Source organism: Daucus carota, chromosome 2 (assembly GCF_001625215.2).
Source record: "Daucus carota subsp. sativus chromosome 2, DH1 v3.0, whole genome shotgun sequence".
NCBI lineage: Eukaryota > Viridiplantae > Streptophyta > Magnoliopsida > Apiales > Apiaceae > Daucus > Daucus carota.
Window position 1 is genome coordinate 56844269 of NC_030382.2, and position 131236 is coordinate 56975504.

The 131236-nt window shown below is 34.3% G+C and overlaps 14 protein-coding genes and 1 long non-coding RNA gene across 36 annotated transcripts; 10 read left to right on the forward strand and 5 right to left on the reverse strand.

Moving 5' to 3' along the window:
* Positions 1-8687: 8687 nt before the first annotated feature.
* On the forward strand, positions 8688-9497 carry LOC108206519 (brassinosteroid-responsive RING protein 1). Its single transcript, XM_017376847.2, has one exon. It carries the CDS (start codon positions 8849-8851, stop codon positions 9347-9349), a length of 501 nt encoding a protein of 166 aa, XP_017232336.1. The 5' UTR covers positions 8688-8848; the 3' UTR covers positions 9350-9497.
* Positions 9498-12101: 2604 nt separating this feature from the next.
* LOC108210123 (uncharacterized) lies at positions 12102-16210 on the reverse strand. Its single transcript, XM_017381394.2, has 8 exons — positions 15972-16210; positions 15741-15762; positions 14486-14542; positions 14324-14405; positions 13359-13454; positions 12985-13109; positions 12873-12891; positions 12102-12580 (listed from the first exon to the last, which is right to left on the reverse strand). The coding sequence occupies exons 1-8, from the start codon at positions 16069-16071 to the stop codon at positions 12323-12325; spliced, it is 759 nt and encodes a 252-aa protein (XP_017236883.1). The 5' UTR covers positions 16072-16210; the 3' UTR covers positions 12102-12322.
* A 2291-nt stretch (positions 16211-18501) lies between these two features.
* Positions 18502-20410, forward strand: LOC108208518 (uncharacterized). The gene is made up of 4 exons (XM_017379052.2): positions 18502-19275; positions 19510-19686; positions 19787-19915; positions 20105-20410. Exons 1-4 carry the CDS (start codon positions 18733-18735, stop codon positions 20201-20203), a joined length of 948 nt encoding a protein of 315 aa, XP_017234541.1. The 5' UTR covers positions 18502-18732; the 3' UTR covers positions 20204-20410.
* A 3947-nt stretch (positions 20411-24357) lies between these two features.
* Positions 24358-28092, reverse strand: LOC108208680 (uncharacterized). The gene is made up of 6 exons (XM_017379207.2): positions 27895-28092; positions 27093-27368; positions 26834-27007; positions 26569-26675; positions 25723-26045; positions 24358-25142 (listed from the first exon to the last, which is right to left on the reverse strand). Exons 1-6 carry the CDS (start codon positions 28033-28035, stop codon positions 24580-24582), a joined length of 1584 nt encoding a protein of 527 aa, XP_017234696.1. The 5' UTR covers positions 28036-28092; the 3' UTR covers positions 24358-24579.
* A 2348-nt stretch (positions 28093-30440) lies between these two features.
* Positions 30441-46394, forward strand: LOC108207852 (beta-adaptin-like protein B). The gene is made up of 24 exons (XM_064086949.1): positions 30441-30676; positions 32183-32380; positions 32470-32583; positions 32715-32965; positions 34526-34661; positions 34824-35003; positions 35121-35213; positions 35301-35512; positions 35629-35692; positions 35776-35955; positions 36223-36315; positions 36490-36884; positions 36986-37175; positions 37249-37452; positions 37908-38204; positions 42605-42799; positions 43376-43517; positions 43628-43659; positions 43743-43922; positions 44190-44282; positions 44452-44846; positions 44948-45137; positions 45211-45414; positions 45869-46394. The coding sequence occupies exons 1-24, from the start codon at positions 30590-30592 to the stop codon at positions 46166-46168; spliced, it is 4425 nt and encodes a 1474-aa protein (XP_063943019.1). The 5' UTR covers positions 30441-30589; the 3' UTR covers positions 46169-46394.
* LOC135150868 (uncharacterized) lies at positions 41400-42478 on the forward strand. The gene is made up of 3 exons (XR_010289308.1): positions 41400-41521; positions 41782-41836; positions 42338-42478. It is a non-coding gene; the product is annotated as an uncharacterized LOC135150868 (long non-coding RNA).
* Positions 46395-48964: 2570 nt separating the features above from the next.
* LOC108205601 (uncharacterized) lies at positions 48965-52136 on the forward strand. Of its 6 annotated transcripts, none has more exons than XM_017375569.2 (8): positions 48965-49098; positions 49356-49410; positions 50157-50371; positions 50948-51089; positions 51200-51327; positions 51431-51493; positions 51596-51664; positions 51756-52136. In XM_017375569.2, exons 3-8 carry the CDS (start codon positions 50180-50182, stop codon positions 51837-51839), a joined length of 678 nt encoding a protein of 225 aa, XP_017231058.1. In that variant the 5' UTR covers positions 48965-49098; positions 49356-49410; positions 50157-50179; the 3' UTR covers positions 51840-52136. The 6 variants fall into 6 exon arrangements, with proteins under 6 accessions (XP_017231058.1, XP_063944466.1, XP_017231054.1 ...); XM_064088396.1 differs by having other exon boundaries at positions 50165-50371; XM_017375565.2 differs by having other exon boundaries at positions 48972-49098; positions 49910-50371.
* Positions 52137-57486: 5350 nt separating this feature from the next.
* Positions 57487-60623, forward strand: LOC108205706 (probable E3 ubiquitin-protein ligase RHB1A). Of its 4 annotated transcripts, XM_017375735.2 has the most exons (6): positions 57487-57636; positions 58884-59001; positions 59313-59700; positions 59826-59935; positions 60044-60121; positions 60270-60623. In XM_017375735.2, exons 2-5 carry the CDS (start codon positions 58936-58938, stop codon positions 60074-60076), a joined length of 597 nt encoding a protein of 198 aa, XP_017231224.1. In that variant the 5' UTR covers positions 57487-57636; positions 58884-58935; the 3' UTR covers positions 60077-60121; positions 60270-60623. The 4 variants fall into 4 exon arrangements, with proteins under 4 accessions (XP_017231224.1, XP_017231221.1, XP_017231222.1 ...); XM_017375732.2 differs by having other exon boundaries at positions 57488-57636; positions 60044-60623; XM_017375733.2 differs by having other exon boundaries at positions 57495-57636; positions 58881-59001; positions 60044-60623.
* LOC108209865 (uncharacterized) lies at positions 59310-69700 on the reverse strand. 13 transcript variants are annotated; one of them, XM_064088406.1, is made up of 10 exons: positions 69367-69700; positions 68397-68620; positions 64751-68315; positions 64332-64549; positions 64002-64236; positions 63289-63366; positions 62921-63111; positions 61877-61974; positions 61490-61773; positions 59310-61240 (listed from the first exon to the last, which is right to left on the reverse strand). In XM_064088406.1, exons 2-3 carry the CDS (start codon positions 68557-68559, stop codon positions 65572-65574), a joined length of 2907 nt encoding a protein of 968 aa, XP_063944476.1. In that variant the 5' UTR covers positions 68560-68620; positions 69367-69700; the 3' UTR covers positions 59310-61240; positions 61490-61773; positions 61877-61974; positions 62921-63111; positions 63289-63366; positions 64002-64236; positions 64332-64549; positions 64751-65571. The 13 variants fall into 13 exon arrangements, with proteins under 13 accessions (XP_063944476.1, XP_063944478.1, XP_063944477.1 ...); XM_064088408.1 differs by having other exon boundaries at positions 61490-61623; positions 61720-61773; positions 61886-63111; XM_064088407.1 differs by having other exon boundaries at positions 61490-61623; positions 61720-61773; positions 61877-63111.
* A 6292-nt stretch (positions 69701-75992) lies between these two features.
* On the forward strand, positions 75993-84073 carry LOC108208852 (puromycin-sensitive aminopeptidase). The gene is given in 32 exon segments (XM_064088410.1): positions 75993-76245; positions 76547-76627; positions 76752-76796; positions 76884-77021; positions 77170-77245; positions 77508-77584; positions 77825-77938; positions 78056-78130; positions 78209-78316; positions 78397-78609; positions 78707-78768; positions 78853-78880; positions 79055-79141; positions 79230-79255; positions 79473-79536; positions 79621-79701; positions 79868-79915; positions 80057-80102; positions 80246-80355; positions 80512-80568; positions 80663-80772; positions 80856-80936; positions 81097-81280; positions 81892-82040; positions 82123-82261; positions 82428-82574; positions 82663-82744; positions 82828-83003; positions 83121-83231; positions 83379-83495; positions 83576-83647; positions 83793-84073. Coding segments are annotated over 32 exon segments (3066 nt in total). The 5' UTR covers positions 75993-76164; the 3' UTR covers positions 83874-84073.
* Positions 84074-86968: 2895 nt separating this feature from the next.
* On the forward strand, positions 86969-90746 carry LOC108210060 (uncharacterized). The gene is made up of 2 exons (XM_017381308.2): positions 86969-87382; positions 89140-90746. The coding sequence occupies exons 1-2, from the start codon at positions 87275-87277 to the stop codon at positions 90406-90408; spliced, it is 1377 nt and encodes a 458-aa protein (XP_017236797.1). The 5' UTR covers positions 86969-87274; the 3' UTR covers positions 90409-90746.
* Positions 90747-92142: 1396 nt separating this feature from the next.
* Positions 92143-93974, forward strand: LOC108205760 (BTB/POZ domain-containing protein At5g41330). Its single transcript, XM_017375817.2, has one exon. The coding sequence runs from the start codon at positions 92360-92362 to the stop codon at positions 93770-93772; it is 1413 nt and encodes a 470-aa protein (XP_017231306.1). The 5' UTR covers positions 92143-92359; the 3' UTR covers positions 93773-93974.
* A 2279-nt stretch (positions 93975-96253) lies between these two features.
* LOC108209944 (mitogen-activated protein kinase kinase kinase YODA) lies at positions 96254-103172 on the forward strand. The gene is made up of 13 exons (XM_064088411.1): positions 96254-96396; positions 97412-98171; positions 98277-99005; positions 99293-99380; positions 99487-99553; positions 99754-99910; positions 100125-100200; positions 100686-100745; positions 100834-100941; positions 101096-101317; positions 101777-101865; positions 102112-102776; positions 102867-103172. The coding sequence occupies exons 2-12, from the start codon at positions 97630-97632 to the stop codon at positions 102605-102607; spliced, it is 2634 nt and encodes an 877-aa protein (XP_063944481.1). The 5' UTR covers positions 96254-96396; positions 97412-97629; the 3' UTR covers positions 102608-102776; positions 102867-103172.
* A 446-nt stretch (positions 103173-103618) lies between these two features.
* LOC108209952 (short-chain dehydrogenase TIC 32, chloroplastic) lies at positions 103619-106055 on the reverse strand. Its single transcript, XM_017381169.2, has 6 exons — positions 105680-106055; positions 104916-105147; positions 104562-104795; positions 104374-104452; positions 104130-104214; positions 103619-104014 (listed from the first exon to the last, which is right to left on the reverse strand). Exons 1-6 carry the CDS (start codon positions 105783-105785, stop codon positions 103806-103808), a joined length of 945 nt encoding a protein of 314 aa, XP_017236658.1. The 5' UTR covers positions 105786-106055; the 3' UTR covers positions 103619-103805.
* Positions 106056-126979: 20924 nt separating this feature from the next.
* LOC108208393 (short-chain dehydrogenase TIC 32, chloroplastic) lies at positions 126980-129706 on the reverse strand. 2 transcript variants are annotated; one of them, XM_017378927.2, is made up of 7 exons: positions 129459-129706; positions 128923-129154; positions 128529-128762; positions 128351-128429; positions 128125-128209; positions 127402-127448; positions 126980-127284 (listed from the first exon to the last, which is right to left on the reverse strand). In XM_017378927.2, exons 1-7 carry the CDS (start codon positions 129562-129564, stop codon positions 127105-127107), a joined length of 963 nt encoding a protein of 320 aa, XP_017234416.1. In that variant the 5' UTR covers positions 129565-129706; the 3' UTR covers positions 126980-127104. The 2 variants fall into 2 exon arrangements, with proteins under 2 accessions (XP_017234416.1, XP_063942434.1); XM_064086364.1 differs by lacking the exon at positions 127402-127448 and having other exon boundaries at positions 127080-127284; positions 128078-128209; positions 129459-129618.
* Between the last annotated feature and the right edge of the window lie 1530 nt (positions 129707-131236).

The following is a 131236-nucleotide window of genomic DNA, read 5'->3' on the forward strand; positions in this document are numbered from 1 at the left end:
TCACCCCTTGCATTTCTACCACACACATTATACCTTGTATCTTCCCGTTTTTCCACGCTCCCTGTCGTCTCCTACTTTTCAACTACAATTTCTCCGAATCCCATTTTTATTATATCACGCAAATTGAAACATTTTAGTAGCCATCGATTCATAAAATTAAATGAATTCAAGAAATATTGTTCGAGATTCATGAATGATTGTAAAACTCGAGATTTAGATTTTTATACAAATTTAAGATAAGTCGGGTCATGTTAAAAAGGTCTGAGCTTAAGATATATATAAATGGTGTTTGGAGCATAAAAGCATGAGTTTATTTTAAGTAGAAGCCCAAAACAGAAATTTAATCAGTGTTTGGGAAAAAAGCCAAATGTAACATGTAATGAAAACCATTTTTTCTAAAAAGTTCTTAAAATCTGGATTTATATACAAATTCAAGATGAGTCATAACTCATACCGGAGTTAAAGTTTCAACTATAAATAACTCATACCGGAGTTAAAGTTTCAACTATAAATAATTTTAACAAAAATCAATTTCAAGATGATACAAGATGGAATGAAATGCAACAAAGAGTTAGGAAAACAGCTTTTCACCTAATAAATTCATGCATTCACACCCTAAACCTACACAATAAAATCTCGACTACATGTTCATCGGATCGCGTCTACAGACAAACACACACATGCAAAACTAATCATACTGTACTGTCATCTTCATCACTTTAATTGTGTTGGATCACAACAACGAAATAAATACGTACGAAAACCGCAAATAATCTACATATGCCTACCCTCCAGATTTAATTATTAACAAAATTATGCTAACCTATTGAATGAAATATCACGTAACCGCGTAGAGAATATATTTATAAAATATACATATTGTCACAAAGATAATACTGATCTATACTATGTAAACAAGAGATGAAAACACACACAACTAATAGGACACCATTGAAGCTTCAAGAAGAGCTTGTATATATGAAGAGTATTTACAGGAAAAACTAGAGAGAGAAAAAGTAAAACTGTACAACTAACTTACTATCCACTACTCTGCTCAACTGAATATATATACAACCTACATATTTACAACTAACTAACACAGCTGTCATGAGCTGTCATTAGCTGTCACACCAGGTGACTCAGATGCTGACTTGGACGTTGAGGTGTATAATGTAACATCCCCCCTCAAGCTAGGTGGCGACAGAAGATTGATGACACCTAACTTGGACTGTAGATTAGCAAGCTGAATCGATGATAGAGCCTTTGTAAACATGTCAGCCGGTTGAGAATCAGTGCGAATGTGACCAGTGGAAATCAGCCCTTGACTGAGCTTATCACGAATGAAATGACAATCGATTTCAATATGCTTTGTACGTTCGTGATAAACTGGGTTGGAAGCGATATATAAGGCTGATTTATTGTCACAAAACAAGGGAACAGGTATTGGAGACGGAGATTGTAAAGATTGAAGCAGATTAACCAGCCATACAATCTCACAACAGGTGTCTGCCATGGATCGATACTCAGATTCTGCAGAAGACCTGGACACCGTGTGTTGTTTCTTACATCTCCAGGACACAAGGGAGGAACCCAGTAATATACAGTAGCCTGTGAGAGACCTTCGAGTTTCCTTGCATGCACCCCAGTCAGAGTCACTGTAAGCACATAGTTGATTCGAGTTGTCCTTGGGAAAGAATAATCCCTGACCTACAGTGCCTTTAATGTATCGAACCATCTTATATGCTGCTTGTAAATGATCACTGCGAGGGTTAGAAATGTACTGAGACAATACATGAACTCCATAAGCCAAATCAGGACGTGAAATGGTTAGGTATAACAGGCGACCTACAAGTCTCCTGTAAGTTTCAACATGTTTTGGAACAAGGGGTGGAGAGGCATTATCAGACAGCTGGTGATTTTGTTCCATAGGAACAGCAGAGGGCTTGGTTGCCGTCAGACCAGTGTCTGTGAGAATGTCTAAAGCATATTTTCTTTGATTGAGAAATATGCCAGTAGGTGACCTTGCCACCTCTAGCCCAAGAAAATACTTCATGGGTCCTAAATCCTTGATTTTGAACTGAGAGTGTAGGAATTGCTTGACAGTGGTAATGAGTTCAGTAGAGTTTCCTGTCAGCATTATATCATCCACATAGACGATAATAACCACAAACTGAGACCCTCGTTTGAGAGTAAACAAACTGTGATCACATACAGCTTGAACAAAGCCAAATTTGACTAAAGCACTAGCCAGTTTCTTGTTCCAAACTCTGGGAGCTTGCTTGAGACCGTATATTGACTTTATCAGCTTGCACACATATTCAACACCTGGTTCAGGTACAAATGTACCAGTAGACAGTTGGGAGAAGCCTGGTGGGAGCTTCATATATATTTCCTCAGTCAATATTCCATGCAAGAATGCATTATTAACATCCATTTGATGTATCAGCCAATTGTACCTTGCTGCCAATGATAAGACTACTCGAACAGTGGTCATTTTTGCCACAGGGGCATAAGTTTCAAAGTAATCAACTCCTAAGGTCTGAGTAAAGCCTTTTGCCACCAAACGGGCTTTGTATTTGTCTATATTGCCTTCTGGAGTATACTTGATCTTAAACAGCCATTTGCAGTCAACAATATTCTTGTTGGCAGGTTTTGGAACAATAATCCAAGTATTGTTAGCTTCAAGTGCTCTGATTTCAGCTAACATAGCAGAAGCCCATTGAGGTTGACCAACAGCTTGAGCAAAAGTATAAGGCACTTTGACATTTGATATGTTTGCCATAAAAGCTTTGTGTTTGCTTGTGAAGACATGGTTTGACATATATGTCTGTATAGGATAGTTACAGTTACTAGAGCTAACACATGCATGTGTACTTGTATCCATAGAAGGCAGTGTTGGCATACCAGTGTAGTCCTTGAATTTTGTGGGAACCTGTTTCTGTCGAACAGGTCTTGTAACAGGTACATGTTGCTGCACTGGTTGCTGTGCTGCAGTCGTATGATCAGTATTGCTGGTTGGGTTTGTTGAGTCTCCATCACCAGCTGTTTGACCCTCAGTCTCAGGTGGCAATATCACAGCAGGTGTCTGTTGGTTTATATCCTCAGTGTAAGTATTTGGAAACAGTCTATCATCATCTGTCTTAGCTGCCAGTAAATCTTGGAATGGAAAGACATCTTCAATGAAGATCACATCTCTGGAATAGTAGCATTTTCTGGTATCCAGATGTAAGACTCTGTATCCTTTTTTTCCAAATGGATAGCCCAGAAATACGCATTTAAGTCCTCTAGGATTGAGTTTATCAGGAATGCTACTCACATCTGCAATGTAGCACAGACATCCAAAAACCCTCAAGGATTGATAGTCTGGTAACTTCTTGTACAACATTTCATAGGGGCTTCTGTAGTTGAGTTGTTGAACTGGCAGCATATTGATAAGATGGGCAGCAGTTAATACGCAGTCTCCCCAAAGAGACTTAGGCAGATGTGCTTGCAATCTCAACGCTCGAGCAACATTCAAAAGATGTTGATGTTTACGTTCAACCACCCCATTTTGTTGGGGTGTATATGGACATGTTGTTTGATGGATGATTCCTTTGTTAGCAAATAATTGCTGCAGAGTTTGATTAGTAAACTCTGTACCATTGTCCGAACGAACACACTTAACACTAGTTTTAAACTGAGTGTGAATAAGCTGTAGAAACTGCTCAATGACAGATGAAACTTGACCTTTATTATTAAGAAGATAAACCCAAGTACATTTAGAGTATTCCTCAACAATAGTAAGAAACAAAGTACATTTACCATGAGTTGACTCTTTGTAAGGGCCCCAAAGGTCACAATGAACTAGATCAAATAGTTGGTATGTATGAGATTCAGACACAGGAAATGGTAGACGGTGCTGTTTAGATTGAAGACATACATCACATGTACTAAACAAAGTAGATTCCACAGCTGTCATTACTGACATTTTGTTGATAACAGTAGCAGCTGGATGCCCCATCCTATTATGCCAGATTTGAGCTTCAACTGAGGGAGATTTATTTAGTCTTGCTGTAAAAGCTGGCACTGATTGAAGATTGTAAAGACCTGCAGATATACTACCAATCTCTACACTCCTCTTCTGGGAAGGGTCCTGCAGAATACATTTAGAGTTCGAAAACACAATAGACATACAGGAGTCTGCAGTTAGCTTTGATATAGATACTAGATTGCAATGAAAGCTTGGCACACATAAAGCATCTTTCAATGTTATATCTGTAGTCAACTGAACATTTCCTATGTGAGTTATAGGAACAGTATCACCATTTGGTAGATGTAATGATGAATCTAACCGTTTAGAATTAAGCAGAGAAGCAACATTAGCAACAATATGATCAGTTGCTCCTGAGTCTAGTATCCATTTGGTAGCAGTGTCATGTGTAACAGTGTAAGCAGTGTGATTAGAGGAGACACTGTGTATTTTACCTTCCAGATGAGAAGGTTGTGTACCTGCTAAGTGTGATGTTGTACCAGCTCCAGAGGAAGGCCAGGACTGCATTGATTGAATGCTCTGCTGTATCATCTTAGTGAGTTGGGCACACTGAGCATCAGTAAATTGTCCAGGCAAAGGTTGAGAGGCCTCAGTAGCATCAATAGGAGTGGTGCTCACATTGGCAGCTCGTTTAGGAGCATCAGTAGTTCTCAATTTTGGTTTAGGTTTTCCAAATGAGCGATGCCACTCTGGATATCCATGAAGAAAGAAGCACTTCTCCTTTGAATGTCCAACATTGTTACAATAGGTACAGGTTTCATTCTCAGATTTCTTGTTGCCAGTCGGTTTAGGCTTGTTGCCTGCAAATTTGACATTCATAGCCATGTTTTCTGGAACAACAGCCGGAGAATGTGTATCTCTTTGGCTTTCCTCCTGCAGCAACAAGGAATATGCCTGGCTGAGATCTGGTAGAGGCTTCATCATCAGTATCTGGCCTCGTATATTTGTATACACATCATTAAGTCCCATGAGGAACTGGCTGAGGCTGTTGAGTTGCTCATAGGCCACAAGTTTCACATTGTTTGGACAATTACATTTAGGCAGAGGTGAGAGATCATTCAGCTCATCAGTAAGTGTCCTGCACTTTGTGAAATAAGCAGTTATAGACATAGAACCTTGATGTAAGGCAGTCAACTCCTTCTTGAGTTGAAAAATGCGAGGCACATTGCCTTGAGCAAAGCGAGTCAACAAATCATCCCAAATTTCCTTGGCTGTACCAAAATATGCCACACTATCACGAATTTCATCAGAAATGGAGTTAAGCATCCAGGAAACCACCATATCATTACATCGAGTCCAGAAAGGGTACAGATTAGAGAGAGGTTCAGGTTGTCTCACAGTGCCAGCAATTAGACCTAATTTGTTCTTAGCAGATAGGGCACGTTTGACAGCTCTACTCCACTGAATGTAATTCTGAGAAGTAAGAGAGATATTGACAAGCGATGTACCTGGATTATCAGATGCTTGGAGATAGAATGGATGATACGAGTCAATCGTGTTCGTGCTTGAAGAATCAGCCATAGGAGCAGAGATCAGAGATCAGAGATCGGTGCGGAAGAGAAATTGTCAATTGCGATCAGAGAGATCGAATCGAGATCAGAGAGATCGAATAGAGAAATCTGGATCTGCAATCTACTCGAGAGATCACACCGAGTTGAGAGCTTAAGAGAATATCAATGGCGTCAGATTACTAGAGGCTCTGATACCATGTCACAAAGATAATACTGATCTATACTATGTAAACAAGAGATGAAAACACACACAACTAATAGGACACCATTGAAGCTTCAAGAAGAGCTTGTATATATGAAGAGTATTTACAGGAAAAACTAGAGAGAGAAAAAGTAAAACTGTACAACTAACTTACTATCCACTACTCTGCTCAACTGAATATATATACAACCTACATATTTACAACTAACTAACACAGCTGTCATGAGCTGTCATTAGCTGTCACACCAGGTGACTCAGATGCTGACTTGGACGTTGAGGTGTATAATGTAACACATATAACAAGAATAAAACAAAGGCCGAAAGAGATCGACCATACTTTATTCCTACGTATTAGTGCAGTGAGTGAAACTGATGATGATGAGTAATAGACCCCATCGATATGCAAAATATGTGATGCGCCGAGATGGGTCAAGCTAGGGCTCCGCGATATATAAATTTCATCATCGCCATGCCGATCCTGTTTTCAGTTATTAATTTCGTTCGTATTTTGTTTTTCTTTATTTTCTAATTATTTAAATATGTTTGTGTGTAAATATGTCGTCTCAGCTGCAACTACAATTTGTTGGCCTCCATAATAATGATTGGAAATGTCCAAAAGAACAGAGATGATTGATGCTTTTTATTTTCATTTGTATTGGCCATTAGTGTAGGCCTTTTTTTTTTTTTTTTTCCACTTGTTCTGGTGGGGGCTTTTAAAGGCGATGAAACTGCATTAATAATGAAGCCAATTTAAACTTTATAATGCAATTTGCCATTCCATTACTTTATGATGATTTTGTTACCGGCTATTTTTTATATGTTTTTTTGGTCCGGGAAATAGATGAATAAATTCTACTAAATTAATACAAGCATATGGGATGAATGACTACCAAACCGTGTTATAAAATTTTGATGAATTATATATTCTATTTTGTTGAAAGTTGAAACACATGAAAATATTGAATTTTTTGTGATCAGTGTTCGACCCACACACCGCACATACATATTAGAAAAAGTGACTTGTGGAGAAATGAAATCATTAGGATGCTATGTTATATTTTTGAATTTAGTTTTGCTGGCGTCAAAACGTGTTCCCCCCACCCTTTTTACATGTTTTTTAAAACCTTTTTTTACATAAATAAATGTCTAAAAAAATAATGGGAATTTATTAGAAAATTATATTTTCTTAACTTTGCAATTTTACTATTTTCTTAAATTTATTTGCGAAAGTATGGTCCACAATTAAAAACAAATACATGCAATTCTTTTTATACGAGTTACGACCAAATGCAGCATAAAATAATTCTTTTTTTGAAAAAATTGAAGTTATTTTCTATTGCTTTGTACATTGGTTTTGTTTGCATCTGGTTGTATTTGTTTGCAACACAATAAATTTGTAAAATATTCAAAAAATAGATTTTTGTTTGAAAAAATAAAAATAAGAATAGGTACACTATTCAATAAAATCCAAAACAATTCTCATTATTATATTTTTTTAGTGAGCAAAAACTGTAACTTTTTATTCAAGAGAATTAAGATGATCATCAAAAAAATTTCATATATATATATATATATATATATATATATATATATATATATATATAGGCTGATGATCAAATAGAAACCACTCTTAAAATAAAAACTAGAAACCAGTTTCCCTACCACTATTTATAACTACGGGTACCACTAATTTATACTGCACTAATCACTGTTTTTATATAGTATGTAAACAGCGATTTTTATTATCAAAATTGAGAAAATCTACTTATCTAAACTATTGATAATCGATTATAGATGATCAATTTCATCCGTAGGAAGGTTCTTGGCGGTAGGAAGCCGCAAGAGAAGTTGTATGATGATGGGAAGTAGTCGTTAGTTTTGTAAGCTATGATGAAAAGTGTATGTGACTATTGGTGATGATAGACAATGGTGGCAAGTCATGAAAACGTCTGGTAATGGTGGTAAGAGGTCCATTATTACGATTTGGGTGAAGATGATGGTCATATACGTTGCATATATGTACATATATATATTTATATTCGTGAGATATGCTATATACAAATTAGTGATATGTTATGTACAAATTAGTGATTTCTTTAGTTAAAAATAGTGATAAAAAACTGTCCAGAAACTGGTTTTTAGTTTTTAGGCTAATTTGGTTTCTATTGGAGTAGGACTATATATATATATATATATATATATATATGTAAAATATGTATAAAAATCCAAATGATTATCAAAGATATGTACCTGCAGCATTACATACAAGCACCAATGATGGGTCTACGGTTAAACAACTCAATTACACTGATTAAAATAAAGTAGAACTGGTCAACAAATAAAGATATGGTCTTTAGGCAGATAGAATTTGGATTACATACTAACAAAATCCTATTTCAAATTGGTTAGAGTGCGAATATTCAATAATTGTAAAATATTTAAGACCTGCAGAATCCAAATCTTATTCATTAATCTCATGATACGTCCCTGTTTGAATTATAGATTGCAATTACGATCTAAATAATAAATTATATAAACAACCACTCCAGCTACTTATCTTATACACTCTAGTAATATATACTCTGACATAATATCTTGATTTAAATATAATTATTTCTAGATATGTATTTAGATAATTATCAAAAGTTAGAAATTGAATTATTCTAGACAACACATAATTATTAATTTACCCGGATAATAGTAATACTCACTTTTACATAAAGATCAGTAGTTTTCAAATAAGAATGACCTCCCTTTTTTTATTATTTATAAAGAGACAAAACTAACCCATCTGTTATAAATTTATAATGATAATAATTTGACGTCGAAATTGAATAACTCGGTAAATAGTGTGTAGACTGTAGACATACCAATCCTTTCTTATTTTATTATATAAAAACTACACGGCACTCTCTCCTTGTCCCTCCTCTCTCTTTCCTCTTAAATCTCTCTCCCCTATAAATTATCTCCTCACTTCTCTCCCCGTTCACCGTTCTCTCTCTCTCTCGAACAATTTCATTAATCTCTCTCTCTACCTCTCTCTCTCTCTCTCTCTCTCCCTACATTACTTAAAATCTCTACGGGAACAATTGTATACCGACAGACATGGGCTTCCCACTGGGCTACACAGACCTCTTCTTCCCCAAGCTCCTAATCCACACTCTCACACTCCTCAGCCTGCTCCGCAAATTCATCTCTCTCCTTCTCCGCACTCTCGGCCTCTCCGACTTTCTCGAGCCCGAAGTCTCCTGGTCAACCCGACCCGACTCCACCGTCGACGAGTACTCCTGCGTCTCCGCCGCTCTAATGCGCGAGTTCCTCCCAGTCGTCAAATATTCAGACATAACCGACGCGCCTGACAGCTGCGCTGTCTGCCTGTACGATTTCACGCCAACCGATGAGATCCGACGGCTGACAAACTGCCGACACGTGTTCCACAGGAGCTGTGTGGACCGTTGGATGGATCATGATCAGAAGACGTGTCCGCTTTGTAGAACGCCGTTTATTTCGGGGGATTTGCAAGATGAGTTCAACGAGAGGCTGTGGGCTGCTTCGGGAATCTCGGATTATTACGGAGAGTACTCGCCGATTAGTTCGAATTTGTAGGCTTTTTTCGAGAAAAATATAGATACAGATGTGTATATGTAATGAAAAGAAAAAAAATTAGAAGGGGGTGAAAAAAAGGTGTATATACAGGGAGTTGATATGCTTCTCTTTAATGAAAATGATATCGGCTTAGTTTTTTTTATTTTAATTTTATGATTTTATATTGATTAGTTAATTGACTGAATTGTGATGGATTTGTAATGAAAGTGTCGTGGCTAAGTAGGCAATTAAGCACTAGAAGTTTAATTTTAAAGCTAAATTTATCTAAAATCTAGTTGATCCAAAATTAAGTGTGAGGTATCATCCGTATATCGAAGTAGTAAGATGTATTAAGCTCTTTATTTTTTTCATTTTCAGGTTAAGCTTTTTTTTTACATTGCAGATTTATATACTTTATAAATTAGTATCCGTTCTAATGATGAGTCAGAGTCGAATCCGGGTGTTCCGGGATAACAAGGGTGTTCCGGGATAACAAGAATAAAGGGGGTATTCAGTCAGTGCTCTTCAGGTTAAGTTTCTTAAGTTTGAAGAAAGGTAAAAATAAGTAAATTTACTTTGGGACAAGCTATATAGGCCAGATTTGTGAGATTAATGATGAGACATGACTTTTGAGAGGAGCTATTTAGACTAGATATTTGAGATTAATAATGTACTGTAGTGGTGTAGTTTAGGGAAATGGGAGCCATAGGGATAGTAGTACTGTGGTAAACAGTTACAAGTGTCCCAGTCTTTTCGTTGGGTTGTGGGTGCAAGTATCCGGGTTAAATGGATCTTGTCGATAAATTAAATGATTAGACAGTACCTTGTTTGTTTGTTTCTTATCCATCAATTTTTCTCCTCGCCACCATTGCTTGATTTTACCTCATTCTCTTTGCCACTTCCTGACTACAACTTAATATGACTAGGTGAAACACATACTTACCCAACAATGCATCACACTGGAGTATCAAATACTAGGCACCACCAGCACTTTGCATCTGTTACATTATTAATTAGTTGTTTTAAATCTTAATTATTATATCAATATATAATTATAATCTCATTCCCATATAATAATCGATATCAATATATAAACCCTTCTAAAGTGATAACTTTTTTAAAATCATAAAATTTTCCGATTCCAATGATCACTTCAAATAAATTTTACTATATTCATTGATAGCTCAGATTAGGCGTGTGAAAATAGTGAACGAGATTAATTTCTATATTATAACATTTTATTTAAAAAAAACTGAAACATAAAGAACTCATCTCAAAATGAAAATGAAAAGCCCGAAGAAATGATGACGCGTAGAGAGTAGTTTGCAGGGGTATAGGGGTGTTATCTTTGTAGTGGTGGATACACGAAGCAAGTAATGCTCATATCATGTCTCTATCTCACCCCTTTTCTGGGTGCAAGTAGCTCAATGCAACATGATTAATGTTTCTGAACTACATGCCTGGCCAAGAGGTATAGTCATTAACATGGACCCTATATTTTCATGCAATTTCCGGAAATAACTCTTCACTTTTCATGAGAAAGAGAGAGTTCATATCTTCAACCATCTATCGTTCCAGACTCCGGAGACAGATGGTCAATAGATGCTTCGAGCCTACTGTACATGAGATTCATGTGTAGTGAGTGTCAATCACAGAGACCAGATAACTTGGTAACCCATAATCAGTGATTATTAATCACAGTATTATACACATTATGTTGTTCTTACTAAGAATCTAACATCACTCTACCTAAAAGGTTGTGTATAACCAACTAACAACTTGCTACCGTTGATCTACCTTACCTGGAAAAACAAATATAAAAAATCTCCACATGGAGAGGAAGAAATGTTATGTAAACCGAAATTACTTGAAAAAACAAATATAGAAAATCTCCAAATGGAGAGGAAGAAATATTATGTAAACCGAAATTCCATATTACAAAGGGCTATACCGGATATAAGAGATTTTGTGAAGTAGCCACAACTTTGCTTCACGGTATTCCCAGTTTCCTCTCCTTGGCCAATAATATGATAGATAGAGTAGAGGAGCACAAAGAAAGTCCTACAATGTCTTAAAATGATATCCTAAACTAAAATTTAAGACATTCACAACAAATGAGTGCTTCACCAAAGCCTTGACGGTATCTTAAAACACTAGAATATCAACATGTGACAATTTTAAAGCACCAGTATATGTCCTAAATCATTTTTAATAATAAAAAAAATTCATTTTCCTCCATTTCAACAATCTCTCTCATATACATATTTTCCTTTCCCTCCAATATAATTCAAATATATTATTATTTCAAGGCACACTTATAAGACATGTGGTTAGAGTTCATGCATTAAAATAATAACCTAAATCACTAGGACACTCTTTTTATATTTATAAAACACTAGTACTAGGACATTATTGGACTTGCTCTAATTAGTGCAACTTTAATTAGTAATCAAATCAGTAGTTGCTTCTCACTGTTAATATGTTCATAAACTATCTGTAATGTTCACTGAATGAAGCTTCCAAAGTATCATGCTATTGCCCATCCTTTACCAACTAATGATGCCATTTCTACCGAAGATTAAATATACCACCTAATGATGCCATTTCTACTGAAGATTAAAGCCGAACAAATGTATGAACAGACCAACCTACGAATTTAGGACTACATATATGTGAAAATTGAAAGATATGAATTATAAACAAGCATGCATTCAAAGTTAGTAACATTAGCTACAATAATATCATAAACATGTAAAGTCAGAAGGAATATTTAAAAAGACCAGCCCAATATCCCAGACGAGATGTTAAATAGATGGGAAGATAGAAAGGTGTGAATTATAAACAAGCAAGCAGCATTCAAAATTAGTATACACATTAAATCTTCAGCACAAGAACAACTTTTGTCTTCTCTCGCTTAACACAGTGCCACTTCGAAAAATATATAAGAGAATAACCATGTAATCTGGATGCAAATATAATTATGACCTTGAATGATCATTTAGGATAGCCCTGTGGAGGATAACCTGCTGGAGGATAAGGCTGAGCTTGAGGCGGATAACCTGCTGGAGGGTAAGTCTGAGCTTGAGGGGGTGGATAGCCATAAGGTTGTTGCCCATAGGGCTGTGGAGGAGGATATCCAGCAGTGGGAGGATATGGCTGATCAAGCCGGGACATCTGCTGAGCAGGGGGAACTCCCATTGGCTGTCCACCAAACATACCGTCTCGCTTATCCATTTCAATCTTGTGTTGCGTCTGCAATATTCCCAAAGGATATAGAATAGCAGAAATGAATACATGCACAGCAGCAACCAAGTTTCTAATAAGTCTTCTCATCATTGAAGCTATGACTACAGTTATTTCTAAGGGTGCAACAAGCCAACAAGCATCTATTCAACAAATTTAAAATGATTCGATGTCTAACACTTTGGCCGCGTACATACAGCAAGTTGGACAGTTCCAGCCAGGTTGGTAGGAAATAGTTTCAACAGAGCTGAAGAGATATTACTATGCTATAATTTTTAGGAGTTAAAGTATATTTCCATACCTGCATACAAGCGCACACCCTGGCAAAAAGAAAATCAGAAAATAAAAGAGTTGGTACTTTTGAAGTAAAACTGTATTTAAAATCCACATGGAGCAAGGAAAGTAAAACCTACGTGCAGTAGACCAAATCAGCTGCACAGTTCAGTATCTGTGAGGCCTCAGAAAGTTCATCACTTCCAACTATCATGGCAACAATGGAAAATATGCACGCGACTTGTTGAAGGCAAAACATGAAACCCTGGATTTCAAATAGAAAGCATGTTAATAAAAATAGAAAAGTTTAGAAAAAGGGAGGTGTTCTGTGTGTGTCTGTGAGGCAGGAGAGTTAGGTAAAGAGAGAGAGGAGGGAGGAGGGGGATTTATTAATACAAAACTTTAGTAAAAGGGAGGTGTTGTCTGTGTGAGGGAGGGAGGGAGGGAGGGAGAGGGAGAGGGGGAGAGAGGGGGAGGGGGGGAGGAGAGAGAGAGAGAGAGAGAGAGAGAGTACAATGATGCAATTATCACACTTTGTCGTCTGTATGTTAAACTCGTCTTGCAGAAGAAAGCGAGTTGAAGCTACTGAATTTCCAAAGCAACAGAGAACCTGAATATTTGAGAACAAAACAATTATTGATCCATCTGAGCTTCACAGATTTTAGATAGTCGATTAGCCCTTCTTAATGCGATAGGGCATATAAATAGCTGAACTCTAGAGTCATTCTAATTAAACATAATAGGATTTAGGCCAGCCATCTTGCATATCATCAACATCTAGATTGTACCAAAGCCAGAATAATTAGGTCATCCACTATCTTAAAAGAGGCTCAGATGGAAAAGGATTGCGGGAAACAGAAAATATTAAAAAAAAAATTATTGCATTTCCCCTTTGCAGTCAGTTGACATGGAGAGGCATAAACTGGATTTACTTCCACATCTCAGCTCAAAACCTTAATTATGACCACCTATATCTGAAAATCCCAACTTAAAGCAGTATGACATTTGAAATGGAACAATCGAGAGAAATTGATAGACACCTAAAAACACTTGGAAAGGTTTCTTTATATGTCTATAAATTCACATTTGAGTTATTAAATATCACTGCAAGCAATCAATACCAAAAAGTGCTAAGCAACCAAGGTACCTTCCAGTACATAGATTTTGGTAGAAACTTGAGTAGTTCAACTTAATTTCGACTTTATGATATGTATTTGAAAAAAAAAAACTATAATTCATGTTACACAATCTTATGTTTCGTAATTGTTAACCTTGTAAAGACTCTGCAATCATAAGAATCAACAAAATTGAGGGGAGTTATGGTATATCAGCATCTGGAGTCTGGACGACCCAATATATTTTAATCATTTTAATGTCACTATTTTTCTAAATTTCTCCTCTAGCCACAAGCCCACAATACTTAAGCAACGTGAAATTTGAAAGACAGCAGGTAAAATGCTCTTGAGCAAGGTTACATACCTCTGTGCAAAGGCAAAACTCGGGGCATTTACTTTCACCGCACCGACCACTGCAGGGCATATACCCAGCACAGCACACGTACCTATCCCAAACAAGAAGCAACTTATTACCAGAAAGTTCACCTAAAACCTTAGTTTTAATAGAAAATTGTCATTCAATCACCTTGACATATCATTGTAAAGAGCACGCTTGCGAAGCAGGTACGATACACATGGTCCACTGCATATCAACGTAACAACATTAAATTAAGCATGAAATGTGAACAGAATAGCTTTTACTAGAATTGCTTGTGTGCCTTAACCAACACTGAATATAGTTAATCATAGAATGTAGTTGAAATATATTTGATAAGTAGTTCGTATTAGTAGAAACATGCTCGGCAGTAGATTAATATAATGTTTTACTGATTCTATTAAATTATGTTTGTGCATTAGTATAAAAAAGGCAATAGGTAGATGTTGATCAGAAGAAGTATCATATTTTAGATTTATTTTTAGATTTCTCCTTATATCTCATCATTTTTGGAGTTTAAAATAATTGATTTAAATGTGTATTCAATCAAACTTTCTCTTCTTCCACTAAGAAATCCATCCCCGAAGTATTAAATTTTTTGTGTAATTTATTTAACCAAAAAATATTTCCTTAATTTTCCAGTGTTTTTACTTGCTTAAAAAAATGGTCAAAATAAAATACTGTGCGATTTGAATAAAAAAGACTAAAGTAAGGAAAACATTTACATCTCTAAAAGTTGGTAAATATCTCACAAATATCTTTCCAATAATCCTTGCCAAAAATTTTCTGTGAAATAACATGTTACAACAACTTGCCTCATAATGTTGCTTTACTGAGTATGTAAGAACTAAAGAAATTGTTATATAAGCACAAACTCGGCTATTAAGTCAAACAATTAAGTTACCAACTCTCCCCAACCTCAGGGTATTAGGACTTGGTAGAAACTTATGTTATATATCAACCAAAAGGTTTAACAACCGTCCACAATGCATAGTCATCTACTCATCTTATCAATTAACTTGCTAGATTGTGATTTAAAACTCTCAAATGGAGTGAGATCATAAGCGAGGAACAAAGTTAAATAAAATCTACTTTTAAAAGGTGATATATGTAACATAATAACTGCACGATATACTGAAACCAAAGAAGCAGATCCAAACCTACGAGCTGCATTTCTATATTCTACACTCGCATCAAAATTAAATGATCAGAATAGATCAATCCAATCTAAGAGGCAATATATAGTCAACCGAAAGTCAAACCTAGTAGTCAGAATGTCAAAATCAAATTACATAACATGATCGAAATCCAGACTAATGTATCAATTCAATCATCATCAAATCTAATCATATACAACCAATTTTTTTATGTAAAATAACTAATAGATCTGCGGGGAAAAGCTTACCACCACAAGGCAAGGCAGCAATCTGCAAAACATTAATCACGCAAAATAACATTCAATTAGTGACATAAAATTCAGATCATACTTATATATATACACATATATAGATATATATAACCGAGAGAGAAAGAGAGAAAGGGGAGAGAGGGAGAGAGGGAGAGAGAGAGAGAGAGAGAGAGAGAGAGAGAGAGAGAGAGAGAGAGAGAGAGAGAGAGAGAGAGAGAGAGAGATTACAAGGAGTGTCGACTTTCATGGTGGAAACGAGATCGGCGTGCCAGAGATTGCGGTAATTCTGACGGAGCTGCATCTTCTCATAGCTTGCCTGAGACGTCATGGTTGCACAATTTTGAGACGAGAACTCGCAGCACTCGCCTGAAAAGAAGAAAAATTGATTGGGAAAAATAGAGTGAAGTCAATTTAGGGGAAATCAAAGAGAAATAAAGAATGCGAAACAGCTTAAATTTTATCTCGAAGCTTCAAGAAAGGATTACTACCTTTGAATTTAGCAACAACTTGTTTCTGGTCCACTGTTTTTCAATTAAATAAGATTAAGGGTAATACTGAAGGGGTTAATTGAATCGGCGTTTTAATTTATTTTTTTGTTATCAATGAAATCTAGATATATTTTCAACTGAGACTATCAAAATTTTGAAGTATTTCGTTAAAAATTTAAATTATATGCGAAATATAAATATTTCATTAAAATTTTAAATTATACCGTAAAATATGATGATATTCAGTCACAATTTTAAATTAGAGCAATATTAATTGATATATGATAGTAATCAACTGGTATTACTTAAATTTTATTGTAATATGATGATATTTAAATACTAAATTTTTTTATTGAACTATGGATTTTATGGGATTGTTAAGTGCATTTTATACTTTTCAAAATTATTCATGAGATTTTCGACCATTTTGATTAGATCCTAAATTTTTTTATCAACGCTATGACAATTCATCTTAAATCCGCATGAATCAAAATCATACACAATTTATTAAAATTCATAACTATGCATTAAAGTCTGAGTTGAATACACTCCCACAATATTGTTTTTCCAGGTCAAATAACATGACAAACAAATGATTATTTTAAAGAAAATAATAAGTGATCCAAAAATTATTCTCAATTTTTTTCCCGTCAAACCCTGATTGTCAAACCCTGATTGTTGATTCCACTCGTAATAATAATAATGAGTAAGAAAAATGCTAGATCTATCAAAAATATTTCCAATTTTTTTTCCTGCCAGCATGATTGATTTAGCTCATGCTAATAATAATTAAGACAAAACTAATAAATTAATAATGATGACAATACCATGTATATCAATTACCTAATTAAAATTAGTCTCTTCCTCGTCAATTAGAAAAAATTGAAAAAAATAAATTTAAAAGATGATTTGAGATAATATTATTTTCACTCTTTAAAAGTTTACCTGCACGTGGTCTTATTAATATCTAAGTAAGAATAACCAAACAAATATCACTCCCTCCGTCTCATTTTAGTTGTCGTCTTTGGTTTTGTGCCGGTCAAATTGACCAAAGTTTGACTGAAATTTATTAATAATTTATCAATTGTAAAAATAAAGAAAATATGTCACTGGAAATAATTTTTAATCTATTTTAAAATGTAATTTTCAGTTTTTTAAAATTATAAAAGAGTGATTATAATCTTTGGTCAAAAGTTAGTCAAATTGACCAACAAAAATAGAAATGTGACAACTAAAATGGGACTGAGGGAGTATATTAGATTTGCGTAAACAGTATGGAAATAACTTTGGTTACATTTTTTAAAACATAAAAGTATTTTTTTTTTTGATAAAAGGTCTGTATTTTTATTTGACATTCCATGATAAAATATATTGTAATTATTGTTACTATATATTAATATAATTGAGTCAAATTAATCAAGTGGTGTTACTTTTAAATATATTGAGCAACATATATTATTCTTGGAATAAAGTATATACTTTTCAAGTATATTTTATCGCATTATATTTAATATTTTTCATGTATTTTAATGAAGGGAATCGATATATGACTTTAATGGTTTTTTTATAATAAAATAAAATTTTAATATACTATCAAATTTAAAAATATTATTTTTGATTATTGATCCATACTTGTAAAAGTACTTACAAAAATCAAATACTTATAAAACGAATATCAACAATTTATTTGATAAAAATAACAATTTTTTGGAAATTACTTAGGAAGCAGAATTCTGGATGGTTCCCGATCCCTATTGTTGCGGATTGATACTAATTTGATCAAAACTTTAGTAAATTAATATTTTAAATAACTCAAATATGTAAAATGACTTTCACATTTCACGAGTAATATCACATTTGACCCGGAATGGTATGCATTTGACGTATTTTCCACTAAATTTTTAAAACCAAGTTTGATCTTTATCATGCATGTCTCAAGAAAGAGTAGTGTCTGATATCTATCTAAAATTGAAATAACACCAAGTTTAAGTTGTCAAGAATATTTATTTTTCAGAATTGAACACGCAGAATAAAATCATCATCGTGTAGGAATATAGTAGTCCTTTTCAAATCAAAGGCAGAATACAAATGTAAAGAGACAGACATTTCATAACCAACATAAACAAAATGCACTGCTTTTGGAAGATTAATCATGTAGCAAAAAAGACGAGGAGTTTCCAAGCAAGTTCATGCCCTGTTTTTATTTTTTTGCTAAATAAATTCATGCACTTTTACTATTTTTATTATAGTCTATAGCAGAAGTGGACAAGTCACTAGTTGCATGTCTTTGTTTGACCTGAACCTCCTTGTTAAATAGACAGAAAGAGATGGTTCTCTTTGTATTCTTCTTCTCTGGCCAAGTTTTATGAGCCACCCTAGTGTCTTCACTTGTCATGCATTCATGTTACTGTCAAAAACACACACAAAAAGTTGGTTTTAGAATTATAGAAATAGAAAGACAGTGAAGTTGAATTTTTCTTAGGTTGTTCTGCAAAATCGTTATGTCTTCAAATCTTTTTATGTTCGATGGCTCGATTTATTCTGATCCTTTCTCACCTGTCAATGACCCTTTTGCATCCATTGATGATATTCTCCAGGAAGATTTCACTGCTAACAAAAGTTACCAAATTGATGAAATTGATCAAATTGCATCGACAATTGTATCTTCTTCGCCTCCGAGTCATCGAATGGGGAGCCTCTCTCTCTGTCAAGCACCCTTGGCGATTGAGTACCCGAACTTCTCTGTGAAAGCAGAGGATTCTCAGCTTCCATTTTACTCGACAACATGCGGTTACAACAACATAAGTTACTCTTCCTCGTTTCCGACGTATGGTACTGATGAGCCTGTTAAGATGATGCAGAGGAGCTTTAGTAGCAATTCTTTTGATAGGAAGTCAGGGTTCATGTTCCAGTCATTCGATAGCTTTGCGGAGTCTTCGAGTATTGCTGCCACTACTGCTCAAGTTCAAGCGTTGAGCTCACCTGAGTGTAATTCTTCCTCCAATAGTCAAATGAGAAGGTTCTGCAGTACTGGAGATTTACAAGTTAGTTATCTTTTTTAATATCTTCATTATTTGTTATGCACAAGGCATTTGTTGAGTTTCGTAGAATAAAAACTTTTTAATTTTATCCTTTTTGACGTTTTGTTGGTAATTCGGGACCCTACTTCTGATGGAGGCATACTGAATATGTTTGGTTTACGTCAGTATTATTATTTGTTAAATTGAATTAGTCTGACTAAAGATTCCCTATATTTCCTTATTTTTGGTGCATTCCAGAGTCTGAAAACTAGCCAAATGAGGGCAAGATTGTCATGCAGCCCACTAGCAACAGAGAGTACATTCATGGAGGATACATATTCAAAAGTGGGACGGTATAGTGCAGAGGAGAGGAAAGAGAGGATTCATAGGTACAGAGCAAAGCGCACACAAAGAAATTTCAATAAAACAATTAAGGTACCTTTTGTTCAATTTTAATCAAGTTTGTTTGTGATAATGACATGAATTATTCATTAAACTAATGTTCTTTCTCCCTCGCTTTTCCATTATATAACAGTATGCATGCCGAAAGACACTAGCAGACAATCGCCCAAGGATACGTGGAAGATTTGCGCGTAATGATGAACCCATAGTGATTCCAAAAACTGCAAATTATAATCCATACGAAGACGAAGATGATCTTTTGGTATGCACTATCTACGTTTATGTCTGCTCAGTGCACATTAGAAATCATTATCTCATATTTCTTTGGAGTCCGAGACTTGTAGCCTTTCTTACCTGTCTCTTTTTTTTTCCCTGGACTAATGACATATATTTAGAAAAAACATCCAGCGACAATTAGCAGGCGCCTAATTATGCTGTTTGTGATGTGTAGATCGGAGGATTCTTTGAAGAAGAAAACGAGGGGCCGCTAGGCAGACAAGCATTACTCTCCAGCTATGGCATTCAGTACTATACGCCTGCAAGCAACTGAATCTGCAGTTTTTATACCATAGCTGTGATAGAAAAAATATTTTACTAGGATTATTACTCTAATTATTGGAATAAGACCATAGTGTTTGTATTTCTGAGGTTAAATTAAAGTGCACCTCAGTTTCTGTAATAGTTTTTCCAGTTCCCAGCAACAGTTTCGCAATTGAAGCAGCAGCAGTGCCATGCACATGCACTCTTTCAAATGTTATGCTTTATACTGTTAGTCTATTATCATATGCATGAATATGTTCTATTTAGTGGGTGAGTTTTAGTCTGCGCCATATTCAGTATTAGTGATGATTGGTTTCTCAGGGCATATGGAATCTAGCTAGTATATTCAGTCAACCAACTTGAATCCATTTCACAATTAAGTATCTTTGTAAGACTATTTTCAGCAGTAACTTCCCACTTTGATTTAACTTTGGGTTGGCGGCTGATGTTTGTTCATCGTAGGAGTAGAGCTGAAATGGTGTAAATGATAATTCCAGTAGAACTACGACGAATATCCTCCTCTAGTTTCAGACTTTTTGTTACATGATAAAACAGATCAACCACGAAGATTTGAACACTAGCACATTCATAACGTTATTTAATTGGATCAGATTGACAGACTTGTGTTACCAGAAAAATGTGATTAATTCAGTGGTAAAAATCTAATTTTATCAGAAATCTCTGGAATATGTATGCAGAGAACCGTTAACTATTATTCTTGCCTCGCGTTCTCAGATGTACCAGGAAAGCTTTTCAATAATATAGGTCAGATAAGCTAGATTCTCCTCTAAAGACTGTTTGATTAGTTTAGTTAAAGATGAACAGAACATATCTTCAACATTTTTAGTTCGGTCATATACATCAATATATGCTGCTAATTGCTATAGCCTATATATCTGTCGAATAACTTTAGATCTTTATATATAGCACAAGCTAGCATGATTGCAATTGGAATCTAGATATGCTAATGTGCAAGTTCTTTACTATAATTGTTCTGTTAATCTTTTAGCAGAAAGATTGATTATGTTCCATCGGATATAAATTCTTGTGATTGAAGCTTCAAACAACCAGAGGAACTACTACAACTTCCTGTTAACTCGTAAATGGTTAGCTGCTATTATTATCCGCGGCAAAAAAAGAAGAAAAATTAATTTGATTTACTCCAAGATTAAGATAATAGTATTATCTTAAGACTAAAATGTACTTATTCTGCTTTTGTAATAATCAACGTCTTGATACAAGTATACAATTGCCCTCCAATCTCCATAGTTCTGTGTATGAAAACTATGAACCCTGCCGGCAATTTCAATTAGTGTTTGCAAAATTGAGTAGCAACTCTTCACATACAATGCACTTAATTAGTAGTATGACAGAAAATCCCTGTAATTATACTAATGATCTTCTGTTTCAAACCAAACCCACTATGTCCTCCACTTAGAAATGTTGCTTTTCCCTTCATACATAACAGGAATCCCGTTCCTTCTATCCGTCTATGTTGTCCTTAACTATTCTTGGATGTATCTCGACGTAATGTGTGATTATCACTTGCTCTTTAACAGGGAAAATTCAGGATACTGCAATTCAGGGCTAAAAACATTGCAGATCGCGAATGAGGAAAATTCACGACAATGAGAGACTAACTGCACAATTCATTTTTTTTTTATTTAAACAGAACTAGGCACCGCGTAATAAATAGAACGTCTCTGCAATAAGCGAGTTCTCAGAAAAAATTATATGCAACTTTTGGATTCTTATAATATAGAAAAAGAGCTTGATCACCCAATCAACAATCAGTCAGAGGAATTTCAAAACCTAGAGCTGTAGGTCATAATTAGTACCACACTTGATGTTTCAAATTAGCTCATGATTTTAAGATCAATGAAAATGTGTTATTGCTACCTCCATTGAATCAGTTAAATATGAATTCCAAAAGGTGCATAATTTTCATCTCTATTATTGTAACAGTACAGCAGCTAGTGCAAAATACTTTGCTCTGTGCCTCTGTCACACAAGCATCATGAGGAAATTCTGATATCAACAGCAAGAGTTAGCTTGAGTAATTTTTCGCTTTTCAACAATTTTCTAACCTACTCTATATCATATACCGCACCAGCGTCTGAAGAAGCATAGGCGGAGACTAGAAAATAACTGAACACTTGCTTCGAATATTAATCTAAGCCGCGGAAGGAAAAGAATAAACAAGCAGCATCTTGTTGGAGTCACTTGAGCATTGAAAGAATGCTAATTAATAATGAATGAATTGATCCAGCATTACTACTGACAATGATGCCAAAGTATCACTTTTGACCAGGACATTATATGATCGCAGACATACATATACAGAAAAGAAACTGATCACAGTATTAAATATTAAACCTAGAAATATTCAGTATGCCCTATCATTGCGTTTCCTATATATTAGGACATGATTGGATGGAAAATTAAGTTAAGACAGCATAATTGAGTGATAGAAAATGTTATAAAGATTAATAAAGTGTGTCTGTCGCGTTGTCCTTTTCACTTAGCATCAGGGAAAGCGCATTCCAGATGCTTCAAAGAAAATTCTACGTAAATCCAAGACGTTTCATACATACCTGATACGGATTAGTTTCAGGCAATTATAATTGTAAAATATATGCTGATCTCCTTTTGTTCAAAAATTCTGAAATGTTTTACAAGTTATTGCAGAATGAAGTCTACTTGATATCAACTAAACTAAGCAGAAACATAATTTATGTGTAAATACCTTCAAAAATTGTACTTGGAAGGCTTCAAGTTGACTAAAACTTAAACAACATTAGCTAAGGAATAATAAGCTTAAGTAGTTTGTGCACTGTATAGTATTTGTCACTTTCTCCACTAGTCATCCTTTACGGCATAAGATTAATTTATTGCTCCACCTTCAGTATCGACATTCTCTATCTGGCACACAATTAAATATATGCATAACACACTCCATCTTCAGTATCAAACTTTTCTCGCTGTCATTGTCAATGTGAAGCCGCTGTTTCAGGCTAAGAAGAGAAACTGTAAAGTGTACAAGCAAAACAACTGTGGTTTAAACAAATGAATAGAGTTAGTAGTGTAGTCTTTCTCTAGTTGTTAACAAATGGTGTAGAGCACTTAGCCACAAAGAGTGTTTTAAAAGCAGTCAATACGACAGGAAAGCCTTTCTGTAACTAGGTCTTTGCAATTGGTATGGAAAAGTACTAGGTTCTTCCAGCGTGTGAAGAATCAGTTCCTCAGAAAGCTAACCATCAACTCGACTCACTTTACCAACAGTCTAATATCTTTATTTTGCCAATAACTTTTGTGTTAGGACGGTCTAACAACTTGGCGGCTTGGCCTACCTCGTTTCTGGCATACTGATCAAATATCTACCTGTTATTCGCGGAAGCACAGAGGCAAGCCTCTGAATACAGTCACTGTGTGAAAATTGAGCACATAGGGGCCTTCTGCAACTCTGATCCCTGCAGATGCGGTGGAGGGTTCTTGTCTGCATATGTATTCTTAGGTGTTCCCCTTGCCAACTTGCGTTAAAAGTGAAGTATGGAATTTTTAGTAGGAAGCTGCAACATAGACAGACAAACCTAAACACAAACAAAGTTTAGGTACGGTACTATACAAAAGCAACTTGTATTAAAGAAACAATGACACAATTGATTCAACAGGCACTGAAACAAGGTGCCACATTATAGTGGTATTACATCACTGATACTGCGGTCCAAGTAGCTGACTGAATCTTATGAAATACAGTATGTCTTTTATGATGCTGGCCCTTTGCTTACTTGATTGCTCATATGGCTCTAGCTATAAGCAATTTGGTGACCTGCAATTCTTTTAAAGAGTAATATTTTCAGAAGTTATTAGAATTGGTAAAACCCTGTGGTTTTGTAAAATTCAACAAAACATACTTCTCTGTAAAAGCTAAGAGTAATAATTGATAGAACCGCTGCCTTGTAACAAACATTTGAAAAATAAAGAATATCTTTCAGGAAACTTCGCTTGCATGATCTGCATTCTCGATTGGGTTTCATCTGCACCCTCTCCTCGTGCATATTTCAAATCAATGTAGTTCACATAAAAGAGTTAACAATATTTATGCAGCACAAGATAATAGAAATGCAACTGAATTTAGCAATCAACCAAGGAGTACTCAGAACATTTAGTAAAAAAAATTCTGTTAAATTCCAGTTGTACGATTAATAGCTAGAAGTACAACAAAATATATCTGTTGAGCATAAATTCCTCTGTTCTAGAAGTAAAATATAGAGCTAAGACAATATATTCAAATCTTTAAAGAATTTACATGTCACTGAAACTTGCCAATTTAAATTTCATAAATTAACTTTATGATCGCCAGGTGAGTCAAATACCATCTCACCCTCAAGTATGATAATTACTGTTTTCTGAGTCAGATAAAATATTTGGGAGAGAGCCAATTCTGCGGAGGTGAAGCATCAAGTCCTCAAAGGAGTCGCTCCTAGGCATGTCTGGTTGCTGTTCATGTGAAGTACCAAGCGTGATATCCTTTTCATGGCCCATGGCATCAATTTCGGACATAGTAACAGGTGTTGAATCACACATATCCTTCTGTTCAAACTGAGTATGCTCATTCATGCTTGTTCTTTGATCAGGTTCATCGGGGGAATCTACAACATGGTCTTGTAGGAGGCAACCAAAAGAATTGATCCTTGTCATGATAGAGTTTTCATTGGACGCATCCATCGTGTGAGTGTCACTAAACAAAAGCCGGTAAATGTTACCCAACATGTCCTTGCATTCAAAATTTTCTCCATAGGTCTTTTGCTCTGAAATGGTATGCCCTGTGTGGTTCACAAGATCATTCACAGACATAGGTCGATGCAAACCCATAACTTTTGACTGTCCCTGATCTTTCAAATCCAAAAGATTGTGTCCATGACAAAGTCCATTTGCTTCAACTGCACCTGCAGACACCATAATAAAATTCAATAGTTTTCTAGAGGACACGAATAATTAAACAAGAATCCTGTGCACTTGATAGAAAACATAAAACTAAACAATAACTCCCAAGACAACCAATTTCTTAATCGTGAACAACATACAGTTCATGGTTTTATCTTGTCCTAAGTATTGGACATCGATTTCCTTGCTTGTCCAAAATGAGATACCTTGGATCATACAGTGTCGCTTGTTATAAGAGGTGACACAACCTCAGTATTTTGTGGCAGAGGGAATATCACTAGTACTTTGCAGATTAAGTACAATCCAGGTCATTTATTCAAACTGATGGAAGAACAATAGCGTACTGTGGAAGTGGTATTGGGAGCAGATCCTTACAAGTTCCCTATTGAGAAAACCATAGAAGCATAATAAACTATCTCACTCTTTAGTACTTTACTATTTTCTTTTCTTGTATGACATTCTCTTTCGTTAGCAAACTCTTACAATATAAACTCAAAAATATTATATCAAAAATGCGAATAACATATAAAGATTCAACCGTTATCACAGTCCAACAAATTTTCATGTTATTTAAATGTTTACCTGAATTTAGTGAAGAAACTTCTTTTGAGCGATCCGGAAGGGACATGCCTAGTATACTCATTTGTTCAACCTTTGACGAAGCGGATAAAGGCAATGCTACACTCTGAACACTGGAGATTGGGAACACGTCAGCAACTTCAACTTGAGTAGCCACCTGGTTTCTCGATATATTCCTCTCGGAACTAGAAGTTTGTAATACAAAACACGGTGTTTCCAGAACTATATCTGGTTGTTGGCTCAGACATTTGAGACGCATGTCACATTGAATCAACCTTTCATAGTGCTTTTTCAAAACACCTTGAGGGCAACGTAGAAAATGTTGTCTGAAGGAAAAGAAGTTATTATGACATTTACATAATTCAAACTAGGTAGCCAAATTCACAAGTATAACATATTGACAAATATTTCCCCACATTAATGTCTAAACACTTGATAAATTTCATTGACAACAATAATCGCAACGGCGTGTCAAATTTCTGACAAAAAATAGAGCTAACATGTTATATACATTATTCTTTTTCCAGTCTCAATCATAATTGTAAGGGGGGATCTCCGTTAAAGAGTATGAAATTGTTATAATTATTATTAGGAGCACCTACAATACAACTAAGTGTAATTAAATGCATTACCACTCTCTGTATATTTGCCTTAATCACTGTATATGATAATATGAATAGAAAAATCAAAGGTCATGCTCATTAACTTTTCAGGCTGCCTAGCACTAGTTCCATATTTGCAATTAAGTTTGCACTAAAAGGTAAAACTGGAATCCACAATTAAGAACAGAGTAAATTTCTAGGATAAAACTCAAAAAGTTAAAAGTTGTCAAGTTCATGAAATTCTAACCTATAAATGCTAGCATGACCATGGGTAAAATCTGTAGTAGCCTGCCACACAGTATGTTTTCTAGGTTGGGGATCACTTTCTTTGAAGAATATAGGTGGCCTCGAAAGCTGGAACATATATGATAAAGATAAGAAGTATTAACATATACCAAAAACAACACTTATTGAGAAAATTGGAAATCTGTAAGAAGTATCAACAAATACCATAAAACTTTAATATAGGTGCTACTATATTAAAACTTAAAGCTATAATTTATATACTTTACCACTATATTCAAAATCCCTAGTTGATCATCAGGATAGTTCGCCTTCAAATCAATAATATCAGACCACTGAAATTCAATTTTATGTTTCAAGCCACCTTCAAGAATTTCCCAGACGAGTTTATGCTTAGAATAATAGCACTTTGCCACCAAGTCACCTTCATGTCTAGATGCATACTGGCACAAAGAAACAATTTCAGCTATTTGTAACAATTTGAATACACGACTCATATATGTTAAACAAAGACGAGTAAGAGATTACCTTCCAACCGCCAATCTGTAGAGAAGAGGCTAAAAAATTAGAGGCCTTTAACTTGTCAATAGAACCACAATTAGCTGAGCCTTTCACATCTTTCTTTTTTTCCACTTCGAAAGTTTCTCCAGGTGCAGAAGTAATTGTTTTAGAGAGTTTCATCTCAATCAAATCCAACAATGATGGACTCTTCCTCAACTTCAACCCCAATGGGCTCGGCTCATCCAGTGGATTGTACTGAGCTGGTGAAATCGGGAACTGTTGAATATTTCTAGAACTCCAATTCTAAACAAATTAAATTTTAATTACTAATATATACAAACTTATGTATACAATTGTAATCAAAATAAAAAGTCTTAACATCTTGAAAATCATAAATATTTTCGAGTACTACGCGGCCACTTGTCATAAAGTCTATCAGCAGTAGATGAATCATAAAGCCAATCAATTGTAGATGAAGTTTTAAACTAAAGAGAAAAACAATTAGAATCAATATCTGCTTTCAAATTGAACCATATAGTTCATCTATTATATACTCTGCTTCTAATTGATAGACAAGCTTAACATTCAAAAATTAAAATAGCTACATGGCATGAGACATTTACATTACATATAGAGATAAAAACATTGTTTTCGGACAGAGCAATGCCAGAAATCTTCCTACAACTGTTGTTACCGAATGACAACTTAGATTTTTCAAGTCATGGTGTCCATATGCACACAATACAACATAAAAACAACATTAAAAAAACATCTTTCATTCATGTAACGTAGACTATACAAGTAATGCACATTGTAAGTAATACAAAACCTGATCACAATGCAGCTGTGATGATGTCTTGAGGCGTTTTGTAAAGTGACTTCCTTCATCTACTTCTCCATCTTCTCCTCCTCTAAGCGCCATTGGTTGAACCTGATAATTAACTCGTGAAGTGTTTGGAAAATAAAACATCTCTCTACTAGTGATTTTTTTCTCAACTCTCGGTTTGTTGATAATTTGGACCGAGGACAATGTACGGCACACGGCTACCCCACCGATAGGCTATATATACACATGAATACGGGCCTCTATCAAAACCCTACTTTTGTATATATATAATAATAACGGGTATTTGCGACAATAGTGGATACAGTATTTCCATAAATAATTATCGTTATCTGGAATAAAAGATTCAAGATTTTTTTTTTTTTGAAAATAAAAGATTCAAGATTGATATTGCATATACTTTTTCTGATTTTTGTAAGGATATTCACTCTCTTTTTTTTTGTCAGGATACAAGGATATTCACTCTTATAATAAAATATTATTATGGAAATGTCGTGCATAAAAAAAGTGTTCCAAATATAGTTGTCAATATCCATTCATACTGAATTGGTTCATTTAGGGGAACGGAATGGAAAAAAAAAAAGGAATTATATTGATTATCTGTTTAGTTTTGATACAGAAATATAATGAAAAATTATATAACAATCCACATATATAAGTTTTCAAATATTACATAATTTGAAATTTTTTAGTGATGTTTATAATAATATAATTTATTTTAATTTTTATAAATGAATATAATTTATTATTTAAAAGTTTATTATTTTTTAAAATGACTTGACTTATATATTATATAAAGACTATTTTAATTTATAAAGATTAAATTAAAATTTAATTTTGTTTTTCAGAAAAAGCATTTACTTATCACTTTAGTTTTTAATAAATTCTGAAATAAATTATAAATAAAAGTGAAAAAAAAAAAGGAAAATCAAATACCTAGTGTCCAGTGGGTGGGGATTGGGGAATGCATAATGGGGAAGTTGGGGAAATCTTCGACAAAAAAAAGAAAAAGGAAATGACAATATTTACAAAACAAACACCATAGGAATAAGAGAATGAAGTTAATTGTTTTTTCCTCTTTGTTAAATACCCAAAAACAACCTGCCCCTAATAATAATGACAATAAATCATGTATGCGCATAAATTTCTTAATTAAAATTGTTCATATGTCTGTTGCGTTATTTGGAAACAAAATTCCAAATAAATAATATTATTTATTATATATTTATTTTTAAAATTTACTCCCTCCGTCCTATGGGATATATACGTTTGTATTGGACACGGAGATTAATAAAAGTGTATAACGTAATGTAAAGTAATGAGAAAGAGAAGCAAAAGTAGATAAAGTGGTGGGACCCACAAATATTTAAGTGATAGATTTGAAAAAGTAGATAAAGTTAGTGGGTGAGCAGGGTTTTTATATTATAAAAGTTTACTATTTTGGAAAAGTTTTGAAATGTATAGAATTGAATGAGACATCCCTAAAAAGAAATTGTATAAAAAACAAAGGGACGGAGGGAGTAATATTTTACAAAATATTTGTTAATCAAAAATAACAAAAGCTTTAATAATTATTTATACATTATGAAAATATATCCACTTAGAAAAAAAGGTGATCATTTTTGGAAAAAGAAGAGCGATCTTACAACAATGGAGAAATTTATCAGAAAGAAATATATTTGTTATTTCATTAAATAATTTACTCTACACAAATTATCACAAGTGCAACATATTACCGTTAATTCTAAAACAATAATTATTATAATAATATATTTAAATTTTAATGACCGCATTCAGAAGAGAACCCATTTTTGAAATTGAACCTTTTTATTTTTTGCTGAAAAATACTTATTTTTTTACAAAATTTAAGATTCTAATCTAGAGTTACGTTCAATGGAGTACACAAAAACATTGGAGTATTGGAGTACAAATCATAATTTTTTAGTTTGATCCTATATAATATCTTTGATTATCCAAATTTTGATATAATCTATCATTTATAAGTTGTCTTGCACATAATTGTCAATTAATCATTAATATCTTTCAACTTTAACAAGTATTAGGATTATTGTTCTGCTTATTAGTTATAGTGCAGAACATAGAGTCCAACGATTTATAAATTTCATTACGATGTTTATGTTGCAGAACATAATGTGTATGTTGTCAAATATTTACAAATATTATTGGACAAAAAAATTTGAAATTTAGATGACTAGATTACATTTTATCCAACTTTGTACTCCAATACTCCAATTTTTTTTGTACTCCATAGAACTTAACACTCTAATCTAAATACATATTTTTTATATATTTATCGATGTTTAAAATTATCTCAAAATATAATATATTTTTTTGTATGTATAGTTCAACTGTAAAATCAAATAAATATTAAAAATTTCAAGATACAATACATGACCCAGTTTGATTTTCGAATCGCGACTCTTGAATTTTTATTTATTTATTCTTTTTGTCAGCCAATGCCAGGCGATGACTCTTGAATTTAATCCTCAGAAAAAATAAAATCACCGGTGAACGATAACAAACACGCGCCTTTCCAATTTTTAGACATCCTCGATCGCCATTTCCAACAAGACTACTAGTAATCTTTTATTCAACTCTCTCTCTCTCGATCTCCCTCGCCTCTCTCTCGATCTCTCTCCGGCTCCGATCGCCGGAAAAGATGAGTGGCCACGACTCCAAGTACTTCTCCACTACTAAAAAGGGAGAAATCCCGGAGCTCAAAGAGGAACTCAATTCTCAGTACAAGGTGCTCTTAACTTTGCACATACACATACACATCTCATGTATCCATATAATATATCTATATCATACCAGGAATTTTGCTGAATTTGCCCCGTTTACTTCGATTTATGCTTGATTTGTTTCAATTGAACTATTGAATTGTGTATTATGCTCTTTTAATTACAGATCTGCTTCAGTTTCGCTATTGATTTTGCTCTATGCTGTGTGTGGATGTGTATAGATTTGCAGTGATTGATTGTGGAATTGTTTTAGGGCAGGGATCTGCTATGAGTGTGTATGGTGAATGTGTTTGCAATTAGTTTAGAGGCACGAGTTTACGCAGCAGATGTCGATTTTGTTGTATTTTTTAGTTCTAGGTCTAGATGCTAAAAGTAGTCTAGGTTTAGATGCTAAAAGTGTTCTCGGTATCAGTTAGGTGTGACTGAGTAGTTGTTCGTGAATTTTAGTTATAAAGTAAAATGCCTCAAGCAGGGAATAAAGTGACGGATAATATAGGTTAGAATGTGTGATAAGATGTATTGAGAGAGCCTCTGGGATTACAGGTATGAGTTAATATAACCGATTAGAAGGTTTAGATGGTAAAAATTAGCGGTAAGATCATTGTTGATTAGTTCTGGTTAGTTGTGTTTCTTAGCTATGAAATAGAATGGGCACAGTGAATGAAGTGATAGTTAAATCAGGCTAGATTGTGTGGTAAGAGTGAGATTGTTTCAAATGATTACAGTTTGCATTTATATATGATTTATGCACATTGACTGTTAAATTGTGTAGTACAAGGATTATAGCTGACTTTCCTCCTCGCAATACATGTAATATAATATATCGTAGTGCGGAATTAGCCAAAACCAAGAGATTGTGCACAATTGGGAGATTGTTTTGTATGGTTCCTGATCTCTTGTGCAAATTTAAGTTTTAATAACTTGTGTGTGGCTTGTACGAAGTTTAGGTTTGCAAATAATTTTAAGACTAAACTGAGAATTTATGCAGAGTTTGTTCCTGGCAATTTGAGGAGGGAAGGGTATGTAGATTAATGTTTTGTGAATGTAATCATGTAGATTACGTTCAGGGTCCTGGACTCCAGGGTCGTCTAAAAAGAATATGTGGGGGTCTGTGCTAAACTCTGAATCAGGCCCATGAGTAATAAATGATACATTTAAACAAAATGCAAGTTAATTTCATCCATTTGTGTAAAATCAAAGGACCGCTTGTGACTGTATTACCTATGGTTCCTGTTATTTAGTATTCTGTATTATGCATAATCACTTGTGTAGTTATGTTATCATCAATCATCATACAAAGTTTGAGTTTGCGAATATATGTAGCGCAGGAACTTTTTTTGTAGATCTATTTTTTATCTGCTTTTTGGGGGACTGGGGAGGAAGTTGCCAGTTTTGTGAATATTTGACCATATAGATTGATGAGAATGACATCCTTACCTTTTTAGTCATGACATCTGGTAGCATTTGTGTTTCTCAATTATATCCTAATAGTCCTTTTTATTGGCATGCAGGACAAGAGAAAAGATGCTGTTAAAAAAGTTATTGCCGCCATGACTGTCGGGAAAGATGTTTCATCATTGTTCACTGATGTTGTAAATTGCATGCAGACAGAGAACTTGGAGCTCAAAAAGCTTGTTTATCTGTATCTTATAAATTATGCTAAGAGCCAGCCAGATCTCGCGATACTTGCTGTAAATACTTTTGTGAAGGTAAGAGTTATAGGAAATGTTATTAATCATAAATGCGCTAGTTTTTTTTTTTTTTATAATAAAAAAAACTTGCTGATGTATTGTTCCAGGACTCACAAGACCCAAACCCTCTCATTCGTGCATTGGCTGTACGAACAATGGGATGCATTCGTGTTGATAAAATTACAGAGTATCTCTGTGATCCTCTCCAGAGATGTCTCAAGGTAGCTGTTTTTCTATTCCACTTCACACTATGATGTCTTCTGCACCCCAAAAATTTCCGATTTAGTTTTAGGCATAATATGTAAATTATCGGTTATTCAGTGTCCTTGTTTCAATTTTTTATTTCTTTCAGGATGATGATCCATATGTTCGCAAGACAGCTGCAATATGTGTTGCTAAATTGTACGACATTAACGCTGAGCTAGTTGAGGATAGAGGGTTTCTAGATGCTCTAAAAGATTTGATATCTGACAATAATCCCATGGTTGTGGCAAATGCTGTTGCTGCTCTTGCAGAGATTCAAGATAACAGTAGCAAGCCTATATTTGAGATCACCAGTCACACACTTTCAAAACTTCTTACTGCTCTAAATGAATGCACCGAGTAAGTTCATTATTATCTATATGATTAATTGTCATAATTTTCAAGCTATATTAGACATGCATTACTAGACTTGTATACCATGTTATTTTTGACTACTGTTGGTAGATAATATTAAACACTCCCTTGAGTATATCTTAATACATGTACAAACTATTAGTAAGGATGTAATATCAGAACTTTTTTCTTTTTTGTTTCCTTATTGGAAACTTTTAGATAATTCACAAGTCATAATAAAGTGCACATATTTATTTATGTATATACAAATTCGCACGTGTTATTACAATATGTATTCGTACGTGCCATGCTTAAGTATTAACCTTGCCAGGATGTTGCTTGTAGTAGGCAGACATAAGCAGGTGGTGGCAGCAATTTGATTATATTTTTATATGTAGTCATCCTGTTTGTTTATTACTGTGTCTCATGCCATGTTACCCGGTCTTTTTTACATTCTGCTATGCTGCTACTGTACCTATGCTGGGCCCTTGGGCACTCGAACAAAATGCTTATTCCTTGTCTGATTTCTCGAGTAAAATTTGAACTTTGACAAACTAAAAAACCACATACGAGATAGACTTCGGATGAAGATAAAGGAAAACTAAGAATAAGAGGATGCGATGCTGCTGCGGTATTGATGCAAATTTGTTCATTGACAATAAACATCTGATATGAATTTTAGGAAAAAAAAATTCAATTTTTTAGGTACAAGTAAATAACCTCTTTTAATTATTTTCTAATACATTATCCTGTATCCGTGTACCAGTGTCTAAAAATATTGATTCTGGCGTTTGTCTATGTGTCTTGTTAATCACTCTGCACCCAATTCCAAGCAAATGTGTTCATTGACAATAAACATCATATGAATTTTAGGTAAAAAAATATATTCAATTCTTTAGGTACAAGTGAATAACCTCTTTTAATTATTTTCTAATACAATATCCTGTATCCCTGTACCAGTATCTAAAAATATTAATTCTGGCATTTGTCTATGTGTCTTGTTAATCACTCTGCACCCAAGTCCAAGCAAGAGAGGTCTCACATAGTGTTATACTGTAAAATAGGTTGTATGATCACCTACTACAGATACTATGTGTTGTGTTGCATAATCATATGCTTCTTTTGTATGTGTATGTGCCTTTTGTGAATTTGTCCTCAATCACCCTCTGGTGAATGGCAGACCTTTCCTTGTTACTAAGGGATTCAAGGATTGAATAGTTATGTAGTTTCTGTTTTGTAAGAGACTTGTTCTTGTAGCCTCACTTTTTCTTTTAGTTTTTCAACCTTTCTTTCTAATAGAGGTAACCCTTGTGGTTGAAAATTCTCATTCCACTGTGGGAGGGATATTTTTGTGTAATCGACACTTTATTTACATCATTTATATGTGCAGTGCTTATGATACTATTATCATATCGTAGGCCATGAATAATTTTTAATGTTTAAAGTTTGTTATAGTTGTTTCAGTCTCTGAATTCTGCGTAGTATCTATTATGTACTGGAAAGTCGTGGGCTGTATAAATGATGTCATGCATCTCTTCCTGACTTAAATATGAATTAACTGTTCAGGTGGGGTCAAGTTTTCATATTGGATGCACTTTCGAAGTACAAGGCTGCCGATGCCCTTGAAGCTGAAAATATTGTTGAGCGAGTCACTCCACGTTTACAACATGCAAATTGTGCTGTTGTCCTCTCAGCTGTCAAGGCAAGTTGATATCCTACATATAAATGGTTCTCATATTGTTTTGAACTGTTTTTATGTAGACAAAATGATTCTCTATATGTGTATATTTGTTACTGTCTACCACCTTTTTTCCTGAGTAATGATCTTTGTATCTCCAGAGTAAGTCCTTACTTTATTGTGCAGATGATTCTTCAACAAATGGAACTCATAACCAGTCCTGATGCAGTTCGTAACCCTTACAAGAAAATGGCTCCACCTCTTGTGACATTACTGTCTGCAGAACCTGAGATTCAATATGTTGCCCTGCGAAACATAAATCTTATCGTACAAAGACGACCTTCAATTCTTGCTCATGAAATCAAGGTGATACAACGTGGTTTTCATTTCACTGCACATACAAGTCATCTCCTTTATGACTTGCCTAGTTGCCTTTTGCTTATCCTATATGTGGATGGCTTATAAAAACTTGTAACTGGCTAGGTGTTTTTCTGCAAATACAATGATCCAATATATGTGAAGATGGAGAAGTTGGAAATTATGATAAAACTTGCTTCAGACAGAAACATAGACCAGGTGAGTAGTGTTTGGTACTTCATTGTATTATATTTATACAATTACATTGTGCTTATCTTCCAGTGACATTTCTATCTTACAATATAGGTTTTATTGGAGTTCAAAGAATATGCTACAGAAGTAGACGTAGATTTTGTCAGAAGAGCCGTGCGTGCTATTGGACGTTGTGCTATCAAGTTAGAGAGAGCTGCTGAGCGATGTATAAGTGTTCTGCTTGAGTTGATCAAAATTAAAGTAAATTATGTGGTTCAAGAGGCCATTATAGTCATTAAAGATATTTTTAGGAGATATCCTAATACGTAAGTTTCTTGCTCTTTTTCTTTCGCATGATGGGTTACACTATGGTTGTACAAATTAGAGCAGTTGTTGGCCTCGCATATGGAAAATTGAATTTTTATTTCATTTTACCTTTCAGTTATGAATCCATTATTGCCACACTATGTGAGAGTTTAGACACTTTAGATGAGCCGGAGGCCAAGGTAATGACAAGAACTATAATATTGTAATATTTCTGTATCATATTTTTCATCGCATATATTCTCTTATATTCTTTTGTTCATAGGCGTCAATGATCTGGATTATTGGTGAATATGCGGAAAGAATTGACAATGCTGATGAGCTCCTCGAAAGCTTTTTAGAGACCTTCCCCGAAGAACCTGCTCAAGTTCAGTTGCAGTTGCTGACGGCCACAGTCAAACTATTTCTCAAAAAACCTACTGAAGGCCCTCAGCAGATGATTCAGGTGTTGAAATCATAGAAGATTGTGCTTAAATTTGTGCTTTCACAACTCCTTTTTCATTTCAAAAGAATGCTTGTATTGCAGTTTTGCCATTATATGCCTATACAGGCTGCTTTATGGTGCTTGTTTTTGTTCCCAAGACTACATTTTGATTTTCTCTTCTGTTGTACTGACATGCACTACTTTAAAGTGGCATGTAGAGCTGAAGTGCTTGCTGATTGCTTGCAGTGTATTTCTCATATATACTAACCTCGTGTATTATCTATGAAGGTTGTCTTGAATAATGCTACGGTTGAGACTGACAATCCAGATTTACGAGATCGTGCATACATATACTGGCGCCTTCTTTCAACTGATCCCGAGGTAATGCCCCCCCCCCCCCCCCCCCCACCCCCCACAAAAAAAACGACCCTGCCAAATGAACCTTAATCATGCTTTAATATTTCTGTCGTTCCTTAATTTGTCGCTTGAAGTTGTTTCTGCTTTTCATGTCATGTTACCTTCCTCCAAGAATTAGAGCTTTATATTATTACTCAGGCAGCAAAGGACGTTGTTTTAGCGGAAAAGCCTGTGATAAGTGATGATTCAAATCTCCTTGATTCATCTCTTCTTGATGAGCTTCTTGCCAACATTGCCACATTGTCCTCTGTCTACCACAAGCCCCCAGATACATTTGTAACACGTGTGAGAACTGTTCAAAGAACCGATGAAGATGACTACCCAGAAGCAGGTGAGCCAGGATACTCGGAATCACCTTCTCATGGAATTGACAATGGTGCATCACCACCACCAACTTCAAGCAATGCTCCACAAGCTGCACCGCGGCAACCAGTCCCGGCAGCACCTTTACCCGATTTGCTTGATCTGATGGGGGATGGCGATAGCAGTAGTAATGCTATCGTGTCCCTTGACCAGCCTGAAACGCTTGATGTGTAAGTTTTTAGTACCCTTTTTAATTGGTACACCAGATCGGCCTATGGCATCAGTCTGTTTTACTAACATGTAATTTTCTCATGTTTCTTTTTGCTTGCAGCCCCACTCTACCTATTGTGTTGCCTGCCTCAACTGGTCAAGGTTTGCAAATCAGTGCACAACTGATACGAAAAGATGGCCAGATATACTACAGCATATTATTTGAGAACAATTCACAGGTTCCCCTTGATGGATTCATGATTCAGTTCAATAAGAATACATTTGGTCTTGCTTCCGCTGGACCACTTCAGGTACAAATTATATTAAACTTAAACAGGGCTTCTTAATCCTTAACTTCTTGTAATCATAATCATTGTTTTTCAGGTCCCACAAGTGCAACCTGGGTCGTCTGCCAGAACTCTTCTTCCCATGGTTTTGTTCCAAAATGTAGCCCCTGGTCCACCAAACACACTTTTACAGGTCGCTGTGAAAAATTCTCAGCAACCTGTGTGGTACTTCAATGATAAAATCTCATTGTTGGTTCTTTTTACGGAGGATGGGAGGATGGAGCGTACATCTTTTCTTGAGGTAACAAAGCTTGTGTTGCCTGTATTTTTTTTGAATGCCTTATAGTTGAAATAATTGAATAGATGAATACTTTTGATTATGGTATGTATATGATTTCAGTTGATGAAATAATTTTGCTACTATCTAAAACCAATATACAACTTTGGATTCTGCCATCTAAAATAAATTTACAACTTTGGATTCTGCAACCGAGTAGTGTTCTGTAACTTCTACTGTTGTTTTGTACTCTTTCCAAAGTAGCCCATGTTCTTCCTGAATTACACTGGGATAGTTTTGACTTATAACAATCTTGTGCCCAGCTGAATTTCCTGAATTAGAAATTTATTGCTATTGTTATTCCACATTACAGACATGGAAGTCACTGTACACTGGGATAGTTTTGACTTATAACAATCTTGTGCCCAGCTGAATTTCCTGAATTAGAAATTTATTGCTATTGTTATTCCACATTACAGACATGGAAGTCACTGCCAGACTCGAACGAGGTCATAAAGGATTTTCCAGGAATCGTGATCAATAGTGTGGAAGCTACCCTAGACCGGCTGGCCGCATCAAATATGTTCTTCATTGCAAAGCGTAAACATGCTAACCAGGAGGTCCTGTATCTCTCTGCCAAGACTCCTCAACCAATCCCTTTCTTGATTGAACTCACTACAGTAGTCGGAATTCCTGGCCTCAAGTGTGCAATTAAGACGCCTAGCCCTGAAATGGCTCCTCTTTTCTTTGAAGCCCTGGAGATCCTCCTTAAGAATTAATATACATACTGTATGTCGTCTTACATATTCTTATTGTTTTGCCTTCTGTTTTGTAGTTTTCCTTTTCACCGTCATGTGGACTAGTAGTTCTTAATATGTCCCTCTTTTTCTCTTGAAGCTTGTTTGCTTAATACGATATTGGTGGTTGAACTTCCAATTTTGTAGGTGAACACATGTATTACAATAATTTTTTTTGTTACATTTATAATGATTTATTGTGAATTCAGGCAGGTTATAGTTGCTGTGTGTTGGAAAAGGATTGCTAATTGTTAACTTATTACCAGAATCAAAATTATAGTGGTCTGGATGAGTTTAAAATGTCAGTTTAGGTAATACTCTACTGGCTTATTACTGGCTTATTAATGATTGGTTTATTAATGATTTATGATTATTAAAAATAAAAATGATTATGGATAAATTATTAAAAAAATGTTTTAGAAATTAAGTTCGCAAACTAACTTCTGATTTTAAGTCAGTACAGCTTTATTTCTGGCTTTAAGTAGAATTTCAACTTATTATAAAAACATATATTTTCTTGTTTAAATTCGAAAACAATTTAAAATACGGGTTTTAAGCCTTCCTCAAACCCAGCACAAAATTACAGCTTTTAATTTCACAGATTAACATCCTCTGATTTATCCTCGAAGTTGTTTATTATAATTCTACGTCTTCCCACGTCTTTCTCTGTTCTTGTATAAAATTGGGTTAGTACCACATTATTATACACCTAAATATTAATGAGACTCATACCGTCATACGTCCCTATCTAACCCAAAACATGGTATGCAGTTTTATCAAAAGTAGCACAAACAAGGAAATAAATAAACGGGGGCATGTGGGCTATGGACCCAAGTGGGCCTATTACATCAATTTTGAAGGAGAAAAGGAAATTTGACACCAAAGTGGGCCTGATAGGCTTTTCTTACGTGCTGCCTCGAAAATCGAGCCAATTACGATTCGAAGAATAGAGGAGCGGACTCCAAACCCGAATTCAAAATTTCGAAACTCCCTGTAGCAAATATAAAAATGTAGGAGTAGTAATATTACTTACAATACAGATGATATCATGATATACATATCTAGAAGGTACAACAATAGTGTCATATTCCCAGTAGGATAAGAAGGTCCTGCGGACAGCTGTCTGCTTCCTTACACCTGTCTGTCTTTATCCATTTACGTTAATGTTTTTTCAACTTTGTATAGCTTCGTCGTGCTGGCTCGGCTCGTTTTGACGTTTATTCCGGAATTCAAATCTTGGTAAAAGTAAAATAACATAGCACGTGTAAAAATATTAATTTAGAGATAATTTAAATTTTTGTTGTTAATGTTACAATGAGAGAAATAAGATACTATTAATTTAAGAATTTTTTTTATTTTTAAATTTATTTACTTATATGTTCATTTTCTTCTCTCTATAAATCATAAAATGATTACTTTTACGTGGCTAGAGAAAAATAGTTGTCGGAGATTTTGAACACAGAGGAATCCGATGTTGTATAAATGCGGGTCCCGCAGGGATGGGATATCTGCCGCTGTTCCATTTAAAGAACTCGTATGCGTAATACCTTCCCCGTATAATGGTCTTCAATAATTAACTAAATTTTGATGTAAACAAAATTATATTTGATTAATTTTATATTAAAAAAAATTAGAATAGTTTAATATATATTTTATTAAATGTTTTTAATTTTTCTAATATATTAAATGTATAATTATTGGTAAAATTTGATCATTTTGACTAGATTAACCAACTATTATTTTGAGATTGAGAAAATATAAAGCTAAATTATACCATCATGAAAGAGAATTAACACTTTTCGAAAAGTTTAGTATCTATATGTAATTTATAAATTGATAAATATGTTATAAAATTTTCATTATCAAGTAGTGCAAATAGATTAAAAATGAAATATATTTTATTAACAGAAACGAGGATTGAAACTGTTGTGTTGTCGTTTGTCTGATTGTGCAGTTTTGAGTAAATCAGCTGGAAGACGATGACATACAGGAAATTGTTTATGAAAAGAGAAAATAGTACTGCACATGAATTGGAAAATTATTTTACTATTTTCACGAAAAGAAACTGACACAATTATTATACGTTATATACACAACACTTGCGTTACATTTGAGGAGGTTTTCAAAGTAACGTCTACCTAACTGGGGACAGCACAGTGACATCGACGCTTCTAATTTTCCTTTTAGAGCATCTCCAAGAGCCTTCTTGTTGGCTCCTAAATATAATATAAAAAATGTGGCTTTTAGTAATTTAGGACAAAGTTAAGAGTGTAAACTCCAACAATACTCTCTACATCTCTTCTCTATTTCATATTTTATTCATATATTGGGCTCCACTATAACAAAAGAGAGGGAAAGATGGAGGTTGATTGGAGGGAAGAATTTTTTTATTGTAAAAAAATAAGTTAGGAGCCATGTGGTGGCTCTTAACTTTGAGGAGAGAGGAGAGAGAAACAAGAGGCTCTTAAGATTTAAGAGTCACTTAAGAGTCTTTTGGAGCAATATTTTGCTTCTCCCTCCTCAAATCTCAAGTTAGAAGCCTAAATGAAGAGTCTCTTGGAGATGCTCTTATTAACTTCAAAACAACAAAATAACATCTTTATGTGTTCAAATTTCTATTCCTCTATCTGAATTAAATTTCGAATATATTCAAATTTTAATATTCAAAATTCGACTTGGAAATTAACCTGAATGTGTTTAGGTAGTCGCAAAGGCGGATCTAGCATACAAATGTTAGTGAGCACGAAGCAGATTTTCAAAAAACACCTGAAACTTAAAGGGGACACGTGTACTCGCGTGCCTCTTCCTAGATCCGCCCCTCCCTTGTAGTCGCCGAAGTCAAGTTGTAAAATTCAGGTGACAAAATTTGTAACACTTAGCCACAAAACTATTTCTCATTTTTCTATTATAATGAATTGTAAAATTGTAAATAGTAATACCAAATATTCGAATCTTATAAGCCAAAATTTCTCAATAATTAGCATGAAAATAAATAATAATGAATTTACATATTTTTTATGACTCATTATAAAAGTTCACACAGAGACAATGAGCCGAGCCAAAAGGGTAGATAGAAGCAGCTTCATGAATTAAACGGTGGCATTATAATAATGAAATAAAAGTGACCGGTAATAAAAGGTTGTGTTACAAAAAGAAACGGTGAATAAGAAAACAGTCTACTAGGTGGTAGGAAAAGAGTGAATGAGTGAGTGTACGGGGTGGTGTTTGTGTGTGTGTTTACTTTTTCAAACAGTACTCTTTCTTTCTTCCCCCATTGGCAGCAGCTGCACCAGTTGGTAGTAAGCATTTATTTTATTATCCTCTCTCTCTCCCATCTCTCTCTGCTCTGTACTACTAATACATTTTCAAGATTTTTCAAGATTTTTAACTTCATCTCTCTCTCTCTCTCCCAATACATTTTCAAGATTTTTAACTTGATTTCTTGCATTATCAGTGCATTTGTTTTAGGCATATTCAAGTTTTTGCATCTCTCTCTTTCTCTCTCTCTGCTTCTTTCTTGTTTCTTGATTATGTTCTGTCTGTGTTGATTCTCTAGAACCCCAACTGCATGCATTTTCTTCATTCAAATCTCGCTGATTCCACCAATCTTGGTAAGTTCTTTAACACACACACACACACACACACACACACTACATATTGTTTCATCTTTCTTTCTAGCTCTTTTTCAGTACACTACTGTTTGATTAATATTTTTAGTCAAGTATATTGCAATCTTATAGTTCAAATTACTGGCTTTTCTTGTTATAGAATTGATTATAGTTCAAAGATCTATCTGATGCTGATTATTGACAACAAATTATTAGCCCCCCTGTGATTTAAGTAGCTAAATAGAAGTGAAAAAAAGTGAAAATAAAATCATTTATTGTGATCAAGATTAGCCCGTGCTGGATTTTCTTGAATTAATGGAAGGTCCAATTGCATTCAACATTCCCTTATAAATTTCGTGTCAGACCTCTTATAAATAGTTGTCCATGTCTATATTTATGCTGCACAATTTTATCTCTCTCTATTAATTGCTTGCAGTATAATAGTACTTATGCTTCATTTGAATCTTTTTATACCCACCCCTCAATTTTATCCTTTGTTTTCAGGAATCTTGAGATGGGGTTTGAGCTGAGGTTGTAGTTTTTAGGGTAGGTGATCAGAGAGTCTAATTAGCACTGTAGAATCAAAAACATTGATTAGTGGGTTTTTTCTTCTTACTTGTTAGTAGTCCCGAGTTTTTATTCTAGATTAGTGTTTGTAAATATAGGCAATCAAAAGGAATTTAGATGTATAGATTGATTTATAGTTTGAGAATCGGATTCGATAGTTAAAGAAGATTAAAACTTTGTTTAGTTTTATAGTTTGAGAGCTGAAAAATGTTGGAGCCTGTGATGTGTTCTTCTCGGGTATTCTCGCCTTTGAGGGAGGAAAGTGGTGATGAAGAGCTTTCTGTTCTTCCTAGGCATACCAAAGTTATTGTGACAGGAAATAACAGAACAAAGTCTGTTTTGGTGGGTCTGCAAGGAGTTGTCAAGAAGGCTGTTGGACTCGGTGGTTGGCATTGGCTGGTAATAATATCCTCTTTCTGTTTTTTGCCTTTACTTATTCACTCTCATGTTTTTGCCTATGTTATTTACCTTTTATCACTTTAATTCGAACCTTTATATGGTTTAGGATTCTATGGTGTTTCTTTGCATAGAGTCTTGATAATAATCTGTACTAGTATTTGACTGTTTACAGACTTTGCTTCTGGCCTTATGCAAGATATAAAAAGATAGATTGTAGTACACTTCTATTTCAATTCTTAGCGAACTTTTTTCTTGATTTTAATGACGAGATTGTCTGAAATAGATGTTAATACTCTAGAGGTTAATTTGCGAACCTGTAATTATTTTAGGCATGAACTCAGTATGTTAAGTAATACTCTATTTTGAACAAATGCCCTGCTGTGATCTCAACGATCTTGTAGTCGTTAAGTAACTCTGCAAGAAACAATGTTTGGAGATAATATAGTTTAGGTGATGTGTACTGATGCTTCTGTATAGTTAGTTTCTCTTTACATTGTTCAACTATAGCTGTACCCTCCACCTCTCATAATTTACCCTAATTATCTTTTAACGTTTATATTATTTCCTGCACAAAAGGTTCTGAAGAACGGGGTTGAGGTGAAACTGCAAAGGAATGCGTTGAGTGTTCTTGAGCACCCCACTGGGAATGAAGTAGACGAAGATTTTGACTTTGATAGTAGCAGCAGCACTGACATTGGTGAAAGGGAAAATGATTACCGTAAGCAACAATGACATTTACTACTTGATGTATATGGATTGGGGAATTTCGAGTAGTCTAGATTGAAGGTACAATGATAGTAACGGTTATTAATTATTTATTTTGTTTAGCCACTGGTATGGAGTTCAGCAAGGTGACCAAGGTAATGACAAGAACTATAATATTGTAATATTTCTGTATCATATTTTTCATCGCATATATTCTCTTATATTCTTTTGTTCATAGGCGTCAATGATCTGGATTATTGGTGAATATGCGGAAAGAATTGACAATGCTGATGAGCTCCTCGAAAGCTTTTTAGAGACCTTCCCCGAAGAACCTGCTCAAGTTCAGTTGCAGTTGCTGACGGCCACAGTCAAACTATTTCTCAAAAAACCTACTGAAGGCCCTCAGCAGATGATTCAGGTGTTGAAATCATAGAAGATTGTGCTTAAATTTGTGCTTTCACAACTCCTTTTTCATTTCAAAAGAATGCTTGTATTGCAGTTTTGCCATTATATGCCTATACAGGCTGCTTTATGGTGCTTGTTTTTGTTCCCAAGACTACATTTTGATTTTCTCTTCTGTTGTACTGACATGCACTACTTTAAAGTGGCATGTAGAGCTGAAGTGCTTGCTGATTGCTTGCAGTGTATTTCTCATATATACTAACCTCGTGTATTATCTATGAAGGTTGTCTTGAATAATGCTACGGTTGAGACTGACAATCCAGATTTACGAGATCGTGCATACATATACTGGCGCCTTCTTTCAACTGATCCCGAGGTAATGCCCCCCCCCCCCCCCACCCCCCACAAAAAAAACGACCCTGCCAAATGAACCTTAATCATGCTTTAATATTTCTGTCGTTCCTTAATTTGTCGCTTGAAGTTGTTTCTGCTTTTCATGTCATGTTACCTTCCTCCAAGAATTAGAGCTTTATATTATTACTCAGGCAGCAAAGGACGTTGTTTTAGCGGAAAAGCCTGTGATAAGTGATGATTCAAATCTCCTTGATTCATCTCTTCTTGATGAGCTTCTTGCCAACATTGCCACATTGTCCTCTGTCTACCACAAGCCCCCAGATACATTTGTAACACGTGTGAGAACTGTTCAAAGAACCGATGAAGATGACTACCCAGAAGCAGGTGAGCCAGGATACTCGGAATCACCTTCTCATGGAATTGACAATGGTGCATCACCACCACCAACTTCAAGCAATGCTCCACAAGCTGCACCGCGGCAACCAGTCCCGGCAGCACCTTTACCCGATTTGCTTGATCTGATGGGGGATGGCGATAGCAGTAGTAATGCTATCGTGTCCCTTGACCAGCCTGAAACGCTTGATGTGTAAGTTTTTAGTACCCTTTTTAATTGGTACACCAGATCGGCCTATGGCATCAGTCTGTTTTACTAACATGTAATTTTCTCATGTTTCTTTTTGCTTGCAGCCCCACTCTACCTATTGTGTTGCCTGCCTCAACTGGTCAAGGTTTGCAAATCAGTGCACAACTGATACGAAAAGATGGCCAGATATACTACAGCATATTATTTGAGAACAATTCACAGGTTCCCCTTGATGGATTCATGATTCAGTTCAATAAGAATACATTTGGTCTTGCTTCCGCTGGACCACTTCAGGTACAAATTATATTAAACTTAAACAGGGCTTCTTAATCCTTAACTTCTTGTAATCATAATCATTGTTTTTCAGGTCCCACAAGTGCAACCTGGGTCGTCTGCCAGAACTCTTCTTCCCATGGTTTTGTTCCAAAATGTAGCCCCTGGTCCACCAAACACACTTTTACAGGTCGCTGTGAAAAATTCTCAGCAACCTGTGTGGTACTTCAATGATAAAATCTCATTGTTGGTTCTTTTTACGGAGGATGGGAGGATGGAGCGTACATCTTTTCTTGAGGTAACAAAGCTTGTGTTGCCTGTATTTTTTTGAATGCCTTATAGTTGAAATAATTGAATAGATGAATACTTTTGATTATGGTATGTATATGATTTCAGTTGATGAAATAATTTTGCTACTATCTAAAACCAATATACAACTTTGGATTCTGCCATCTAAAATAAATTTACAACTTTGGATTCTGCAACCGAGTAGTGTTCTGTAACTTCTACTGTTGTTTTGTACTCTTTCCAAAGTAGCCCATGTTCTTCCTGAATTACACTGGGATAGTTTTGACTTATAACAATCTTGTGCCCAGCTGAATTTCCTGAATTAGAAATTTATTGCTATTGTTATTCCACATTACAGACATGGAAGTCACTGTACACTGGGATAGTTTTGACTTATAACAATCTTGTGCCCAGCTGAATTTCCTGAATTAGAAATTTATTGCTATTGTTATTCCACATTACAGACATGGAAGTCACTGCCAGACTCGAACGAGGTCATAAAGGATTTTCCAGGAATCGTGATCAATAGTGTGGAAGCTACCCTAGACCGGCTGGCCGCATCAAATATGTTCTTCATTGCAAAGCGTAAACATGCTAACCAGGAGGTCCTGTATCTCTCTGCCAAGACTCCTCAACCAATCCCTTTCTTGATTGAACTCACTACAGTAGTCGGAATTCCTGGCCTCAAGTGTGCAATTAAGACGCCTAGCCCTGAAATGGCTCCTCTTTTCTTTGAAGCCCTGGAGATCCTCCTTAAGAATTAATATACATACTGTATGTCGTCTTACATATTCTTATTGTTTTGCCTTCTGTTTTGTAGTTTTCCTTTTCACCGTCATGTGGACTAGTAGTTCTTAATATGTCCCTCTTTTTCTCTTGAAGCTTGTTTGCTTAATACGATATTGGTGGTTGAACTTCCAATTTTGTAGGTGAACACATGTATTACAATAATTTTTTTTGTTACATTTATAATGATTTATTGTGAATTCAGGCAGGTTATAGTTGCTGTGTGTTGGAAAAGGATTGCTAATTGTTAACTTATTACCAGAATCAAAATTATAGTGGTCTGGATGAGTTTAAAATGTCAGTTTAGGTAATACTCTACTGGCTTATTACTGGCTTATTAATGATTGGTTTATTAATGATTTATGATTATTAAAAATAAAAATGATTATGGATAAATTATTAAAAAAATGTTTTAGAAATTAAGTTCGCAAACTAACTTCTGATTTTAAGTCAGTACAGCTTTATTTCTGGCTTTAAGTAGAATTTCAACTTATTATAAAAACATATATTTTCTTGTTTAAATTCGAAAACAATTTAAAATACGGGTTTTAAGCCTTCCTCAAACCCAGCACAAAATTACAGCTTTTAATTTCACAGATTAACATCCTCTGATTTATCCTCGAAGTTGTTTATTATAATTCTACGTCTTCCCACGTCTTTCTCTGTTCTTGTATAAAATTGGGTTAGTACCACATTATTATACACCTAAATATTAATGAGACTCATACCGTCATACGTCCCTATCTAACCCAAAACATGGTATGCAGTTTTATCAAAAGTAGCACAAACAAGGAAATAAATAAACGGGGGCATGTGGGCTATGGACCCAAGTGGGCCTATTACATCAATTTTGAAGGAGAAAAGGAAATTTGACACCAAAGTGGGCCTGATAGGCTTTTCTTACGTGCTGCCTCGAAAATCGAGCCAATTACGATTCGAAGAATAGAGGAGCGGACTCCAAACCCGAATTCAAAATTTCGAAACTCCCTGTAGCAAATATAAAAATGTAGGAGTAGTAATATTACTTACAATACAGATGATATCATGATATACATATCTAGAAGGTACAACAATAGTGTCATATTCCCAGTAGGATAAGAAGGTCCTGCGGACAGCTGTCTGCTTCCTTACACCTGTCTGTCTTTATCCATTTACGTTAATGTTTTTTCAACTTTGTATAGCTTCGTCGTGCTGGCTCGGCTCGTTTTGACGTTTATTCCGGAATTCAAATCTTGGTAAAAGTAAAATAACATAGCACGTGTAAAAATATTAATTTAGAGATAATTTAAATTTTTGTTGTTAATGTTACAATGAGAGAAATAAGATACTATTAATTTAAGAATTTTTTTTATTTTTAAATTTATTTACTTATATGTTCATTTTCTTCTCTCTATAAATCATAAAATGATTACTTTTACGTGGCTAGAGAAAAATAGTTGTCGGAGATTTTGAACACAGAGGAATCCGATGTTGTATAAATGCGGGTCCCGCAGGGATGGGATATCTGCCGCTGTTCCATTTAAAGAACTCGTATGCGTAATACCTTCCCCGTATAATGGTCTTCAATAATTAACTAAATTTTGATGTAAACAAAATTATATTTGATTAATTTTATATTAAAAAAAATTAGAATAGTTTAATATATATTTTATTAAATGTTTTTAATTTTTCTAATATATTAAATGTATAATTATTGGTAAAATTTGATCATTTTGACTAGATTAACCAACTATTATTTTGAGATTGAGAAAATATAAAGCTAAATTATACCATCATGAAAGAGAATTAACACTTTTCGAAAAGTTTAGTATCTATATGTAATTTATAAATTGATAAATATGTTATAAAATTTTCATTATCAAGTAGTGCAAATAGATTAAAAATGAAATATATTTTATTAACAGAAACGAGGATTGAAACTGTTGTGTTGTCGTTTGTCTGATTGTGCAGTTTTGAGTAAATCAGCTGGAAGACGATGACATACAGGAAATTGTTTATGAAAAGAGAAAATAGTACTGCACATGAATTGGAAAATTATTTTACTATTTTCACGAAAAGAAACTGACACAATTATTATACGTTATATACACAACACTTGCGTTACATTTGAGGAGGTTTTCAAAGTAACGTCTACCTAACTGGGGACAGCACAGTGACATCGACGCTTCTAATTTTCCTTTTTAACTTCAAAACAACAAAATAACATCTTTATGTGTTCAAATTTCTATTCCTCTATCTGAATTGAATTTCGAATATATTCAAATTTTAATATTCAAAATTCGACTTGGAAATTAACCTGAATGTGTTTAGGTAGTCGCAAAGGCGGATCTAGCATACAAATGTTAGTGAGCACGAAGCAGATTTTCAAAAAACACCTGAAACTTAAAGGGGACACGTGTACTCGCGTGCCTCTTCCTAGATCCGCCCCTCCCTTGTAGTCGCCGAAGTCAAGTTGTAAAATTCAGGTGACAAAATTTGTAACACTTAGCCACAAAACTATTTCTCATTTTTCTATTATAATGAATTGTAAAATTGTAAATAGTAATACCAAATATTCGAATCTTATAAGCCAAAATTTCTCAATAATTAGCATGAAAATAAATAATAATGAATTTACATATTTTTTATGACTCATTATAAAAGTTCACACAGAGACAATGAGCCGAGCCAAAAGGGTAGATAGAAGCAGCTTCATGAATTAAACGGTGGCATTATAATAATGAAATAAAAGTGACCGGTAATAAAAGGTTGTGTTACAAAAAGAAACGGTGAATAAGAAAACAGTCTACTAGGTGGTAGGAAAAGAGTGAATGAGTGAGTGTACGGGGTGGTGTTTGTGTGTGTGTTTACTTTTTCAAACAGTACTCTTTCTTTCTTCCCCCATTGGCAGCAGCTGCACCAGTTGGTAGTAAGCATTTATTTTATTATCCTCTCTCTCTCCCATCTCTCTCTGCTCTGTACTACTAATACATTTTCAAGATTTTTCAAGATTTTTAACTTCATCTCTCTCTCTCTCTCCCAATACATTTTCAAGATTTTTAACTTGATTTCTTGCATTATCAGTGCATTTGTTTTAGGCATATTCAAGTTTTTGCATCTCTCTCTTTCTCTCTCTCTGCTTCTTTCTTGTTTCTTGATTATGTTCTGTCTGTGTTGATTCTCTAGAACCCCAACTGCATGCATTTTCTTCATTCAAATCTCGCTGATTCCACCAATCTTGGTAAGTTCTTTAACACACACACACACACACACACACACTACATATTGTTTCATCTTTCTTTCTAGCTCTTTTTCAGTACACTACTGTTTGATTAATATTTTTAGTCAAGTATATTGCAATCTTATAGTTCAAATTACTGGCTTTTCTTGTTATAGAATTGATTATAGTTCAAAGATCTATCTGATGCTGATTATTGACAACAAATTATTAGCCCCCCTGTGATTTAAGTAGCTAAATAGAAGTGAAAAAAAGTGAAAATAAAATCATTTATTGTGATCAAGATTAGCCCGTGCTGGATTTTCTTGAATTAATGGAAGGTCCAATTGCATTCAACATTCCCTTATAAATTTCGTGTCAGACCTCTTATAAATAGTTGTCCATGTCTATATTTATGCTGCACAATTTTATCTCTCTCTATTAATTGCTTGCAGTATAATAGTACTTATGCTTCATTTGAATCTTTTTATACCCACCCCTCAATTTTATCCTTTGTTTTCAGGAATCTTGAGATGGGGTTTGAGCTGAGGTTGTAGTTTTTAGGGTAGGTGATCAGAGAGTCTAATTAGCACTGTAGAATCAAAAACATTGATTAGTGGGTTTTTTCTTCTTACTTGTTAGTAGTCCCGAGTTTTTATTCTAGATTAGTGTTTGTAAATATAGGCAATCAAAAGGAATTTAGATGTATAGATTGATTTATAGTTTGAGAATCGGATTCGATAGTTAAAGAAGATTAAAACTTTGTTTAGTTTTATAGTTTGAGAGCTGAAAAATGTTGGAGCCTGTGATGTGTTCTTCTCGGGTATTCTCGCCTTTGAGGGAGGAAAGTGGTGATGAAGAGCTTTCTGTTCTTCCTAGGCATACCAAAGTTATTGTGACAGGAAATAACAGAACAAAGTCTGTTTTGGTGGGTCTGCAAGGAGTTGTCAAGAAGGCTGTTGGACTCGGTGGTTGGCATTGGCTGGTAATAATATCCTCTTTCTGTTTTTTGCCTTTACTTATTCACTCTCATGTTTTTGCCTATGTTATTTACCTTTTATCACTTTAATTCGAACCTTTATATGGTTTAGGATTCTATGGTGTTTCTTTGCATAGAGTCTTGATAATAATCTGTACTAGTATTTGACTGTTTACAGACTTTGCTTCTGGCCTTATGCAAGATATAAAAAGATAGATTGTAGTACACTTCTATTTCAATTCTTAGCGAACTTTTTTCTTGATTTTAATGACGAGATTGTCTGAAATAGATGTTAATACTCTAGAGGTTAATTTGCGAACCTGTAATTATTTTAGGCATGAACTCAGTATGTTAAGTAATACTCTATTTTGAACAAATGCCCTGCTGTGATCTCAACGATCTTGTAGTCGTTAAGTAACTCTGCAAGAAACAATGTTTGGAGATAATATAGTTTAGGTGATGTGTACTGATGCTTCTGTATAGTTAGTTTCTCTTTACATTGTTCAACTATAGCTGTACCCTCCACCTCTCATAATTTACCCTAATTATCTTTTAACGTTTATATTATTTCCTGCACAAAAGGTTCTGAAGAACGGGGTTGAGGTGAAACTGCAAAGGAATGCGTTGAGTGTTCTTGAGCACCCCACTGGGAATGAAGTAGACGAAGATTTTGACTTTGATAGTAGCAGCAGCACTGACATTGGTGAAAGGGAAAATGATTACCGTAAGCAACAATGACATTTACTACTTGATGTATATGGATTGGGGAATTTCGAGTAGTCTAGATTGAAGGTACAATGATAGTAACGGTTATTAATTATTTATTTTGTTTAGCCACTGGTATGGAGTTCAGCAAGGTGACCAAGCCAAGGGTTCGCTACTCAAGATCTTGGGCTCCAATGAAGTCAATTAACAGAAGTTGTTATAAAGAAGTTCGATCTAATATTCTTATACACCACCCAGTAAGAAAAGAATGAATAGAGAATTTCTAGCATACATGAGATTTGCTTCTTTTGTGCTGCACTTGCTTCACTATTCTAACTTCTCGTGTTATTTAATTTTCAGAAAGTGAACTTGTCAAAGCTAGGAACCAGCACATTGTGGAAATACTGGAGCACCTACAACCTTGTATGTACCGTTCTCCCCTTTTTGTGTTGATAATTCTATGATTTGCTTATATATCATCATTAGTAATTTTTAAACTCAGCCACTTAACCTCTCGGTCTGTAGGGAAGCACGAATTGTAATCCTTCAAAGGAGCAGTTGCTTGATGCTGTTCAGCAGCATTTTGCTTCACAGGTCTCATTTGTCTTCTGTCCTTTCTGTCTACAAAGTTATGCACACAAATGTTAAATTTTCCTTCACCAATTATACTTTTCATTCCATGCAGCATGTGGATGAGGTTCAAGGGATTGTGGAGTTTATACATGCGGCCAAGAGACTGAAATCAGCTGGTGGTAGACGGAGAAAGTGAGCCAAGCGACCACATAGATTCAAATTTGCAATGGTTATATAATTTCGAATACAGCACATAATATTACCCCCTAACCTCTTTAGATCAGTTAGTACTTAGTAGTCATAGTCCGTTGCTAAGTTTTGAGGGCTACTTGGTTCCTAGCAATTTGCCCCTCCCCTCCATATATGATGCTGATCCCTAACCCCGCTAATAGTTAAATTATGTTATCCTTGCTCGTCTAGATACTAATATCCGTAGCAAGCATAATATTATCTACTTGTAAAGTTTATGGTAATTATCTCAAGGATTCGACTCCATGGCTTGTCATCTGCATTTCTTGCTAACTGCTATCTTGTGTCTTGATGGAAGATTAGAACATCTATACTTGTTTTGTTAATCATGTTACTGTAGTGTTCATGTAGATGATTTTATTTAGTGTGGATATATATTGCTAGAAGCATAGAGTCCTGCATAATTGATACTCCCTCCGTCCCACCCATTTCTTATCAAATGGGTTGGGCACGGAGGTTAAGGAATATGAATAAAGTAGTTGAAAAAAGGAAGAAAAGTGGGTAAAGTTGTGGGACCTATTAATTTTTAATGTATAAAAATAAGATAGTGGAGTAAAAGTAGTGTGAAAAGGAATGAAAAGTGGAGAAGTGGTGGGACCCATTGATTATTTTTGGTAAGTTTTGAAATGTAAAGAATTGGATGGGACACCCAAAAAGGAAAGTGTAAAGAAATGGGTGGGACGGAGGGAGTAGTTACATTCATATAATTAGAGTGTAAGGTGATGATGGGGACTTGGTAAGAGATAGGCCAGGCTGTTTTGATTTATAGAGGATAGTGTACTAATTGTCCAACTACTCAACTGCTAGGTACTTTGTGTCCTAAAATGGCCTGCATCCAGGCCCCCACCTCTTCAATACTCAATTTACCCGCCATAGCATACCAATTCATGATTTCAAATTTCATGTCACTTCCAATTTGAAAAGCGTTTCGCAAACAAAATATTATAAAAATCGAGATTAAAGATGTGAATAATATAAAATCACGTTCCGGTCCCTTCATTACGTCTACTTATTTAATTATCTTTTCACTTTTGTTTGTTCCAGTTGTGTATACCAGTGTCTCACATCAAAGTAGGGATGGTTGTAATTCGGGCTAACTGATCGAGTTTCGAGACGGACATAAATAAGGTTGAAACATAATTAGAGGGTTAAGATTAATCGAGTAGGGCAAATAAATTTATCTAATTTAATCGAGCTAAACGAACTCGAGCTGCGGATAGCCCGACTCAATAGCAATATATTTGTCAATACCATCTGCTCAAATTACAAAAATACCTATGTATATCTGTCAATGCCAACCTGATTTCTGTGTATCTCGGTAAAGATACAGATGCATACACAACCTACGTTAAAGTTATGTGAGAAAGGAAAAAAAAAAAAACTATGTTAAAATTTGTTCAAGCAGCAATAAAACGTGCGGTTGAGTATCAATATCTAGTTTAATATTTTATCTGTTCTTATAATAGCCTTTTTACTTCCATTTTGATACTAGATATTAATTATGTTAAAAATAATAAGGAATCGACACGTGTGATAATTTTTTTTAATAATAAATTTTATAAACCATGTATTTCTCCACTTTTTCATATCATCCTGTGCATTTTGTAATTTTAACCGGTTAAATTGAACAAAATTAAAAAAAATAAAAATAAATTTTACTAAATTTACTGATTATAAACTAGATTATATACACATTTTATGAAAGGGAAAATAGATTTTTTTGCCACTCAACTTATAGTGTTTTTAGAAACTTACCACCCAACTAATTTTTTTATTTTTTTAGTCACTAATGTTAGGTTTGGTTTTGTTTTTAGCCACCAGCTTAGGTTTGGATTTGATTACTAGCATTATGATAATTTTTTGTATCATCATTTATACATAGTGATAGTATCTAATTTTTTGATGGTGTGTCGTATGTTTATATCCTTATATATAGCAATAGTAATATAAAATGAGCCGATGAAAAATTAAAATTAGAAATAATAGTAATTAGATTCTAAATATTCAATAAATCATGAATATGAAATCAATGACTTCAAACAATTCACCCTCTCTCGTAAGATAAAGTGTAATCGAGTGATATGACGCATCATCTTTCGCTATTAAACTTTCAATAGACTAGCTCAGTCTAAGATCTTTCTTAAATTTATCTTCAAAAATTTTAATAACTTTATCTTATTACAATTTTCGAGATAAATAAATAGAGAGGAAAACTTAATTTTCGATGATTGTCCTCTATATATAATGCATCATTTTATATTATTATTACTCCCTCCGTCCCTCTCATTAGTTTACAAATTTTCTCTAGTGCTTAGCATGTATTTAAGATTCTTATAAAACATAGTTTTATAACTTATTTTTGTGTGTAAAAATTCAAACGCTGAATTTTCATTCGGAAGAAAAAAAATAAAGTTATATATGAAACTACATCTTTTAAAGGCCATATAATGCGTGTAAAATTCTTATCATCCAAGGTAAGCGACCTTGAAGACATAAAAAGTACTACATATAAAAATACAAACATATATCAAATCATCAAAATATTACCGACTACCACTCTATTTTAATAATGATACACATAAAATGTAATGCTAATAATCAAATCTGAACCTAACTTCAGTGACAAAAAAAAGAGCTAAATCTAATACTAGTGAGTAAAATAAAAAAATTATAGTTCAGTGGTTAGTTTCCAAAAACGCAATAAGTTTAGTGACAAAAAAATTATCATAATGCAGGTAATCAAATCCAAACCTAAGTTGGTGGCTAAAAATAAAACCAAACCTAACATAAGTGACTAAAAGAATAAAAAAATTAGTTGGGTGGTAAGTTTCTAAAAACACTATAAGTTGAGTGGCAAAAAAATCTATTTTCCCTTTATGAAATAATTTTTAAAATTTTTTTAATCATTTAACATGTGTGTGTATCAGTCAATTTGATTACTTAAAAATTAAAAGCGGAAAAGAGTTCAGGGAGAATATTCTTTCTTTTATATATTCAAAAAGTCTTATTACACTTATCTAAAAATATTTCTTTTATTTTTGGAACATACTTATAATAAAATAAATTTACTGAATAATTTGACTGAACAAATAAATAAATTTTCGTATTATTTTCTACTAACACTTGAGTTGTTTAATCAAATTTTAATATTTAACAGTAAATATATTATTAAATTACCTTATATCGAAATCTCAGAGTTAATTTCAAAAGTTTCTTTATTAATATTACATGTTAAAATATATTACCAATTAACAACCTTTATTTACAAAAATAATCTTCAAATTGAGCAATCATATTTATTAATTTCAAAGACTAATCGTAAGAAAAGTTTGATGTATCAAGTATATGCATAAACACGTTAAATAGATGCAATAGTTACAGAGTACATTATTGGATTCCATCACCAAATTATATTGGGTCCCAGAAAAGATTTTATGCAAATTATGTGGCCTACTGGTTTGTGACTCATTGGGGCCCAGTTTGGTACTCTTTATCAAGTAAAGAGTGAGCGGACAACATTTACATACATATTTATGCACTAAACGGAAGTATTTGAATTGGCTTTTTACAAGAACTTGAAAAGTCTTGTTTGGTGCTTTAGGTAAAATCTCGATTCTATTTGTCGTCACATATTTGTTTAATTCTGAAAAACGATTTTTAATTCCCTGTTATGTTTAAAATCAGGTTTTATTGCTGTTACTTATTATGAAATTAAATTATCGAGATTTTGATGTTTATGTTTTGATTGTCATCTGAAGAAAATAAAAGATAGAGTAAGTTGATAATTAACTAACAGAACAAACTGTAGTAGAACAATGGTAAAGGTAACGCATCTACTATTTTGGACCAAAAGAAAATTAAATTGGAGATTATTAATCTACAGGCCCAATTCATAGTGTTGCGTCGGCCCAAATATTAGTCCAGATTTGAGATATCTTGGGATGGGTAGGAGGAACTGGCCCAAATTCCTTCTGTATTGTACAGAGCCCAATAAACAGACGCAGAAACATAAGCTTATCAGAGTTGATATAAAGAATATCTTTTTGTTCGTGAGTTTCTTCAATAATTATCTCTGTATATTAATAAGAAGCATTATTCTTGTCGTTTATTCAAATTAATTAATCGCAGTTGGTACATGATACATCCACATTCTTGGACTTAATATTACTGGTGGTTGCAGTGGATGAGCTTATTTAAGAAGCCTTGTGTACAAGTTTTAAGGTTGAACCTTATGGAACGCACGACTCATTGAGTCATTTCTAATTTTTGGTATTAATTAAATGGTTTAGCATAAACATATTCAATTAATAAAGCTAATTATTAGTATTAGTATTTTTGTTATATAAATGTAATAATTGTCGAGATTGCGTGATTCTGACTATCCAACTGGTCAAATGTGCGACCGATTCCGCTACATCAAACTGGAAATACATCATCCGGTTCAAGGTCAAAGGGAAATCGGAGAAAAGAAATGACATCCTCATCCAAGTACTACTACTCCCTGCTAGCATCGATATAAATTATAATCATATAAGATACGCCAGTCTCTTAGATTTTTACTAAATAAATCTTAAGGGCCGTTTGGCTGAACTTAAAATAAATTCTTACTTAAAGCAAAAAAGTGAAATAGAAATGAGAAGCAAATTAACACTTATAAGTGATTAAAGTGTTTGGAAAATAAGTATAAGTCGTGAAACAAAAGCTAGCCTTACCAACTTTTTATAAGTGCTTCTTGATTTTTTACACAAGTGGTATAAATAAGTGTTTCTAATTTATAAATCCAGCTTAAAAGCCCAGCCAAACACACCCTAATATTAGAAGACAAATCTTGATATTATCACTGAAATTTGAATAGGAAAGAAAAGAACAAAGTTTCTCAATCTCCAAATATTACGAAATTGGGATGAAATTTTCTAAACTAATATCTTAAGAATTTTTTTCTCTCCCTATTCTTCCAAAAAAATTGTTTCGCTAGTAGATGTGACGAAAATAAAATTTTCATCTTTATTTTCTTTGCGGAAGAAGAGTTTCTTACACGTAGTACATCGAATTGCAAAAGAAAAAGGTAAACTAAATTGCATCTATTTGCACTTCACAAAATTATCTTAAAACTAGAATAAAACAAATCAATTTCAAAAAGAAGAATATAAACATAGTGGCACCGAAATAGAAAAAGAGAGTTTGGTTAGATAAAAGTAGGCACCAACTTACACACCAATAATATGCAAGACTACGTGTAAAAAGAATAAACTTTTTCCCCATTACCTCATAATAATTCATTAAAAAATTAAGATCACTCGACATTACTGTAATATTAAAACGGTTTGTCTAGTGTGTGCCCATGGACACATGCTAAGCGCGGAAATATTTGTATTTGGAAGATTTTGATTGGTGTTGTTGGTGTATTTGCAGGGGGTCCACCATTATCAAGAGAGAGGAACCAATCAAAATGATCTAAGCATAAAATTTTTCGCGCTTAGCATGTGCCCATGGGCACACCATAGAAAAACCGATATTAAAATGCTATTCTTTCTCTGGGCCAAATTATCTATGTAATTTAATAATCTGTAAAACTAAAACAAAATATATAAAAAGAAAATAAAAAATTTGAAACTTGACAAATAATTCGAGTAGTAAAGGCGAGTAATCGATATATTGACAAGTAGTACTAATACTTTTCCAAGAAGCGAGTCTTTGTTTGTTTTGTCTCTCAACCTCACCATCCCCACAACTTCAATCTCAAGGTATGTATATACATATAATCATCTGTATCTATATTTTCATCTCTTTATTTATTTATGTTCGAGATTTATCTTTTGTTTTTTATTCATAGTTGATTGCTTGTTTGTGCTTGTTCATCAAGTTGGTACTATTTTTTCAGCTTTGAAAAGGTACCCGAGTGTTTAATTCAAGTGATTTGTGTGTTTCTGATCGATTTGTGCTAGGGTTTGTGATTTTCTGGTGTTGATTTTAGTTGGGTTAGTTTAATTTTAGCTTTAAAGTGACGTGGGTTGTGAAAGTTTGTGTTTTGGGGTTTGTGGGTTTAGTTGTTTTCGATTAGTTTAGAGTATTGAATTTAAGAATTTGCATTAGTTTTGTGATCTGGTGGATGGGTTTGTCTTGGATTTTGTTGCTAAGAATTGGGTTGGTTCCAGTTTTGTATGAAGATGATTAGTATGTTAAAGATTAGGGGTTTGCAAGTGAATGCTTACTGCTTAGTACTCGTTGTTTGTAGGAGTTGAGTGTAGAGGTATGTTTGTGTATGTCATAGCCTCCGTAGGCACTACTTCTGTCTGGGAGGTATTGGGTGTATTTGGTTTCGTTTTTTTGTTGTTATAGTTTATTGAAACTTGGGTGTTTTTTTCTCCGACTTCTTTTCTTGGGATTTTAATTAGTTTTAGGGGCCAGGATATTCTTCTTTTGTTTGTGCATATATGTTTTTTGATTGAACTCGAAAAATCCATATGTTTAGACATGAGGCAGTGTTAAGCAATTTAGATATCCTGTAAAACTTTCATGTTATTTCTAATTGAATATTTTTGGGCAATTTGCTTTGATTTCTGGAATTTGAATCTACAAGTCCTATACTTGTGATTCTTATGAAACTATATAAGTTGATTTTTCGGTCTAAGAGCCTGAAAGGTATTGGAATTCTTCCCATAGATCACTTATTATAGTTATCTTAAAAAATGGAGTTTCATGAGTTGATTGTGAGCTGGAGTTCTGTGCTTGATGGTGCGTAGTGATAATTCATAAATCTACAAAGTAGGCTACTAATATCGTTTTTGGCACATGCGAGATACACATTATAAGCTCAATTTTCATTGAGATGGTATGAAATATGACCTGTTGAATAGCGAGTGTCCTCCAAAAATGTTGGTTATTTATGCATATTTTGGATGCCTTACAAATGTTACAGAGTCCTCTTTGATTATATGCGTCCATGCCTCATGGTTGTGGATAATAATGCTTTCTGCAATTTTGATAGCAGGTAGAAAATGAACCAGGTGCTGATAACCTTAGGTGAATAAATATAGAACAAGATGGGAGGTTGCTGCTGCTGTTGTTCAAGAGAAAGGGAACTGAACAGTTCACCTCCATTTTATCATGTCAGTAATAGATCTTCTCTGATCCTGTTGATTTTTTCGTTATGTTTTGATTAGAATATAGCCCTTGTCAAGATTTCTAAAATTTTGAAGTGACCTATATACTTAATATTAAGAGCACTTCCTGTGTTATATTATTGTTTCATTCTATGTATGAGTTGAGTTAGATAAGAATTTGATTTCTTGTTCAAAGCATTATGCAAAAAATTCCTGTGGCATCATTGAATTTTATCCATCTCCACACCATTGGTAACTTCTGCAACAAGTTTTTTTGTCTAATTGCTTTCTTGTTGGATATATACAATTCACTGCAGTATCCAAGAGTGTCAGAGGAGCATCAGCCTTTGTCCTCCCATACTGGCACATCCACTGTGCTCTCTACGGGGTTCTTAGTTGATCCAAACCTTGAAACTTCAATTCCAGACACTTACAGGCCACCACCGGCACCTATACCATATGATGCAAATTTAGGACGGCCCCATACTGCATCAGCCAATCAGTCTGTTGAAGAAAGTAACAACGGGATCAGTCATGAATCAACACCTAATATCTCAAATAAAAGTGATATTAAAGTACAGTCTGACACCGTTCTCGACTCGTCAAAAGAAGGGGAAGATGAACTTCAAAAATCTGGTGAACTCAAGAAGTCTAATGAACCTTTGGTGCTGGAGGAGGAGGAATGTTGTCCTACTTGTCTTGAAGGTAATGGAAAATGGCATGACACCAATAGCATATTTGAGCTCGTATAATTTTATGGATACTATATCGATGTTTATTGTGTTTGGACCAATACTGTAAACCTTATTAATACTCTGCCTTCATTTCAGAGTATGATGCAGAAAATCCAAAAATCATCACAAAATGCGAGCATCATTTTCACCTTGCATGTATTCTTGAATGGTTGGAAAGAAGTGACACATGCCCCGTGTGTGATCAGGTTTACATTTCTATTATAAATAACTAGAACATGCTTGTTGACCTGATATTATCGCTAGTCAGAATGATACCAATTACCAATATCAGCTCCTGCTTGCTTCTAATGCAGGAAATGATTTTCGATGCCACCACTGATGCATAGCTTAATTGGGCTTACCAGATTGGATATTAATCATTAAAAGTGGAGGTACTAGAATTGAAGATATTGGAAGATTGGGGTTTAGTTCTGTTTCTCTAGCAGTCTTCTGTACACTTTAGTGCTTGCAGCTTTATTCTGTAGTTAGGTAATTTTGTTTATAAATACTTTTCCTTGTCTATTGCAAGTGTCTTCCCAGGCGCTGTGCATTTATATTCGAGAAAACAGGAAAAGAAAAGACGACACACAAGGAAGCAAATGGATAGTCACAGATACTTTTAGGGACCAATTTTTCGTTTTTTTTCCTCTTTACATCCTTTGATGATGTTAGGATCAATAGCAGCTCAGAAGCGAGGCAAGTGATACTTAACGGTGTCTGTGTTGTGTTCATGATGTTTCCTTGAGAAGTTTGCTATATGGTTGCTTCTGTATATATTTTGTGTTTGTTGGAGGATACCGCTCAGATAATTAAGAAAATGCTGGTAGGCAGGCATATTATGTAACAGTGATTAATGTGAATATATACTGTAGTCATTGGGTCCTTGGTTATTGATCTTGTGTGTGAACTATATGTGGGTCATAACTAGGATGTTTTTTTATACTAATATTTGTTATTAAAATTTACAACTGATGTTTTGTCTTAAATTTTGTGAACTTGCGAATTGAAAAAATTAATATGATGTAAGACTTGTAATTTTTGGTGATGTAGAATTTTTAAAGCATGAATGACACATTGCTAATTTTTTTTATTTATTATTTTTTTTGTCAGGGACACATTGCTAATTAAATAAATAAAATTACTCAAATTTTGAAATAACTGTCATGATTCCCTATATGGTTAGAACTGAGATCCAGTCTAGCTGATATGATTCTCTGCATGTTTGTCGAGATCCAGTATAAGCGTTATAATTCTATGTATTTTTAAAGTTGAGATGTATTTGCAAACCCGGATATCCTAAAGGACCTAAACCCAGATAAAAGAAAATTTGTCCACACAAACAATCTGTACGTGCTCGATCACGGGCCTCACGGCCCAGCGCGGCCCAACACTTCTAACGGTCTAAAACTTGCAACAGTTCGTGGAGGATGTTCTATATGTCCAACCAACAGTTTCCAGACCTTTATCGACTCGCACTTTCAAGAAACTCCTCATATTACAGATCCATAAATCTGCAAAAACACGTTTTTCGGACACAAATTTAGCATTAAAATTTTAATTCAGAAAATTAAATGTTTTTGGTAGTTCGGTTGGCATCAACATAGTTGTGGACATAACTGATAATTCAGTTGCTATTTAAGTAAACAAATTATCATCCAAATACCCATGTAGCAAGTGCTTTTATAATTTCAAAAACAAAGTGACCTGATGCAATTCTCGTAAATGTCAAGTTCAACATAAAATACAAGAGGCTTCCGTACCTTGTGGTATCCATGAGTTCAGACGAGGGTAACACGAGCAACTAGTTGGCAAGTATACTTCGTAGCTCAAACTACCGTTACCTTTGGGATGTCTTAAAGCCAACTCTCCACAACCCACCCAGGCATACTCCTACCTAAACATTGAAAACTATTGCATATGCTGATACAGTAACGCACGAAGACAGATGTATATAGCTAGAATTTAAGTATCTCCCAGTCGGTAACAATACCATCACAATGAACAGATAGCTTGGTTGTAAGCTTATGCTTCAAGCCTTCAGTATCTGCCAGGCATGAAGCATTAGATTTATTTTTAAAGATGAACATACCTTTTGGAGGACTTGGAACCTAAATAGAGCAATAAAAAAGTCTGGAATGGGTCATAACCTGATTCACCTTGTCGTAAGCGACTACCCGGGTCCTGGAAGCTTATATGTGGAGTTCCTTACTTGCAACAACAGTAAATGCTGAGAGTTGGATTCAACCTGAGTTCGTCAAAACATCCTATGAGTTAATAATCATATTTAAGAAAACAAAGCTCTATCTATTATCCCGAGATTTTTCATCCCCTGCAATTCTACAAATTTACATGACAGATATATTATTTTGTCACTTTGGTAAAAGATACTACGTCTAAGAAGCTACTATTAAATGCTTGATTGGTTCTAAATCCTCATGGGCATCATATACTTGTATTCTTACAAGCACAAAAATGAAGGTCCCACCTGGAGTGCAGCTGAGACTTGCAGTATGCTGCTACTATTAAATTCTCACCATTAAATAACACAAAGCTGAAATCATAAACATTAGTTTCATCCATCCCACATATTATATGGAATATTTATTGTTAGTTCACATACATGACTCTACTTGTAAAGACGAAGAAAGGATTAATAATCATACCTTGTACCTAAGGCGCCGCTCCTAAGACCTTAAGGTTCGTATGTGAAGAATGGTATAAAAAGTGATATATAAGATCAAAGGTGGAGGAAGATTGGAAAAAAAAGGGCATTTTCCAAATATACCCAAGTTGCAAAACTATGGTGCAACCATGTACGCAACTTCGTTTGCAATTCTTGCAACCTCAAAAGCAACCGCTTTCAACCAGTGTTGTAACCTCATACCGTATCATTGAAAATAAGTTCAAAAACATGGGTATTTTTGTAAATTTCAAAAAAATAAATGATTTCTTATTTTTTATGAGGACTGTAAAATAAAGGAAAAGGATGGAGAATTTATTCTCAAATTGGTGTGGTGTGGTTGAGCTCTAGTTTAAATTGATAGGACCAGAATTGACCAAAATGTTGCTCGAAAACCCATTCAAGAATAAAAGGTAGATTCTAAGATCCAAAAATATAGATCACAACAAGTCTATAGTTTAAGGCCACGCCCTAAATATACACCATATCAAAGTGAACTTTGAACATTTACCACTTGCTGCAATTTCTCCATATTAAACAGGTTCTCTTCCTGGTCAAGGCTGCCTTTATCCCCAAAATTGATCTTCCCATTTCTGTATCATCGAAAACACATGGAGAAAGAATTTGCAGTGTAACCTTCATTACACAAAATGCTTGGAACTCATATTTTTCCTAAACCCAGACCAAATAAACCATCAGGAGCTGCAACGTCAAGAAATAAACTGGTTAGCACCTGTCCACAGCTACACAATCAGATTTGAACACTTCTATCAAAATTCAAAAGTAATCAAGATGCAAGTGAAAGTGACAGTTCATGCAGACTTAGATTCTGTTGTGAAAAAAAGGTAGAGAAACAGTTACACTCAGTTGGCTACTCACCCAAATCTTATGTACGTCTCAATGATTTCTTGTTTTCCATCTTTAGTTTAAAGTGCAGAAAATCCTCCGAATGAATCCCTGAGGTAGAAGTTTTAGATCAGATATAGGAATGTTGGGTGTTCTTCTGTCGTGCGACCCGGCTGAGTACACGCAAAGTATGAAAGTGTTCATTTGATACACAAAATAAAGAAGTACGAAAGTTATAAAAATATAAATAAGCTGAAAGATAAATTGGAAGTGCTTAACACCACCACCAATTTGCTTCTATAATCTCTTGCAAAGCAGTCTTTTGTGCAATGGTAAAAGTAGCATGTAAACTGTTTCTTAGTTATGTGAGATCGCAATCACTGTTAAACTGATAAATGGAAGAACTAACCCCCCCCAACCCCCCAACTCACAATTGCATAAGAATTTTGTAGGCCATAAAATTGGGATACTTTTTGGAAATTAATTGAAGCTGCATATATTATTTGTATACAGTTTTATTAAACATTTATATACTCCATTAAATTAAAACTCTCTCTCATCTTTACAATTTTAGAAGATCCAAACAAAGATGGAAATTATATGCATGTAGTCACTTTTTGCTTTAGACAAGTTATTGACTAATTTTCTATATATGTTAGTCTTCCCTCTTCATCAGATACCGAAAGGATTCTTGGAGCATGACAAATATTTATAAAGATAATAAAAGATGCAGCATATATTCTTACCTTTTTTTTTTATCTTCATATTGTGAAGGTAGAACACTTTTCATACCGGACATGCATAATATCCTAATCCCATTCCTGATAAAATAATAGAATACAGGTACATTCACTTGACCGACTATACATCAAGTGTTTTTGTTATACTCTCAGTTCTGTATAGAGCAGCAGAGCACAAGGTAACTTGTCTACCCCATATTCCACAAACAATTTCTTTTCCCAGAAAGACACTCCTGCAGTCCTGCCAACATATCAAAAATTACCGCATCAACTTGAGTTAGGAGCTCATTGCCTAAACATATATATACAAACACATAAATGTTGGCAAAAACTTACCTCTTAAAAAGTCTCCTCAATTAATGCTCCATATTGAGCAATAAACACGTAACTTAATATTAAAATCATAAGCATTTATCAAAATCCTTAATGCAACTGGGTGTACACATGCTAGCCCTTGAAGAAACTCTATCCTCCAGAATCCTTCATACAGATGAGCTCCTGTTAACATTGGAACTTGCTTCTGGACTTCAGAACCTTGACAGTGTTTTCCAATCCTAAAGAACAACTGAAGTTCAAAATTTTGACCAGAAAAGGATGTAAACCAAAACCAATAAGGTTGATTACACTGACTATTGCAAACAAGATACTAATGGCAGCACAAATAAAAAAAGAATAGAAAAACAAAAACAAAAAAGTCTTGCATAATTGTGACCAAAGAATGCAAAATCAAAGAGTAAGATCAGTGATAAGCGAACCATATACAGATGAGCTCCTGCTAACATTGGAACTTGCTTCTGGATTTCAGAACCTTGGCAACGTTTTCAAATCCTAAAGAACAACTGCAGTTCAAAATTTTGACCAGAAAAGGATGTGAAACCAAAATCAATAATGTTGATTACACCAACCATTGCAAAAAAGATACTAATGGCAGCACAAAATAAAAAACAAAAAACAAAAAACAAAACAAAGTCGTCTTGCATAATGGTGACCAAAGGACTGCAAAATCAAAGAGTAAGATCAATAATAGGCAAACCATATACTTCACCTAGTTTCACCAGATATTGGAGAAGCGCGATTACAGCTGCATCTTCTATTCTTCTGTAAAATTATCCTTGTAAGCACCTCCATAATTTCAGCAGATAATAAAAGATATTTGTGATTTCCAGACAACAGAATCAGTAAGAGAAATGGGGAGTTATACGCAAACTTATAACTCCTGAAATGAAATGTAGTAGTTTACAGCATATTAGGTATATCATGAGTCCATGACAACAATTTAGTTTTAAGAAGGCCGCTTCACTTGGTCTCCTTGCATCCCGTTAATACATCCAGGTAACACCATCACAAAAGTCATGTAAGTACAATGCAAATGAAACAAAATGAAGGAAACAATTGAATTTCAGGCAATACTAGAAATTGATATAGATTTAAACCAAAACAGATAGAACGTAGAAATATGGTTTCTCATTATAGTAAAAGAAAGTATAAATAAAAAACTGCTGAAATGTTATAGCACTATTATTCCCATGTGTTCGTATAAATCTAACTGAACTCTGCTTAGAAGAAATTTTAGAACCTATGATGAACTATGATTTTGAACATTAGCCAGGAGTCTGGTAGCTTTGCTCAGTGTTTCACGAGCAGACACTGTGTCTGGGTGATCCTCACCGCAGATTGAAGTTCTAACAAAAATTGCCTTCCTAATTAGATCATCCGCTATATCAAACTGCCGCCCTTTAAGCATTAGCTTAGCCCTAATTTCTAAAACAGTAGCTCTTGAAAGTGCAAGCTCCTGCCAAAGATAAGGATTTAACTGAGCATTTGTTTGAATAGGTCTCCAACATATGGTTTTATTTAACCACTTTTCAACTGGTATGACAAATGCTTGTTCTGCTGCTTCTAACGCATTTGTACATAGACGAAGGAGTTCTAGAGCAGCACTGCACCGTGAATATGTAACAAAAGTCTTGATGGCAAGCGGTAAAATCACTTCTTTAATAAGCAACACTAATTCTGACACCTTAAGTTCAACTACTATTGGATCAGTACCAAATCCTAGGAGTAAGAAAGAGGCCGCCCATATGTGATCTGCATTCTGGACTATAGAACCCCCGCTAATTACAGCTTGTACCATGGCTAGTGCAGATCCACTGACTCCTCTCTTTCTAGCATAAAGCTTGGTAAGATGGTTAAAGTGAATATAACCTTCCTTTGTACAACTTCTTCCAATATTAAATCTTATTAACAATGAAATGGCATCAGCTTCTGATTTTCTACCATAAGACGAGGTATAGCCACAAGTTACAGAATGTAAAACCTTTTTCCATAAACGGGTGCGATGGTGTTTTTCGGGCAACTTGTGAGCTGCTACAGATAAAAGAGAGCCAGGAATAGCTGACGGTGCAAACCAACCACTGGCAAAAACCATTCTGGTTGCTAGGCTTCTTTGTCCATCTGCATGGTCAAATATTGAGAAACAAACCTCAAAGAGTTGCAAGAGGAAGTTATTTCGTCGTAATGAACTACACTCTCTGCCGGTCCATGTTATTTCCCTTGAAGGCACTCGATTGATTGTGTCCAACAGCCTACTTGGATTTATTGGAAGTTCAGCCAGAATAGCTCCAACAATCGCGAGACCTAGAGTCAATCGTCCAAGTTTGTCCTCAATAACGCGGAGAGCATCGACTTCTTCAACTGGATAATCTTTTACACTTCCCTGCATCAAAGACATTGCCTCAACTCCTGACAGGTAAGAAAGCCTTAAAGGCTCCAGGTTCATCACATGTGAGAGACGTGTGGATATAATAACATGGGTCTCTCCACCGAAGCGGGGAAGTACATCCATAACTAGTTTGTGATCCCACCAGTCCTTTTCGCTCTCCAAATTATCAATCACTACCAGAAAAGGGATATTTCGCATTAGCTCCTTCCTTACCCTAGCTATTGCAGCCTCTTCCTGCTCTTCGAAACTTTTTATCCTACTTTTCTCCAAGCCATTTTCAACCCCAATGTCAACTTCTAAATATGACCATAAATTCAAATAGTTTTGACGAATGTATCTGCTTTGTCCTCCGATCCATAAAACCATCTTGTACCTCTGCTGGAATCTGTACGCAAACTCAAGAAGCAATTCTGTCTTTCCAATTCCGGATTCCCCAGACACACAGGCAATTCCCTTGCCATACACAACTTTCATTGACCTCTTTCTCCTCCCATTCTTCCTAGTATTTTTTGATTTTCTTGCTTGGTGATGCGTATTAGGAACTTCTTCATATTGCATCTCTATATCTTTTTCAGACTCCTTCCAGACAACTGGTTCTTTTCCCTTCCTCTTGCTACTCTCAGGTTGCCGCTCCTTCCTAGTTTTGTCAATTGAACTATTACTGCCCCAACCTATGGTCAAATTTTTTCGCCTTGGTCGGGCCTTGAACTCAAAGTAATCTTTCTCTGCATCGCCACTAACATCACCAAAGAGCATGAATTCCAGCTCAGATAGTTCTTTCTTCCTACCAACAAAATTTTCATTTCGAGGGAAAGGAAACTCTTCTTTTTCTACTTTTTCTCTCCACTTGCTTAGTCTGTCAACGACACTTCTCCTTCCCAATCTCAATGCCAAGAGAGTGACTGCCCTCAGTATGCAATCCCTCCACTTGCCATCATGAGCCTCAAGTTTCCAATCATCAACACGAGACAACGCATTCACAGCTTCTTTCCATTCCTTTTCCAAACCACCATAGAGAAGCCAGAGTTCTCCTCCATGCAACTCCCACATTTCCCCTCTTTTCTCAATTATATCCCTAACAAGACAATCATCAGGGCCCAAATCAAAATACACTGGAACCAAGTTCTTTTTATAACAAAAGAAGCGTAGCTCTTCAATAGTATACGGATTCCTGAATGATTTTCTGGTCAGGATTACAACTCCAAATGTGCAAGCATCCATTGCCCTCTCAACAAGATTATGTTTTCGAGAATTTCGGCAACGAGCTCTATCTGCTACAAAGCAACTCAGCCCTTGAACTTCCAGTTCAGCACGGAGCCAATTTGTAAATCTTAGCATCAAAGGCTTACGGCCATGGAAACCTATGTACACATCACAGCTCCTCAGTCGGCTAGAGGCGAATGAAGTTGAAGTTGGGGTGAAAGAGGTCGGTTGGCTTCTCCCAATCCTTCTGTCTTTTTCTTTGTGCCTAGAATATGGATCATTATTATGCTCAACACCAATTGAGAGATTATTATTGGAAATCCCGGTCGAGGAAGAAATGGGATCAATCTTCTGTAAGTCACTTGATGCACAGGTTGCAGGAACTGAAGAAACTGCTGAAAAGGAAAAACACAGTTATTAGATATCGGAAATATAGAGATCAAAGTAAAAATTGGAAGAACTATATGAGTTAGTACCATCACATGGAATGTCGTAGTGTGTAGATTGACACGATGGTGACCTTGGAGAGAAGAACGGTGACTGATTTGCAGAATAGAATGCTGAGGAGGAAGATGACAAATTCCTCAGTGTCATGCTGGGTAAGGACTCGAATCTTGAACTCTCTTCCCGGATATCCATAATTCTTGATCATTTACTCCAATTAGAGCTCGGTCATGCATTCAGGGTAAGGCGATCTTGTCTGGAGTATGGAGAAAATTGGAAGACTATCAGCTACATTAATCTTATTCTTAACATAAACACATTTTAAGAAATCAGCTCAATATCTTGTGTTCCACATTCTTAAAACATATTAACACAAAATCATATTAAGAAAATATCTACCTAATATACTTCATATTTAGCAGAGGAAGAAGCTATAAACGTAGAAACTATGGCAATTTAGATCTAAAACACCCCTTCAAAAACACAAAGACATATCTAATGTACATAAAAGGTAAATAAATAATAAAGATACAAATAACTCTAAACCTAGAGACAGCATCTTCTTAAATTAGAAACTTACAGATCTGAAACTTACTTCATGTGAAGCCATGTACATCAATCTCCAAAGATTCAAATATTCAAACTCACACCCCACTTAAAATTATTACCAAGTCCAAGAATGTCAACAATCAGATGACCCAAATTACTACAATCAAAAAAGTAGAACTACAAAAACACAGATTTAAATACAAAAATTAAATGATGTCACCCACATTAACACAGAGGGAACAGGTTGACAATAAGAAACAACAGTGTTATTGGGGGTACCATTAAGAGATTGGATTTTTCGAGTACCCATTATTCAAATAAGAGACAAAATAGCAAGATTTGACAAAAAAAATTAAATTTAAAAAAAGTTTACAAAAAAGGGATATTTTCAGACAAGGACATACACATGTAATAATCAAGAAAATCAAGACACAAGGGGTTTGAGTTGGAGACCTTCATGAAGCAGTTGTAATGAATAGACACAACAAAGTTTGAAACTTTATCTCCTTTGCAATAACTATGTTTTATACTAGGTGGTGTGGCTGGGGGGTTTAATAATAATGTGTGGAAAGATTGGGGGATGACAAGGAAAGGAAAGCACCGTTAGAGTCGGGAATGGGGGATTAAATGGGGCCCAGATATTACAGAAAGGACGGATCTGACGAGGATACTGTCTTTGTGAAAACTGGTTAGTTTAGAGTGTTTCCATTTTCATCTCTTTGAAATTTTAGGAATCAAGTCAGTTGTCTTCCAGGGTCTCCTCGTTCATACTTTGCCGTGCCTGTAGTAAAAAAACTCCAGATGTGAGATGACGAGGAAAATATGTTGGTTTGGAAATAAAATTATACTGTTTGTTTAAGGTCCGAAGATGAACCCATATTAATTATCAAATTTTATATGTTTTGTTTTTTTACACAAAATAAAAACATCAATTTAAAAGGGTGTTAAACACAAATGCAAAATGATAAAATATTATAGCATTTGTGTTAAATATAGAATCAAGTATAAGCAAAGTTTAAAATAGAATATATTGCACTTTGTAACCCCAGACTTTGGCTCATTAGTAAATCAAATCACTTGAAACGTGACAGTTTGTAACCCTAAGTTTTATTTAGCTTTCAGTATGTAACCCTGACCCACACATCCGTTAAAAACAGCCGTTAACTTTGTTTGTTTGAGAGGTAACAGTGTGTATATTAGTTTTTAACAGCTAATTTATCCCCTGTGACCCCTCAAAATTTATGAATTATATTTTGAAATTATTTTTGAACAAACGCAATGATGTAAAAAAAATACAATAATTTTTAATTTAGGTGTTTATTTTAATATTTTAAAATAAGTTACATCGTTTATGTAAAAATAAATAAATTTTTAGATTCTAAATCTAAATACATATGTTAAAAATTATTTTAAATTGTTTTACATCGTTGTGTGTGTTCAGAATTAATTTCAAAATATAATACATAAATTTTGAGGGGTCACATGGGGTAAAGTAATTGTTAGAAACTAATATACACACTATTATCTCTCAAACAGTTAAACTTAACGGCTGTTTTTAACAGATGTGTGGGTCATGGTTACAAATCGAAAGCTAAATGAAATTTAGAGTTACAAACTGTCACGTTTCAAAGTGCATGTGGGGTCTGATTTGCTAATGAGCCAAAATGTGGAGTTATAAAATGCAATATACTCTTTAAAATACTATTGACATATATAATAGTGCATCTAGTATTATTCATTATTATTGGATTACAAATTTTGTCATAATATCAAAATGCACTTTTTCATTTCGTAATATCAATAGTACTGTATGTATTTGAGCACACAATCAACTTGCTCTAGAAATAAACATAATGATTATGCTAAAATAAATGAAATTACTGTAATTTAACAGAAAAAGATGTTTTTGGTGTTAAAATAATAATCTATTGGTTTCATATTTTGTTTCAAATTTAACTTATTCTTCGAACAAACCACCCCACTAGTAAATACAAATTTGTTTTTCTAACCTAATTTTATAAGAAGCACATCACTGTTTCTAGTTTCTACTTCCCGCGAGGTGGTCATTATAATTTCATATCCTTTTGCTCTATGTATAAAATAAATTATAATATTATTATATTTTAAACAAGATATTTAATCTTGAAATATTTATTTTAAATTTATTTTAAATATCGGGGTATGATATACCAGAAGATCTTGTAACCAATGGATTTGAATACACTTGGACAAGTAAAAATGTAAAATAGTATTAGGGTCAACTTCATAGTTTTAGGACGATATAAATGATAAATGTATGTCATGTTCGATATTTTTTTTACTAGACAACTGAAACAGTTATTTATGTGTTCAATATTTTCTCGAGTTCAAACGATTATAAACTGCAGGTTGGATGAATTTTCCCCATCATACACATATGAGCTACTAGGAGTCTAGGACGGTGCAAACACTGGACCGTTTGATTTCTTTAATAAAAAAATCATTTCTCTCTCTTATTGTAACTTATTTTCTCTCTCTTCCTTCCATCTTTTATCAATCTCTTTCCAAATTTATTATTATAATAATAATAAGGAATGAATTATAAGGATCATTGTTGGAGTTGAAATACAAAATCTTGTCCTAAATCACTAGGATTCAATATTTTATAATATTTATAAGGAAGACACTAAGACACTGCTGGAAATGCTCTAAGTTTAAACTTCATTAGTTATTTATCCAATTAATACAATTCTATTCCATTTTTGATAAAATAAGCAAAATCATATAACTTATCTTTAAGATCTTTTTCGTGAATAAAAATTTAATAATTAAATTTTATTTTAAAAGAAACTCTGAAAATAAGTTACAGAACTACTTTTAACGATCGTTGAAGGGCGCCGCTCTCGACTCAGGCGACGGAGGGGGTTTGAATTTGTTCAGTATGAAGCAAATCTCCCATCGTCGATTATAGTAACCTGTATACTCATCGTGACTCCGACAGAAAAAAGATCACTCAGCTCAGACTTACCGATCTCACGCTTTCTAGGGGGCACAGTAAAACAGAAGAATATCGTTATCGAAATGAAATTCAAAACATGTAAAAACCGTGTCTCCAGACCAGGCCTCCAGAAATCATTGGTGAATAAGATAAACGTCTCGCTTGTATCTATATAGCAAAAGGACACTTCTAGTTGACTTAGTTTGATGCTTCGTTATAGCTCCTTCAACATCAGTCCAAAATTTCATTTTGCTACTTCCTATGCGCACATGTCTGCATGTGAATTCACACACATTTGTACGGCTCCAATTCATTGCCATCTATTAGATGGTTAGGATTTTACGATCAAACATCTTCGGTCCCAATTTCAAATATGAAAAAGAACTAATTAATTTGTTTATATACAGGATTCTCTCCATTTTAAATTATGAGGCACATTTTATTTTTTGTTAAATCAATTCAGTTTTAATTAAAATATACAAGTTAGAATCTATATTAAAATTTTAATTTATTTAAGAATATTATTTTATAAAAAATTTAAAATTATATAAGAATAATTTTTTAATTCGATCAAAATTAAGTAAATTTAATTATAACAACTTTAACGCAAAATTGGTAACTTATTAGAGCGGAGAAAAATATTTACGCGGAATAAATACTCCGATATTGGCAAAATTTATAGAAGTACTAGAGTGCATCTTAAATAATGAACGTAGGAGAGAGTATTTTTATAAATTACTCCGTGGATTTACCTCTGTAAATGGTTTGCAAGAAAGACATGATAAAGGTACAGCACAAGTGTATGACAACTAATGGCGAATACTTTAATCATGTTTTATTAGAGCATCTCCAACCATCTAAAATTCTTGGCTAAAAAGTGAGTTGTCATACTTAAAATAAAAAAATTTAGCCAATAGCTCCAAAAACTCAACTCCAACCATGCTCAGCTGTTGTCTGTAAATTTAGCCAACCTCCCGTGGATGGCTAAATTTGTCGAACCTCTACAGGTCTGTAAGAAAATCTGTAGGAAGATTGTACATCATTTATTACCATATTGAACTGATATATTCTATTTTAACAATTTAAAATATTAATAACATACTATTTTTAAATTATAGCCAACCAATATAGCCAGTACCATTGAAGCAAAATGTCTTACAGGTTCAGCAAATTTTACATAATGTCTAACAGGTCCAATTTAGCCAACGATTATAGCCAATGCGGTCGGAGATGCTCTTAGTTTAATAGTTTTCGCTAGCTGCATTAAGGACAGATTAGGTCTTAAACTAATAGCCCTTTGTTTAGGTTTTTAGCGTGGACCGACAACTATTGGATATGCAATTAGATTTTCCCTTCAACATTTCAAAGGATTCGCAATAGAAAAGACCTGTTCTCACTGGCTTGTGTGTTTGAAATTTGTGGTAATAGTCTGTCGCATGAATAATTTGTACATATTACTCTATTTCAAGGATAATGCAATCAAACAAATAAATCCGTGTGTTCCACCAAGCAGAATGTAGATACAATTTCATTACTTTTCTCCGAAAATATATATTATTGCTTATAAAGAAGACGATATGATATTTATAATTTTGAACAATTCGATAATCACAACCATAATAAGCTGGTCTCATATATATGTTTACGTATCCAAACCAAAACGATTATTGGCTTATTTAACATGTTATAACATATATACATTTATTCTTGCAATTAGGACATTAACTCCTCAACCTAGCTAGCTGCAACTTGCTAACAAATAAACTCCGGATATTTTTTGTTTTAAAATGATAGTCATTTTGACCTTTTACACATAATTTATGATTAGAAAACATATTCTTATAGTATATTATTATTCAATTTTTTAATAAAAAATTTAGATCTATTTTTTTATTAAAAAATAAATAATAATATATATATATATATATATATATATATATATATATTTTACTTTTAAAATTGCTTATAAAAGGTCTAGATCGTAGATAGAATTGAGCATAACGTAGCTTCTCAAATAACATGCGCAACATTTGTCATCAAACATATCGAGAAATGCAAAAAGTAAAAGCTTTTATGAGCTTCGAGAAATCGGTTTCTGCTCCAAAAACAAATTATAATCCTTAATCAGTTCTTAATAGCATTTGGCAGAAACATTGACACTTAAGTCAAACGAAATCACCCTACTAATAACTTTAAAATTACACTTTATCCAGGTTCGAATTTCCATTATAAATAAATAAAATGAACTGGAACCTACCTGGAAAGTGCTTAAAATATGTCACTACACTTGCGCATTACACAGCTTCGTTTCAGTCATTATGAGCCCCATAATTTGCAAGCCCATGGTGAGTGTGTGGATTTGTAATGATAGTGGTTGAAGTGAATTCTTTTTTGCAAAGTTTGATTGTGTGGGCTGCGGGGAGAGTGACATATCGTCTTTATTTATTTAATTTTGCTGATAGCAGCAAAGTAGCAGAGTGTAAAAGTGCAGGAATAGGAGGACCTTTGACATTGAATTTTAGGCAGCATTCATGTACCAATCAATACTCCATAGTGGAGTACCATATTTGTGGAGACCATGAGAATGATCAGATGCATATATATGATGAGATTGATTAAAATTCATCGATTAAACTGGACATAACATTTATCGAATCCATGAAATATTGTATTATTGTGTATTGATTGTATTTATTAATTCGGTTTTTCTAGTGTGTGCCCATGGGCACATATTAAGCACTAAAATTCATAAATTTGGAGGGTTTTTATTGGCTTACCCTTTCTAGTAATGGTGGACCCCCTGCATTTACAACAATCACACCAATATTTATGGATTTTAGTGCTTAGCTTATACTCTTGGGCACACACTAGACAAACCATTGTTAATTATATTTTGAAAATGCATATTATCAATACATCATTTCAATATGATAATAAATGATATAAAACTTTTTAGATGGTCGACAAAAATAGATAGCATCAGGTTGACTATTATAAACAAGACAATTTATCATTAGAGTTAGGTTCTTTTTTATATACTCTTAAATATTTTTTTATTATATTATATATATCATTAATTTTTAGCTAAAAAGTGTACATGATTGATAATACAATAAGATATTAATTTCTAAATCCAACTGAACCACTTCGGACTTCAGAGGAAAGTAATTTCTAAATCGGGCCAACTAATGAAAGACCTTCACTGATTCCCCAATCCCCATCAAGTCTCTCTTTTTCATGCTTGGCATTTCTCACCCACGGGTTCAAATAGTGGACCTTATTAGATGACCCACGTACTAAACACACTACTCACATTTGGACATTTGGGCCCAACTTCATGGGCTTTTAAAAAGTACCGTAAATCTTTTACTACCAACAATCAAAGCGGTTTACAATTTCACATGGGAATATCTGACTGGCACACACATCAATACAGATGAAATGTATAAATAATAGGGGTCGTTTGTGTGAACTTAATATAAATGCTTTTTGCTTAAAATAAATAAGTGGAGTAGAAGTTGGAAGCAAAATAAGACTTATAAGTGATTAAATAAGTAGAAATTCTGAAACAAAAGCTAGCATTCCTAACTTTTTATAAGTGCTTCTTGACTTATTACACAAATGGTACGATAAATGCTCATAACTTATAATCGAGAATCTGGACTTATAAGTTTTTACCAAACACCCGCATGATATCTTTAACAACATATAAAATATTTCCTAAAAAAAAACATATAAAATAGAAATATATATGCTAATTCAATCAAAACTGGAAATATATTTTCGGCTCTAAAAGTATCTTTTATTCGGCAGAAATTTTTGATTGATTAAACTTTTATACTTGTAAAAATCATCATAATTTCATTATCTCTCACTCGGAGTGTGTGTATATATATTCCTCGAGGGTTTTCGTCTTAGGTTTCTGCAAGCCCATCTGTGTGTTTTTCAACGCCCTTAAGAACAAAGGTAAAAATCAGCACTTACAATTTTGTTTCGATTATATAAAATTTATTATGTGATTTTTCTTGTCCATAATTTGAATTATCCTTATCCTTTTTTAACCCTGGTAACAACAACTGCTAATATTTCATTGGTTTCTTACATGGGCTCTCATATATTTTTGTAATCTAGGGTTTTTCAGTGTCTTTTGTGGATTGTATTGGGATTTGACCATCTGGGTAGCTTTGATTTTGATAAAGATTTGACGTTTCTTTGATAAAGATTGGACCTGTTTTTGTGGGTTTGTTTTAGTTTTGAGCTGATAAGTATTTTTAATGGCTCGGTTGATTCTTCCATGTAAAGGTTCAATTGGTATTTCGAGGACTTGTCTCTTGGGTTTGATCTCCAATCCTCCTGTGATTATTCGAAACCATCTTATCTTTGTATATATGAATATAAATATATATGTTTCCGAAGAAGAAAGAGTGGCAGAAGATGGTTTTTTGGTGTTTTGTTTTCAGCCTTTTGGCTCAAATGTGGCGTTTCATATTAGTATATCGAGTAATTGGATTAGCTTATAGTTTTATGTATTAAAGAGTCCACTGAGTACTAAATAATTTTTATATGTTGTAATGTTTGGAGTTGCAGATTACAAGTTTAAAAGTCATCAAGCAGGTTAATTTGAGGGCTGCTCACTTTTCTGTTTCTTGTTTGCAGCTTTACTCCAGGTGCTGTGTTAGCTCTTCTGGGCACTCATCCCAGAATATATCTAGATATAGACGTTATCTTACTTCAGAGGTTTGTGCAATATATTTTAGTTGAGCTGAACTAGATAGGAAGTATATGATTGATATATGCTGATTCTCTTGTCATTTAAAGCCTGGAACTTAACTCTTAGTGTAATAATATCTTTCTATTATAGGTACCGAGTCGGAGAAATTATAAATTCCTGTGTCACTCATTTCCCGTAAGTTGTATCTCAACTAGAATCAGTTTGTGAATTTGTGGCAAATGATCATGTACATTAATCATGTTACATTGAAACCTTTTTCAGAGTGATAGGAGAACTTGTCGCAGATTGATTTGTTCTGTAGCAACAGAATCTCCGCAGCAAGTCGAAGAAACGACCATGGACATGCCAAAGGAAATTTTTCTGAAAGACTACAAGTCACCTGATTATTATTTTGACACTGTAAGATCCTTATCTCCTCATCTGGAATGTCTAAACTGCTTGAACCTACAATTTGTGAGCTTTCATATTCAATATATGAAATTACTTGAGTTGATGCATATATATGCCAGCTCATCACTTTATGTATTTACTGTTACTTCATGCTCAGGTGGATCTTAAATTCATACTGGGTGAGGAACAGACAGTTGTCTACTCCAACATAAGTGTTTATCCGAGAGTCGAAGGTATCACTAACAACTAACTGTTCTTCAGTATTTCGATATTCTCAGTTTACCTGGCTTGCCACAATCAAGAGTAGAAGTACCGAACAACTTGAGCTGATTATTTTACAGCAGTTTAGAGACTTTAAAATACAGATTTTCCTGATATTCACCACTAGTAATTACATTGGTTCAAAGTCCTCTCAGGGCATGATCCCAGTCAATTAGTTTCCTTAATATTTTTCAGTTATAGTTTTCATTCAACTTATTAGTTTTATTTTCACAGGTTCTGTTTCTCCGTTGGTCTTAAACGGTGATGATCTCAAGCTGCTCTCAGTGAAGGTCAATGGCAAGGAGCTGAAGGTGTGGAGTTCTTTGCCTTTCTTTAGTTCAATCTTCTTGTAGTGTAGTGCTTAGCAATGTCAGCCTGGTACTTCTGTTGCTTTTGATATTTTCTGATTCTGTTCCTGCAAGGTTGAACGTTTTACCCTATACTAGAACAGCCTGATACATGAGTATTAAAGAAATATTGAGCTACATCCATCTAATTCTTAGAACCTTTTATTGTATGAATGTGTTTCCTAACACTATAATTACCTTCAGGAGGGCGACTATCAGACGAATTCACGGCATCTGATTCTCCTGTCGCCTCCAAACAGTAAATTTGAACTGGGAATTGTTACTGAGATATGCCCATCGAAGAACACGTCATTAGATGTTTGTTACTTTATTCCTTCTCCTCAAGTCTTTGCATATGCTTTCTATATTACGAATCTTCTTCTGTTATTATGTTCTTTGTCTTTTGACAAAATCAGTTCTGAATATTTGTTGCAGGGTCTTTACCAGTCATCAGGAAATTTCTGCACACAGTGTGAAGCAGAGGGTTTTCGGAAAATCACATTCTATCAGGTTCTTTACTTCCGTAGGTAATTGCTCGTAGTTTTAAATGTTTTGTCCATGCCTAATGTGTTTTATCATCTCTATCAGGATCGCCCCGATATCATGGCTAAATACACTTGTCGTATTGAAGCTGATAAGCTACTGTATCCAGTTTTGCTGTCAAATGGGAATCTCATTGACCAAGGAGACTTAGAGGTGAACCTTACTTTGTTGTCATCAGAAGATTTTTGGTGTGTTATGTTATTGCTACCTTTTAAACTTTTGTCATAATACAGGGAGGCAGACATTATGCACTTTGGGAGGACCCTTTCAAGAAGCCATGCTATCTGTTTGCATTAGTTGCCGGACAGTTGGAGAGCAGAGATGATATCTTCACAACTCGCTCAGGTCGAAAAGTCTCTCTCAGAATATGGACCCCTGCACAAGATGTGTCAAAGACTGAGCATGCAATGTATTCACTCAAGGCAGCTATGAAGTGGGATGAAGATGTACGTCGTCGTCATGTTTCTTTTATTTTATATTGATCATATGTTTATTATGAATAATCAGTGCCAATATTTTACTGCATGCTTTACTTGCAATTAGGTTTTTGGTCTTGAGTATGATCTTGATCTCTTCAATGTAGTTGCTGTTCCAGATTTTAACATGTAAGTTTCTTACAGTTTTGATGTTGTCTTAGTTCTTGAATAGTTTGTGTATTTTTTAACATCTTTTTTTGTCATAATTCTCAGGGGTGCTATGGAAAATAAAAGTTTAAATGTATAAAATCTCCTTTCCCCACCCTCTCTCTCTCTCTCTCTCTCTCTCTCTCTCTCTATATATATATATATATATATGTATATATATATATGTATATATGCTTGTGTACATTGTATATCTGTCTTAAAGTTTTCCCCTTTTTCCTCAAGAATAATCTTAATCCTTTGTGCACAGATTTTTAACTCTAGACTTGTTTTGGCATCTCCTGAAACTGCATCAGATGCAGATTATGCCGCAATTCTGGGTGTTATTGGACACGAGGTTTGTCAGTAACTAAATGAAAGCTATGATACTCGATGTCCCCCTCATCTATGTTGAATATTTACAATTTATTTTCTTTGTTTTACAGTACTTCCACAACTGGACTGGCAACAGGTTAACTTCAACTGCTCTATTGTCTCCCCCAGTTTGAAACATTTTTGTTATCCTTAGGAGCCCTTATCTTCTGCCCTTCTTTATCATTGTGATTCAACCTGACAACAGAAATTTAAATTGCAGTACATGTAGTATCCTTAGACCTAAGTTGTGTATGCTTATTTAAATCTTTCAATTACTAAGAAAAGAGTTAACACTGGGACAATTGGCTATTCAGAGTTACATGCCGTGATTGGTTCCAACTGAGTCTAAAGGAAGGTCTCACTGTTTTTCGTGACCAGGTAGACTAATTTTATAGGCCTCACTACATTCAGCTTCATACCTTTACTATATGTGATTATTAAAATCCCAAATCTGATTGGCAGGAGTTTTCATCTGATATGGGAAGTCGTGCAGTAAAGCGGATTGCTGATGTCTCAAAGCTTCGCACATATCAATTCCCCCAGGTATATATTCTAAATCATTATCTCACACTTTTTATCTTTTCTTGTGAGGTTGGTCTGCCAAATCTGCTACATTGCAGAGTGTCCTCTGCAGTGAAGCTGATGTACTTGGGGGCCTATATATATACACGTCATTCTCTGGTCTTAATAAAAAAAATTGGACTTGTAGGATGCTGGTCCAATGGCTCATCCTGTACGACCTCATTCATACATTAAGGTATGAAATTCATCATTTCTACCCCCTAACCCCCCCCCCCCGCGTCCCCACATATTTTAGTGTATTCTCCTCCTTCAAAGTTTCTAAAACTGTATTTTGGTGAAATATTTAATGTATTTTTTTTTTTTTGTATTCTGACAGATGGATAACTTCTATACAGGCAAGTTTTATCTTGTTGAAGATATATGTTTTATTCTGCACTTCAAACTGATTATGTTGAACTTTTATGTTTACTGTGCTACCATTATCTGGTTTTGACTTAACGTTCATTGTTTTGCAAATCAATGTGGTCTGTCATTTGGAACTGGATTGAACCTGCAGTGACGGTAGGTTCAAAAAAACCTTCATCATTATCTTTGTTAGTCTTGATTTACCAGAGTAATGAAAGAATTATCTGACTGCTTTTCTGCTTGTCTTCTCATTTGCAGGTGTATGAAAAGGTCTCTCCCTCCCTCCCACTCCCCCCCCCCCCCCCCCCCCCAATCTCTCTCCCCACTCCCCTCAATATGAATAATGTGTTTCATCAAGGCTATGTCTTGATGTGGGCTCGACCATGTTCGTGGTCTTGATACATTTCCTGGCTTTATTTTTGTAAGGGTGCTGAAGTTGTTAGGATGTACAAAACATTATTGGGGACTCAAGGATTTAGAAAAGTAAGAATGCTGAACTAATTGTAGTGTATATGTATAACATAGATTTAAAGCTATTTAACTTAGATTCAAAACTTTCTTGGCATTTCCTTTATAGGGAATGGATCTTTACTTTAAAAGGCACGATGGCCAAGCTGTTACTTGTGAAGATTTCTATGCTGCTATGAGAGATGCTAATGATGCAGATTTTTCTAATTTCTTAATGTGGTATGCCATCTATCTGACTTCCTTTTTTGTTGCCTTTTATTAATTTATTGTGATCCTTAAACTTTTGTTGAATTGATATACAGGTATTCACAAGCTGGGACACCTAATCTGAGGGTTTCTTCTAATTACAATGCTGAAGCTGGTACTTTTTCATTAAAGTTCAGGTATTAATTACCATCTATTTGTACTTCTACTTCATAATCAATATATAATACAGAACAAGTAATTTGGTTATCCCCCCCCCCCCCCCCCCCCCCCCCCCCCCCCCTCTTTTTTTTTTTTTTTTTGGTGATTGTTACACACTTTTGTGCTTTGTGTTTCAAGTCAAGAGGTACCTCCAACCCCAGGGCAGCCAGAGAAAGAGCCTATGTTCATTCCTGTAGCTGTTGGTCTGTTGGACTCTAGCGGGCTTGACATGCCTCTCTCTTCAGTATATCATGATGGGAAGTTAGAGTCTATTGCAACTAATGGCCAACCAGTCCACACAACAATTCTTAGAGTTACAAAGGTTAGTTTCAATCTTTGACATTTACTTGTAGTCAGTATTAAGAATCAAGTTACGCTATATCAAGAAACTATGTTGGATGACTGTGGATGAGTCAAAAAAAATCTCACTACTCTTCCTGCTCTGATAATTATGCTTGTGCAATCTTGTGGGAGTTGGGGGGTTACACTAGAAGACAATTAGGCTAGTTTGTGGATTCTCCTCATTCTATCAGACCTCTAATTAAATGAATCTATAAGCACACTTCCTAGATTGCGATAATTGTTTGTGGGCTGCACGGTTTAGTCCTGAGCTTTTCTTTGTTGTAGGAGACCATCATTTTTGTTGAAATATTAAAGTTGAGTGTAGTGTTGCTCATAATGCTTCTTTATATCTTAATGTTTAGATAGATACTGTAACTGTAGTTAGTCAGTTGGAAATTGAATCTCAGCTTCTTTGGGAGGCACACCTATTGGTGCTATAGGTGATAAACGTTTCACCTGATCATGCAAGGTGTTTCCTAATATTTCTTTTCTGTCTCTAGTTTTTCTGCCTTTTTCGTGCTTACTATTTTGCTCTACTTTTTCTTGGTCTTACCTGGTAATATTATTTGTACTTGTACCTTCAACTTGCAGAAAGAAGAAGAATTTATATTCTGCGATATAACTCAGAAACCAGTTCCATCTATACTACGGGGTTACAGTGCTCCTATTCGTCTTGACTCTGATCTCACTGACAGTGATCTGTTCTTCCTTCTTGCTCACGATTCAGATGAATTTAACCGGTATGAACATCACATAATCGCTTTATCTTGTAAAGTTCAAATTTGACTTTAGCATAATGTAGTTTTATGTGTTCCATTTTAGTTGGGAGGCCGGTCAGATCCTGGCAAGAAATCTCATGCTTAGCCTAGTGGATAGTTTCCAGCACAATCGACCATTGGTTCTTGATCCAAAGTTTGTGAATGGTCTCAAAAGCATCCTTTGCGACCCAAGCTTAGATAAGGTACTATAATTTTCTGTATACTTCTAAAATATCATCCAAGGTGCAATTATTTTTTTTAATTTAAAATTATTCCCTTCCTTTTGTTTTCTGTTTTCTGTTTTCTGTTCCAAATTCCAGATATCAAGGGAATATGCACAAGTAACTTTACTTTTGTTTGGCAATATAGGAATTTATTGCAAAAGCTATGACTCTGCCTGGTGAAGGGGAAATAATGGACATGATGAAAGTTGCTGACCCTGATGCTGTTCATTCAGTTCGATCTTTCATAAGAAAGCAGCTTGCTTCTGAACTGAGAGAAGAACTACTCAATACGGTAAGATACCTCCAATTCCCTGTTTGGTGTGCCATTTACCTTGTCTTTTTCTTTTTATGTTCTTTTATTAAGTTATGATATGTTACAGGTCAAAAACAACAGAAGTACGGAGAAGTACATATTTGACCATGCAAATATGTCAAGACGAGCTCTCAAGAATACTGCGCTTGGTTTGTCAAATTTCAAGTTTTCCATCTTTTTGATGAATGTAGCTGTTGTAGTTGTCTAATTTCTATTTGTGTTTTTGCAACAGCATATCTTGTTGCGCTTGAAGATCAAGAATATACGGAGCTTGCTTTGCATGAATATAAAACTGCTACAAATATGACTGATCAATTTGCTGCTCTGGCTGCCATAGCGCAGAATGCTGGTAAAACTCGTGATGAAATTCTTGCGGACTTCTACAACAAATGGCAGCATGACTACCTGGTTGGTCTTTGCACTAGTTAGCCTTCCAGTTCTTCTTGATTACTCTTTTACTATGCCTTGAACAGTTTTTTGTATGTCGGGAAGTGATACTAACATCCTAGAGAATTTAATCTGCAGGTTGTTAACAAGTGGTTTTCTCTTCAAGCCATGTCCAATATTCCAGGGAATGTCAAGAATGTTCAAAGTCTATTGAACCATCCAGCATTTGACCTGCGCAATCCAAACAAGGTAAGATGACACCCACACACCCACACACAAGAACACAGACGCTAGGGGATTGTTGTATATATGTAGGTCAGTATAAATGCTTTAATACAAATGCTTGCATCTTATGCCTTGTAGTTGACTTGATCTATGATTGTTTCCTTGTTACAGGTGTATTCACTGATCGGAGGATTCTGTGGCTCGCCTGTCAATTTCCATGCAAAAGATGGGTCAGGCTATAGATTCTTAGGGGATCTGGTGGTGCAACTCGACAAACTGAATCCCCAGGTACTTCAAGCATTATCATTTCTGTGGTTATCATCAGGCTTTTAATAGCAAACACTAAAAACTTTGTTTACAATTTGCAGGTGGCTTCCCGGATGGTGTCAGCCTTCTCTAGGTGGAAGAGATACGATGAAACAAGACAAGGCCATGCAAAGGTAATAAATAGACTGTAGCTGCAATTTCTGATTCTAGGGATCATAAAACCACTTTTTCCCACATGAAATTACTTGGTAGAATTTACAATTTTAATTATATTACTTTTCTGTTCTCTGGACTAGTATTTACATTCGGTGTTTACAGGCTCAACTGGAGATGATTGTGTCTGCTAATGGACTTTCAGAAAATGTGTATGAAATTGCCTCAAAGAGCTTAGCTCCTTGAATATCTCAAAAGCTCATTTCTTAAAACAGGTTGGACTTGTTGATTCATCCTGAACTCTTGATATCATATTTTTGATTGCAAAAGACGCTTTCTAATATCACACTTTTCAGAATAAAAATATTTTGTCCCCATGATACTATAGGCCCGGTGTGATGTTAAACTCCTCTATTATAATAATGTATTTCACTTTGTGAGAGTTATGTTGGATCGCTTCCTGATTAGTACATGGTACTCGACTCAGCAATGCTAAAATGTTTCAAAACATTTTTGGTATTGTTGTGAGCATCTTATAGTTTTGTTTGGAGCTTCTTAAAGTTGGTTGAAATAAAAGTTTTAGAAGTATTCTACACAAACAATCATCAGAAGGATTGAACAGCTTCCTAGTACGTTCAAAAGGATCAATGTTCTCAAATACCACTTGGTTTTCCATGTATATCCCTGAAGTATACGAAGAAAAATAGAAAAGCGCGGCCTGCAGTTGCAGTTGTCAGGATTCAATGATTTGGTAGCTAATAGCCTTACATTGCTAATTTTGCAATTAGTATCAACTATTGGTCCATAGTTGGTCGTCAATATAAAGTTGTTTGAATCATTTAACTATTTCCTTCTACTAACCGGCTTATTTAATAATTAGAATCTGTATGTGGTTGCACATCACGTATTTTTCGAAACTAGTAAGATTAACAAATTAATCAGCAACACTATTGTTGAATATGTATGATGACGGAGGTCCGAAGATGGCCTCAACATCACCTTACAATAATTACAATACTAAATTATATGCAGAGGTGTCTAGTTAGAATTTCAATGGGGAACCGTTGATCTGATGTAATGATGCTGGTAATCACGAACGGGACGGTCTGAAGTTGATCACGAACGGGACGCGTAAAGATTTGTATTTGTGAGAAAAGTTTTTAAACACGTATCCGGTTTTGAATCAGTTCAAACATAAATACAAAGAGAAACCACAGTCTAGAGAAATGATAAGTATTTTGAAAAAATTTGAACATAAAATAGAAAAAAAAATAATAGTATAGAGTAAAATGATATGTATTTTTTATAGCCAATTGGCCAGTTCCATCATAAACAAACTGTTCTCGTTAATACCCACTCCCATCTCATATACCCTCATTTCTTTACGTTATCTTTTGACACGTTTTTCATTTATTTAAAGTGTAGTTTTACCGATATATTTTTCAAATTTTTTTCTTTTGACTAAAATTTGATGTTTAAACTTTTATCAAAAAAGGAAAATTTTAGAAAAAAGCTATAAAGCTATATGTTATAGGAGTCTCAAAATATATGTAAACAGTGAATGAAACAACACGGGCACGTGGGCATGCAAGTTTGGAAAATTTTACACAAAATTATTTGAAATACTATGGGTAATTTATGAGATAAAAATCATGGCTCCATCAATGTTGATATATATAATTTAATGGAAAGTGGCTAATTTTCTCACAGCTTCTCTAGAAAATAACTATAAATTCATAACATCTCAAAAATTATTAGAACAGATATTAATTTGTACGGCATATAAGCTTGTATTGTCAAAAAAAAATATAAACATATATTCATGGATATATGATTATTACAAAAGGAAATAACATAAATATCCCATCCAGGACTACGACGTGTATCCAGATCATATCTTTTGCAAGAAAGAGTCCGGGGCAGTTTGGAAAAATATCATTATACGTGGATGTAGAAGAAACAATGAATCAGAATACTTTGATTATGATATTACTAAAAATTTGATAAACTAAATGTTTTTAATTAAATTATAATATAATTAATAAATTATGAGATATTTTTCAATACTTCCTCCATCCCAAATTAGATGAGCTAATTGACTTTGGGCACGTAACTTAAGATGTATTGACCGTTTAGTTCCGAAATTTATTTTTTCAATTTTTCTTTTGTAAACAAAAGTTTCATACTTTAATTTTTATTTGTAAAAATAAAAATTTAAAAATAAGTAATGTAAGTATGTGCTCAATGAATTTTAAATTGTGTACATGAAGTTAACGAGCTCATCGGATGGAGGTAGTATTAACTAAAGACTAATTGAGTTGAGAATATATAGAACAAGCTCTGCGCACAAAGGTAAATGAGGTGGTTATGTAATGATAATAGGTGTAGTGGGGTCCCACTAAATGTACCTAAAAGGAGGAAGTGCCGACGAAAGGCATCGTGAAAATTCATGTTTGGATGCGCAAGCACACGTGCAAACTTTGTTGACAATCATAAATCTTTTCTTTTTCTCTATCTTTGCACAAACTCATTCATGGTCTCTTGAGTTTTATCTAATCACTATCGAATGGTGAATGGTCTAAACTACCCTTGCAATTTTGATTCACCGCGTGGAAAATTTGTAAAATAATTTTTATCAAGGGAGCGTCAAGCCTTGAACTTACTACGCTAGATAATTTGATATAATATATATAATATTAATATATATTGCTAACTAAATTAATTGTATAATAAATCTACCGAGTGATTTAATATCACAAAAATAGTCTCATATTATCTGATAGACTTCTATATTTTTGTTTCATTTTCTAAAGTTGTGTTGATATTATTTTTACCTTTATACCCCTATTTTAAAATAAGTATACTAGAAGTTTCTCTGCATAATATTTCTATTTAAATTTTATTTGTTTGGTCATTTCAATTTATCATCCGATTTCCTTTTTTCTTTATACCCTTTATTTAAGACAAATATAATTAGCAATTACTCCCTCTGTCCCTCTCAATTCTTAACATTGGGGACGGGGGCGCACCACACATTTTAATGCGCCTTGAAAACATAGTTTTATAACTTTTTTTAAAAATTTACTTTTTATGATTAAAAATTTAGTGTCTAAATTTTTATCCAGAAAAAGTAATTTTTTTAAAAAAAATTATAGAACTATGTTTTATAAACCCATTAAACTGCGTGTCAAGCACTGAAAAAAAAGAGTTAAGAAATGAAAGGGAAAGAGAGTGTACATAAATAAACTCAATTACAACTCTAAGGGCAAAAACGTAATTTCGTAAAAATTTGAGAGAAAATGAAATAAGCAGATCACTAGTGCAAATTAAAAAATGACTAAAAGCAAGTCATTGCCGTGTTTGACCTCAAAGCATATACTTACATCACATACATTCATCTTCATATATATCATCATCATAAACAAACAAGCACACATGTATGTATAATTTTCAAGAAAACTACTTTATTATACTTATTTGCTCTTCCTAATAATTGGGTTTTCTTGAAATCTGCTTGTGATTACATGAACCCAAGACCTCGGATTCTTGTTGAGGAAGTTTCGAGCTTTTGGTGGGTGAGATTTATTAGATATCTTGATCTGATAAAGATCAGAATTTGATTTGATTCGATTGAATTGATCTGAAAAATGAATGGGGAAATGAGGGGGTTGAATAACACGTTGGATACTATAAACGCAGCTGCGAATGCGATCGCATCAGCTGGGAATCGGTTGCCTCAATCTTCTTCTGTTCAGGTCTCTCTCTCTCTCTCCCTATGTTATGTACTTGTGTTAGTGCTATTTATTTAATGTGATGACTTTTTTTGTGATGGATTAAATATAGATGTGTTAGTAATTACGAAAGGTTTGATTGAAGTTCATACTATTCCAATCTGAACAAAAGTTAGTACTACTTTGGATTTTAATTTTCAATCAAGAGTTTATGTGATTCAGATGTTGAGATATTGTGTTTATGTGGGGCGAGATTTAGGTAATATAATCTTTTGAAGACATTCTTGAACTGGGTATACGTTTTAAATTTGTTTCTTTTACAACTTTATGAAGGTTTAAACTGAATTTTCTTCTCATTCTTATGTGTTCGCTTTTTTTACTTTTTAAGTTTTTTCATTACTTTTGACTCAGTCATGATTATTATTACGGTGTGATGCAGTTGATTTGGGTTAATAGAAACTTTTATCTAAAGTCTGAGCATCTCCAATAGCCTCTTAAATTGGCTCTTAAAACCAAAAATAAGGAGGATAAGAAAAAATGGAGCTCCAATAGGCTCTTAGTAGCTCCTAAAAATACTAGGAGCCCCTTCTCTCTCCTCTCTTTTAAGAGCCACTACATGACTCTTAACTTGTTTTTTATAATTTAATATTCATTCTCACCCATGTGACCTTGAACTTTTGTCATAGTGGAGTTTAAGTAATAATAAAATATAGTGTTAGGAGTGTGTATAGAGAGCATTATTGGAGTTCAAACTCTTAGTAATGTATTAACTTCCTAGGAGCTTAATATTTTATATTATATATAGGAGCTAACTAAGAGACTATTGGAGATGCTCTAAATCTATGAATTGAGGTAATGATTACTTAGAAATTAGAATCGAGGGTATAATTCTGATTTTGACCATCCAACTTATAACTGGGTTTTTTGGTTACTGTAGTTGTTATGGTTGACAATCTCTTCTGTTGATTCTAGAATAGAATTGCAAGATTTGGTATGTTAAAAGTTGATATGTAGCCCCATGAGCTTATATAGATGTTATGATGGCTGAAATTGCTAAAAGAAACGAAAGTGATATGTACTTGAAGGACTCTGGTGAATTAGCCCTCTTGATGAATTTCAGAGTGGCATTTAGTTTCAAATTGTAGCTGCATCTCTCTACCATCAGGATTTATTCTACTGTCATCTTTCTAAGTGTTGTTGACTGTGAATAAAAATACATGCACCGTAACGAACCATGGACTCGGTGTCATTGAGTTGTTCAACTACTTGATTATTTGTGACTTTAATCTATTATACTTCTAGATTTGGGAAATAATGGAGAATGATCTATACTGGGTTTTTTCTTGTTAGGTGGAATATACTGTCAAAGTCTATGAAGTCTTAAACATTGAAGAAAAATCTAAAGGATGCAATAGTCAATGAAATCCTTAGCTGAAAGAACTCTTTCATGTCCATGTCTTGTTATGTACTGAGCCTCAAGTTTTGTGTATTATAGACACTATTTAGAATATGAGAAGCAAATATGTGTATTGTGCAGATGCTGTTGTGCATATATTTCGTCTACTTGCAAAATTGTTTTCAATACTGGTTTCTAATTTCAGAATATATGATCTTGCCTATAATTTTCCATTATGGAAACCACTTCTGTTGCATGATGTACAACTTGAGAGCTTTAGCAAAAATGATATCTTCAAAAATTTGGGAACTCATCCTGGACTTCTGTAAATTTACAGAATGATGATGACATAGTTTCATTGTTATTAACATATGTTTAACTACAGAAAACAAGATGGGGAGGCTGTTGGAGCATATATTCATGTTTTGGATCTGGATCTGGTAGACAAAGGAAACGGATAGGACCTGCTGTTTTTGTTCCTGAGACAACAGTAGTAGCAGAAGCTCCTGCAGCTCAAAACTTAAACCATGTACCTTCGATCATACTTCCTTTTTTTGCACCTCCATCATCTCCAGCCTCTTTCCTTCAGTCAGAACCTCCTTCAGCGACTTTATCACCAACTGGATCAGTTACCCTATCTGCCAACATGTACTCACCTGGTGGGCCAGCAAACATATTTGCCGTCGGTCCTTATGCCCATGAAACCCAGTTGGTAACCCCCCCGGGGTTCTCAAGTTCAACATTTACTACTGAACCAGGTACTCCGTTTACTCCTCCCCCCGAGTCCCTTCAGTTTACGACACCTTCCTCGCCTGAGGTCCCATTCGCTCGGTTCCTTGGACCCAATCACCAAAATGGGGAATCTGATAAAAAATTTCCGTTCTCCCATTATGACTTCCAATCTTATCAGCTTTACCCTGGAAGCCCAGTTGGCCAACTGATCTCTCCCAGCTCAGGCATTTCCCAATCAGGCACCTCATCTCCTTTTCCTGATTCTGATGCTGTTCCTGATCGTCTCCAATCCCTTGAATTTCAGACCAGCAATGCTCCGAAGCTCTGGAACCTTGAGAACCTGTCTCCCCGTAAATGGAAATCACAACAAGGATCTGGTTCTTTGACCCCAGATGCTGTGCACTGCAGACCTCGTGATGGTTTTGTGCTGGATCGCCAAAAATCAGACATTTCTCCTCTCCCAACTGCTTTTAATGGGTGGCGACATGATGAAATTGTAGTCAATCATAGAGTTTCATTTGAAATAACGGCCGAAGAAGTTGTGAGATGTGTGGAAAAGAAGTCAGCTTCATCAGCAAAGGCTGTATCAGTACTCCCCGAGTATGTAGAATGTCTTCGAGAAGGGCATGAGAATTTATCAGAGCTGGCTGATGATCAGGAGTGTTATACAAGTGGACAACTAGAAGCGACTCATAAGAGAACTTCTGGAGACCCTGAGGATGAACAGAGGCGTCATAAGCATCGGTCAATCACTCTTGGTTCTTCTAAGGAATTCAACTTTGATAGTGCTGATGGAGGACATTCCGATAAGCGCACTTCTATTGCCTCCGACTGGTGGGCCAATGAAAATGTTATTGGGAAGGAGGTTGTTCCAAGTAAGAACTGGTCCTTCTTCCCAGTTATGCAGCCAGGTGTCAGTTAACTGGTCTACACGACTGGCTTTCCATGCAGTTTGTGCGAAAATCGTGGCCAAGCGTGTACAATCTGAAGGAATCTATCAATGACTATTACAGGAATTGTAATATACTAGTGAAATCTGCAGCTGTTTAGAGGGACGACTGACCAATGCAAATAGGTTGCTATTCTCAGGAAGTTACAGATCGCATAACCATAGCGACAGGTCAACATTTTGTTAAGATTTTGATAGCATATATATCTTTTTTAATCTTGTACACTACATGCAGTAACATAAGCTAACACAAATAAACATCTTTACTGGTCTTTTCAGTATGTAATATAAAAATGTGTATTTTATATAAATCATTTTGCAGACTGTTTTATCTCTTTCATTCTTCAACTTATGTAGTCTGATGTTTCTCAAGTTAAGTCTTTGAAAGATCAATTAGCTGTAATTTCCTGAGCTTGTTTGTTGTCGAACAAACTCCCATACGGCTCGGGGCTTTTTGATCGCGGGCGCGAACGAAAATTCTGGGCTCTTTTTTGGATCGTGGGTGTGAATGAAAATCCGGGCTCTCGTAGCATTCCTTCCGCCCCTATTAAGCTAATAAGCATTGCTTTCAAAAAAAAAAGAAACATAAGAAGCTAATAAGCATGGTCTGGTCTAACAGCATTTCATACTGCTCCTGATAAGCCAATAAATAACACCACCATCATCTGGTTCTCATATATTGGCCATGTAACAGAATGTAGACCATTTTTTACCAGGCGGTTTGCAAAAAAAAAAAAAACCAATCTATCCTAAAATTGTGTACTTAAAAGATAAGTGAATCAACTGCTTGATAATACTATAATAAATAAAATGAAGCTTTGAAATTACTTGGTTGGAACATAGTGGAAGTTAGTTTGATCACTGAATAAAAGGACAGACTGCAGCTAGCTGTTCAGTCAGACACTGATTGACTGGTTTCAGAATGATTTCAACTTAGAAAAAGACCATGCCCATGTCTTCTTTCTTTTCCTCCTTTTTCACGTTTTTATACTTCAAATAATGAGATTCATCCAGCACTGCAAAGTAAAGATCGGTTCCCCTGTATTCAACATTTGTACAAAATATTTAAATTTATAATTCAGCTTCGATAAACTAAAATCTGGCTTTGCCTAAATGAGAGTACTCTGTATAAAGTTAAGCAAAGAAAATAATTAAATAACATATTCTATCTATCATAACCATTTTCATACCCTTTTTCATTATTTAACACGTATTTTAAGACTTTTATAAAATATGATTTTTGTTTCTGAATAAAATTCTAAATACTAAATTTTTATTATAAATAAAAATTTTAAGAAAAAAAATATAAAATTATATTTTATAAAATTTTAAAATATGTATCCAGTTACCCGGAATATGTTACTCGAGGCGACAGAGTAGAAATTTATAAACACAGTATCTACACAAAATCTTCTCTTAAATTTAACATACGTTTATTGTAGTATCACATGTGTGCTAAATAATTTTTTTTTTAATACAAGTTTTTGAGGATATATTATAAAATTGCAAGTGTGGAAGAAAACGGCACTTTAACAATCTAACGTTTTCTTACCAAACAATATAAAATAATAAATAAAATAATGTTGCGTGAAAATTAATTTTATATATAGAGCTTGTCATTAATGTCTCAAGTCTCAACGGTTATCTGGTGAGCATCTTCCAGGGCATCCCCAACTAAACTAACACAAAATATTCTTTCTTCTTAGCTGGTCCAAGTTGTACAGCTCAGACCTCAAAGAAACAGCCGGCACGATTAAAAAACACTATATTTCATTTTATTGTAAGTTTTAATTATTTAATATTATATATTTTATAACCGAAAACCAAACCCAACTGTTATTTGCTCCTGCCCTCCACAAAAACCCTATGACACTTGAACTTCTTGCAAAAAGCTTTGATTTTTAAGCTTCTTGAGCCGAAAAAAATGGCACCCATTATAGCTTCAAGACTCCCTGCAAATGGGTCGAAGTCAAAACAAGCAGACTCGTCAAGCTCAAATATTTTCACCATTGATGTGGGTGGTCAGCTGTTTCAGACAACCAAACAGACCCTAACTCAGTCTGGCCCTGATTCTATTTTATCTAAGGTTTGTAATACATCTGATGCTTCTGTACCTTTTATTGATAGAGACCCTGAATTGTTTTCAATTCTGCTATCTTTACTTAGAACTGGTAATCTTCCTTCTAAAGCTAAGGCCTTTGACCTTCAAGATCTTGTTTTTGAGGCCAAGTTTTATGGTATTGAAAAGCTTCTTGTTAATTCTCAGTCAAACCCTGATCAATTTGAGCCTTTTAATCTTGAAAAAGCTTTGATTTTGAACTTAAGTGGTAGAGATTCACCTTCTTCAATTTGTACCACACCTTATGGTTCTGTTCATGTTGCTCATGGTAGCAAAATCACTTCTTTTGATTGGTCTTTGCAAAGGAAATCCACTATTTTGACTCAGTTTACTGCTGTGGATTCTTTGTTGTCATTAAGTCCTGTTGTTGTTGCTGCTGGAGCTACCGATTTTTCGGGGTTGCAGATTCTTGATCTTGATCAGGGTTTTCTTAAGGAGACTTTGTATTGGGAAAATGTGACTAGGTCTAGTTCAACAGTTCAGTCAATTGGGGCATCTCCTGATTTTTTGTTCACTAGTTTTGAATCAGGGCGGAGAAACTCTAGTGCAATTATGGTTTATGATCTGAATGGTGACTTTCGCCCTGTGATTGAGATTGGTCATTGTGAAATATTTGGTGCTGATCTTGATTCTGCTATTCCAGCTACAAAATTGAGCTGGGTACCTAGTTATAACCTGTTAATGGCTTCTGGTTCACACAGTGGACCTCATGGAGTATTGGGTAATATTAAGTTTTGGGATATTAGGTCGGGTAATGTGGTCTGGGAGCTAAAAGAAAAGGTTGATTGTTTTGCGGATGTCACGGTGATGGACAATCTTTCTGCAATATTTAAGGTTGGTGTGAATTCAGGAGAAGTTTTCTTCTCTGATATGAGGAACATTGGTGCTGAAAAATCTTGGGAATGTTTAGGTGACAGTCAAAAGCCGATAAATGGGAAAAAGGAAGGTCTCGGTTGTAAGATTAAGAGCCATGGCAATCAAGTGTTTTGTAGTAAAGGAGGAGATTTGGAAATGTGGTCTGAGGTGATGGTAGGGTCTTTGCGGAAAAATGGTACTGATGCAGAGGAAAGGATGTTCAGGAAGAATTTGATGGGGAGGGCAAAGGATGTCGGAGGAAGTAAGATCACCAACTTGGATTTTGGAGGAAACAAGATGTTTGTCACAAGGAAGGATCAGCAATTTGTGGAGGTTTGGCAAAGCTCAGTAAGAGGTTATTGAATTTTGAAGTAGGAACATATGGAGCCTGATTATTTTCTTTCACAGAAGATTGTGTAGGTTGTGAATATTAGTAATCTCTGAATTGAATTTATTTGAATTGTGAATGTATCATAAGTGAAATCTGAAATTGTGATAGAATGAGTGTTCTGCTAACTGTATGAAATTGTGATACTGAAATATAATATATTTTTTAGTTAAATAAGTCTGCAGTAATCTATTTATAATTCGGTTTATCTCTGTTTATTTGCATTGTTAAAAGGACCTTTTTTCAGTTTTTTTTTTACAATGCAGACTTATATGCCTTACAAATTAATACATACTCTGTGTGCATTAAGTTCGATGGAGTAGACAAAAACATTGGAGTATAAGTTATAATTTTTTAGTTTAATTAAAAATAATATCTTTTATTATCCGAATTTTTATATAATTCATCATTTATAAGTTGTCTTAAACAAAATTATCAATAAATCAATAATATTTTACAATTTTAACGAGTATTAAGATTCATGGTCTGCTTATTAGTTATATTGCAGAACATATTGTTCTTTAATTTATAAAAGTAATTGTTCTGCATTTTGATTACAATATTTATATTACTGAACATAATCTGCAGGTTGTGGAATGTTTACAAATATTATAAGACAAAAAAAATTAAATTTAAATGACCAGAATATATTTTTTCCAATTTTTTACTTTGATCCTCCAAAACTTAAACATGTAGTTAAATACTTTTCGGATGAGTCAGAATCAAACCTGGGTCTCCGAGACAACAGAAGATAACTCTACTGTCGAAATTAATTTTGCTAGAATTAGATCTGGCAATCTGTTTATTCAAATCCTTGGTCTTTGATTGTAGCGTTATTGATCATAGAGTTGTGGAATTGAGGTTTCATTTTCCGGGTGATCATGTCATCGATGACGGTGTGTTCATAAAGTCACCTGTTCTCCGATGCTTCCTCCGTCCTGTGTTTCAAGGGAAAAAAATAAAAAATTAAAATATACTTCTAATTGATGTGATTTATAATTTTATAATCATTGTTATAATTGTTAATTAAAAATTAATCAATTAAATCAATTCAAAATAATATTATTACTCTAAAATGGAGGAAGTATCTAAGAATAAAAGTTATGCTCCCCGCCGCCACAAAATTTTAGTTGAAAGATATACCTCCCTTGGGTAATTTTTTTCTTTTTATGGGAAACCAAACCTTCATCCAGCTAAAATTTTAAAATTATATTTTTATAAAATTATTAAAATACGTGCCGAACAGTGAAGAAAACGTATATAAATAAATGGGAAATGAGTATATTCTAAAATGATTTTCGGGTGTGTATTCATGTTAAGTATTTAGATTCTATAAATTTAATTTATTTTAATTGAATCTTACTTTTTATTAAGGGGCATACAAGTATACAAAAATCATGAATATGATTCCAAATCTCATTTGTAGCTCGTTGATCACGCATCTCTAGTCTTCTCAAAGTCCATTCCCCTCCCTTTTCTAATTATTAACATTTCCAAGACTGTGACCATGGATAACACTAATCAGTAATCATTCTCCTCGTGGAGCTATATAATTACCTTTACGGGTTTTTTTTATGTTCTGTCTCATGAGTACATGCTAAACGCGAATTTTTTTATGTTTAGATATTTTAATTGGATCATGTTTTTTAACAATAGTGAACCCTCTCATATATACCAACCACATTAATCAAAATGATTCAAATATAAAAATTTTGACGCTTAGCATCCGGAGATAAACACACACCGGACAAACTTTTACTTTAAACTGATCTTAGAAACTTTAAATCACTTCCCTTTTTCTCTTTATTATTTTCCTTCTAGAATACAGATTCTTTGTTGCTGTAGCATTCATACTAACAATATTTGCCGTCTTTTTAAATATATTTACCGAGTATATGTCAATACATTTTATAATCTTTCAGAAAATTAGTTTAAAATATGGTTGGATAAGAAAACTTAATATGTATTTTTTAATTATATATATTCTTCTTGGAAATTAACACATCTATTTATATAATTTCTAATAATATCAAGTAACTTAAAAATTATTATTATTTTCTATTTCAATATCAAGTCCAGATCATTATATCTTCAAAAAAAAAAAAAGAAGTCCAGATCATTATAATTTTTATTATTTTGTATTTTCTATAGCAAACAAATGAGAATCTTAGAATAATCATTATTGTCAAAGGATAAGCTTAAAATAATCGAGGAAAATTACAGGGACCCACCAAAATTCAGTCTAAACAAGTTCTACGGAAAGTATTTTAGTTATATTCATCATTAAACCGTATTTTAGGTATGCAGAATATCAACACAACATTACCTGAATAATAATTATTTCTGCTGTATATTCCATAAATAATATATTTTAATATAGCAACACATTAATTGACAAATATAACACAACTTTTTTTACTATATATACACAAGCTTTTTAATAGAGATGAATAATGCATATAATCTCTCTCTCAATCTCTCTCTGTAAAATCCTATAACGCACCCCCCCCCCCCCCCCCCCTCTCTCTCTCTCTCTCGGGTCACTGTCACTTCTCTGCTGCACACAATTGCAGTCCGGGCACCGTACTTTTACTCTCCGGTGAGTCTTTTTTAGCTTCTTTTATGCACTTAGTCAAGATTTTTACTTGCAAGAACTGCTTTTAATTTCAGTATTTTTATTTTTACCAAAAGGGTTAATGATAAAGTACAACAAATGCTTGATCTTTTTATTGTATTAGAAGGGTTTGTTTGAGCGTACATGAAGTCTTATTTACTTATTATGTGGTTTTGGTTTAGTGTAATTCTTGTGTTTAGGGTGAACTAAATTTTGGTGGTTTGTAGTGTTTAGTTTAATTGTTTAATGCTTCTTGAGGGACCCTTTTCATGTGGGCTTGTTTTAAGTTTAGATTTTTAATCTTTACTAGATTAGTGTGTGTGTGTGTTTTAGGAACAGGGGTTTGGGGTTTATCAGTTGATTTTAGTTGTGGTGGAGACTCTGGACTGAATGTATAGCTCTACCGGAAATATGGGCTTAGCTTGGGTTTGCTTGTTTTCCGTGGGCTGAACATTATGAATTGGTGATAGGAGTTCCGATATGGTGGAGTTATTTTCAGGGCATTATGCTTGATGATTAATGTGAATTCTGAGGCGCATCTAGGTGTAAACTTGGTTCAGATTAAGAAATTACTATGTTAGATGCAAAATGTATAACTAAGCAAAAGAGAGAGATTGTGATGCTTATCTTGTAACGTTTGCAGAAAGTTTTTAGAATGGTCCAAGAAACACCGTCATGCGACTTTGAAATTTCTTGTTATTTTACTCCATTTAGTAATTTAGATGTAACTGTGGCAGTTGTGGAACTGAATTAAGTTTTATGTTGCGGAATTGAATTGAGTTCTTACTCCTTGCGCTTGTTCGGTGAACATTTATTTGCTAACTAAAACAAGTAGTATATTGCATGAAGATATGATGTTAAGAGGATAACTTTGCAAGTCTCTTCTGGAACACGATTATGCCATCTGTTTGTCTGCTGACAAGAGCCGTGATCAAGAAATGAAAGCTGTGATCTTTACCGACTGACACGTGTACATTAACCCCTTTAAATTTCTTTTCAGGCTAGATGTTGATATGATGAAGCTTAATGCTGGACTGTGAGGTGCACGATTCACTCGAAACCACCCTCACTCTCTTCTGAAAACTTTTCTTCACCTTTTTTTGGTTCTTCAACTCAACTAGTACGTGAAAGATATAATCTACAAACTATTTACTCTATTCAAGTGGCAGACAGAGAGTTCATGGTCAATTGCAATTGTTCGAAATTTTTGAGATAGACATGCCTTGGTGGGCAAAATCCTCATCAAAGGACGCAAATACAAAATCAAATAAAGGAAGCTTTATTGATAAATTACACAGGAAGTTCAGGACTGTGTCTGAAGGGAAGTGCAAAAGTGGATCAGGAGCTTCTGGCAAACAACATTGTGATACTGTATTAGAACATGCATCTCCATCTCCAGCAACATCATCCTCCACACAAGTATCACGATGTCAGAGCTTTGCGGAGAGAAATCAGGCCCAACCACTTCCCCTTCCTGGAATGCAAAATACTAATGTACGTTGTGAAGGTACTAGAAAGAAATCAAGAGCAAAATCTGGAGCCAGCAAAGGTTCCAAACAGTTTTTGTTTGCGCCCCTTCCCAAGCAGGGTGGTCTGCCATATGGTCCAGATCCTATAGATGCTGAGGCAGCTGTAGGGACTACTTCTGTTTCTAGTGATATATCTACTGATAGTGATTATCCATCAGACTCGCATCTCCCAAGTCCTCATGCATCTGATTATGAAATAAGGAGTAGAACTGCGATTGACAGTCCTTCTAGGTGCGCCCCCTCCCTCCCTCTCTCTCTCTCTCACTCACTCACTCACACACACACACACTCACTCTTGTCTTGCACTATTAAACATTGTCTTTACATGTGTAACAGTTTAAAGAAGACACAGTTGCCTATCACTACCCAGAACAATTCAAGAGGGAAGCTGAGGCCAGCTAGCACTGTTTTGAATAAGCAAATCCCTACATCACCCAAACAGGGCCGTACAGGCTCTCATGTGCCAAATATACAAATTCCTCATTATGGTGCATTTTGCAGTGCTCCAGACAGCATAATGTCTAGTCCTTCTCGAAGTCCAATGAGAGTGCCTGGTCCGGAGCTTGTCCGGAACACTGGTTTTTGGGCAGGAAGACCTTTTGCAGATTTACCTTCGCTTGGGTCTGGACATTGCTCTAGTCCAGGCTCAGGTCACAATTCAGGACAAAATTCAGTTGGAGGAGATATGGCTGGTCAGCTATTTTGGCAGCATAGTAGATGTAGTCCTGAATGTTCGCCAATACCGAGTCCCAGGATGACAAGCCCCGGGCCTAGCTCCAGAATACATAGTGGTGCTGTCACCCCTTTGCATCCACTAGTTGGAGGGGCAACAGAATCACCTGCAAAGTGGCCTGATGACAGAAAGCAGCAAGGCCACCGGCTTCCCCTTCCACCCATAACAATTTCTAATGCATATCCTTTCTCTCCTTCATATTCTACTGGAACAACTCCAGCTCCTCGAAGCCCTAGTAGGACAGAAAATCCTACTAGTCCTGGCTCTTGCTGGAAGAAGGGGCAACTACTTGGTCGAGGAACATTTGGTCATGTGTATGTTGGTTTCAATAGGTCTGTCACTATAAGGAGATACAAATCTCAATTCAATATCTCTCTTTCCTTATTTGAAAAATCAACGCAATCCATATTTTTCCTTTATATATTGCTACAAGTTTAGTTGATAGTGGATTAGTTAATTAAAATTACCTATTTCCTGTATCATAAGTAGAATTGTCCACTGAGCGCACTCCTTTTTCTGTATTGAGCAAAGGGAAAGTATCACACTGTTATCATTCCCCTCAAGTGAAATAATCCTATTTTGTTTATATACCTTTCTGATTATTTTTACCTTACTGTAGTGAAAGTGGTGAAATGTGCGCAATGAAGGAGGTAACACTATTTTCAGATGATGCAAAGTCAAAGGAAAGTGCACAACAGTTAGGGCAAGTGAGTTTCCTGTGTAGGGTGTACTGGAATTTAGCTTTTTGAGGAGATATCTAATTCAGGAAACTCTTGCTAATGTAGAATTTGTAATTTTCCTTGTAATTGACAGGAAGTTGCATTACTAAGTCGTTTAAGGCATCCAAACATTGTACAGTATCTTGGATCTGAAATGGCAAGTGTTGCAAATTGATAGCTCTGATCTTTCATTATTATACTATAGAGCATGCTATTATTTTTCTTCCATATATTTCGCTAGCACTGCCATATACTTTGTAAAAATACAAGGAAAAAGTATAGTAGATCCAAGATTACGACGATATGACAATGAAGCCTTACTATCAATGCTCATCTTGTTTTGAATTTATTCTGCAGGTAGATGACAGACTATATATATATCTGGAGTATGTTTCAGGTGGTTCCATTTACAAAATCCTTCAAGACTATGGTCAGTTGGGTGAAGCTGCAATCCGAAGTTATACTAAGCAAATTTTATCTGGGCTTGCGTACTTGCATGCTAAGAATACACTTCATAGGTGAGCCGAGTTGTCTTGGATCGTGGCTATAGTATACTACTGTACCAACAAAGAAACAGATTCTATAGTTTATATGTCAGTTATCAAATCTGGTAGAAGTCTTTTCTATCTCCTCCTTCAAAGCTGTACCAGGAAAGTCGTATTATTCTTTTGGGTTTTAACTCGTTATAGATATTATTCTGATGCCGTGATTTTTATATTCAAAATTACTCAGGGATATAAAGGGTGCAAATATACTGGTTGATCCAAATGGTCGGGTGAAGTTGGCAGACTTTGGGATGGCGAAGCATGTAAGATAATATCATTTTTTCAGCTTCCTTATATGATGATATTGACTCTGAGATTTTGAGTAACAAATTTTTTATATAATGTATGTGTTAAAAGTGCAACCAAGCTTTGCTCACCATAACAAAGTTCTGAATATGGGCCTCTGGTAACAAAATCTGTGTTGATATAAATAAACTTTCCAAGTTCTATCACAGGGACTGTACTTTTTTACTTGAGATATGAGCGGCATATCATAGTATATCTTAGTATATACTACTTAATTATTTTTAACACATTAAAATTTATGCCTTGCTTTATCAAAAATAAAAAATAAATAAAAATTATGCCTTGGCGGACAGCCCTAAAGTTGCGTAGATTTTTAGATGGTTACCAAGACTAGTGAATTTTTTTTTTTTATATATTTTGGGGTGTGGGGGTGTGGGGAGCTCATACAGGCTATATACTTTATGACATTATTTTGTTTGATTGCACTGTCAATAATCTGCAGATTGCTGGACCATCATGCCCATTATCATTAAAGGGAAGCCCTTACTGGATGGCACCGGAGGTAGTCTGAATTATAAATTTTTTGCTTTCATCACTCTATTGAGTCTATCTCTATCTTTTTGACACATTAAACCTCATACTTTGTTTAGATTATTAAGAATTCAAACGCCTGCAACCTAGCTGTGGATATTTGGAGTCTTGGGTGCACTGTTTTGGAGATGGCGACGACAAAACCACCTTGGAGTCAATTTGAGGGGGTTAGTTTATAGTTTTTATATGTGGAACTGCACAAGATGTATCACCTCACAATATATACTCAATAGCTGGTCTTTATGTGATTTTGATGCCAAAGCTAAACCGGTGCCCTTGATCTGTACCCTCCTTGACATCATTTATTTGTATTATCCTAAGGTTGCTGCTATGTTCAAGATAGGACATAGCAAGGAGCTTCCTGAAATTCCTGACCATCTCTCAGATGAAGGCAAGGATTTCGTAAGATTGTGTTTGCAGCGTAACCCATCAGACCGCCCCTCTGCTGCTCAGCTGTTGGAGCATGCTTTTGTTAAGAATGCTGCGCCTTTGGAAAGACGTATGCCATGTTCTGTGCCTTCAGAAGCAACCCCATCAGTAGACGTAAGCTTTTAAGCATGTTCATTTTGCAGAGTTTTTCCACCTTTTACTTTCATGCTGCTTCAATTAAAATTTTGTGAAGCCAAAAACAAACATTAGAGTTTGTCAACATTCCATCGACTATTTATTTATATTCTAGTTCTTATCTTGTTAAATGACCCTTCATTTGATGTTGTCTGTGGTGTTTCTTTTAAATGACTCTAGACATCATGAGGATACCTAAAATGCTAGCCTTCATAAGATATAAACAACTGGTTTTAACTTATACTTTGCCCCAGATGGCTAATAGGCTTGATGGAGTTCCGGAACCCATAATAGTTCTCATCTTTCTTCTCCTCTGCCGCGGCCTCCGAAATTTAATTGGACCAAGTTTAATTGGATCAGCCTGAGAAATTAAGACATAATAAGATATCTTCCATTTGGCTTTATGTTTGATCTCAACTGTTCACCAATTTGCTGCAGGGTTTTGGACATGCTAAAAATCTTTCATGCTTGGACCCAGGAGTGGTGATGAATCATTTTAGAGGTCCAAAAATATCATTAGGTTCCAGGTCTCTCTCTCTCTCTCTTAATTTAAAGTTGCTTCTACTTTCTGCACTTAAAGGCACAAGTGTAACGTCATTATTTCATACTATATTTGATTGAATCGTCTATCCTACATTTTCGAACTTCCATACATCAGTCTTGTTTTGCTAAATATTTTCGCATGAACATGTCCACACTTCCATATATCAGGCTTGTTTTGCTTGCTTTTTTGACAATGAGTTTTTTCATAACTTGATTCTCATGAAATGTAGTGATGCTCATGTGCTGCGGAATATATCATGCCCAGTTTCACCTATTGCAAGCCCTTTTCTTCATTCACGATCACCTCAGGGTATGAGCCCAAGGCCATGTTCTTCCCCCATATCAAGCCCCCATGTCATCTCTGGATCGTCTACACCCCTCAGTGGCGGCGGTGGAGCCATTCCATTCCATCTTTCAAAGCAGTCACTACCTTACTCGCATGAAGGCATGGGAATGACCCAGAGGTCCCAAAACAGTTTCTACCCAAAAAGTGGTTTGCCCTACAAAGAGCTGAAGCCTGAACTGTTCCGCGGGGCACCAAAAGCCTCTCATATATTCCAGGAAGCAATCCAATCTGAAAAGGGGATTTTCAGGCATCATTATGGGCGGTCAGCACAAGATGTGGGAACATATAATGGACAGTTGTCAGCAAATCTAGTGTCTCCACCTCCGCTGAAAGATCAACTCAAGTCAAATCCACCTGTGGATCTGTGTCGGAAAAATTAAGTTAAATTAATCTCACTTGACTAATCAGTCTTCCCGCAGGATCTTTTTGTACTATAGGTGATAGGTTCACAATAGTTTTGAATAAGCTTGCATCTGGCAGGAGCTGTAATGGAAGGAGGCAGAACTTGTTCATTGTAGCACAGAGTGTTTCTACTTGAACTTCTATATGGTCCGTTATATTAATGTCATGTTCATCCTACTTAATCCCAATTAACGTTATATTACAAGCTGACGGGTGTTGGTAAATTTTGTTTTGCAGAACATATGCTCTGGAGCTCCAGCATTCAGTTGTTCCTTTCAGCCGCTAGAGTAAAAAAGGTGTACATGCTTTACTTATCATGGATTTTGAATTAGGATTCTAAACCAGGCGTCAACTCTGCTTCTCGACATGCAATGGGAGGTTGCAGGAGAATTTCTTAACAAGAGCTCTGGTTCTAATATGGAATCTAGTTTATTAAACTGTTTAAACCAATGTTAACTTATTTTGCTCTGTAAGATGCACTCTGCCTCCCGGTTAACTGCCTTTTAAATAATTATGCCTTAATCTTAATATAATTCTACTTGAGTTCAAAGAAACCAGATGCTAGCTAGGCTTGTGCTTCTGGAGGAGAAGCAAAAATCACAGGTTTATTTTAGCTCGTTAATCTTAATCAGCCTTAATTCTTAAAAGTCAAAACTACAGTCAACTTCAACTATTAAAGATATGTTAAAGACATCAAAGAAATTAGTCACCTCACCAGGAAAGCGATATACTATAGTATGAGTTTATTTTATTACCTAACATACGACTTTTTGTGGCAAGTGCAGATGTATTGAGACACTTATTTTGCAAGAATAATTATTGAGGGAAATCGGCCAATGACAATAATTGTGGATGTTTAAGACATCTGTAATGATTCAAGCACCCGTAATGATTTAGTTAATAATATTTGATATTAAATTTAAAAATTATAGATCAGACTACAGCCTAATTTAGTCTTAACGATTTTTAACTAAATTTAGGAATTGTGATTTATAAGAAAATAGTACATTCTTTTATTTCCAAGCTCACGATATTACACCGCTACAAGTCATTAACGTAATAATAACTTAATAATTACACAATAAACAAAATGTTTCACAAACAATGAAAAGATAAATTACTGAAAAGGCACACAAGAAAATGGAAAGTTCCATATAGGTCACTCAAAAATCAAAATCATTTGGCCTCTGTAAAGGTCAAGCTAAACTCCCACAGCTTCTTGGCAACTTCTGGATCTCTAGCCATTTTGCTTGCTTTAACGATGTTATTGTCCTGGAAAAATTCACCGCTAACACCATTGACTTTAGGGTTCAATGCCACATAGCACGTAGTTGCAGCTCCTTGAGGAATATTTTTCAACAAGAACTGAGTACAGGCGAGGTAACCTGCATTACGCGAAGAGTTGGTTGATTAATATGGACCGACAAGTCTAATAACTAATGTGTTAAAGAGGGTAGTTGAGTATGAACATCAGGATTATATTGAGTTTCAAGTACTTACAGCCAAGAATGCCGCTATTTTGGCTGATATTAGTGGCAATAAGTCCAGGATGAAGCGAATTTGCAGTGACATTCGCGCCTTCCTCCTGATAAAATAGCAGAAAATGATTGATTTATGTCAGACTCCAAATTTCAACAATGACGAATCAGAATAATATATGAATTGAGTAAATTAGAGTTTGCCTAGTATCAACCGATTTGATGTTTATAATTAAACAGATTCAGGAGTAAATTGGTTAATTTACCTTCAAACGCCTTGAGAGCTCAACACAGTGCAATATGTTACAGAGCTTTGACTGTCCATAGGCATAGTTGGGATCATAACTGTAGTTTTCAATAAAAGCAGGTGAAAGAGATCAAGTTAGATGTCTATTGTTATCTATTTATCTGAGTATTAGTGATGTGCAAAGCGGTGACAGATGTAATTATTTACCAGTCTTTGTCATTGATTTTGTCGAAAAGAATTCCTTCTTTGTAGGTATAAGTGTGGAGTGTTGATGCAATGTTAACAATCCTCCCTTCTTTGCCACAATCGCGAGCAGTGTTCTTCAGAGTGTCCAACAATAGATTTGTCAAAAGAAATCCACCCAAGTGGTTAACAGCAAACTGTTGTTCAATTCCGTCCTTCGACAGGGTGAATGGAGGTGCCATGATCCCTGCATTGTTACTTCACAAAGCCAAAAACCAAAACAAAAAACAATTTCAGATTCTAACCTTCAGAAAAAAAATTGCAAAAATATAGAAGCAATTTATTGTTAATGAATTCGAGTTGAGAGTAGTTTCTTACACAAGTATGTTCAGCGGAAGACCAGTGGCAATGAAAGCAGCAGCAAACTTTCTAATGGAGGCAAATGTGTTGAGATCAATCTCCATGACATCAATTTTGGCACCAGGGATTTTCTTGCATATGTCCTCTTTAACTTTTTCACCGGCCTTACAGTTCCTCACTCCCATGATCACATGAACACCGCGTAAAGCAAGGACTCTGGTGGTTTCAATTCCGATTCCATTTGATGATCCTGAAATTTTGCAGAGTAAATTTTAAGGCACCGTTTGACTTCTCAACAAGAGAGTAGTAAGAGGCATACATAACCAGAACAAATTATTTTCTCTCAAGTTCCTCAAGTTTTTTTTTTTACTCATTAAAGTCAGAAATTCGAACACTCGACTTCCAATAAGCGGAGCGAGGGTGAAGCCATCGGATCGAGTTCTTTCATGAAATGAATATTTCAAGACCATTCTAATATGTAAAACAAGGACTTAGCCTGAACACTAGTAGATCCAGAATTTAACTAAAAGTCAAATTTCTATTTTGTCACCAATAAATATAAAATCAAATCAAATCTGCTAAAAATATTCAAGATCAATTAATCTATCTTTCATTCCTTTAAAAGACAGACAGTTAGATTACAAGGTCCTGAGTTCGGTTCTTGCTCGAGAATTATTAGAACGTATACTACATAAGCTTACAAGCTTGCCAGGAAAAAAAAAAACTAATCACATAAACACACAGTTTGTGTGTGATACATGCAGGTAAGAAGAGAAACATACCAGTGACAATGGCAACAAGACCGGTGCCATCAACTCCCTTAGTAACTTGCTCAGCTGTGTTGCGAGCTGAGAACCCAGATTTTCCGGTTAATCCAAAAATCCACATATTTTCGAGCGATTAATAAATATCCTTGAGACCGAGAAAAATAAATTCAAACTAGGTTGCTGAGTAGGAAATTTTTATAACAAAGAAGATGTTCTTGATATTTTGTGTCAGCTACAATGAAAGATTATGTGTACTTATAGCAGTTATGTAAGAAGTATTACAAGACCAGGTCATGTGTGACATCAGATATTCAAGGAAATTGTTGCTGCAAGGAAACAAGTGGATTTAGTTGGAAACATTCATTGGTCTTATGAAGTTGACTTCAAACCTGGCGACTCGTTGTGCAAATTGCCTGTTTTCAATTTAATTTTGTTTCTATATAATAAAATATTATTTTTTTTAATATTTTGCCAACGAATGATTCGAGACGTACAGGCTAATGGGGACAAAATGTAATTGGTTGCGAGGCCTGACATTGTGCAATGTGCATCAATTTAGAGTTTAATAATCTAGAGATCTTTTTAAATATCTTGGCTTGATAATTAGTGTTGTCTTTTCTTTTGTTTAGTTTAACATTATCCTTCCTCTTTTACACTGTGTAGAACAGAAATTTACTTGACATAAAGCAGATTGATTCTAGACGTCGAGAACTAGGAAACCTAAATTATTTAATTACTCCCTCCGTCCCACCCATTTCTTATCGAATGGGTTGGGCACGGAGGTTAAGAAATATATATAAAGTAGTGGAAAAAAGAAAGAAAAGTAGGTAAAGTGGTGGGACCCATTGATTTTTAATGTATAAAAAAAGATAGTAGAGTAAAAGTAGTGTGAAAGGGAAAGAAAAGTGGAGAAGTGGTGGGACCCATTGACTATTTTTGGTAAGTTTTGAAATGTAAAGAATTGTGTGGGACATCCCAAAAAGGAAAATGTAAAGAAATGGGTGGGACGGAGGGAGTACGTAACTTGGTTTCAGTAGAATCGAAAAAGATACTATTCAGTACTTTATCCATATCGAATAATTAGTTTTAAATAATTATTTAGAGCATCTCCAACCATCTAAAACTCTTGGCTAAAAAGTGGGTTGGCTTATTTAAAATGAAAAAATTTAGCCAACAGCTCCAAAAACTCAACTCCAACCATGCTCACCTGTTGTCTATAAATTTAGCCAACCTCTTATGGATGGCTAAATTTGTCGAATTTCTACACATCTGTAAGAAAATCGGTAGGAAGATTGTACATCATTTATTACTATATTGAACTGATATATTTTATTTTAACAATTTAAAATATTAATAACATACTATTTTTAAATTAAAGCCAACCAATATAGCCAGTACCATTGAAGCAAAATGTCTTACAGGTTCAGCAAATTTTACCTAATGTCTTACGGGTCCAATTTAGCCAACGATTATACCCAACGCCGTTGGAGATGCTCTTATATAAGCAATTACAGATTTACAGCACAATACCAATACGTTTATTAAACATAAATTTGATCTTTTAAGTAGGGTTCACTTTCATCTTTATATTCAAGCAAGGTCCACTTGTAACGCCAGATAAGGGGGACAACAGGACCGGGAATATATACGCACTCACATCTGGCATTATTTAAACTAGTTTTTTAACCCGTGCAAAGCACGGATTGTTTTAAACTATTTTTTAATATATTTTATATATTTTTGTTCGTCTTTTTCAAATTGAAAATTTATATTTATTTAAATTTTAAGTCATATTATGTTGATGTTTATATATAGTCATATCCTCATTATTATGATATATATTAAAATATACATTATTTAAAATTTTATTATATAGTTAAATTATTAAATTTAATGATCCTATTAATCATTCTGATTAATCGCCGATTTTCTGATTCCCGTTGTGTCCATGTCATTGCCTTTTATAGCATGAATAAAATTACTATTTAAAATAATATTAATTTTTTGAGTTGTATTTTTTATATAGTTATATATTATATTTTTAATCTGATTTGGTAAAATTCGGTTAAATCGATGATTATTTGGTCAAAACTGGATTAATCAGACAAAAATTGGGTAAAATATAAATTTTTTTAAAATTTGTGATGGAAATTTAAAATTTTAAAAATGATAAGATACATATTATATATATATACATAATATTAAATTAATTTCAAATAATGATCATGCTAACCATTTCGATTAATCACCGATTTCCTGATTCCCGCTTTTTTACTGGCTATTTATTTATTTGTTTGTTTATTAAATCATAATTATAAATATCATATACATTTATGTATTGGAGTTTTAATTATAAAATAATTAATGTATATTAATGAATAAATATTAATATCTAAGAAATAGATTGGTATGAAACATCAATAATAACCTCTTTGTATATAAATATATTTATAATGAGTAAGGACAGATTAGTCTCTTCGAATTAAATTACTCATCATTGTTTTATGAGATATATAATGGAGTCGGGCAAAATTCAGTTAAAATCGATGACTAACTGGGCAAAAATTGAATTAATTGGTTGAAAATCAGGCTGAATATTAAAATTTACAAAATTGCGGGGGAAATTTAAATTTTGATAAACTATAATATATTTACTATTTTTACATATATAAAATAAAATTAATTCTGAATAATGATCGTATCAATCATTCTGAATAATTCCCGATTTTCAAATTCCCGTTTTTTACAACATTGGGTAGTTATTTATTTATTATTAAATCATAAATATAAATATATTATACATATATGTATTGGAGTTTTAATTATGAAGTAATTTAATGTATATTAATGATTAGACATTAATGTCCAATAAATACCTTAACATTCAAAGTCAATAATGACCTTTATATATATAAATACATGTTTAATGAGTAAGGGCAAATTAGGCATTTCGAATTAAATTACTTAAGTTTGCTCTATTATACATATAATAGATGTATAGGATAATTATCTGATTAACAGATATTTATATTGGTTTGTCCTGATTGAATTTCAGTATTTTAAAATTTTTTTAAAAAATATTTGGTTGAATAAATATCGTACTAACTGTTCCAAGCAAGTAGTCAGTAATTTGAAATTTTAAATTAAATTGATTAAATTTTTACTGAAAATTTTAAATTACCTTTTATAATTTTAAGAAGCTGAAAATAGAAAAACTCATATATTTTTCTTGATATAAGTTTTATAATTATCTTCAATTATAAGTATAGTATAGCCGTATAGGTAGATTTCAATCACAAAAATTTAATTTAATAAAATATCCAAATGAATTATTTTTTAACAGAATGAATGCCAACTTATCTCTGCAAATACACGAGGAGCTTATTTTTCACTATCGTACAACAATAATAAACAAAAATTAGATACAATTTTATGCATAATTAGGAAAGTAATATCATTAAAAAGATAATTTGATATACTAAATACTAACCCAAAATTTTAGTCCGGTAATCATGAAACACCGATTTAACACGAGAACCACGAGCGATACATATGCTCTATTAATAATTTACATTATTGTATGTAATGATGCAGTATATGCAAGGGTGTTACTATTATACTCCCTCTGTCTCTAAATACTTTTCTCATTTGTACTTATCACGTTTGCCAATACACAATTTCGATCATTAATATCTTTAATTTTATATTTGTATTAAATATAAAACCTTCACCGTATTAAAGTACACATAAATATGAATCCAACAAGATCACTCATGACTATATTTTATCTTATAGATTATACGTAAATTAGTAATTTATCTCATGTTATGAACAGTGCCGACATTGCAAACGGGAAACGTTTTTTGGGACGGAGGGAGTACCTAACTGCCAACTACCTATGATGACTTGAAGTCGCTGTCATTTTCGGAGATTTTACATTTTCTTGTAAATCCGTCAAAAATAATTAGAATATAAATGAGAGAAACTCGGTATTTTATACATGTACAGTCAAGGAGTTGGTTGACATGTCATTTTTAGTTTAGAGGCTGCGTACATTATATTGAACCAGTCCATGTATAAATGTGATATAAACAAGACCCAACAAGAGAGAGAGTTGACGAAGCTATACTTTCATGTATTAATAACACTAGTTTTGCACGTAATCATTTATAAAGAGGGTGATGTGAGGGTGGCTAAGCTACGTAAAAATGTTCTTGGTACAATTATATAAATTCACACAAATCATAGGGAATGAATTTAATATTTAAAAATATGTTATTCTAGAGTTTGTATTATAGACTATACTTGTGATTTTAGGAATTTAAAATTAAGTTCATCTGTTAGTCATCCCCATTTTTATATATTTAATTACCAAAACAAATTAATGTATTCCCTTTATTCATGTATAATACCTCTTGCTTCTAACTAACTTATTTTTGTCTATAATATACTTTCATTTTACTAAATTATATCAAATAAAATAACAATTATAAAAGTAAAGTGTTATTACTATTATTATTATAATATTATTGTCACTTAATTCATCACGTGGATATGTATAATGATTTTAGACGAACATGATCAAAGTAGATTGAGGAGATATGACAAAAAAAAGGTAGACTGAGGAGACAGAGGGGATTAGCTTGCCAATATCATATTATTTCTTCTAAGTAATTACAATTATTTGAATTTATTTATTAATACATTAACAAGTGAATTAATAATAAAATTGGAATCTAAGTTTAGATTCGAAAAAACAGAAGTAATAAATAAGAGCAAATGACAGACTACCGGAAGCAAACAAGTACCTACCTGTCCAATTTGGTCTTTCGACAGTGAGGACGATTTAAAAATCTAATTATGAAAATTCCCATGATTAGCTCCCTGACGAGCATTAAACAAAGAACAGAGTGTCCTAAAGATACCGTGTTTTCTGGGAACCACATGTAATCTAATGCCACAGCTATTCCGCTGTGATGGAGTACAAAATACAGAGGAGCGTATCTTTTACTTTTAAGGTTAGCCATGTTTGAGAAAATTATCTGTGTTCAGACTTCAAATGCGATATACACTGTATATATCCGTTTAACCTAATATTTATACTGTTATTACATATTTTGTCATTGTTATCACTTATCAGGCATTATTCTTTTTTTTTTTTCCTGTTAAGGACCACATCTGGCTCATCTCGAATAATTCCGCATACATACTAGTACACTCCATTTTCTCACCTGACATTACTTTTTATTGAAAAATATATAATAATTATATATTTTATTGTTAGTAACATTTTATTTTATTAAGTTATCAAATCGTAGTATATAATATCCGACTACTTTTAATCTTTAAGCACATTACATTCATTTAAAATAAAAAAATAATACTAGAATTATTAAAATTAATTTGCATTATAATAAATATAAATTAATCTATAAAACAGAGATCATTAACTTAAAATAGAAATATACATATTAAGTATATATATTTAGTGTTGGACTCCACAGAGAACACTTTAGAAAAAAAATAACATAGAACACTATTATAGCACTTTTTTTTTCATAAAAAATAATTTGCCAAGATCATAATCACATAGTTAAACACCAATTAAATTTAATATATGAAATAAAACATCCAAACTTATCTAAATTATTAATATAATATATTATAGAATTCAGAATCGAATCCATAAAGGAATCCAAAATAAAATCATATACATATTTTTTGGACGACTAATATTACATAGAATTTATGACAAAAAAAAATATTACATAGAATCATATATTATTTTTAATCCATATTTATTGTTAAACATGTTAGATACTATTGCTATTCATAACAAAGATTAATTAGCTCAAAATTAGAATTTAATTGATGTTTTAAATGAGATTCAATATTCGATTCTAAAGTGTTCTTTTTTCTTTTTCTTTTAAGAGTGTTCTTTTTGTAAATACACCTAGAGGGGGGGTGAATAGGTGTAAATGGCTAACAATATCAATTTTAAACTTTACCGAATATTTCAGCTTACTGTTTTCAGATCAAGTGTGATTATAGCAGGCTATTATGCAAAACAGTAAAGTGCAGAAATGTAAATCAGACACAAGCAATTTTAGCCAGGTTCGACCCCTATGTCTAATGGTCTACGTCCTAGTCCCTTACCAACTTGGTAAGAGAATATATTATTACTGAAAATCCAACAATTACAGAATAATAATATATCTCCCTTTTACCCAGTCACCTAAAGCAGCTTGCTGAAACCTTGAGCAGACAGAAAACAGCTCGACACTTTAGTCCCCTGTGCACCTGTTCTTGAACCTCTGAATTCCTTGAGCTTCCCTCCTTGAATTCACCTTGTTCCTCGAACCTTAGCACCTCAGACCTTGTGAAGACTAATTCTACCTAACTCCCCCTTTGTTCTATACTTAGAACCCCGCTAGCTTTAGTGACTAATCAAATACCACTTTGAATAACAATGAGAGATTACAACTCAAACTATATTCTCTAATAAGATATGAATCAAACACACGATATAAGCTCAGAAGAGAATTTCAGAATGTTTTCAAGATTGTGAGTTGTTAACTATACTTGAAAACAGCAAGCCGTATATATACTAAAAGCTATAACGGCTACATTGTACCAAACCTCCATGAACGTTGCATCATATGAACGTTACAGGTTGTTTATACAACGTTTAAGCTTCCATAAAAGTAGAGGACTGAGTTTAGAAAACGTTTGAATGCAACAGTCCCTAAGATTATGGGATAAGGTAGGTTGTTTAGAAAAGATAAGTAAAAGCACTAACAACCTCCTACATTTTAGGAAACGTTTTCATTTAAATAATCTGAGCTTATAATATGTATATTTAACTCATATTCAGATTAGAAAACGTACACCTTAAGTCCTATAAATTGTAGAAGTCAACAGCTGCAGTCTTTGAAGTGTTCTGCTTCTGGTAGGACTCTATTATAGCTTGCTATTATAAAACAGCTCGCTATAATTCTGTTATAGTAAAATTCCTGCAACACAAGATTAGAAATACAAAGCAGCAGGCTATAACAGTATGTCAAGCTAAAATAGCTTGCTATCTATCTGTTACTTATAAATCCTGCAGGGTTAGATTGTCAATACAATATAGCAGGCTGTAACAGAGTAAATACATTATGTTAAGCTGAAATGAAAGTAGCTTGCTAAAGTGTGTCATCATCAAAACTTGGGATTTACAATCTCCCCCTTTTTGATGATTACACAAATATCAGGAGTAATACTCCCCCTGAATATGATATCCCTGCATGTTAGTTAATAACAATGATATTCTAACAGAGATTATCAAAAATAGCTACTTAAGCAATTTAACACAATAATAGCTTAACATATCATAAACTGACTTAATCAAAATCCAGCAAATCAAACCAAGTCATCAAGCTGTTATCACAGCATAATCCACAAACCAGATAAACCATGTCTTGCTGATATCTCAGCATACCAACACAAAAACCATATTAAGTCTTAACACAAAGTAGCATGGCATAAAGTCTGATAATAAAGTCTGATAAGGATAATATTTAAAACTAAGCAATTAAAGTCCCCAGCCCAGAGTCAAGTACTCCTGATTTTCTCCCCCTTAATCAGCAAAAAGATTATCCACAGCTTCAGTGGTGTCCTCTGGATCCGGATGAGCTGGAGGAGGAGGAGCATCTGACGAGCCCGAAGCAACCATAGCAGGAGAAATAACTGGAGAAGCACTGGAGAGTTCCTTATCAGCTGGTGGAGGAAGAAGCTTTGAAGCACGAACTGCAGTCTTCGCTTTCTGAAAATATCCGAGCAAATCAGTGGCCATTGTCTTTATCTCGGCATTTTGTGCTTTCACTTCGCTCACAACCTGTTTATACTCTGCAAAGTCCCTCTGGATAGCAGTGAACTTATCTTCTAACTTGGCAAATAGGTCCTGAATGCCAGTGGCAGCAGAGGATGACTCTGGCAGGCTAGAAGTAGAGACAGGAACCTGCACAACCGGTGGAGGAATCCTCTCGACAAATCCAAGTTCATTAATCTGCAGACTGGATTGAGCTAGACTTGAGCAGTCAATAAAAGCATTGGCATCAACAGCCTCCTTTTCTTCCAACTTAATCCCAGAATACTCAAACACTCGTGTGAGGAGAAGACCATAAGGAAAAGCTCTGTTTTTCTTCTTCAAGCAGTCAATCATATTATGCAATATTAACCCAGAGATATTGAACTTCTTCTTTTTCAACAACAGCGACACAAGAATAAGATCCTGACAGGTTAACAAGGATCTACTACCAACCCTAGGACTGATATTGGTACGACAGATTTTAAACAGCAAATGGGCCATAGGTTCAAGCATTGCAGTGGTTGGTAAAGCCACATCAGTATTATCAACATCACCACGAACTAAAGCATGTTGTTCCAATTCAGGCAAATCCTCAAACAAATCACAAATACCCTTTTTAGGATAGAAAAGTCCAAGATTAATAGTACCACTTAAGTATCGAAAGATCCTCTTAATAGCATTTAAGTGGGACTCCTTTGGATTAGCTTGAAATCGTGCGCAAACACATACACTATACATGATATCAGGTCTAGAGGCTGTTAGATATAATAGAGATCCAATCATACCTCGATATCGTGTTATATCAACACTTTTACCTGATTCATCCGAAAACAGCTTGCTGGTTTGAGACATTGGAGTGGGTTTTGACTTGACATTTTCAAATCCAAATCTCTTCAGCAACTCTTTCACATATTTTCCTTGGTGCACGTAGATACCATCATAAGTTTGTTTGATTTGAAGACCCAAGAAATAGTTAAGTTCACCCATCATGCTCATGTCAAATTCACTATGCATACACTTCGAAAACCACTCACAAAGTTCATTATTAGTAGACCCAAAGATAATATCATCAACATAAACTTGGACTACTAAGATTTCACCATTAAGAGATTTTGTAAATAGAGTAGGATCAATCTTGCCTCGTACAAAACCATTCTTAATCAAGAACTTACTGAGTCTTTTGTACCATGATCTAGGAGCTTGTTTCAATCCATAAAGAGCTTTCTTCAACTTGTAGACGTAGTCTGGATATTGTTCATGTTCAAAACCAGGCGGCTGTTTTACATAAACTTCCTCTTCCAGCAGGCCGTTTAGGAAAGCACTCTTCACATCCATCTGAAACAGCTTGATCTTTTTGTAGCATGCATAAGCCAAGAGCATTCTGATTGATTCCAAGCGAGCAACCGGAGCATATGTTTGATCAAAATCGATTCCTTCTTGCTGGTTGTATCCTTGAGCCACAAGCCTTGCTTTGTTGCGAGTGATAGTACCTTCTTCATCAAGCTTGTTCTTAAACACCCATCTAGTGCCAACAACTGATGCATTCTCAGGACGCTTAACCAATTCCCATACATCACATCTTTCGAATTGGTTGAGTTCTTCTTGCATAGCCATGACCCAATTTTCATCTTTAAGAGCTTCTTGAACAGATTTTGGTTCTTCTTGAGCTAGAAAAGCAGCATAGGCACAAAAGTTTGCTTTTCCTTTTCTTGTCTTGATTCCTTCTGATATGTCACCAATCACCAACTCGGGAGGATGATTCTTCACTGTCCTTGTAGCCTTGGGCAGAGTTTTTTGAGATATTTCTTCATGAGATGTTCGAACCCGCTTTGTAGGAGGTACATCATCATCATAGGATCCATCAAGCTTCATTTGAGATAGAATGTTGGAGAGATTCCTGACTGCAGAGGAGAGTCCAGCTTGCTGAGATTCTTTTCCACCTTGCTGAGATGAAGATCCAGCTGGTTGAGATGTCATTCCAGTAGGCTGAGATGATGTTCCAGCTTGCTGTGATGGAGTGACAGTCTGTGAAGATGGTGTTTCAGCTTGCTTAGATTCTGGAGTAGCAGCTTCCTCTGACTTCTTCTCATCAGATTGAGGTGAAGCATTTGGATCAATACCTGCATCATCTTCCTCATCTCTTGGCAGATCATTGTTAGGTTCTTTGAAGACAATATCAATAGATTCTTCAACAGTATGTTTATCTAAATTATAATATCTATATGCACGACTAGTTGAAGAATAACCAAGAAAGATAGCTTCAAAAGATTTAGCATCAAATTTACCAACTCTATCAATCTTTTTAAGAACAAAACATTTAGAACCAAAAACTTTAAAGTACCCGATATTAGGAGTCTTATTTCTCAGCAACTCATATGGAGTCTTGTTCAAGATAGGCCTGATGATCACCCTGTTCAGAACATAGCAGGCTGTATTGACTGCTTCTGCCCAGAAACTTCTTGGCAGCTTGCTTTCTTGCAATAACGTCCTTGCTGTTTCCTGAAGTGATCTGTTTTTGCGCTCTACGACTCCATTTTGTTGAGGTGTCCTTGGAGCTGAGAATTGGTGAGTGATTCCTCTTTCTTCACAGTATGTAATAAAGTCCTTTTGGAATTCACCTCCATGATCACTCCTTATACCTATAAGCTTGGTTTTCAACTTATTCTCAAGAAGTTTGATTAGAATTTCAAATTCTTCAAATGCACAATCTTTAGTACGAAGAAATAAAGTCCATGAATATCGAGAATAATCATCAACAACAACCAAACAATATTGCTTACCTCCAATGCTTTTATAAGCCTCAGGACCAAACAAGTCTAAGTGTAAGAGTTCTAGAGGTTGAGAAGTTGATACCATATTCTTAGCCTTATGAGTGCTTTGGATTTGCTTGCCTAGCTGACATGCTGAACACACCTCGGTCTTGGCATACTTTAATTTGGGCAGACCCCTCACTAGCTCCTTGCTTGACAACTTCTTAAGCAAGTCCATGTGAGCATGACCCAATCTTCTATGCCAAATGGTTGGATCAGCATCCACAGCAGCTAAACAGCAGGCTGATTTCTGCAACTCAAAATCTAAGATATATATATTTCCTTTCCTTCTAGCAACTAGAGGAATCTGGTTAGTACCAACAGTAATAACACATTTATCCTTAGAGAATTCAACTTTATGACCATCATCATGCAATTGACTTACACTAAGCAAATTATACTTTAAGCCTTTAACAAATCTAACATTGGAAATAGAGGCATTGTCATTACCTACTTTACCTTTACCTAGAATAGGGAGAGTCTTACTATCACCAATAGTTACTCCTCCTCCTCTTTTCAACTTAAGACTCTTAAACTGAGTTTTGTCTCCACACATATGCCTTGTACAGCCACTATCAATGATCCATTGTGTAGACTTGATCTTAGCAGCAAGACACATCTGCAAAGCAAAGAAAACAAAACTCAACACTTTGGTACCCAAGTTGGTTTGGGTCCACTTTGGTTAGAAGCACGAACAAATATAGCATTTAAATCAGTTTTCTTGATCCACTTTTGGACCACAGTAGGATATGTATGCTGCTTAGTTCTGTAGCTTCTGTTTGGACCATTCTGGTAAGCTGTCTTCTTGTTCCAGTAGGCTGTTTTGCCTTCTGATCTGTTCTGGAAGTACTGTCTTTGAGGATGTTGCTGGGTTCTGTAGCCTCTGTTGTAGCTTCTGTTGTAGATTCTGTTGTAGCTTCTGTTGTAGCTTCTGTTGTAGCTTCTGTTGTAGCTTCTGTTGGGACCATTGAAATTCTGGTAAGCTACTTTCCCGTTCCAGTAGGCTGTTTTGTCTTCTGGTCTGTTATGGAAATATTGTCTTTGAGGCCTGACTCTGCAATATTGAGCTAGATGTCCCTGTCCTCCACAGTTTGCACATTTCTTCCAGGGCATAGCATATTTGTATGGTTTGCCACGCCTTCCTTCATACTTGAGAGCATTTCCTTTCTTGTTGAAGTTGTGACCAACACCTTCTTTATCTAGTGGAACCTTGATGCTCTTCATCATGTACTTTAGACCTTCTTCTCCTTGAACAAAAGTTCCCATTCCTTTTCTGAGCTTCAATACTTCTGTTTCGAGAATTTTGATCTTTTCAGCTTGCTGATTTGTTGTAGCAGTGGGCACTGGAGTACTTGCAGCAGGCTGAGATGTACTGGGAGCAGGCTGAGATGTATGCAGCTTTGTGGATTCTTTTAATTTGAATGTCTCTAGGCATGCATCTCTGGCTTCTACTTCTTGTTTCAGCTGGGAGATCTCTTCCTTCTGAACTTCATTTCGTCTCATCAAAACTTTATGAAACCCTTCAGCTTGATCTAGCTTTTCTTGAAGTTCCTTCAGTCTGGCTTGGGTAGGCTCTTTGGAGTCAAAGAATTTATCTATCTTCTGCATAAGCTCTTGAACCATATTCTTAAGATAGTTATTCTTTTCAATCAGCTTGCTGTTTTCTGCCTTGAGGGAATTATATTCCTCATTTGGAATATGATCTTGCTCCTGCATGGTTAGTTGTTCTAGCACAAGATTATCATTGGAAATATCAAATTTGAACGAACTAACCTCACTGTTGTCATCCTCGGAGTCAGTTTCGACAAGACCATCATCGGTGAGTCCTCGAACATTGTCATCCTCCATGCCAACAAGTGCAAGGTTGATCATTTCCTCACCAGAGCCATCACTAGAAGCAGAATCTTCTTCATCATCACTCCAGGTCAGAAGTGCTTTAGATTTCTTCTTCTTGTCTCTGGAAACAGCAGGCTGTTTTGACTTGAGCTTGTAGCAGTCCTTCTTGAAGTGACCAGGCTTTCCACATTCAAAGCAGTTCTGATCCTTTGGTTCCTTGGAGGGCCTTCTGCTACTTGAGTACTTAGACTTATCCTTGCCTTTCTCCCTTTTCAGCTGACTATGCTTGTTAATCATTCTTTGAATCTTCTTGGAAAGGAGTGCAAGATCTTCGTCTGATTCCTCATCTGATTCTGGCTTGCTCTTTTCAACAGTAAGAGCCAAGTTCTTCATTTTCTCAACTGGAGCATCATGCTTCTTGGAATGCATCTTGCTCTCAAATTGTTCCAATTCAGCAAAAAGAGCTAGATGATCCATTGTATCAATATTGTGAGCAGCTTCCAAGGCAGTTACTTTGGATTGAAAGTCGAATGGAACAGAAGCAAGAATGTTCATGTTGAGTTCTGATTGAGGAATTATCTTTCCAAGTCTCCCTAGATTATTGACAATGAGTTGAAACCTAGCTTGAGCCTCTTTGATTGTTTCTCCCTTTTGCAAACCGAAAGCACCAAGTTCCTTCATTAGTTGTCCCAGCTTTACTTTCCTTAGACCCTTTGAACCTTCATGATAAGCTTCCAACGCATCCCATATCTCCTTTGCAGATTTGAGAGATGACACCTTGTCATATTCAGCTTGATTAAGACCATTGATGAGAGTACTTCTAGCCTTTCCATTAGCAGCCATCTTTGTTAGCTCGTCGGTAGTAAGTTCATCAACATCTTTGACCTTGCCATCTTTATCTAGGAACTGATAGGGACCTCTTTCAACAACTCTTTGCATGAGAGGGTCTCTGGAGAGATGAGCTTCCATTTGTCCTTTCCACCAGTTGTAGTTGTCCGAACTAGTGAGGAGAGGAGCTCTAAAGTCTGATTTTCCCTGAAATTGGTCAGCCATAGGATCTATACTATTCCTGTTACAGAAATGTTAGCAACCTCGCTCTGATACCACGTGTAAATACACCTAGAGGGGGGGGTGAATAGGTGTAAATGGCTAACAATATCAATTTTAAACTTTACCGAATATTTCAGCTTACTGTTTTCAGATCAAGTGTGATTATAGCAGGCTATTATGCAAAACAGTAAAGTGCAGAAATGTAAATCAGACACAAGCAATTTTAGCCAGGTTCGACCCCTATGTCTAATGGTCTACGTCCTGGTCCCTTACCAACTTGGTAAGAGAATATATTATTACTGAAAATCCAACAATTACAGAATAATAATATATCTCCCTTTTACCCAGTCACCTAAAGCAGCTTGCTGAAACCTTGAGCAGACAGAAAACAGCTCGACACTTTAGTCCCCTGTGCACCTGTTCTTGAACCTCTGAATTCCTTGAGCTTCCCTCCTTGAATTCACCTTGTTCCTCGAACCTTAGCACCTCAGACCTTGTGAAGACTAATTCTACCTAACTCCCCCTTTGTTCTATACTTAGAACCCCGCTAGCTTTAGTGACTAATCAAATACCACTTTGAATAACAATGAGAGATTACAACTCAAACTATATTCTCTAATAAGATATGAATCAAACACACGATATAAGCTCAGAAGAGAATTTCAGAATGTTTTCAAGATTGTGAGTTGTTAACTATACTTGAAAACAGCAAGCCGTATATATACTAAAAGCTATAACGGCTACATTGTACCAAACCTCCATGAACGTTGCATCATATGAACGTTACAGGTTGTTTATACAACGTTTAAGCTTCCATAAAAGTAGAGGACTGAGTTTAGAAAACGTTTGAATGCAACAGTCCCTAAGATTATGGGATAAGGTAGGTTGTTTAGAAAAGATAAGTAAAAGCACTAACAACCTCCTACATTTTAGGAAACGTTTTCATTTAAATAATCTGAGCTTATAATATGTATATTTAACTCATATTCAGATTAGAAAACGTACACCTTAAGTCCTATAAATTGTAGAAGTCAACAGCTGCAGTCTTTGAAGTGTTCTGCTTCTGGTAGGACTCTATTATAGCTTGCTATTATAAAACAGCTCGCTATAATTCTGTTATAGTAAAATTCCTGCAACACAAGATTAGAAATACAAAGCAGCAGGCTATAACAGTATGTCAAGCTAAAATAGCTTGCTATCTATCTGTTACTTATAAATCCTGCAGGGTTAGATTGTCAATACAATATAGCAGGCTGTAACAGAGTAAATACATTATGTTAAGCTGAAATGAAAGTAGCTTGCTAAAGTGTGTCATCATCAAAACTTGGGATTTACACTTTTTGAATAATGCCCTATATATTTATACTAGCTTATAACCCGTGCAATGCACGGGCGGTTAACATATTTGTTATTTTATTTTATATATCTTAAATTTATCTAATTTTATTGTAAAAATAAAATTATGATAGAATAATGTGGTTAAATAAATATTTTATTTAGCAGTTGGATAAATTCTTCATAGTTAAGTCCGTCAAATGGCTAATTAAATATTAGGTCGAACATATATATTTTAATGAGAATGTTAAAAAAAAAAATTTACATGTTATAATTTAAGAAGGCCTATAAACTCATATATAAACTAACCAATCAACCTTTTTAATATTTCGTTATCATATTATAGTTTAAAGAGACGCATGAAACCAAATACCGACCCATCATACTAATTTGAATTTAATGTTTTGGTTTAATAGATGATAAAAAATATACTATAACATGTTATAAATTCAAGAGCTCCGTGGATAAAATACCAACCCATTCACCAACTCTACTAACTGACCGACCAAGTGAACTTTTTATTTCGGCTTTATTAATATTGTAATAATATATAGTATACGATAGATTTGTAATATTTCTTTTAATGTGAGATCATTAGAGTATTTAAAAATAATGTTATTAATGTATTTTTGGTTTTATAATATTACATGTTATTTATTAATAATTATATTTAGTGATATTATATTTTAATATATATGACGTCCGTGTTAATTGTAAAAACTCGATTTTTTAGTTAGAAAATCTAAAAATGATGACGCGTTTTGTTTAAAAAGACAATTACTATGTTGCTCGATATTATTTTAGAAGATTGAGTTCTTTTAGCTAATAAATATATAAAAATAATTTATTTTAGTTAAAAAGAATAATTGGTTTTATATATAGATAGGCCCGTAATTCGGTGCAAAACCCGACCGCCCGACCAATATAATAATACTCCCTCTATTTTTTATTATTTGACGTTTAGACTTTTGGCCCACATCTTTACGTATAAATATGTCGCCCATGTCCGTATTAATTGTAAAAGATTAATTTTTTAGTTAGAAAATTTATGAAAAGATAATATATTTTAGTTAAAAAAAGTAATTACCATGTTTCTCAATGTTATTTTAAAAGATTAAGTTTTTTAGTCAGAAATATAAAAAAGATAATATATTTCAATTAAAAGGATTAATTGGTTATATCAATAGGCCCGTATTTTAGCCCAAATTAAAAAAGATAATTGGTTATATAGATAGGTCCAGAATAATTGGTTATATAGATAGGCCCATATTTTGGCCCAAGTACTGACCTACCAAACTTTTATTGTTTCGATTTTAAAAAAATTATTAATTGGTTATATAGATAGGCCCGTAATTTGGCCCAAATTAAAAAGAATAATTAGTTATATAGATAGGCCCGTATTTTGACTCAAGTACCGACGATTTTAAAAGAATTATTAATTGGTTATATAGATAGGTCCGTAATTTGGCCCAAATTAAAAAGAATAATTAGTTATATAGATAGGCCCGTATTTTGGCCCAAGTACCGACCGACCAAACTTTTAATGTTTCGGCTTTAATAGTATAGTATAGATATATGTTATTAATATTTTATAAAATATTATATATATAACTATAGGATATGTATTTATATGGAAATTTGCTTGTGCTATCTCCGAATTCCTAATCTCCAAACTTTTCAAAAAAATTCTTCATAGTTTCTGTTCCGGATTAAAAAGAATTTGACACTCCAATTCAAAACTCGAATAACCAAATCAGACACGTTAAACATATTCTTCCTAGTTTGCATACAGACTTGTACGCTGTCTGTATCAGGTATTTTACGCAAAGATTTAAATCGGATTTACTTTGTACATGAGAATTATTTTCACCGTTACATCAGTCAATCACATTATAATTAACGTAAGCTTAAATTGGGAGCATGGGAATCCCAGAAAATTTAGGAGGGATTTAATACTATACGTAATCGGTGATACGCGTATTAAAATGAACAAAATATCAATTCCCTCAGTTGTGAGGCATTGACCAAAAACTTCTGGAAACATATGTAATTATGTATCAATTCTGAAGACGGCATGTTTGCTTTTCGGCAAGTAATTTAGTTTTGAACTATTATCGCGTAGTCGGGAATGGGCGCTGAACTAGTAGTTAGGGGTGAACACGGGTTAGGTTGGCCGGGTTAGTGGTGAAAATTCAACCCAACCCAATTTAATCGGTTTATAAAAATTCGAATCCGTTAACCCTCAAAAATATTTCCAACCCAATCCTATTATTCATACGTCCGGTTGGGTCGGATAGGATCGGGTTTATCGGGTTTTATCATTATATCTTTCTCTAGAGAAGACGGAAGATGCATCATTTTGAGAGGCAGGTAAATCATTGTTTGTTGTAGTGTTTGAGACTGTGTTTAGTATGGTGGTTCCAGTGGGAGTAGAGGTGTTAAATTGAGAATCCCAGAGACATAGATGTACATTTGCTTTTCAACTCCACTCTCTGCTATGGTGATTAACAAGTACAAAATAGACAAACAGATTTAAACTACTAAGCTACATACAGATTGTGATTAAATAAACAAACATCTTGTATTTGCATAATAATCTAAGGATGGTTACGAACTATTATTAATAAATTTATCAATATTTACGAAGAAATTAACATAATAACAAGTTATGAACTAGAAGCATAGAGAAATTAACATAAAAGTAGACTATGTTATTTTAAACGGGTTGGGTTGGGTTGGGTGCGGGTTAAAAAATTAAAAATCCTGACCCAACCCAATCTATTCGGGTTAATAAAAAACGAACCCAATTACTTCTCGGTTTGGAACGGTTCGGTTTGGTCGGTCGAAATAAGGTGCAGGTTGGGTCGGTTTTGCGGGTTAAACGGTTTTTTGTTCACCCCTACTAGTAATTCATGTCTAAATTTTATCAGCGATTCCTTCCCCCAATCATTTTTAGTTGGATATTACTGCATCGTAGGAGTTAAAAATAATTCGCTAAACTAAAGTTAATAAAACTAAACTTGTAAGGGATTTTAGAATGTAATGAAACAGTAAAATATTGTATTTTGATAGAAATGGTTAGTACATCTCCAGCTATGTAGAGCTAAAAATTATTACTGTAATACATATTATAAATAAAAAATATAAAAATTATATAAAAAATCTTGACTAAACTAATTAAAATAATTTTATTTAAACTAAACTAATCATTACCTATACTCAATAGTAAAAATATGTAAAAAAAGGTTGAGGTAATGATAATTCGGTCTTTCTAATGTGTGCCCAAGGGCACACAATAAGCACCAACTTTCATGCAAATGACTTGTTTTGATTGGTGGAATTGATGTGAATGCAGGGGGCTATTTACATTTATTATCCATATACCAATCAAAAGCTAGTATTGTCATGGATGTTAGTGACTATTGTGTGCCCTTGGGCACACCATAGAAAATTCGATGATAATTAATCTATAAAAATCAGGATATTTTATTAACCATTCATGTAAGTTAAACGTGAGTAGTTTACATGATCAGTTACGTATATTATGAATTTATAGAACAGATATAGTAATAAGATAATAGTAAGGAAGGTTCGAAAGAATAATATTTTTTTGACCGAATGCAAATCCATTCTATTAAATTAAAATAAGTCTAGTCGGACAACTCCCCAACTAACAATGCAATCAGGTTGATAAACAATAAAACGAGCTAAACAAATAGCCACATTGTTTCCAGACTGCTTAACAAACTGAATTCAAGGATTCTTGAAATTGAAAATGAATACAAAGGCTTCTCGAGTAATCCAGCCTACATCAATCCCGAAAATGGTAGCTTCACAATTGACCTTCACAAAGTTCCATGGCTGTTGCGGTGTTCAGACGACTCAGTTGTAAAAACTAAGCAATGAGGAACAAGGGTCCTCGAATAATGAACAATTATAATTTGTGAAAGGTGAGCACATGCGATCGCCACCGTTCCAAGCATACCCCAGCTATCTACATGCCGGAAGCCAGCTATAGACATGCCGAAAGTATTAATGATGCGATAAGCCATATCTCCCAAAACTCCATCACAATTATTCTCATTGATAACACAGAACGACATATCAACGCAGAATCACCCAAGAATGGGGTACTTAATCAACACACGCCAAAAGGCGAGACGGGAAAACACATTCGGATCTTTGATTTCAAAAGATCTGATTTATTCAGAAAACAATCAAGCCCAAACTCAAATCCGAAACAGATCCGAGAATAAAACTCGATTGGAATCTTCGAGGTTTAAGCAACACTCGATTTTATTGAAAAACAAAAAGCTAGTAAATAGTGGAGAAGATGGGAGAGCGAAAATGATTTGGTGGATGAAGATGATGAAGGTGAAGAATGGAGAAGTGACGGCTAGTTTTGGGAGTCGACTCTCAAAACCATAATTTAAGAGAGAATTGTAATATCCAACATGTCTAACCAAACACGTTTGTGTTACTTCCCGGATATTTACTGTAGATAGGAAGTACGGGGATCCCATAATTTTCCTTAACATAACACTATAACAGGGTAGCATTGCTTCAACTAAAAGTCAAAGACCGGGAGTAGTGGAAGTTTGCGAGTTGGACCACACTCTTGACACGTTTTACTTGCTGTGCTGCACGCCTGCACTGTACTACCAATCTACCATCCCGTTATTTGGATACTGCACCTAGAGGTGGCAAAATATGGTTTTGGTTTGGTTTTGGTTCTTATAAAATAGATTTGGTTTGGATAAATGAACCAAAACCATTTTCAAACCATATATTAATAAATATGGTTATGGTTTTAGTTTGAATTATGGGTAACTAGTTTAGTAAGTAAAAATAAGTGTTATATAATGATTACTAAATATAACACACTCAAATGATAATATAATGAATACTAAATATAACAATAATGTGTTTGAGTGTGTGAGTTGGTGTAGTGGTTCAAGTTTTTGGTTTCTCCAAGTAAGGTCATGAGTTCGAATCATGAGATGTGCATGTGTGATAACTAGCAAAACAAAAGAAAGGAAAGGAAAGGAAAAGAACATAATAGTGTGTGGAGAGAGTTATAAAAAATCTTAAAAATGAGACAAAATGTGGTTAGATCCATATTTTGTGAGAAATGTGAGACTAAAAACCAAACCAAATCCATTTTCCAAATCCACAATTTTGGTTTGGTTTGGATTGGTTTAATGGTTTTGCAACCATATTGCCACCTCTAACTGCACCTTCCGATTATTTTTTCCCTTCCATTCCATAATCCATATGTTGGGATTGTTCATAAGAAACAAATTATTAGTTTAGTTTAACCATTCAACCATGATTTTGATTTGTACTCATGTACGCGTTTATTGTGTTTTTTGTATTATAAAATACTATTATAAAAATGATATACAGGTGACAATTCAAAATAAAAATAAATATTTTTAATATTTGAATTATATAATTTAAAATCTTTAAAAATAATAATATAAAATATTTGATTTAAATATATTTTTAAAGATTTTTAATATTTTTTTTTCTTTTTGTATAATTTTATATAACTTCCCCCGACATCTACCTATATAATACGTATTATGATGGTGATGATAAAGATGGGCAGAGGCATCGAATGGCGAAGAGAGGCGGGGATGATTTATAATAATCACTTTCCTCCCTTGTTTTTTTTGTTCTTTTGTATATTTAATTCTAAATATGATTAAAAAATAAACCATAACAGGTTATTCAGTTCATCTTTTGTGGTATTTCTCTGCTAAATCACGAAACAATCAACTTAAAAAGCGAAAATCCGAGTCAACAAACATATAAGTAACGGACTAGTCACGGTTGATTGCACATACACTTTTAACTTTAAAAAATATTCATGTTGAAATTTTTAAATCATTCGTCGACCTTAAAGATTTATGTTCGGGAGGAGAAATTATGAGGTCCTCCTTTGTTACATAAACTAATAATTTCATATTTAATGTTTTGTATAGTTACTGAAATATGGTCGAAATTTCGGAGAGACTAAACTGTCATGTGAATATCATATATTATCTTGAGTGTATAGCTGTCATAAATTCATCTGAGGCGTGAATAAATTATTAAGATGTTCAGAGTATCAGTATCAATATAAATTCCCCAAGAATATCCTTTAGATAAGTTTAGCAAAAGGGTTTGAATTTCATAAAAAAGGTTATCGCTTCAGGCGATGCTAAAACTGCAGTGCAAGCAAGGGAACCAGAGCATTTTCCTTGTTGTAATTATAATATAACAATTATAAAAAGAGTAAATTGGGGATCAGTGATTAGTTTTTATTTTGTCATATCAAATTTTGCTGGTAAACTTTTTCGAATTTGTAATTTAATTACCAAATTTTATTTTTAATTTTTGAAAAGGTGGTTAACAATCGCTTCGAGCTAAAGTCTAGTCTAAAGAAAAAAAAAAATCATAATCTCACCATCATTTTTCAAAATTTAACCTCTTTTTTGTTAGAGCACAACAATATGTGATTCAAATATTAATTTTACTTTATTAAATAAGCGAGCCATCTCTGTAACACTGAAATATTAGTTGGGCTGCGGCCGAGTCAAGCTCAAACTGAAATCCCAGAGTTTCTTGGCCAGTTCTGGGTCCTTAGCCAGGGAAGTACTCCCCTTTAGACTTTTTAGATTATTTCCCATGAAATATTCACCACTTATACCAGCAACTTTAGGATTCAATGCCACATAGCAAGTAGTTGATGCACCCTGTATACAAGCAACCAAATTTTAACAGAACAGATTAAATTGCATTTTTTTATTGAGCCATGTTCGATGTTATTTGTTGTAATTATGATTATAAAGGAATGTCGAAGATATAATTACCTGATGTACATTTTTGAACACAAGTTTCCCGGTCACAAGCATGAACTCTGCAATTGAGCATTAATAACTAGGGGAAACTTAACATGCATAAATAGAGATGTGTTTGGATCGGAGATGAAAATGGGAAATGATTGATGAGAATGAGTATTTCAAAGAGTGTGAAAGAACTGATAGCGAAGTTTCAATTCTATATTACAATTCAAACACAAGTTTTGAGGTTCGGATTCTTATTAACAGGGCTCATTGACTATGAACCAAACACTCCAGGGATTTAGCTACAAATCGCTTTCTTGGCGAGATTATTGTGACTTATCTTTAGAGAAACACGCATAAGAGCAAGTCCAACACTATGCTAAAAGGTTCCCTAAAAATATTATAAAATAATATGTCTTAGTGATTTAGCACAAGATTTAGCACATGAGCTCCAATAGTACTCCTTATATTCATTCCCTATTATTATAATAATATTAAATAGTGGAGGAGAGAGGGAAAAAAAGAGAGAGAAATGATGTGAAGGAGAGAGAGAAATGAATATTTTAATGATAAAAATAGTTTAGAAGTGGCTAGCATATTCTAAAAATAGGGAAGGGGAGGCTTGTGCTAGTGATTTAGCACATCACTAGCATAGTGTTGGAGTGCAATTTTATCCCATATTCCCTATTTTTGGATTTAAGACTTGATTTAGCACACCTATTGGACTTGCTCTAAGGTCAGAGTACTTACTACCAATAGGGCCTTGCTTTTTCTGACTATTTGTAGCAACAATGCCAGGATGGAGTGAATTCGCAGTGATATTAACTCCTTCCTCCTGAAAATGATGGCGAACGAATGATTTAAGGTAAGAAAAAATTAGGGGAAATCAGGGTATATACTTCACGTATAAAAGACTGACAATTTATAAATTATAGCGCAAGAAGAATAAGATTGTAAGTTGTAACTCATACTTCACCTTCAAGCGCCTTGAAAGCTCAACAATGTGCAGCATGGTACATAGCTTTGATTGTCCATACGCATCGCTGGGATTGTAACTGGGATATAATACATAGTAGTTAAAAAGTTTAGAAACAAGTTAGCATAGAAATTAATGTGTGTTTGTGTGTGTGAAAATATAGGCATCAATGGTACACCTTGCTTCATCATTGATCTTGTCAAAACGAATCCCTTCTTTGTATCCATAAGCGTGCATTGCTGATCCAACATTCACAATTCTTCCTTCTATTCCGCTTTCACTTGCAGTTTTTTTCATAATATCCAATAAAAGATTTGTCAAAAGAAACGGACCTAAATGATTAACTGCAAACTGCTGTTCAATTCCGTCTTCAGAAAGGGTAAATGGAGGAGCATTAATCCCTGCATTGTTACTTCATGTGATAAAAACGATGTCAGGTTTTATTTTTTCTGTTTGCGACATATCAGCAAATGAAATTTAGTCGCCAATGGTGAAAACACTTCATACTGATATGTCGCAACTAACATCATTTATAATAATGGGTACTTGTACAAAAGGATCATAGCTCTTACATAAGAATGTTGAGGGGAAGAGACTTGGAGATATATTCTTCAACGAATCTTCTGATAGCGGCCTGCGAGTTGAGGTCTAATGCCATGACATCAATTCTAGCATTCGCCATTTTCTCGAGTAAATGTTGTTTAACTTTTTCACCAGCATCCACATTTCTCACTGCCATTATTACATGCACTCTGCGCAATGCGAGTACTCGTGCAGTCTCCAATCCGATCCCATTCGTTGAACCTAAATTCGTATATAAGATTAACAGCTACTTCAGTCATAAAACTAATTGTTGGGAACCAGTTATGATACCATGATGGAACCAGTCCATCTAAAATTTTAAGACGTCCGAATGGCTCAAAATAGATCTTATGTTATATTTCAACACTAATATCATAAAGATTTTTGCAATAACATCTTAATAGAACTAAATAGCTTAGATTGGCCTCCTGTTAATTTTACTCCAGCGAAAATAATATATATTTAAATCTAACGATAAATTAATAGGCTCAGGAACGACAAATTTTATTTTGGACAAAATGATTACCAGTAACGATGGCGGTAAGGCCACTTCCATCGATTCCTTTTGTGACATCCTCGGCGGTGTTATTGGCGGAGAAGCCAGATCGTCCTTTCATTCCAAAAATCCACATTATTTCGACAATTCGGTCTCTGGCTCCTTCCCTATGTTGCTTAAAGAAGGATGTGTTCCCTTAAGAAGGGATATGTGAGCTTAATTTTCCATTATGCCTCTAAGCTCTGTATACGTATGAATGTCACGAACAAAATGATGGTCTGGTTTAGGTTGGCTAAATCAACATTCCGAAGTTACAGAATTGAAAAGAAATTGACCTCACAAATAGACTAGATTCAAGCACAACTTAAAATGAGTTTTAACTATATATAGGGTGCATGAAGGCCTTAAAATAAAACATATGAAATGCTCAAATGCATATTGTGATATTTAAAAATTATGCATTGATCAGAGCATCTAAGTCCATGGCGAAACCTTTACTTGAGATACATTTGCGGTACTTAGAGCTAGCACAATGTACATTGGCAGTGCAGCTGATAGGCCTAGTGCCAAAAAACAAAAGAGATGAGAATGCATTATTTACTATCTGAATTCATGATCAATTTCTGTGAATGAACTTAGCTCTGGGGTATATCTGGATATGTATAATGTTGCCTCTCTTAAGAATTGTTGTTTGGAATATTTGGAATATATCTGAATATGTAGTAATAATTCTGGGCACGAAGCAATTAGGCAGGATTATTTAGCTAAATAGAAAAAACAATCAAACCAATAGCGGGGAGGGCGCCAGTGTCTTCAACCCGAATAAACAAAAGCAAATTGGTAAATATTACTCCCTAGGTCAAAAAATTAAATAAGAAAAATGAGGATATAATGAAATTGATATCTAATCTATGAAATAAGAGTAATGAAAAAAAATAGTGATATAGTTAATTTTAATATTACAAAATTTTTATTATATTGATAAGTTTTAAAATGTAAGAAACTCCTCAAACCGAGGGAATGACATTTTCATGCATTTTGTAAATTCTCAAAAATCAGCAGATTAACGTGTAAAATGTAGATCTACTCGTAAAAGTTTTAAAAATTATCAAATTAACTAATGAATCACCCAGTCAATCCTTATAAGGTAAATTCTCATTTAATTTGTATATTATATATCTCTCTGAAATCAACTTAATAAATTTGAAAAATACATATTGATAAAATTTTATAATATAATTATATATCTGACTAATTTCAGATTATTCCATTAATACCCCGGGTCTCCATCTCCTAATCCCAGTTCTCACTTTTTAAAATACTAGGAGGGGTGTATTGGATTAGGATTTTAAAGATTTTTTTTGCATTCATGAAATCCTAAGGTATTCGATTAGAATTGTTTGAAATCCATTAAAATCTTGAGGTATTCAATTGAGATTTTAAATTATGCTACAAAATCTGGTGGTATTCAATTGAGATTTTAAATAATGCTTTAAAATCCGATGGTATTCAATTGAGATTGTTTAAAATCCATTAAAATCTGATGGTATTTAAATTTAAATGCTGATGGATTTTTTTTCATTTCATAAAATGATGGATTTTGTGGCATTCTTCAGTGTATTTTAAGTGTTTTGAAATCCCACCAAAATCAATGGGATTTTGAAGCATTCTATCAATTCACATTTTATCAAGAATCCGTACAAAATCAAAATCTCATGCAATCCATTAAAATCCATAAACTAAAAACAATCCATTAAAATCCGAATCGAATACATGCTGTTCCTAAGCCATTTCGTTTCTTTTTGTCC

Excerpts from the sequence above, each read along its gene's own strand:
- LOC108206519 (XM_017376847.2), top strand. The coding sequence starts at position 8,849 with ATGGGCTTCCCACTGGGCTACACAGACCTCTTCTTCCCCAAGCTCCTA.
- LOC108210123 (XM_017381394.2), bottom strand. The coding sequence starts at position 16,071 with ATGACGTCTCAGGCAAGCTATGAGAAGATGCAGCTCCGTCAGAATTAC. Across the intron at positions 15,763-15,971 it reads CATGAAAGTCGACACTCCTT|ATTGCTGCCTTGCCTTGTGG; the intron begins GTAATCTCTCTC and ends AATGTTTTGCAG. Across the intron at positions 13,110-13,358 it reads AGTGTGATAATTGCATCATT|GGTTTCATGTTTTGCCTTCA; the intron begins GTACTCTCTCTC and ends TTTGAAATCCAG.
- LOC108208518 (XM_017379052.2), top strand. The coding sequence starts at position 18,733 with ATGTCTTCAAATCTTTTTATGTTCGATGGCTCGATTTATTCTGATCCT. Across the intron at positions 19,687-19,786 it reads ATTTCAATAAAACAATTAAG|TATGCATGCCGAAAGACACT; the intron begins GTACCTTTTGTT and ends ATTATATAACAG. Across the intron at positions 19,916-20,104 it reads AAGACGAAGATGATCTTTTG|ATCGGAGGATTCTTTGAAGA; the intron begins GTATGCACTATC and ends TGTGATGTGTAG.
- LOC108208680 (XM_017379207.2), bottom strand. The coding sequence starts at position 28,035 with ATGTTTTATTTTCCAAACACTTCACGAGTTAATTATCAGGTTCAACCA. Across the intron at positions 27,008-27,092 it reads TACAGATTGGCGGTTGGAAG|TATGCATCTAGACATGAAGG; the intron begins GTAATCTCTTAC and ends TCTTTGTGCCAG. Across the intron at positions 25,143-25,722 it reads AGTTTCTTCACTAAATTCAG|GTGCAGTTGAAGCAAATGGA; the intron begins GTAAACATTTAA and ends TGGTGTCTGCAG.
- LOC108207852 (XM_064086949.1), top strand. The coding sequence starts at position 30,590 with ATGAGTGGCCACGACTCCAAGTACTTCTCCACTACTAAAAAGGGAGAA. Across the intron at positions 35,956-36,222 it reads GCCCTCAGCAGATGATTCAG|GTTGTCTTGAATAATGCTAC; the intron begins GTGTTGAAATCA and ends TTATCTATGAAG. Across the intron at positions 45,415-45,868 it reads AGCGTACATCTTTTCTTGAG|ACATGGAAGTCACTGCCAGA; the intron begins GTAACAAAGCTT and ends TCCACATTACAG.
- LOC108205601 (XM_017375569.2), top strand. The coding sequence starts at position 50,180 with ATGTTGGAGCCTGTGATGTGTTCTTCTCGGGTATTCTCGCCTTTGAGG. Across the intron at positions 51,494-51,595 it reads ACTGGAGCACCTACAACCTT|GGAAGCACGAATTGTAATCC; the intron begins GTATGTACCGTT and ends CTCGGTCTGTAG. Across the intron at positions 51,665-51,755 it reads AGCAGCATTTTGCTTCACAG|CATGTGGATGAGGTTCAAGG; the intron begins GTCTCATTTGTC and ends CATTCCATGCAG.
- LOC108205706 (XM_017375735.2), top strand. The coding sequence starts at position 58,936 with ATGGGAGGTTGCTGCTGCTGTTGTTCAAGAGAAAGGGAACTGAACAGT. Across the intron at positions 59,002-59,312 it reads GTTCACCTCCATTTTATCAT|TATCCAAGAGTGTCAGAGGA; the intron begins GTCAGTAATAGA and ends AATTCACTGCAG. Across the intron at positions 59,936-60,043 it reads CATGCCCCGTGTGTGATCAG|GAAATGATTTTCGATGCCAC; the intron begins GTTTACATTTCT and ends CTTCTAATGCAG.
- LOC108209865 (XM_064088406.1), bottom strand. The coding sequence starts at position 68,559 with ATGGATATCCGGGAAGAGAGTTCAAGATTCGAGTCCTTACCCAGCATG. Across the intron at positions 68,316-68,396 it reads CTACGACATTCCATGTGATG|CAGTTTCTTCAGTTCCTGCA; the intron begins GTACTAACTCAT and ends TTTCCTTTTCAG.
- LOC108210060 (XM_017381308.2), top strand. The coding sequence starts at position 87,275 with ATGAATGGGGAAATGAGGGGGTTGAATAACACGTTGGATACTATAAAC. Across the intron at positions 87,383-89,139 it reads CTCAATCTTCTTCTGTTCAG|AAAACAAGATGGGGAGGCTG; the intron begins GTCTCTCTCTCT and ends GTTTAACTACAG.
- LOC108205760 (XM_017375817.2), top strand. The coding sequence starts at position 92,360 with ATGGCACCCATTATAGCTTCAAGACTCCCTGCAAATGGGTCGAAGTCA.
- LOC108209944 (XM_064088411.1), top strand. The coding sequence starts at position 97,630 with ATGCCTTGGTGGGCAAAATCCTCATCAAAGGACGCAAATACAAAATCA. Across the intron at positions 99,381-99,486 it reads GTGCACAACAGTTAGGGCAA|GAAGTTGCATTACTAAGTCG; the intron begins GTGAGTTTCCTG and ends TGTAATTGACAG. Across the intron at positions 101,318-101,776 it reads AAGCAACCCCATCAGTAGAC|GGTTTTGGACATGCTAAAAA; the intron begins GTAAGCTTTTAA and ends AATTTGCTGCAG.
- LOC108209952 (XM_017381169.2), bottom strand. The coding sequence starts at position 105,785 with ATGTGGATTTTTGGATTAACCGGAAAATCTGGGTTCTCAGCTCGCAAC. Across the intron at positions 104,796-104,915 it reads CTTCCGCTGAACATACTTGT|TAACAATGCAGGGATCATGG; the intron begins GTAAGAAACTAC and ends GGCTTTGTGAAG. Across the intron at positions 104,453-104,561 it reads AAAATCAATGACAAAGACTG|TTATGATCCCAACTATGCCT; the intron begins GTAAATAATTAC and ends TGAAAACTACAG.
- LOC108208393 (XM_017378927.2), bottom strand. The coding sequence starts at position 129,564 with ATGTGGATTTTTGGAATGAAAGGACGATCTGGCTTCTCCGCCAATAAC. Across the intron at positions 129,155-129,458 it reads CCTTACCGCCATCGTTACTG|GTTCAACGAATGGGATCGGA; the intron begins GTAATCATTTTG and ends ATACGAATTTAG. Across the intron at positions 127,285-127,401 it reads TGTTCAAAAATGTACATCAG|GGTGCATCAACTACTTGCTA; the intron begins GTAATTATATCT and ends GCTTGTATACAG.